This window comes from Telopea speciosissima, chromosome 9 (genome assembly GCF_018873765.1).
Source record: "Telopea speciosissima isolate NSW1024214 ecotype Mountain lineage chromosome 9, Tspe_v1, whole genome shotgun sequence".
Lineage (NCBI taxonomy): Eukaryota > Viridiplantae > Streptophyta > Magnoliopsida > Proteales > Proteaceae > Telopea > Telopea speciosissima.
Genome location: NC_057924.1, coordinates 21,963,674 through 22,107,852, shown reverse-complemented (window position 1 = coordinate 22,107,852; position 144,179 = coordinate 21,963,674). Strand labels below are relative to the sequence as shown.

General features: G+C 39.6%; 4 protein-coding genes, 1 long non-coding RNA gene and 1 pseudogene across 8 annotated transcripts; 3 read left to right on the top strand and 3 right to left on the bottom strand.

The window, feature by feature from the left end:
- The first annotated feature begins 20,997 nt into the window (after positions 1-20,997).
- LOC122640555 (heavy metal-associated isoprenylated plant protein 28-like) lies at positions 20,998-21,643 on the top strand. The gene is made up of 2 exons (XM_043833778.1): positions 20,998-21,091; positions 21,278-21,643. Exons 1-2 carry the CDS (start codon positions 21,025-21,027, stop codon positions 21,634-21,636), a joined length of 426 nt encoding a protein of 141 aa, XP_043689713.1. The 5' UTR covers positions 20,998-21,024; the 3' UTR covers positions 21,637-21,643.
- Positions 21,644-44,110: 22,467 nt separating this feature from the next.
- Positions 44,111-46,570, bottom strand: LOC122638753. The gene is made up of 4 exons (XM_043831604.1): positions 46,315-46,570; positions 45,995-46,146; positions 44,701-44,833; positions 44,111-44,251 (listed from the first exon to the last, which is right to left on the bottom strand). Exons 1-4 carry the CDS (start codon positions 46,477-46,479, stop codon positions 44,111-44,113), a joined length of 591 nt encoding a protein of 196 aa, XP_043687539.1. The 5' UTR covers positions 46,480-46,570.
- Positions 46,571-49,864: 3,294 nt separating this feature from the next.
- On the top strand, positions 49,865-90,661 carry LOC122639745 (putative lipase YDR444W). Of its 3 annotated transcripts, none has more exons than XM_043832678.1 (11): positions 49,865-49,906; positions 77,990-78,134; positions 82,118-82,185; positions 83,591-83,661; positions 83,806-84,072; positions 88,841-89,004; positions 89,100-89,155; positions 89,341-89,393; positions 90,040-90,208; positions 90,302-90,399; positions 90,476-90,661. In XM_043832678.1, the coding sequence occupies exons 1-11, from the start codon at positions 49,879-49,881 to the stop codon at positions 90,578-90,580; spliced, it is 1,224 nt and encodes a 407-aa protein (XP_043688613.1). In that variant the 5' UTR covers positions 49,865-49,878; the 3' UTR covers positions 90,581-90,661. The 3 variants fall into 3 exon arrangements, with proteins under 3 accessions (XP_043688613.1, XP_043688612.1, XP_043688611.1); XM_043832677.1 differs by lacking the exon at positions 49,865-49,906 and adding an exon at positions 63,000-63,286; XM_043832676.1 differs by lacking the exon at positions 49,865-49,906 and adding an exon at positions 63,000-63,286 and having other exon boundaries at positions 77,975-78,134.
- A 5,337-nt stretch (positions 90,662-95,998) lies between these two features.
- LOC122639746 (14-3-3-like protein D) lies at positions 95,999-101,403 on the top strand. 2 transcript variants are annotated; one of them, XM_043832679.1, is made up of 7 exons: positions 95,999-96,236; positions 96,326-96,632; positions 96,715-96,802; positions 98,031-98,140; positions 98,234-98,382; positions 100,789-100,847; positions 100,940-101,403. In XM_043832679.1, the coding sequence occupies exons 1-7, from the start codon at positions 96,164-96,166 to the stop codon at positions 100,940-100,942; spliced, it is 789 nt and encodes a 262-aa protein (XP_043688614.1). In that variant the 5' UTR covers positions 95,999-96,163; the 3' UTR covers positions 100,943-101,403. The 2 variants fall into 2 exon arrangements, with proteins under 2 accessions (XP_043688614.1, XP_043688615.1); XM_043832680.1 differs by having other exon boundaries at positions 96,000-96,236; positions 100,792-100,847.
- LOC122639747 lies at positions 98,621-99,946 on the bottom strand. Its single transcript, XR_006329565.1, has 2 exons — positions 99,898-99,946; positions 98,621-98,843 (listed from the first exon to the last, which is right to left on the bottom strand). It is a non-coding gene; the product is annotated as an uncharacterized LOC122639747 (long non-coding RNA).
- Positions 101,404-142,337: 40,934 nt separating the features above from the next.
- On the bottom strand, positions 142,338-142,449 carry LOC122641185 (annotated as a pseudogene).
- Positions 142,450-144,179: the final 1,730 nt, after the last annotated feature.

Sequence of the window (144,179 nt, the reverse complement as noted above, 5' to 3'; positions counted from 1 at the left end):
GTACATTTTCAATTGGATCCAAGGTTTGCAGTTTCCCCCTAAAGTTTGCGAGCGTCCCAGCTTTAAGGAAGATCTGATTATGCAGATTTTAAAGGGAAAAGTTCTTTATCCCCCTTTAAAAACGCCCCGTCTTATATACTAGATTCCTCCAGCTTCCTCAACGATTAAACTTAATATAGATGGTGCTAGTAAAGGAAACCTTGGAATCAGTGGTGGTGGAGGAATTATTAGAGACACAAGTGGAAATGTTTTTGCAGCTTTTTCCAAATTTTATGGCATTTGCACTAATTCTATGTCTAAGCTATATGCACTCAGGGATGGGCTCTGCATGTGCGATGAATTGGGTTTTTTCATTTTTGTGGTCAACTCGGATTCTATGTTGATTGTGAATCAAAGTTACCAATAATTTTTGCATCTTGTGGAATTGTTGGGATTGGTTCCAGGAAGTGTCGATCGGGTCTTTGTGCTTCCCTCCATGCTCAAGTTTCTTTAGCCTTCAAGGAAAGCAATAGAGCGATTGGTTGGCTGGCTAATTTGGCTTGCTCAATTAATGACAATATTTCCTTTCAGTCTTACTCATCCCTTCACAGGGATCTTCGAGTTATAGTGAGGAAGGACAAGGCTGGTTTACTTGTATTTGGATTTTAAATATCCTGTGGGGCTTGGGTTGATTATTTAGGATTGTTTCCTCGAGTGATTTTTGTATGCTCCTTTGGGTTTGGGGTAAGGCGGGTTATGTCCCCCCCACCTTGTATTGCTTATTTGAATTATTCGATTTAATAAAATTCTAGGGGCTAGCCTGGGTCCCAAGTAATATTCGGGTTTTTTTATAAAAAAAAAGGCTAATGGCTTTGCTGTCATAATGAGTTGTCTACACCCTAATTTCGCTTGACCTTAGCTGTGGGTCGAAAAAGGTGCAGCCTAAACGTAAGAGTACGAAATTGGCTGGTTCATAGTAGGCCAGACTATGCTGTAATCAATCATGACGAATGTGGTTTATCAAAACAACAAATGGTCGGTCAAAATATTGACCTATTAGGACGGTTATGATTGGTCAAGGAGTTATAACTAACCCCAATATTTTGAGAAGGTGGCCACCACCGATTGAGGAGTTATAACCAACCAATGAAACTAATTAGAGGAATACCCATGGGGTATAAATAGGAGAATAAACAAGAAGTCTAGGATGTTTTGATCAATCAACAAATTTGCACTTTTATCTTTTCTTAATTTTCTTAGAATGGTGTAGTTTCAAGATGTTGTTGTTTTATCAACACATCTTACTCTGTACTGCGAGCCGCTCCATTAGAGAGATCTAGAACAAGTTTCAATCATCATTTCCAACTAGATTTTGTCTTGTTTACCTTCTCTCTGTTCTCTTGAGTAGAAAAGTCCTTGGATTACCAAGGTAGGAGTAAACCCTGGGTTAGCAATAGTCTCTAGGCCGAATTAAATTTTGGGGAAATAGTTTTGGCATGCCCAGTCACTCCTAGCGAAAATGGTGCATACGAGATCAAGTTCATGCAACGAGGATGGAGTCGAAAACTCCAATTCAATAGGAAATGATGACCAGCAGTGGGAAACGTCACCTAGTAATGGACTAGAGAACAATGTCGCTCGCCAGTTGGTTGCAGCATTATAGGGATGTCTACGTCCTGTGACAGATGACAAGCGGCAAATAACAACCGCAAGCCCACAATGACCCAGTCGTACAACGGGCAACATGCCTGTTTTGAGTAACTTATGTTTGTGGATGTAACTCAACACCAACCTCAACAATGGGGCCAACTCCACATTGGTCAGACCCCTTTTGCCCAGGTTTCTAGTACTACAGAAGGAGGAAACAGTATGCCAGTGGATCCGACCGAACACATCAGAACGTCAAGTCAACCAAACGGTGGAAATGGATCCACTAGGGGCATCACACCCCAAGATCTAGGTGCTACGTTAATGGCTCAGGCTGTTAACCCTATAGTTTCAGGGGCGATTTCAGTCTAGGCCGAAGGATACCAAACTGCAGGAGGAAATTTTGCTGGACGCGGAAATGATAGCTTCTATCAAAGGCCAACCATTCCAAGGTTAAATATTCCTGAACAGGAATGGCCATACATCAGCCAAAACCCCCTCCAAGGAGGGCAAGCCGAAGCGCGTGAAAGGCAGCCGTTCGTAGGACAAGCGAATCCGACTAACCAGGTATTTGTAGACCAGGGAGAGTTATCTCGTCTAATCCAAGAACAGATTAAACCCTTATTCAGACTGGTGTATAGGAAGCCATACCTTGAACACCTGGACTTGGTCAATTTTGGTAGGAACCAAAAGATTTCAGAGTTTGCAAAATTCTCTAGAGAAGACAACATGTCCACTGTGGAGCATCTAACTAGGTTTACTGTTCAATGCGGGAACCTAGGAGGAAATAATAATATGAAATTGAGGCTTTTTTCGAACTCAGTAACTGGTTTAGCTTTCACCTGGTATATTAATTTACCCGCCAATTCTGTTTAGAATTGGAGGGAAATGGAAGACCAGTTTCACACCCAGTTTTACCGAATAGAAGTGTCAATAGCCAATTTGGTAAGAATGTGCTAACACCTTGAAGAATCGGTTGATAATTTTGTGAACAAATTCAAGGTGGCACGATATAAGTGTCTAACCATCTTACGAGAGACTGAATATGTTAAAATGGCCCTAGGCAGATATTCTTTTGAGTTAAGAAAGTGTTTTGCCGGTCAAGAATTTGTTGACCTTAGTCAATTGGTGGCCCAGGCTACAAGTTATGAAATCCTCCTTAAGGAGGAGGAACAACGAAAGGCTTCCTCTTTGGGAACCTATTATAAGTAGCCAAGACTAGCACTTATGGGTGCTGGAGGGGCAAAGTCGGTCAATTATACTGACTTTGAAATCGGCGATGAGGACTACGAAGTCAGATTTACTGAGATCACCTCTGTCAAACCACAAGTGTGCAAAGCGCTAAGCCATTCTGACGAATGATCAAGCATTAATGCACCATCTAGACCGATGCAAGCTAGAAGCTTCAATGCTAGGAATAGATATTCCTACGATACATCGAAGGCCAAATTAATCTTTGATCATTTGCTGAAGGATAAGCAGATTAAGTTGTCCGAGGGATAGCATATACCCTCTGCTGATGAGATCAAGGATAAGAGGTATTGCAAATGGCATAATTCCTACACTCACCATACTAATGGTTGTCTTGTTCTGCGTATGGCGATGCATGAAGCGATCAATAATGGACGATTTAAGTTTCCTGATTAGGAAAAAGGGATCATGCTTGTGGACAAAGATCCTTTTCCACCAGTCAATATGGTTGATACAGATTTATCCAAACTATGGCTGCCAAAAATGAGGGAGCCAATTGTGACACTGAAGCCTGCAAACACATGCCAAAGGGAAAGGGGCAGTTGTTGAGGCCGGTGACACTGACTTCATTAAAGAATATCACTTTTGATGGGGAGTATTACCCATTGTAAGGGGATTTATGAGAATAAAAAATCTCAAGATGAAATGATTTCATCCCTAGGACCCAGCCAGCAAAAAGAAAGGAGTCCAAAAATTTCCTGGGCTACCCAAGGAATAAGGATGCAACAAAGGTCGCCCCATTAGTCACAAGACCAATATAGGAAGCAATCAAACAGGCATACTATTATAACCGTGTGTATCTACACCGGGAGCCGAAAAGGGATGACGCTTCTCGTCGTTCATCCAGAGAACTAATGGGGAGACTGACGACTCCACCATCGGTCAAAGACCATGTGGCAAGACCATTAGCCTTGGCGCCAAAGCGTTTGAAGTCTATGGTTACAATTCTAGAAAGGGGCTCGACCAGTGAGTGCTCTGTGAAGGCAAAACATTATGGCCGACGACACATGGTGAGGCCCTAGGTTAATGAACAAAGGGGAAAGCATTGGAATGTTGCTAGGCATCCCTAATTCCCTTTGGATGAAGAGACAACCATGAATAAGACTCAAAAGAGGAGGTGGCAAAGGCAATAAGTCGCTACCCAACATCAAAAGGAAGAGCAAGCACAACAAAAGGGGAAGGACCCAATAAGAGAAGAGAGACAAGGGATACGAGTGAAGACTCAGAGAGTAATGGAGAAAATCGAAGCCCTAAAGGGTGGTAATGACAAGGTGAGTACTAATCATAAGGAAGATAAACCTTAATGAGTTTTGAGGTTGAACAAAAAATGACATCCAGCTCATCCCCTTTAAAAGGGAAACTAGAAAAGGCTTCTGAGTCTTCATTGTCCTTGAAGGGGACATCGGATTACTCACAACAACAGTATACCGATGATACCGAGTTTAACTAGTATGTACAAATGCTTATTGGGTCCGTTTCAGTGGATGACCCAATTAATATGGTTTATATTCTTCCTCAAAATTTTCAGTCAGAGTGTGAGAAAATTTATGTCATGGATGAAGAGTTTGAGGAAGATGCAGATGGACCAAATATTATGGGCGTTGAAGCTAATCAAACTAACGTAAACGACAAGAGATCATTTGGTCAGGCAATTTCCAAGATGGTGAGCAAGTAATGATGGTCAGTATAGTCTAGGCGACTTCAGCATCTCAAGTAAAACAAAGTGACTCGTCCAATCATTCAAGAGTCATATTTGAGAGACCTACAAAAGAAATGACCCAGCATTTGAAGCCCTTGTATGCCAATTCCCGAATGGATGGCAAGCTCATGTCCTAGTGTTGGTAGATAATGGGGCAACTGTCAACATCTTACCAGCTCGAATGTTGAAGCATCTAGACCGAGATGAGAATGATCTGATAACAGCGGATGTGTCAGTCACTAACTTCCTAAGAGGGTGTAACTAGACCGAGAGGCATTTTTCCCGTTGAGCTAAAATTTGGAGGGCACTACTATGACTACTTTTTTCGTCATGGATGCCAAGGCTAGTTACAATGTGTTACTAGGCCGAGATTGGATCCATGCCAATAGTTGCATTCATCCCTCCACCAAATTCTGGTCTTTTGGACAGACAGGGGGTGTAGACACCTCATTTTGTCTTTCCCCCAGAGGTTTCCCGTAACGATGATGAGTACCCTTCAAGGCCTAGAGTTGGTGTATCTATGGAAGTAGCGTCAGTGTGTACTGCCTGAATCTGTCACCGATTGTCCATTCCCTTACCGAAGCCTAAACAAGAGCCTTCAAGCCCTCCAAGAACCCATGGAAAGGCTAGCCTTGACCCAGACCCCTTGGAACCAGCCTGGCTCAGCCCAAAATCTGGTCCAAACCATGCTTGTCGACACTGGAACCTGGATCGACACTCAAAGGCACCGAGTCAACACTGAACCTACCTTCCATCGACATTGAGCCATACCCCCTCACTGTCGGACAGAACATTTCTTCTGTTTAACCCACTTCGACATTCAGAAAATGACAATCGATACTCAAAACCAACACTCGATGCCGAGTCCTGTTCATCGACAGCCACTCGGTGTTGACCATACCCCACTTCGGTGTCAACTCGGGCAATTTCAATGTCGAATCTCTACAAATCTGAGAAGCCCAAACTTACCATATTTTGATCTGATTGCGATTCCTTTCGCAACCAAGCCTATTTTTAGCACCCTGGATCTTAATCTTGGCTCCTTTAGGCTCCAAAAAAAATCCTCCTAAGTCAACGAAACACATGCCACCCATCCATTGGTCCCTACCTTGACTTTACACCCACCGTCAATGCAAAGACAACCATCTTCGACGATCCAGATTAAGCCTAACATCCCTACACGAATTTAGGAGTGCATATACCCCTCTTCATCTATAAATACACCCCCTCTCATGTTGAAGAGGGTTACATGCACCTTCTATGAGCTTTGCCTAGTCCTTAGTTCAGAGTCAGTGCTCCCTCACACCCATACTTAGCCTACATTCAAGAGCTTTGAAACCTACCACTAGCCTACCACTCCCTTAACCTCTTAAGTACTACAATCCTACTTGAGACTTCAAGATCAAAGCTTGGAGACACCAATCCGATAATCTCGTCTTGAAAACGAAGTGTTCGCTTACAAAGAGATAAAAGAAGCCAAAACAAGCGGCGATACTTGCTCTACATACAAATCTCCTAAGTTACGAAAGGAAAACCTCTGCACCATTATTTTCGTTTAACTAAGTAAGGCCCCCTTGGCCTCTCAATTCTATTTAATACATGTTATTTTTTGCTTAAATTTTGTCTTGCATCTCTTGAGGAAGTGTGATCTCATCTTTCTAGATGGTGATCACACCTCTTTTCTTTCTTTATCTTTATGTTTTTTTTTCTTATGTTGTACCTCATCTTTTAGCATGCACACATCCTTTCACATGATCCCCATTTCTCATAGTATAAGACTCCCCCCATGCATTTATTCTCACTAGTTCCTTCACATGCTATGCACGTATGTTTTTATATTTTATTTTCAGTTTTCATGCTTCGCCATGCATATGTATTAAGTCGCCACTTTCGTATACGCGTATCCATTGCACCATCATGCTTAGCCTAGTGTCAATCATGCTTAGGTTTATTTAGGATTTGAGTCTCTCGTTATTTCCTTTTTACATTCTTGTATACTAACCCTTGTTTTCCAGCCGAACCTCCACGTATGTCATTCTTGCTCACTGTTGTACTTTATTTCTTTATGATTCTCGTACTCTGCATTCTCCCCAAAAGCATGTTAAACCATTACCTATACTTGGCAATAGAAAGGCCAGTTAGTCCAGGCGGACTGGGATGCCTAATGCCTTTCCCGGACCGTAACTTGACCCGTACCCAGACCAACGGACCAATTGTCCCCAATAGACATCGCAGGAGAGTCATTACATTGACATCCTGGGTCCTAGATCCTCCTCTAGGTGGCAAGTCCCTACATACAATTCACCCCTCTCTCTTCCCTCCAAAGAGGGATGAGGTGGAGGACACGTGGCGATACCCCGCCATGGCCCCCATGCCTATCCTCACAGTGGCTACTCCACTGGGGATACTTTTAGTTGTGTAAAATAGGTCAGACTTTTGATGTGCTTGGCATATATGTTGTACTATTTTAACATGCTTTGTCTTTTATTGTATACTTTTGGATTCTAACTTCTATGCACTAACTTGCATCATATTTGCATACACTGTCATGCCGCTAGTCATCCAACAACGCATGGTTTAAGTAAGGGGCGCAAATGATTAGCCAAAATCTGTGTCCGTATCCGTTTAGCATTATCTGAATCCGTCTGAAAGCTAAACAGATGCGGATACGGATAGGCTATTGCTATTCGGAAAGCTATATTTACATGTAAACGGATAAAATATTCGCTCCGTATTTGTGTCCATATCCGTTTAGGACTATCCAAATCCGTCCGAAAGCTAATCGGATGCAGATACAGATATAGCACTATCCGAGCCGAATTTGATCTGTTTATATCCCTTAGTTTAACCTCATTATTTACACCTCGTAGCGTAACCTTGGGCCCAGTGTCTAGACATGCGGCTTACCCTCGGTAAAACTATAACCCTTAGCACCATACCATTTGGTATATCAAACAGGCTTGCACAGCCGTACCGCTTAATCATCTTACTCGTAGGAGTGGTGAGAGGTATATAGGAGCACCTTGTTAAGGGAATCCTTTTTTGGTCCTATTATCCTCTAACCAGTATGCATCATGTTGGGATCTAGAGCCCAATGCTTAGGTCACGACACACTAACTGTAATATTGTTTGAGAACCGACCCGACACTTTGTTGACCTTGTTCTTAACCGGCCTGATCAACCCTGATCTCGTCTTGGGTCCACTTCGCCAATTTACAGCCCTTGATGTATGAGCCAACCTAGAACTTGATCAACTTAGCGTCCACACTTACTAGACCTTGTTTGGGATTGGTGTGCTCGTTGTGAACTTGTTTATGCATCGTATTGCATATCACACTTTTCGTAGGGTGACACATTAGGGGTATGAGGTTCACCATAAGCCTAGTTTCTTCCTAATCTTCCCTTTTGGTGTAACCGTGAGGCTATTTCACTAGAAACCATTACTTCGGGATGGCAGGATACTAGTTCTACAACTAGTTGGACTCGGATCGGAAGAAGACTAGTTCATGTTTCAAGCCCCTTGATCCAGAAATGGGTGACGAAGATGTCCGTACGGATATTGAGGAATTGAAGACCCAATTACAACTTTTAGTGGACCTAGCGACCAAATTGGCAACAAATGTCCCGACTCTAACTCTTCCACACACCAGCTCTGACCAAAATCATACACGACTTCGTGGAGAGTCTTTGCAAAACCCTATTCGGGCCTTAGAAGATGAGGTCATCACCTCTGGGCTCCAACCTACTGTTGACTTGGTTGAAATCCAACTCCTGAAGCAAAAGGTTGAGAAACTAGAACATGCCATGAAGAATGTGAAAGGGGTGGAAGATTAGATGATTGATTCTGAGGGACTTTGTTTCTTCCCTGAAGTACGTTTACCCGAGGGTTTCAAGTGGAAATCCAAAAAATTCAACGGAACCGGTAACCCACAAGCCCACCTTAGGGTATACGTAGGCCAGATGAGAATCTAAAACTTTTCTGAACAGCAGATGGGCCAAGCATTCCAAATGTCCCTAACTGGGCCCGCTTTGAGATGGCTCATGTCTTTAGACTCTTCTCAAACCCGTACTTGGGATGACATGGTGAAAGCCTTTAAGAACCAATATTCATACGATATTGAGATGGAGTTGACCCATTAAGATCTAGAGACCACAAAAAATAAGCTAATGAAGGGTTCACCCAATACCTGATGAGGTTCAGGTTTAAGGCTGCACTGATGTGGGACCGGCCCACGGAGAAAGAACAAGTTAAAATGATCATTAAGAATCTCCAAATGTCTTATAAGACCCATTTGTTTGCTCAGCCCTTAACCACTTTTGAAGCCTTGTTTTGAAGATGCCTTGAGCCCTCCTAATCTGATCCAAGGGAACCCCAAGTAAGGCGTGACATTGAACAATTAGTGAACTGGGGCTGGTAAAAAGACCTTTCTGAACAAGAATACTGAGGTGAATGTGGCGGCACCAACCGTAGAGGCCCTACTTCTGATTGAAAACAATGCCCCAAGGGTAGGGGCAAACCGGCCAAGAAGACAATTCACGGATGTAGGCATGCCATTAAGCCTAGTCCTTAAGAAGCTGATCCAAAAGGGACACTTGACCAAGATCCAGCTGGCTAATTTGCCAAACCCATTGCCAAAATGGTATAAGCCCAACCTCTTTTGCGAGTACCATCAATAAAATGGGCATTCGACCGATGTGTGCTACCAACTAAAGCATGCAGTCCAAAATCTACTTGATGAGGGGAAGTTTGTAGTCCAAACAAATCAACCCAATGTTCAGTCCAATCCCCTTCCGCCACATGATGGGAACGCTAAGTCCATTAACAACCTAGAAGAGGAAGATCGACCCTTTAATCTACAAACCTTGATCATACCGGTCGAGAACCAATCAGATTTCCATGTTACAGAATGGACTGAAGAGTTGGTCCAAGCCCTAACTTTGGTGAAGAATCATGATAGTAATGAAGACTCCCAACACTTTAGTGAAGAGCATCCCGACCAAGAAGAAGAGATTCCCATCGAGTCAATACCTGAAAGATGCCAAGAGGAAGAGAACCAAGAAGGTTATTTTGTTGATGTAACAACCGATGAGTAGTATTATGACCCACCTCATGGCTCACCCAACAGCCCATTTGAATATAATCAACCACTAAGTCATACCCAAGAAAGGGATGAGCATGCCACAATCGTCCAACAATTAAGACATGCGATCATAGCACTTGGGCATGATCATGAATAACAAGATGAAAGTTTGTATAACATTCTAGAGGAAATTTACCACATCATAAAAGAAGCTGACTCATCTCTCTGGGCTCATGTTGTAAGAGGGCCCCACCCATTTGGACATCATAGTCTAAGAGCATATTGGCAATACGAACGGGTCGAAGACATAAGGTCCTTACCTGGGATAGCCCAAGAACTTAAAAATCTGGCCCAATTCTTCTGAGGACATACCAGGGACATGGCCAATTAACATCAAAACATGCAAATGCTTCTTAAAGAGCTTCAAGATCAAGACAGAGATCTGAACCTCATGAGCCAGAACATAATAGCGGCCCAGAAAGAGAAAATTGAGACTTTGCGAAACAAGCTTCAAAGAGGAAATGAGCGATACTGGCGAATGTGGGACAGGCACATAGACCTTTGGAAGAGTATCCGAGATCAAGTCAATTAATCCAAGGGTCTAATGCATACATTCGCAGAAATGTGCTTGGAGGACTAAACTTGAGCTCAAGGCGACAGACCAACTTGCCCTTTCCTTGCCATGAGGATGAGATCTTTGACCACCTCAAAGAATTGGATGAGGAGACCCGAACCATTGAAGCTCTAGTGTGGGCAATGTGTGACAAGCTTCAAGAACTCACTGTAACCCCCGATAAACCCAAAATGAACATGATCATCATAAATGATGGGGAATTGGTTGAGTCAAATTAAGATGTCGATCACTTATTAGCCCAGTTTGAATCCAAGCTCTATTTCCCATCCGATGAAGAGTACAACAATGCAAACATAAGGAGTGGGAAGAATTTCAAGCCAGCCTGACTCAATGTTGACAATCCAACTGAGTTGGCAACGAACCAGAACCAAAACCAGAATCAGAACCATGCTACCATTGAGCCAGAAAATGAGGTTCTGAAACAACTCAAAAAAACCCAAGCCAACATCTCAATTTAGGACTTGTTAACCGGTTCTCAAACTCATAGAAAGGCAGTCCTAAAAGCATTGGCTAATGTACATGTGCCAATTGAGATAGAACCAGTTTAGCTAGCCAACATAGTAGGAGCCTTCTATGCGGTCAAGGCAATCATGTTCTCAGACAAGGATCTTTCACCTGAAGGACCAAATCATACGAAGGCATTCGATGTCACCATTGATTACAATGAAAGTCGAGTCCCTCAAGTCATAGTGGGCAACGGTTCTGCCCTGAATGATTGCCCACTACGAACCATCCAACACATAGGGATTAACCCGTCAAAGCTATAGCCCTCCATACAACGAGTGAGAGCCTACGGTAATACCCAAAGGAATGTCATAGGGATTCTGAACACCGAAATCACTATCGGCCCTACCAAGTTCAAGGTCGAATTCCAAGTCACTGACAGCCCTTCATCTCTCAATATGCTCCTTGGGAAGCCATGGCTTCATGCAACCGGGGCAGTACCATCCTCTCTTCACCAAAAGCTCAAGTTCATAGTCAACGACAAGGTTGTCACCATCTTGGCCGATCCATTGGTAATAAGCATGCTTACCAATATAGAGGCTAGCAAGGAATCAGACTCTCAGCTAGCCCATTTTTAGTTCGACACAGTGTGCACTACTTACTCGGCACAACCCTTAAGGGAGAAGCTTCCCTTACTCACTTGAACAGACACAATGTAGCATTCCCAAACATGCTCAAGAAAATGAGGTATTTTTTGGGTATAGGTCTTGGAAGGTCGCACCAAGGAATATCAAAACTCATACTTCCCTCTCACAACAAAGAGTATTATGGTCTAGGTTATGCCTCGACTAAAGAGGATCTCTTCAAACTGGTCCAAGGAGAGAAATAGAAGAGAAATGAAGCTTAAATAAAGAAGCTATACAAAGAGGACCCCAAGAAGTACAAGAGGGTAAATAAGTCAAAGAGCCCCAAAACTGAGGTAAAGGTCACTACACCTTACCCTACAATTCTCAATGGATATTTCATTAAAGAAGAGGATACCTTCCCTTATTGTGGATTTAATGAACCACGGTACGATGAAATTTCCAACAACTAATGCCAGGTCTCAAAATCTTCTTTACAGATCAAATGGAGTAGTTGGAGATCCTTTAAGAAGATCGTGTGGACTCCAACAATAACTGGCAGGATGAAGCGGCTTCTTTCCACATTGAAGACCTGTCCAAAGGAGTGATAAACAACCTTGAAGGTTGGAATTCAAATCCACAAGCAATGATCTATCCAGCTAAAGGAGCTATACCCATTTGGATCTAGTTTTTAGAGTACCGCTTCTACGAGGGCGTCGAAAGTGCTAGTCCTAGTCCTAGTTTACATTTCAGCTTTTTTAGTTCCAGTTCTGAGTCCGAGTCCGAGTCCAGTTCTTCTTCTAGTTCTTTTGAGTCCATGTCTGAGTCCGATGTAGACCTTGAATATGATTTCAATAAATTACTTTCTTCTGGTCACACTGTGCCTCTTCTTTGTCACATAAATGAGGACGAAATGTTCAATGATCCTCCACCCAATCTCCTAAAAATAATCCAACAAAATGAAGAAAGGAGAGCTTAACCAATCCCTGATAGCTTTAAAATCATTACTTTAGGATCACCGAAATTGCCAAGAGAAATAAAAATCAGCTCAACTTTGAACAAGAGGTCCAACCTCTGGTTGAACTCTTAAAGGAATAAATGGAAGTGTTAGCATGGTCAAATGATGACATGCCCAAAATTAACACCAACGTTGTCACACACCATCTACCTTTATACCCTGGGATGAAACCAGTAAAGCAAAAACTCTGACGGATGGGACCGAAATGGATCTTGAAGATAAAAAAGGAAGTCACTAAACAACTTGAAGAAGGATTTTTGAAAGTGACGGAATACCCTGAATGGTTGGCCAACATTGTGCTGGTACCCAAAAAAGACGGATGAGTACGAATGTGTGTAGACTTTAGGGACTTGAACAAAGCAAGCCCAAAGGATGACTTTTTCCTACCTCACATTGATATATTCGTAGACAATACGGACAAGCACACCCTTCTATCTTTTATAGAAGGGTTCTTAGGGTACAACCAAATCAAACTGCCACCCGAAGACATGCAAAAGATATCTTTTATAACTCAATGGGGAACATACAACAAAGTAATGCCGTTTGGGATCAAGAACTCCATGGTAACCTATCAAAGGGTGGTAACCACCATTTTACATGACCTAATGCACAAAGAAGTCAAGGTCTATGTCGACGACATGATCGTCAAGTCAAAGGAACATGAGGGACACGTTGAAGCCTTAAAAAAAAATTTTGAAAGAATTAAGACATACAAGCTAAGGCTAAATCCCCAGAAGTGTGTCTTTGGGATTACAGTTGGAAAACTCTTAGGGTTCATAGTAAGCCACAGGGGCATTGAGGTCGACCCCACCAAGATTAAGGCAATTATGGACATGCCACCACCCAAAACCGAAAAAGAAATTAGATGTTTTCTCGGAAGAATCCAACACATCAATCGATTCATTTCTCGATTAGGTATGCGAACCAATCTTCAGGCTATTCAAAAAGAATGAGCCAAAGGAATGGAATGAGCAATGTTAGACCGCATTTGAAATAATCAAGGAATACTTGGCCAATCCGTTGGTATTGGCACCCCCAATATTTGGCAAACATTTATTACTATATCTGTCTGTAATAGACACGGCCATGGGAGCAATGTTAGCACAACATCAAGAAGATGGCAAGGTAGAATCGGCCATATACTATATGAGTAAGAAATTTGTAGACTATAAGACTAGATATACACCACTAGAGAAGGTTTACGCGGCTCTGATTTAGGCCATAAGGCGGTTGAGGCATTACATGATAACCCACCAAGTGTTTCTGATGTCGATGATGGATCCAATCAAGTACCTATTCGAGAAACCTGCCTTGACAAGAAGATTAACATGATGGTTTCTCTTATTATCAGAGTTTGACGTCAAACATGTGACACAAAAGATCAATCAAATGTTGAGTGATCGTTGATCATTTATCTGCACATCCAACCCTTGAAACTAGACCGTTGGAAGATACATTTTCCGAAGAAGACATTGCACATTTGGAACCCTAAGAAGCCGATACAGTCTGGCAATTACTATTCGATGGAGCAGCCAATCATAAGGGTTGTTGAGTCGGCATACTACTAATTACTCCCGATGGAACCCATATGCCCTGGGCTTTTAAGCTAAACTTCGACTATACCAACACAGTTGAATGCGAAGCTTACGCCATAGGACTTGAGACTGCCTTATCAATAGGACTCAAGAGACTACAAGTGTATAGGGATTCTTCCTTGGTTATATGCCAAATAAAATGTAAAACTAAGGATGAGAAGTTAATTCCCTTTCAAGAGCACGTTGAGATACTATCCAGGGAATTCGAAGAGCTCACGTTCTCCTACTTGCCAAGAGATAACAATTGGTTTGCCGATGCACTAGCAACTCTGGCATCCATGGTCAAGATGGAATCCGAAACAAAAGTACATCCATTCTCAATCAATCTAAGACATCAACTGGTATACATCAATCACATTCATGCCTTGACGGTTGATGGAAGACCATGGTATGCAAATGTAATGATTTCATCAGGGAACGAGATACCCTAAGGATGCTACGACCAAAGAAAAGCATTTTTTAAGGAGATACGCTACACAATTTGTTCTACTAGAAGACATTCTTTACAAGAGGTTGTATGATGGAGTACAACTATTGTGTGTTGATGAAGAACAATCAAAACTAGTCATGGATCAAATTCACCAAGACATATATGTGCCTCACATGAATGCAAGGATGATGGCCAAGAAGATCCTTAGACTAGGGTATTACTGGAACACCATGGAAGCTGATTGTATGCAATACGTGAAGAAGTGTCACAAGTGTCAGATATTCGGCTACCTCATACATACACCACCTTCGGAGTTACACACTTCGAGTTCTCCATGGCCATTCGCCACTTGGGGCATTGACGTCATCGACCAAGTGGTCCCTAAATCTTCTAATGGTCATGAATACATCCTGGTAGTCATCGATTACTTCACTAAGTCAGTGGAAGCACAGTCCTATGCCAAAGTAACGACAACCAAGGTAGCCAAATTCATAAGCAACAACATTATGTGCCGATATGGAGTAACTCAAGGGCTCATATCAAATCAAGGATCCCACTTCAAAGGAGAAGTAAAGAAGTTGTGCACAAGATGAACATTTAAAGGCATACATCATCACCGTACAAACCTCAAACCAATGGTGCAGTGGAAGCTGCCAACAAGAACATCAAAAGGATAATACATAAGATGACTGACAAACACAATGATTGGACCGACAAGCTACCTCATGCACTTTGGGCATAGAGAACATCCATCCGAACTTTAATTGGGGTAACACCCTACTCACTAGTCTATGAAATGGAAGCAGTCCTCCCAGTCGAATTAGAGATACCCTCTCTTCGAGTTAATATGGATAGTGAAATTCTAGAAGCAGAATGGATCAAAACAAGATTCTAGAAACTAAATCTCATTGATGAAAAAAGGATGCATGCCATCGACAACATGAAGAAATACCAACAAAGGATGATACAAACATTTAACAAGAGGTTGTACCACGCCAACTATCCGTTGGTGATTTGGTGCTCAAGGAACAACGAGCACCCATACATGATCCACGAGGTAAATTTAGGCCCAATTGGAGAGGTCCATACATGATCAAGGAAATACTAGCTGGCCAGGAAGTTCAAGTTGTGGAACTAGATGGGATCGAGCTCCCTTATTTGACAAACATGGATCAGCTCAAGAAGTACTATATCTAAAGTTTCCTAAACAATGGAACTACGTTGGACCTGATCCCTTAAAAACCTAAGAATAAATAGGCATCTTGGTGAAACAAAATCAGGATCGGTCAAAAAAAAAAAAAATCAACAATCAATTAAATTTCAACCACAAATTCAAAGCTTCATCCATACCACAGTCCCAAAACAAAAGAAAAAAAAAACTTTTGGAAATTAAACATCCTAATAGCTCAAATTTCCAATTTCTTCTACAGCTTGGCGATCCTTGCCTTCAAAACAATTGGATCGTCCGTGTCTTCACCATCATCTTCTTCCACTTCCCTGGAACGCTTCGAACTCGAAGAGCTGGAAGTCTCCTTTTGATCCCATGTCAACCTCCTCCTTACAGTTTTCTCTTTCTTTTTTCCTTGGGTTTTCACCCATTCTTCATACTCAAAAGTCATCCCACCATCATCAATAGCTCCCACAGTCTTCAATATTGTCTTGGATTGCCACAGGCTTGCAATCCTTACCACCAACTCCTTGTCCAACTGTTCCGGTGGATAAAAATTCACCAATACCCCAAGTACATCCTGAGTCAGTCTGTACTATCGATGCAGTCAATTTGGTATATAGAAGGAAGTATAACCCAATCCCATCAGACGCACATAGTTACACCATGAAGAATTCAGCACTAGGGCATCCACAGACCACCAAGAGCACCGCCAGCGAATGTCGTCAGAAGAGATACGGGATAGAGCATGCTCCCAAGTGTCCCAATGATGGTACTCCATTACTATTGTGCGAAGGCGATAGTGCTTAATCTTGAAGTCTCCTCTCATCGGCTTCACAAATTGTAGCCTCTCGCAAAACCAAATCTGTCATACAAATAGAGCAAGGGTAGTCCTAAACACATGACAGAGAAAAAGAAAGGAAAATTACATGGAGAAGGAAAATACCTGCAGCAAGTATGGGTTACCAGCAAAGTCTTCACTACAAGGAGTATGACTCCCGCTCAAGATATCCCGCCCTCTCATCGTTTCTGACAAGAGAGTAGGAACGATGTCGCCACACAACTGGATTTGTCTAACGACCTCCATCAGCATAGGGGAGGCACCACTAGCACTAGAGCGAAGAAGGAATTGAACAATCACACAAAACAGAAAGGCTCTCTTCCTAAACTCGATGAAACCATGGTCACCCCTACATTGACCCGCAAAGAGGTGAATAATCGCCAATACATCAATACGGTGACCATGAATAAAGTGGGGAAGACGTCTCTTTTCCAATCTAAAGAAGGACGTGATGTCTTTGGAATAGTCGTCCTTCAAGAGGGGACGTATCATAGCACCATGACGAGGAGAGAAAAAGCATACAAGGAATTCCTCATAAATCGAACATACCTTAGCTGTACCAAAGTGGAACACGTGTATCTCTTAGACCCAGTAGCAAGAAGCACCTCGAAGCATGTCCCATGCAAGCATCATGTTTTTCATACCAACCAAAGGCTGGAGATGCACTCTTCCAAAGGCTTCATGATCATCCCTCAGCATAGAGTCCATCCATGAACTCAAGGCCTTGTCCATTGATTGAGGAAAATAAGAAAAACACAAAGAAAGGAGAAAAAGGAAGAGAGGATACCTCAATAGTAAAGAAACCAAGGAATGAGGAGTTTCCATACTCCCTAAGCCCCTTAATATAGCCCCAAGGACAAGCAAGGGCTCAAGAAGGGAATGGAAGTCGAAGAATCTCGCAACAAGGCATTTCAAAAAAGGAAATAATTCAGAATTAGAAGCAAGAAGTCGACAGTGAAAGACGCCGATTCGAAAGTGAACCATGGCCCCATCGACATCGAGATACTGTCGATCCCAAGTGGTTCACTGTCAAGCAGCGCATCTCTACTGTCTAAGTTAGTTTGACAGTCAGTTAATGGCACTCGACACCCACAATATCCTCTTCGATGTCGAGAGAAGACCTTTCACTATCGTTCGACAAAATCTCAATGTCGATACTGTGTTTTTCATAGTTTAGGAAATTTTATACATTTTTGGGCAGTCCGCACTGCATCAGTGGGTCCCTACCGTCCCAACACAACATCCTACACCCTAGGGTCACGATGGACCATTCCAAAATATGTGAAAATTAAGGATCTTCTTAATAGAGTTCTCTGAAGGACTCAAAACCAAGTACTATGGTACGCATAGTAGAGAGCAAACTCTGTTTCCAGCTAAGAGCAGCTGCTACCTAATTTTGAATGCCAGCTTTGTGCTTGATGTGAAAATTGAATTCTTGAAGAAATTCAGCCCACTTCGCACGATGGAAATTAAGTGTTTGTTGACCGGAAATATACTTTAAAGCTTCATGGTCAATATACAAAATAAATTCCCGGTGAATTAAATATGGCCTCCAATGTTGAAGAGTATGAAAAAGAGCATAAAATTCTAAATCATAGGTGCTATAACGTAGCTTTGCACCACTAAGCTTCTCACTGAAATAGGCAATAAGATGACCCACCTTGACTCAAAATGGCGTCAATGCCCATACACGATGCATCACAGTGAACTTAAAAATCAAGGGAGGGGGATTAAAATAAAATATCATCAAAATAAAGTACAATAAATCGTCCCAAGAATGGTTTTAGAATCTGTGTCATGAATCGCATGGAAGTGGAAGGGGCATTAGATAAACCGAATGGCATAACTAGCCACTCAAATAACCCGTCATGCGATCTTCTACTCGTCGTCGGGCTTGATTCGAATCTGATGATAACCACTTTTTAGATCTAACTTTGAGAAAACCGTGGTGTTGGATAACTGGTCCAAGAGATCATCAAGGCAATGGATAGGAAACCGATATTTGTTAGTAATTTTGTTTATCGCTCTACTATCCACTCACATCCTCCATGTACCATTTTTCTTAGGCACCTGAAGGATCGATACGGCACAAAGACTAAGGCTTTCCCGAACAAAGCCTTTATTCATCAACTTTGTTACCTATCTATGAAATTCTTCATGCTCAGCAGGACTCATTCGGTAGTGGAGCACCGGGTATCAAATCAATTTGATGTTGTATGTCTCACATAGGAGGAACACTATTGGGGAGGTCAAAGGGAAATACATCATGGAACTTAGTCAAGAGGGGTTTCACTTTCTCAAGGCTAGTATGTGAAACAATATCATTTATTGTTTTACTCAACCAGACATATACCACATCCATGGTATTCATAGCACCCCTCAAGTGATTAATAAAATTTATTGATGGAAGTGTGATTATTAAAAAAGTTAACAATGGGAAGACAATTGCATGGAAATTTCAAAGCAAATCACGTGAATTTCCCACCAATTCCACCATTTCCATCGCTCCCTTCCACACTACACTCTCTTTCTTTCTTTCTTATATAAATACCACCATATATAGTACTCTAAGAAGCTATATAATTAGTTATCCATGACTGCCCATCATATTCCCTTAATTGAACATTAATGCCGTTATGGGCTCTTGACAGTAATCCTATCAGAATTCAGAACACGTACGAGATACAAGTGGCAGATTCTTATTGGTTGTTAACCATGGACCCGCCCGTTCTAATCTATATAAGTAGAAAAGTAGCTAGCCGTTGAGGGAGCCGCATCAAGGCACCTTCTGCCCGCGTTCTGGTGGGGACCTGGGAACCTGTGGGCCGGGTATCCAACAATAAACAAGGAGACCCTTCCTTAAATATTTCATAAAAAAGAAAAAACAGAGAGCCCCTTAGATTATATATAGAGTGAGTCACACTCCCCTCCTCCTCACACACCATTAAACAACTCAGATCCTCTATTGCAGTTTGCTTGCTACTCAGATACCTCTGCAAAGAAAGATTACTATCAAGCTTCTTCGACGGCCAAACATGACTGTGAGTCTCTCTCTCTCTCTCTCTGTCTCTCTCTCTCTCTCTTGTGTTGCTATGAATTGTTGATGATATGATGTTGTGTTGCTATGAATTGTACATGTTAGAGATATGGCCACGTTGGCTTCAACCAACGTTTCTAACATTATCTCATAACAGCAGGGATGATGGTATTATCCAACATCATTCCATAACAAAAGGAATAAAGAGAGAAATCAATGAGGATGGGTGGCTTTGCGTTTGCAGAAGGGAGCCGTTGCTCTCTCCAAAGACTCCCAAAACTGTCATGACTCCTATAAAGACTGGGTATTGATAGTTGGAAAGATAACAATTTGAAGAATACCAAATCTATTGCAAACGTTTGCAGAACTTCCAAATCTGAAGTACTCATCATCTTGTTACTTGACCTAATAGTACACACATGCATACACAAAGCCACCCCTGATAGTCTAACTAGAGGAACTCCAGTCTTAAGATGTGTACTTTCGAGTCCAACGATGGATGGTGACCCATTCAATATTATTACCACATATGGCGAAGCTTGAACTTAGATAAGAGTATCCATTTCAAGTGGGCTTCATCCCCTTTTCCTGAGAAAAGTTTTATCCTTGTGCCAATTAAACATGCTTTAGGCTATGTTTGGATGTCAAGAAAAAAAAATTTAAAAAAAAAAAAAAAAAAACTGAATTTAAAGAGAAAGATAGACACATAAAACAATCATTGTATCATCATGAATTTTATCTTATTAATTTATTTTTTTTTCCTGTTCTTTTTTTGGTATCCAAACACAGCCTTGAAATTATATCAAAATCGGCACCATTGGCCAATTTAAATCAGAATTGGTCGATTCCAATTATTGCCCGACTGTATGACCCTAAATCATCAGACCTGATTGGATTCAAACCACCAAACCTAACTGAGACCGCACAGGGTAAAGTCACAATCATCTATCCATTAGGGTTCAGACACCCAACTCATTAACAGTTCATCAGATTTGGATACAGCGGAAGTCATATAATATATAAAAAGATACTGTAAAACTAGAAAGGGATCAGATCTGATAGCATCTAACTAAACACTTTACAATTTATAATACATTTCAGTCAAGTTTTATTTATTTATTTTTCCCTTTTTTGTCAGTAAAATACAGAAAATCAATGAAATTGACCTCTCGTAGCAAAATCAAGTCTTTCGAATAAAAAAATTATAGATTGAAAAGAAAAAAAAAAAAAATTTAGATCCTCTATTACCGCTTGCCCGTGCACGTGCAGCCTCACATAGACAGGACGTGGAACCCAATGAACCCCATTGCCTGTGCAAGGCTGCACGCCAGCCGCACAGGTTGCCAATATCTGGAAAAAATCTTTGTTTCTTCTTTCCAAATCAAATTTCTATGGTTCATTCTGAGCTTATTTGGACCAAAATAGAATCGGAATCGATAGAGACCAATTTCATGTCCAATTCCATGGTTTAAAACCTTGCAATTGAGGGTGGTTATACTACAAGCGGGCAATAATCTTCTCACCCCATGATTCCCATCTAATGGTTGATGTTGGTTTTGCTGTTACAGATCACAGAGATGAGAGTGCACATGGATTGTGCTGGATGCGAGAGCAAAATCAGGAAGGCTCTTAAGAAACTAGAAGGTATGTTTTCCTTACTTCATATATATGTCCAATTCCATGGTAGTTTGTATTTTCAGTGGCCTCACACAGGCAGAGGCGAAATGACCGCCCCATCCACTGCCCGAGAACCCTGCCCGGGTGGGGTCGATGCCAAAAATTCGGCTGCCTGGACATAGAGGATCCAAATTGATTCTTAATAATTAACAGGAGTGGATGAGATCGACGTGGACATTGGCATGCAGAAGGTGACTGTTACAGGATGGTTAGACCAGAAGAAGGTGCTCAAGACTGTGAGGAAGACAGGAAGGAGAGCAGAGCTGTGGCCCTTTCCCTACAACCCAGAGTACCATGGTTACACCCAACAGTACTACTATCAACAGCATCATCAGAGCCATCCAGTGACCTACTACGCCCCTCAGCCTTCCTCGTCTTACAACTACTACAAGCATGGGTACGATGGCCCTGGTCATGGTTACTACCATGGTCCTGCTCACTCCACCATCTTGGATGAACGCACCGGTTCCATGTTCAGTGATGACAACCCTAATGCTTGCACTGTCATGTGATCTACCCTTGAAATTTTATCCTCTCCTGTTACTGCACGGTGCAGTACTGCATCGTGCGGAGCTACAGAGGCCATGTGGCATAGCGGGCCCTACATGGTGCACATGGCCTCTACAGCCACCACACGATGCATTATTGCACCGTGCAGTAATGGGAGAGGATAATGATTCATCTACCCTTCAGCTGGGCGTTTAATTAATTAGATTCTGCCATATATATGTTTTTTGGCAAGAGATCGCTACCTGGTCACATAGCTCCTACACCAGCATGGGGACTAAAGAGAGAGCACAAGGCATTAACATGGATGAAAATTTTTGTTTCCTAGGAACAAGGTAGTAATTTTGTGGACTTCTGTATCTGGGTGTAGGATCCACATGATCTCTTTTCCCATAGTTTCTTCCTTTCCTTACTATCGTATTGTAGCATCCTGTTAGAGAGAATATCAATCCGTAATTTCATTCATAATCCCAAAAGGGATATTTATACAAGTCATACAATTTAGTGTAAGCAAGGCAACCCAATATTGGGTGATACAAAGAATGGAAAGCCAATATTGAATAACTGAAATGGGAAGAATAGAATCAGCACCCATCCGATTGTGTTACTAAATGTAATTGGATCCATATCACATGGGATGATAATCCGAGAAAGATAGGTAATCTAGAGGTCTTTCTCTCAATACACCCCCACAAGGTGGAGAGTCAGGTAACCGAATCTTCAGCTTGTCCCTTAGTGATTCAAATTTGGAATGTGCTAGTGGTTTGTTTAATGTGTCCGCCAGCTGATCTTGTGATGAGATTAACTGAACCTGGAGTTGCTTCTTAGCCACCCGATCTCGAACGAAGTGGAAATTGACTTCCACATGTTTAGTTCGGGCATGGAAGACCGGGTTGGCAGAGAGATAGGTGGCCCCAAGATTGTCACACCACAAAATTGGCGGGCCAGAGAGTGGGTAGCCGAGCTCAAGTAACAGAGATTCTACCCAAACCAATTCAGCTGATGCATCGGCAAGGGCTTTATACTCAGCCTCTGTAGCAGAACGGGCCACAGTACGCTGTTTGCGAGAGACCCAAGAGATGAGGTTTGGACCAAGAAAAATTGCGAACCCCCCAGTGGACTTTCGATCAGACCCATCTCCAGCCCAGTCTGCATCTGTGAAGGCTTGGAGTGAGTGTGATGGGGACCACTCAAGAAGTAGGCCTGTTGATTGTGTGCTCATCAAATATCGAACAATTTGCTTGACTAGTTGCCAGTGTTCTTCCATTGGAGCATGCATGAACTGGCAGGCCCGATTAACTGCAAAGGACACATCCGGCCGTGTCAGTGTGACATACTGCAAGGCACCCACCACTGAACGATACTTTGTGGGATCGGACAGTGGTGCACCCCCTGAATCAGAGAACTTAGTCGTGGAAGCCATGGGAGTTCGAACAAGCTTGCAATCAACCATTCCTGTGCACTGTAGCAGATCTGAAATGTATCGTGATTGGGATAAAAGAATACCCTTTGGATGTCGGTTCACTTCAATGCCCAAGAAGAAATGCAGATCTCCAAGATCTTTAATGGAGAATTCATTGGAGAGCTGCTTCAGTAGGCTAGAGATCATATAGGAGTCACTTCCTGTGACAATTATGTCATCCACATAGATCAAGACATAGAAAATATGAGCCCCGGAGCGGCGGATAAACAAAGATGTGTCTGTCTTAGAACCAATAAAGCCCAAACCAATGAGAAACACAGAAAGCCGATGGAACCAAGCACGTGGTGCTTGCTTAAGACCATATAATGACTTGTGAAGCTTGCACACATGATCTGAAAATGATGGGTCGGTGAAGCCTTGTGGTTGTGACATGTACACTTCCTCATCTAAGGACCCACGGAGAAAAGCATTCTGAACGTCTAACTGTCTCATTGGCCAGCCCTGGGACACTGTGATTGATAAAACACACTAGATGGTTGTCGGTTTGACAACGGGATTGAAAGTCTCATTGTAATCCAACCCGTGTTGTTGGTGGGATCCTTTTGCTACCAGGCGCGCCTTGTAGCGCTCAAGTGAACCATCAGCTTTCCTCTTGATTCGGTACACCCATTTATTTCCAATAAGATTCATGTCACTAGTGCGCGGTACGAGAGACCATGTACCATTTCACAACAATGCATTTAATTCTTCTGCCATTGCCATGCGCTACTCAAGTACCGTATTAGCTTGCGAAAAACAAGATGGTTCAGTAATAACTGCAGTGGAAGTGAGTGCCCGGGGTTGGTTGCGGTGAGACCGAAGCCTGATGGGGTGCAACGATGGGGCAGGTGGGTCGGGTAAAGGTGTGTGTGTGGGCTGGGCTTGGGACGGTCTAGTTGTGGCTGGTGATTGATATAGGTCAAGGATTGAACAGGTTCTCAAGGGAGGAGATGGTGGAGATGTGGTTACCGAAGGGCTGGTAACAGGTGAGCCTTGCGGTGGTTGGGTGGCAGGACTGTGGCGCACAGGTGAAGGCATAGGGGACGGTGTAGGGGAGGGCTGTAGAGGAATACCCGGGGTAACCGATTGCATAGGTAATGATAATGGTGCACTTGGTGGGGAAAGAGAGGATGATGCCCAAGGTACAGATTGTGTGTGTGATGTAGAACGGGTGCAAGATTGGGTGACAGTCGAGAAAGGGAAAGACGTTTCATCAAAGCGGACATGTCTTACAATAATCACCTTGTTGGATTGCAAGTCAAGACAGCGATAGCCCATGTGTGAAGGACTGTAACCAAGAAAAATACAGGCAGAGGACCGATAATCCATTTTATGGCGATTAATGGCCTAAAGTAGGGGTAGCAAAGGCAGCCAAAGACTTTTAGAAAACTGTAGTCCGGGGTTTTGTGAAGAACTAGTTGGAAAGGAGAAATTCCAAGGGACACAGAAGATGGCATACGATTGATTAAAAAAACTGCGGTGTCAAAGGCAAAGTGCCAATATTTCTGTGGCACAGACCCATGAGCAAGAAGGGAGAGACCAGTCTCAACAATGTGTCGGTGGCGTCTCTTGTTACACCCAATTTGACTCTGTTGCAAGTTGCACAAAGCCTTATCAAGCACTGTACCAAGGAGCTATAATGCAATGGCTCACTGTGCTGGAAGTCTGGAACCAGAAATCTACATCCTTAAAGGGTCAAGAAAATTATTTCAAAACTGTAGCAAATTCTTTCAGTTCTTTTACTTCTACAGCAAAAGACAATAGCACTAAGCTATTGCATAGTTTTCCACCTGCAAATCATGTTACAACTTAAAAGAAAGATTAAAACCAGAATTTACAAACTACAAATTTTCAAAATCTGTTTCCTGAGCCGCCTCCCCTCCCTCTCAAAAAATATAAACACCAAAGAATTTTCACATCCCAGTGGAGGGCATAGTAGATTATCCAAATTGGAATTTAGCTGAATGCTGCATACTAACCCATTAAAAGACGCACGGAGTCCTATGATGGCTCATGGCAGCACCACATAGCAAAATTTTGATGCAAATTGTACATATTGATAGGCCACTGGAAGAAAGAGCATAGTAAAAAAGAAAGAATAAAGTGTGGGAACTTAATGGACTTCTAACCACCTAAGGAATATGGCTTAGAAAAAAGAGCAAAAACCAGAATCCAGGAATGGAGCCCAACCAGTTTTCAGGAGAAATTTCAGAAACAACTTTAAAACATATCTGATTGGCCTAGAAGATTGGTCGGAGCCTTATTATGGGGTGGAAAACAGTTCTGCAAAGTTGGAACAAATTCTTACAGCCAGATTCTGAACTATGTAAAAATCCTACTTGAATAAGGAAACTGAAAATCCAGGAAAAACAGAATTTCTATATTCAGATTTAAAGCATCAAGTTTGAATTTTGAAACTGAACTAATATGATAAACTAATCAGCAAACAAGAACCAGAAATTAGAATATGAAATCAGAACCAGAAACTAAGTTTTTAGAAATCAGACTAGCAATAGGACTAGAATTTGATGGCAAGTTCTGATTTTGAAAACGAGAAAACAAATCAGAACTTTAAACCAAACTCAGCCTTATCCCAACTTAATGGAGTCGGCTACATGGATCCAACTAAGCAAAGTAAGGGAAACTAAGGTCTAAACAAGAAAAGGGGGATAAAGAGATGGGAAAAGAGGGATGGGGAATGAGATGAGAAATGGAAAAACAAAAAAAAACAAAAAAAAAAGGAAAATGACAAATGAAAGGATAGAGTATACAGATTAGTATTAACTTCTTTAAACAGAAACTAAAGAGAAGCGAAAGAAAAAAGATATGCACAGGGTAAGAAAGAAGAAATCTGACTTGTTAACTGCTAAAAGAAAAAGGATAGAAGAAAGGAAGAATGTGAATCAGGAATCCCACCTGATCCTCAGGGTTGGCATCCCACCATTCCGTAGCTTAGAATCCTACCAAGCCTTCCTTGAAATCCCATCAAGGCTTCACTACATCTCACAGAAATCAGAGCTCTGAATCTCACAAAACTAAAGGGCTAAAAGCTAAGTCTAAAACTTCTAAACTGTCTAAAACTTCGTGGGGTGGAATTATAGCCCCATTACATATATAAAAATGAGCAGGAAAAGAAAATAAATAAAATTCTAAACTGTCTAAACTTCCCAGCCATAGGCTGTATTTGGAAGTATCCTAATCTAACAAGACAACTTCAATAATAAAGAAACAAATCCAAAACAAGAAAGGAAATTCCTCCCTATCATAGGCTAAAAATATGTTTTAACTAAACCAAACAACCAATATATCCAAACTATGGCCAGACTTAGTGTCTCTAATCCAGCCAACTACCATCAATAAAATAATGAAATAGAAGTCAAGAAGCAGCCCACGTTTTAGAGACTTACTGGGTGAACCAGATCTGAACCAATACAGAACCCACAGATTCAGTTTGAACCAGAAAATAGGTTCACATTAGGAACTGCAGGAGCAAAACAAATCCTTGTCTTCAGGCAGCCCCAGGAGCTGTTCAATTTCTTCTTTATTTTGCTGGAATTCTGGACAAGAAATCCAGCAAAGATAAACAAAGAGAACACACAAATAGCAGCACCACCACCACCCCCACCCCCCCCCCCCTCTTGAACAAGAACCCCACTAAAAAGAAACCCACCCCACCCCACTAATGCCACTTAAAAAAAAATCTCAGCCCCCAAAAAGGAACTATAAACATAAACAGTGCAAAGATACGCCTGCCCCCAATATATATCCTCTTCCACACCAGTAACCCTTTTCAATCTTTGAACCTCACCTTTTCCAATGTTCTATATCATCATCTCACTGTGTTCCAAGACAATCACAGATCTCTGCTCAACCAAAGTATTTAAATCCAAGCTCTTCAACAACGAGTTTGCAGCAACCATCATAAATGCCTAAACTACAATTGGAAGGCATATTACAATCCACTAGAAGCCACCATGTGACAATGGAAAGTAATAATATGATTCTATCAAGGTTATCATCCACCGTCTTCCACATATAAGCTGGTAAATTGATTCTAATATTTAAAACATTTCCTAGTTGCTAAAGAGCTTAATTGTACTATGAGCAAAAGATGTATGTAACTCACCATGCTTCTTGTCATGGCTATTGCCTCTTTAACTGTGTACCCCAAAGCACCAGGATCCCCCTCAGTTCGCCAGAAATCATGTTCAGTGACTATCAACACTTAATTGACCGCAATTGGGGTATCACCTATAGAATGAAAAAGAGGGTATGGAAGTACAAAACCCATCTGTCACACTTTTAGTGATAAATGATAAATGAATAAAATCAACACAATTTACTTGCTACACTGCAGACATGTATGAAACTGAAAACCTCATATTCGTCCAAAAAAAAAAAAAACTGAGAACCTCTAGCTTTAACCAAACGCAGCCAAACCATGAAACCTTTTCACAATACCATGAGAACTAAGATGGCATAGAAAGGAAGTTGGCAACAAATGATGAGCCAAAATATCAAAGAAAATTAGCACGAAGCACAACATGATAAGGCAAATTCATTAACCTAATCTGAATCCAAGCTCTTTCAGCAAGTTCATGTCAATAAAAAGGGCCTACCCAGTGCATGAGGCTCCTGCCACTGCGGGGTCTGGCAATGTGCTGGCTAAATTCTCCATCTGTTATAGGGAAAATTCATGTACTCCCCTACATGACACCACAAGGGTATGACCGTATGAGGATGTGTTCAACATCCACCCTAAGTCAGACACTTGGACATAGCTATGTTACCGCAGACACCAAGAAACATGAAGAAAACAAAACAGAGCAAAGATGACACAGAGATTTAACGTGGTTCACACACCAATATGATGTGCTACATCCATGGGTGAAGCTTCTGTTGAAGTGTAGACTGGTCCTCCCACCAGTTCGGTTCTCTTGTTGGTTCTCTTTTTGGAGTTTGTAATGTAACTAGATTCATTGTAGTGTCTAGGTCCATTGTGCACATGTTAAATGTCTTAGATAAGGATTGAGTCAATCATTTCATATTTGTATTAAGCTCTAGTTATAAATAAAGGTGTGGCCTCTATCTCATTGACAAGCCAATCTATTCTCACAAATCTTCTTCTCAACTTGGTATTAGAGCCCAATCCTCTCTTTTGAGTAATTTTTCTTTTTCGAAAAGAAGTTCTTCACTACCGCCACCGCTGAGGCTTCGGCCTCCCATGGTAAGCATGTTGACTGAACAAGCTCGCCTAACATGTCGCACCATGCTGACCACCACTAACGCCTCACCTAACCGCTGACCGTCGTCGCACCACTCACCGCCTAAGGGCTCCTGCCCCTTTCACTACCACCGCCAGGCCTCCCTGGTCCTTGCACCTCCACTGCCAACCTCCCTAGCCCCTGCGCTGCCACTGCCAAACCCCCCTAGCCCTTGCACGACCACTGTCAGGCCTCCCTAGCCCCTTGCGCCGACCTCCATGGCCACCTGCTAGGCCTTCCACCTCCCACCTAGGCCAACTTCCACCAGATCCCTCGTTAAGATCCTGTCGGCTCCTCTGCATCTCTTGCCGACCCTTGCAAGCCCCTTTTGCATCTCTGCCGGCCTTGTAATAGGCCCCCACGCCCTTCCATTTGCCTTGCTATGCTCACTGCCCTGTTGTTGGTTTTCTTTCTCTGTCCATACCTTGTTGGTATGCCATAACTTTTCTGTGTAAAGGTATTTCTCATACAATTCTTGTGGTTTTTCCTTCGGCAAAATAATGGAGAGTACTACTAGTTCATCATTCGGTGGATCTGGAGCAAGGAAAAAAAACTCGGGTTTCGACCTGGCCAAAACTCGAGTTTTGGTAGGTTTCAGTTGAAACCAGGGATTTTTTCCCATTGATGGCGAAACCAAGGTTTCAAGCCCAAAAACAGGTTTTTTAGGTCTGATTTTTTGCAGGTTGCCTATTGTTGACATTTTAAACACAATCCATGAATGGTACTTGTGATTATTGACCCAGGAATTTGTATTGATAGCCAACTGATGATTTACAATGAATGAGAGATGGCTATAAATGGCCAAATACCTGAACACTATTACAACCCCCATAATAACTATTACAACTACACAACCACCAACTATAGTTACTATTACAACTACCACACACAACAACCATAGTTACTTTTACAAACTAAAGCAAACCATAGTTACTTTTACAAACAAAACCAAACCATCTTAATCAGTATCTGGACCAATGTCGCTATCGTAGGACCCATCAAGATAATGGTGTGTCTGGAAATCCTCGTGGTTCTCCATGATGCGGTGGATATCAGGATCTTGGAGAATATTATTAGTCTCTCATGCATTGAAAGTGGTGGTAATGAGGCATTCCGGCAGGCAAGTGAGGTCTACTTGATTGTGAGAACACATGTTGCGCATGAATTGAAGCAATTCTTCTTTTTGTTCTGTGCGCTGGTCAAACAAGTCATATGTCGTGGTACATAGCAGCTGGAAAGTAAGGGAGAAAGCCACGTAATGATTTGAGGAGATATTAGGCTCAACAAAGGTTGGGTGAATATGATCTGGGGGTCTGTGAAAAAGGATGGTGACAAAGGTGTCATCATCAGAGAGGGTAGACAGGTATTAATCCACTAGGGAAAAGGAGCAAATAAAGTAAGAAGCTTAGCAAAATAAGGAGATACCTGGAGACTAGGGTAGTCTCTATGGCCAGGGGGAAGTAGACTACATTGTACCTTACTAGGTACTGATGAAGGATAGAAATGGGATGGCACAATGCTATGTGATGAACAACAAGGAGGTGCCAAAAAAAGACATAGAATTCTTTTTCAAAGAGATAAAACTGGTTGATGGTGAAGAGGGTGAGGTATGGATAAGAAGGGTGACATACCATCCATTTGTATTGTATGCCGTATTGGTATACTACGAGAGAGAGGAGGTCCTAGTAGGTTTGTCTACTGAGTTCAATCATGGTGCGACCAGAAATGCCGTTGTAAATTTCTGGGGGAAGTGTAGGTAGGAAGGGAGCTGGATCGGGTTCTGGATCTTCATCATCAAAGGGAAAAGATGAGGATGAGGATGCTCCAGGAGTGAGGGGCATGCAGAGGGGAATGACAGGGATAATGGATTGGATTGATTTTTTGGGTCCGGATAGGAAATCTGCTAACACATTATCTTTTCCTTTGATATGTTTGACCTTAAATGACCATTTGGAAAACCAATTTGCTCACCTGAGAAGTTGTGGTTCCGGGAGATTCTTCTTTTTGAATTGAGCATTCGGGGGAATGATGACATGTCCATTTCCACCTGGAAGGTGTAACCAATAAGGTAGAATTGGAACTTTTTGATGCCTCTCCGAACTGCAAGAATTTCTTTGAATATGGAGTGGTAGTGCTATTCAGAAGGTTTGAATTGGGCACTGCGGTATCCACAAACATGTCGCTTTCCATGTTTTTCTTCAAGTAGGACTACCGCCCAATGTGTATCACTGGCGTCTGTTTGGAGAATCCGAAGACCTGTTGATGGAATCTAAAGAGGAGGAAGCTTCTGAGCAATAGCTTTGAAATGTTTGACTGCTGTTGTATGCTGTGTGGGATGACCATGTTGGAGGGTTTTTCTTGAGGAGGGCATTCAGAGGGCCTGTATACTAAGTTTAATTGGGGATGAATTCAGTCATATAATTTATAATCCCAAGAAATTGCTGGAGTTGTTGAACGATGAATGGTCCCATTAGAGAATTGTAACAAAGACTTTCCAATATGAGGTCGGAGCTCATAATTTCCTTGGTCAATGGTGGTAGTACCGAGAAAGTCTATTTTGGGGAAACCGACTTGCATCTTTGAGGGAGAGAGCATGATTCCATATTTCAGAGTGATTTCATGGAACTAATGGAGTAATTTTTTATGCTCTTCTTCCATTTTGGAGAACAATAAGATGTCATCGATGTAAATCAAAGCCTGAGATTAAATTGGCTTATAGATCTTCATCATCACTTTCTGAAAGAGTAAGGGAGCAACCTTCAATCCAAAAGGCATCACCGTTCAATGGAAGTGGTATCCTGGGATGCAAAAACTGTCTTGGCCCTATCTTCCGGATGAATTCCCAATTGCCAAAATCCTGCTTTCAAATCAAATTTGCTGAAGATGGTAGCTTCTGAAAGCTGTAACATCAGTGAGCGTCTGGAAGGCAATGGGAATTTATCATCAACAAGGAATGCGTTAAGGGGTTGGTAATTGATAACCAGACGCATTTTTCCTCGGTTTTGTTCGGATCTTTTGTTGACATAGAAAGCTTCACATGCCCACTGAGAAGAGGTATATTCAATAAGTCCTTGACTTTAGAGTTGTGATACCTCTGCTCTTGCAAGGAGGAGGTGGTCTGGATTCCTTCCTGAATGACTTGCTTTGGTAGGGTTGGCATCTTCATTCTTTTTGAATGGCAAGCGGATGAAAAATTGAGAATTCTACCATAAAGGGTGATCACATTTTTCCAAGAATTCAGTATGAGAATTTGCACATGATCTTGAAAATATCTGTTGTTGAATGTCTGCCAGAGGTGCTGCAAGAAAAAGATTAGAAATGGTTATCCATGGCAAGAATTGTTTCTTGTGGGTCAAGCCGTCTTTACTCCATCTGAGAGAGGGAAATTGGCTGAGAAGGTCAAAACCAATAAGAAGATCTCTACCTGGGAGAGTTGATCCTAAAACTCTATAGTTGACCACCACAAGGGTGGGAAGAAGTTTTATCTGGATGGGTTCTTTAGAAATGAGGTCAACCGTAAAAACTTGACCATTTACCACTTGGAAATGCTGCTTGTGGGGTTTCCAACAATAAGATGGAAGGATTTGAGGGGCTAATATGGTCATGGAAGCTCCTGTGTCAAAATATCCAATGACTTTGATCGGGCGGTCATATGAGGTTGGGACAATGTACACAGGGGCTAATGGAAGGGTAAAGTTAGAGGTGGATAATGCTGGTAATGGAGAGGCAAAGTTCCAGTTCTACCTTATTGGTCACACCTTCCAGGTGGAAATGGACATGTCATCATTCCCCCGAATGCTTCAGTTCAAACAGAAGACTCTCCCGGAACCACAACTTCTCAGGTGGGCAGATTAGTTTTCCAAATGGTCATTTAAAGTCAAACATATCAAAGGAAAAGATAATGTGCTAGCAGATTTCCTATCCTAACCAAAAAAATCAATCTAATCCATTCCTACCTACACTTCCCCCAGCAGTTAACAGCGACATTTCTGGTCGCACCATGATTGAATACAGTAGACAAACCTACCAGGACCTCCTCCCTCTCTTAGTATACCAATACGGCATACGATATAAATGGATGGTCTGTCACCCTTCTTATCCATACATCACCCTCTTCACCATCAACTAGTTTTATCTCTTTGAAAAAGAATTCTATGTCTTCTTTTGGCACCTCCTTGTTGTTCACCACATAACATTGTGCATTCCCATTTCTATCATTCATCACTACCTAGTAAGGTACAATAGTAGTTTACTTCCCCCTGGCCGTAGAGACTACCCTGGTCTCCAGGTATCTCCTTATTTTACTAAGCTTCTTACTTTATTTGCTCCTATCTCCTAGTGGATTAATATCCTATCTACCCTCTCTGATGATGACACCTTTGTCACCATCCTTTTTCACAGACCCCCAGATCATATTCACCCAACCTTTGTTGAGCCTAATATCTCCTCAAATCATTATATGGCTTTCTCACTCACTTTCCAGCTGCTATGCACCACGATATATGACCTGTTTGACCGACGCACAGAGCGAAAAGAAGAATGGCTTCAATTCATGCGCAACATGTGTTCTCACAATCAGGTGGACCCCACTTGCCTGCCGGAATGCCTCATTACTACCACCTTCAATGCATGGGAGACTAATGATATTCTCCAAGATCCTGATATCCACCGCATCATGGAGAACCACGAGGATTTTCAGACACACTATCAACTTGATGGGTCCTACGACAGCGACACCGGTCCAGATACTAATTAAGATGGTTTGGTTTTATCTGTAAAAGTAACTATGGTTCGGTTTGGTTTGTAAAAGTAACTATGGTTGTTGTGTGTGGTAGTTGTAAATTGTAATAGTAACTATAGTTGGTGGTTGTGTGGTTGTAATAATTATTATGGTGGTTGTAATAGTGTTCAAGTATTTGGCTATTTATAGCCATCTCTCCTTCAGTATAAATCATCAGTTGGCTATTAATACAAATTCCTGACCCAAGTTTACTAACGTACGCGCTGATACAGACACTAAAGTGGTATTATAAATACTTACTTAGTTCACATAATTTTAAAGTACTTGAACCTTGAATAATACATATTATCCAAATAACACATTAAGATGCCCCTTTTCAATTCCATGCGGAGTTTCTTGGTGGGTCTAATCCACGAGTAGCATACAATTGAAGATTCTAAAGCCGTTCCTTCAAATGCACAACATACGTATCCCATGACATGTTATGGGACCAATTGGTCTCATATAGTCCATTGCTGCCCAATGATAAGCCCCATCATCAACTTGTCCAAGATATCCCAATCTAAAGAAGGGCTCACCGAGATTGTAAGAAGGTGGAGCCGGCACACATGGCTCAGATGGATACCCTAAGATACTATCGACAAGAGATGACCCAACACCTGACCCATCCCCAGGTCCATATGTATCAGTGCTCCCAAAGGATGGTCCACCAGCATATCTACCCCCATACGGTTCATCCCACCATGTGATGCTGATCCGACGCTCTCGAAGCCATTACCATGATGTTGTGCTGGACTAGGGGTCTTTGCTATGAAGGAGGGCGCGCGCTAATATCCAGATCCTCTAGTCTCCCCCAAACTCATGGCTCCCATAGTTCCAAATAAGCTTGATATATCTATCCCAGTTCTTCATCAGAAGGTCTAAATCCATGTCGAATACGTGCACCAGTATGCTCATCTTGTGTTGCATGAGTAAACTGACTTTCCCCAGTCCATGCCTGTGGATGTGGCTCTGACTACCTCTTGTTGTTGAAACATTTCATCCCTTGCATGGCATATTTCCTCTAGTCTGGGATTATCATAACACCCACCAGTCCTCATACCACCACCACCACCACCATCACATCACTATCATCATCACTACCACCACCACCGCCACCATCAGAGGAATTTGACCAGTCATCAACGAGGGTGCGGCTCGAATGGACGTTGGGTCTACGAATGAACTTTGCCCTCTGTTGCCATATAGTCATCAACATCAGCACCCATCTCTAAAGCAATATGGTTGTTAGGTAGACCCCCATCTTCATTTAATAAAGGAGAACATCGATCCTTGACTAACTCATAAAGGGGATTCTCATCATCGTCATCGACTTGGAATATTTTTGCCAACTCAATTGGGCTTGTATCATGTTCCATGCCCAATCGGATGTGCTCTTCTCGCAATCTCATATTGTAATGCACAAACCAAGTCCTCTAGCCTCTTTGCACCCAATCTATTACGCCTCTTGGAATGTATGAGGTTTAACGTACTCCAATTACGCTCGCATCCAGTGGCAGAACTTGTCTAGGATAGCACTTTACGTGCTATCTTCGCTAGGCTGGGGGAATCGGTGCCACATTGCAACCACCATTTAGCTCCAAGAAAACATTAAAGATTATTATTAGTTAATAGTAAATAAGGATATATAATTATATACTTAAATTTAAATGGAATAAGACTAATTCAGCCATACTAACCAGCAAAAGTGGTTTCTCGAGCTGATATTGCCACTGCTCGGCCGAAACTCCTAGTGGCATCCCGAAAAAAATTCATCAAACATTATGCATCCTTAAATTAACATCAATACCAAAAAACATAATTGCATATGTAAACTTACTAAACAATGGTTGGTTCTCACCTCAAAATTGATGATGGCCTGGGCATCTGCATCTATCTCAAGCCTTTCCGCCACTCGGTGAACTGCATTTATCAAATCTATCTACATCCCTATTCGATCCTTGTAGTGGTACTTGGGGTTTAGATAATATGCTAAACACAACAAAGTTCTACAATTAGAGTCTAAATGAAGATGACATATGAAACTAATTGAATTGAAGTTAATAAACTAAAAACTCACCAACCTTATATAGTGGATGCATGAGCTGCTTCTCCCATCGATCTTGGATAATCTAAAGAAACTTTTGATTACCCTTTCTGTAAGTTGCCTCCACTTGCTCCTTCACCATATCAATTGCAGCCCATAAGTGTGGTAAGGTGAGCTTCCTCTGTTGATCCACCATTTTCAACACTGTAACTAGTGGGTCTAGGATTTTTACAACGTTCTTCAAATCACCCCAGAACCTATCACTAAAGATGGTTACCTGGGCTGTCCTACCTCCACTAGTTGAAGACTCACAAACCTTATGTAGTGGATGCATGAGCTGCCTCTCCCATCGATCCTGGATAATTTGAAGAAACTTTTGATTACCCTTTCTGTAAGTTGCCTCCACTTGTTCTTCATCATATCAATTGCAGCCCATAAGTGTGGTAAGGTGGGCTTCCTCTGTTGATCCACCTTTTTCAACACTGTAACTAGTGGGTCTATAATTTTTACAACCTTCTTCAAATCACCCCAGAACCTATCACTAGAGATGGTGACCTGGGCTGTCCTACCTCCACTAGTTGAAGACTCCTCCCAGTTAAACCATTCTTGAGAAGCAAACATCGACCAAAGACCAGCCTTCTTAGCCTTGAAGCTTTGAAGTGCAATCCAATTGATTGCAAACCGTGTAATCCTTGACTCACTAGGTTACCACAACACCTGGTCCTCAACATATACAATGTAAATCCATGATTATAGATGTAGGTACTTACTTGTCTTGCCATCTCCACCACCTGTTTCACAAGCTTCAATTTCCCCATGTCCTTCAACATGAGATCGATGCTGTGAGCAGCACATGGTGTCCAAAAGAGTTTGTATCTGGGATTCGCCATCAGTTTTTCCCCAGTCTTCTTAAAGTTGCCACCATTGTCTGTAATCACCTGCACCACATTGTCCACTCCCACATCCTTGACTACATCTTTCAACAAATTGTAGATGTATTTTGCATCCTTCTTTTCTTTAGATGCATCCACAAACTTGAGGAACATAGTCCTCCCCCATCACAGTTCAATATAAAGTTGATGATTAACTGTCTAGTGGGTCTAGTCCAACCATCACACATCACAGTCACTCCATAGTGCTTCAAACCATTAATGTACTCTATCAGGGATCATCCTTGTGATAAGGCAAGTAGACATTGTACATCTCATATGGTGTTGGTCCCTTCACTCCAGATCCAGCCTTACCTATCTCATCCAACATACCCTGATAGTATGGCCCTCGGGCGACAAGGCAAGTAGACATTGTACATCTCATATGATGTTGGTCCCTTCACTCCAGATCCGGCCTTACCTATCTCATCCAACATACCTTGATAATATGACCCTTGGGCGACATTGGTAGGAATGTTATGGTAGAAAGCCCACTTAGATAAAGCAATCCCCACTTTCTCCTTCACATTAGTCTACATTTGTTTTAACTTCTTTTGTTTAAACTGTGGCTGACGAAAAAGTGTAGGATCTGTCCGGAGTACCTCAACATCTGGGTCCCTCACTAGGGGTAGGGGTGCAGGCTTTGCGGCTCGGGCTCTTCGGGCTAGGGTCCGTGGGGCTAGTACTGGCTCTCTCTATCTCAACCTCCTCCTACGGGGTTACTCTGGTTCTGGCTCCTCTCTAGCCTGTCTAGATGAACTAGCTCCTCTGGCCATCTATAATCTTCTCTCTTCATCAATCCGTTGTTGTTCTCTATTCATCATCTTTGCCCTCCTCAACTGTGCAGCCTCTGCCGCTGTTTCACAATCATCAAACTCATCTGGCTCCTCCTCATCATAATCCTGGTCACGGATCCTGTCAAAACCGAGTTGTCTCGATCGTTTCGACAAGTTTCAACCTAGTTTTGATGAGGAGGAGACAGATGAGTTTGATGATTGTGAAACACTGGCAAAGGCTACACAATTGAGGAGGGCAAAGATGATGAACAACAGAGAGCAACAAAGGGTTGATGAAGAGAGAAGATTACAGATGACCAGGGGAGCTGGTTCATCTAGACAGGCTAGAGAGGAGCCAGAACCAGAGCAACCGTTGAGACAGAGAGAGCCAGAGGTTCCATTGAGGAGGACCAAGAGTGTGATGGCCTCAGACCCAGAGCTAGTACCAGCCCCACGGTCCCTAGCCTGACAAGCTTGAGCAGCAAAGCCTACACCCCCACCCCCCCCAGTGAGGGACCCAGATGCTGAGGTCAAGGTTTTAAGTCTCTTAACGTATATACTAACCGATACGTATCTTATTTTTAGGGTACCGATACGATATGGCACGCTACGATACCAAAAAAAAGTATCAACTGTATGGGGTCTATACGTGACCCAATATGGTTGATACTGATCGATACACTTGATACATCTCTTATAAACTATATTTTACATATTAATTATTTATAGTGTTTTATGCTTCAAAATTGTATTTCACATGTATTCTAAACATTTCCATGTGTATCTTGTGTCTCTTTGATACGATACGATACATCTCTTAAAATCACCCTTCCGATACGATACCCGATACCGATACTTTAAACCTTGGTTGAGGTACTCCAGACAAATCATACACTTTTTCGACAACCACAGTTTAAACAAAAGAAGTTAAAACAAATGTGGACTAATGTGAAGGAGAAAGGGGGATTGCTTTCTCCAAGTGAGCTTTCTACCACAGCATTCCTGCCAATGTCGCCCAAGGGCCATACTATCAAGGTATGTTGGATGACATAGGTAAGGCTGGTTCTGGAGTGAAGGGACCAACGACACCATATGAGATGTACAATGTCTACTTGCCTTATCACAAGGATGATCCCTGATAGAGTACATTGATGGTTTGAAGCCTGTGTGGGCATACTATAGAGTGACTGTGATGTGTAATGGTTGGACTGGACCCACTAGACAGTTCATCATCAACTTTATGTTGAACTGTGATGGGAGGACTGTGTTCCTCAAGTCTATGGATGCATCTAAAGAAAAGAAGGATGCAAAATACACCTACAATTTGTTGAAAGATGTAGTCAAGGATGTGGGAGTGGACAATGTGGTGCAGGTGATTACAGACAATGTTGCTCACTGCATCGATCTCATGTTAAAGGACATGGGGAAATTGAAGCTTGTGAAACGAGTGGTGGAGATGGCAAGACAAGTAAGAACCTACATCTATAATCATGGATTTACATTGTATATGTTGAGGACCAGGTGTGGTTGTGACCTAGTGAGGCCAGGGATTACACAGTTTGAAACCAATTGGATTGCACTTCAAAGCTTCGAGGCTAAGAAGACTGATCTTAGGTCGATGTTTGCTTCTCAAGAATGGTTTAACTGGGAGGGGTCTTCAACTAGTGGAGGTAGGACAACCTAGGCCACCATCTCTAGTGATAGGTTCTGGGATGATTTGAAGATCCTAAACCCACTAGTTACAGTGTTGAAAATGGTGGATCAACAGAGGAAGCCCACCTTACCACACTTATGGGCTGCAATTGATATGATGAAGGAGCAAGTGGAGGCAACTTACAGAAAGGGTAATCAAAAGTTTCTTCAGATTATCCAGGATCGATGGGAGAAGCAACTCATGCATCCACTACATAAGGCTGGTGAGTTATTAGTTTATTAACTTCAATTCAATTGCTTACATATGTCATCTTCATTTAGACTTTAATTGTAGAACTTTGTTGTGTTTAGCATATTATTTAAACCCAAGTACCACCACAAGCATCAGACGGGGATGCAGATAGATTTGATAAATGCAGTTCACCGAGTGGTGGAAAGGCTTGAGCCAGATGCAGATGCTCAGGCCATCATCAATTTCGAGGTGAGAACCAACCATTGTTTAGTAAGTAAACACATGCAATTATTTTTTTAGGTATTGATGTTTCTTTAAGGCTACATAATGTCAGATGAAATTTTTTCGGGATGCCACTGGGAGTTTCGGCTAAGCAGTGGCAATATCAGCTCGAAAAACCACTTCTGCTGGTTAGTATGGCTGAATTAGTCTTGTTCCATTTAAATTTAAGTATATAACTATATACCTTTATTTACTATGAACTAATAATAATCTTTAATGTTTTCTTGTAGCTAAATAGTGGTTGCAATATGGCACCGATTCCCCCAGCCTAGCAAAGATAGCACGCAAAGTGCTATCCCAGACAAGTTCTGCCTCTGGATGCTAGTGTAATTGGAGTACGTTCAACCTCATACACTCTAAGAGGCAGAATAGATTGGGTGCAAAGAGGCTAGAGGACTTGGTTTATGTGCATTACAATATGAGATTGCGAGAAGAGCACATCCGATTGGGCATGGAACATGATACAAGCCCAATTGAGTTGGCAGAAATATTCCAAGTCGATGATGATGACGAAAATCCCCTTTATGAGTGGGTCAAGGATCGAGGTTCTCCTTTATTAGATGAGGATAGGGGTCGACCCAACAACCATATTGCTTCAGAGATGGGTGCTGATGTTGATGACTACATGGTAAAAGAGGACAGAGTTCATTCGCAGACCCAACTTCCATTTAGGCCACACCCTGGTAGTATTGGAGCTGATGATGCTTAGTCTAATTCCTCTGATGGCGGTGGTGGTGATGGTGATGGTGGTGGTAATGGTGGTGGTATGAGGATTGGTGGGTATTATAATGATAATCCCAGACTAGAGGAATTACACCATGCAAGGGATGAAATGTTTTGACAACAAGAGGTAGATCCAGAGCCACATCCACAGGCATGGACTAGGGAAAGTCAATTTACTCATGCAACACAAGATGATCATCATGGTGCACGTACTCGACATGGATTTTGACCTTCTGATGAAGAATCTGGGATGGATATATATCTAGCTTGTCAAGAACTATGGAAGCCATGAGTTTAGGGGAGACTAGAGGATCTGGATATTGGCGCGCGCCATCCTTCATAACAGAGACCCCTAGTCCAGCACAACATCATGGTAGTACCTTCGAGAGCGTCGGATCAGCATCACATGGTGGGTATGGACCGTATGGGGGTGGATATGTTGGTGGACCATCCTTTGAGAGCACTGCTACATATGGATATGAGGATGGGTCAGGTGCTAGGTCATCTCTTGTCGACAGTATCTTCGGGTATCCATCCGAGCCATGTGTGTTGGCTCCACCTTCTTACAATCTCAGTGAGCCCTTCCCTAGATTGAGATATCTTAGACAAGTTGATGATGGGGCTTATCATTGGGCAGTAATGGACTATGAGACCAGTTGGTCCCATAACATGTCATGGGATACGTATGTTGTGCATTTGGAGGAATGCCTTCGCAATCTTCAGTGGTACGCTGCTCATGGTTAGACCCACCAAGAAACTCCACATGGAATTGAAGAGGCAAACTCCACATGCAATCTTAATGTTTTATTTGGATAATATATATTATTCAGGGTTCAAGTACTTTAAAATTATGTGAACTAAGTATTTATAATACCACTTTAGTGTCTGTATTAGCGCATATGTTAGTAAACTTGGGTCAATAACCACAAGTACCATTTTCAGTGATTTTTTGGTGACGTAATTCATGGATTGTGTTTAAAATGTCAAATATAGGCAACCTGCAAAAAATCAGACCTAAAAAACTTCTTTTGGGGTCGAAACCTTGGTTTCCCCATGAATGGGAAAAAAATCCTTGGTTTCGCCCTGGCCAAAACCGAGTTTTGGTAGGTTTCGGTCGAAACCTGGTTGAAACTTGAGTTTTTTTTCCTTGGACTGGCCTCATCCCGGAATACAATCAGATTCATTTTCAGATCCTTGGCAGAGACACTTTTCCCACACTTCTCTAGGCTTGCAACATTGTTCAACATGAAGACAGGCGTCGCATTATTATGATGCCACTTGCTGCCCTTACCCGCTCTGCTCTATGACCACACCCCAGACTACTTCCACTGTTGATACTGCTGGTTCTGTCACTAAACCTGTTTCATCTACAAAAGACCCGGTTAAGTGTGATTATTGTGGGAGTCCTTGCCACACCAGAGAGACCTGTTGGAAGCTTCATGGTCGCCCCAAGGGTGGGGGGGCATAGTGGGAAACAGAACTCTACTCGATCTCAGGCACACCTTTCTGAGACAACTAAAGGTACCACACCTGTGTCTTTTACATCTGAACAGTTGGCTGCTCTCCAGCGTTTGATGACTCAGCTCGGTGCTGCCATATCATGGCTTCTTCCAATACTTCTGCTTCCCATCTTGCCCAGTCAGGTATATTCCTTGCTTCCTCCCACTATGACTCCTCCTGGCTTATTAATTCCAGAGCCTCTGACCATATGACCAGCTCCTCGGACTTGTTTCATACCTATAACCCATGTTCGGGAATGGACAAGGTCCGGGTGGCTGATGGGTCCTTCTCTGCCATTTCTGGTAAAGGTTCTATCCTTGCACTCTCACTATATCTTTGTTTTCTGTTTTACATGTCCCTAAATTTTGCGCAAATCTACTTTCTATCTACCACCTTACCGTTGAATTGAATTGTAGAGTTCATTTCTTTTCTACACACTGTGTTTTTAGGATCTAGTGACGGGGGCAACAATTGGATATGGTAGGGTACGGTCACCCCTTCTTTTATATTTTGCGTCATTTATTCCTTCTCTAGTTAAACATTGTAATCCAGACCAGTTTAATTGTGATATTTGTGAACTTGTAAAGCACATTAGGTCCTCTTATTATCCCAGTGACAATAATTGTCCCTTTTTTAATTATACACTCCAACTTGTGGGGACCCTCTCGAGTTGTTGCCCGGGTGGTTTTAAATGGTTTATTACTTTTATTAACAATTATACCCGTCTCACTTGGGTCTATCTTCTTCAAACACAATCTGAAGCTTTTGCTTGTTTTCAGTCCTTCCATACCACGATTCGTACTGAGTTTAATGCCCAACTCTTCAGAATGATATAATCAGTTCATTGCACGGATTTTGGTATGGAATATTCCTATTTAGATAAAAGAATGGGTCTCTTTTTATCAGGTTTAATGATCAGACTGAAACTGTTAATGCGAATAGTTTGTTTTCTTATTTTCTTGCCTTTCTTTCCTTTCTTCAATTAATCAAATCTGCTATTTCAATTTATAGGGCTGTGTCTATCAAAACAATCAGGTCAGATTGTTAACTTGCTTTTTTCCAGTTCTGCATGTTTTCTTCTAATCAACTATATATTATCAGCTAAAAATCTCAATCCATTTTCTGTTTTGTAACTTGAAATTAAGTTCTGATCTGCCGAGGATCCAGAACTACTCTTTAAATTCTGAATCCAGTTCAGGATTTATAAATCAACTAAAACCCTAGGACAGATAACGAAATTGATGATCCTAGGATAAGTTCTGAACTTCTGAGTAGAATTCTGGGTTGGTCCAAGGTTCTCTTTACATATTATATTTAAATTCTAATCCATTTCTAAGATTTTTTCTATAAATCTCAAATCTATTTGAATTCAGAGTTCAGGTATAAATCTCTGAACCCTAGCATATGATCCATCCATTCTCTGTTTTGTAACTTGAAATTAAGTTCTGATCTGCCGTGGATCCAGAACTACTCTTTAAATTCTGAATCCAGTTCAGAGTTTATAAATCAACTAAAACCCTAGGACAGATAACGAAATTGATGATCCTAGGATAAGTTCTGAACTTCTGCGAAGAATTCTGGGTTGGTCCAAGGTTCTTTTTACATATTATATTTAAATTCTAATCCATTTCTGAGATTTTTCTATAAATCTCAAATCTATTTGAATTCAGAGTTCAGGTATAAATCTCTGAACCCTAGCATATGATCCATCTGAGTTTGTTTTGGGCCCATTTCTAATCAGCCCGTTAATCAAGAGGCCAACTAATACACCCATTAGTCAATGAGTCATCAATATTTCCTTCTCTCTAAAAATATTTGAAATCAATCACATAAGCTTTAACCATTTGAGTCAGACAGTTTAACGGACAAACCTGATAATAGGAACGGCTTATTCCACTTGCTTAAAACAGCTTTTTGTAATTGGCGCATCCTGACCCAAAGCCTATCCAGTCTAATCCAGGTTTCATTGTGCATACACATTTAAGGTCGAACCTTTCACCATTCTCTGGCCAATCAAGCTTTAGCATTCAACAATCAATAGCCAAATCACTATTTAAGTTACTCAAGGCACAACTGTAACCCAGGATATGATATTTCAACACCATTCTGATAATTTCAAGTTCAGAAATTAAGTTCTACTTCAAGCATCTTGCACATGGAGATTCTAATACTTTATAGACCTCCCTTTTTTTCCATGTGGGATTCAACTATTTGTTTATTTAAGCTTCTAGGCATTTTCTTCAAATGTCTTAACAATGCTGCAGGGTAACGATCACTACTTGATCAGCTAAGATGACAATCAACAATTCCACTACTCATAAAAAAATATAAATTCCCATACAGTTGAACTGTGGATGTCTAGATTTTTTTTCATTAATAATATTGGAAAATGTTACTTGGATCAGGAAGATGAATAAATGGGAGCAACAAAAAAACTCACATACTAAAAACACAGGAAGGAGCTCAACACAAGAGGAAACACAGAGAAAATAAAAGAACATAAATGTAAACCAAGACAGGATTCAAACTAACAAAGAAATAAGAAACATCTGATGGAGAGATTGAAGAAACTTGCATTCCTGAAGTAATTAAAGTTCAACCTAGTAATTCGTGCTCAGTAAAAAGTACCAAAAGAGAAGAAAGAAAAGATTTATACACAATTAGATTTTAAGCGTTTAGTTCTTAACGGTCTTAGATACTTGGATAAAATCATTTTCCAAAATCGTCCCATCCAAGGAAAAAACCCCAACATCCTGATTGATTCAATTCTCTCACTCCACGCAGTCCACATGCTGTTTTGGGTGCCTAACATCTGCAAACCTCCACCATTATCATGTCCCTCCATCCTTGGCAGCTGTTTCTTTTGCAATATGGATCTTTTCACCAACCTCAGAGTGTGAATCGTCTTTTGCAGCTTGTGTCCAGATCCTCTCCAACGACATTGAAGAGGAATCAGCTCCAATGACACTCTCCTAAAGCCACGTTTCATGTCAATTCATGGAGACTTGACTCCGTTTTCCTTGTTTTTTTTTTTTTCTTTATTCTATTTTTCTTTTTCCTCTCTCCCTCTTTTTTAGGAATCCATAAAACGTGACCGAGTTAAAATAGGTAATTAAATCCAGGAATTTAATCTCAAATCTCTCTCTCTTGCACACACCTTATGCGAAAGAATCCTGCAACTCAGATTGGTTTCTCTTCTTTAATCTCTTTACCTCTCTGCACCTGTGTGTGTGTTTTGCAAAATACCCCGAAGAGGAGGATGTTTCATATATTTAGCTGATACTTGATATTTAGGGCCAAAAGGCTGGTGGGTATTAGTTAGAAAATGGCTATAGGGGTTCAACTGTGAATTCTCTGCCTTTGGAGAACAGTAGTGGTACAAAGTGTCCTGTTGGAGGTTAGGTCCAAGAAGGGTGGTTACTTGCACATGGTGGGAGTTTGGATGGACAACTGTAAAGAGTTCATAGCTAGTGAGTAGTTCAAAGTCCAAAAGAGTGCAGAATTGGGTTGGGGGATGGGGAAGACTGAAAAACTTCTGCCTGAGTTTAGATAAACTGGCAATTTTTAATGAATGCATGTATTTCATTGAATGCTGTATTCTGGAGGAATCCTCTTGAAGAGATTAATGTAATGTGATGTTCCAAAATCTATATAGCCAATCTGTGGTCCTTATTCCCTAAGTTCTCAGCAGTTGTATGGAATCTCTTCATTGAGCCATTCACTCACTGGCTAGGTGGCTCCATCATTTGAAATGATGGAGTCCCAATTTGAATGAAACTTCAAGTACTCTACGTCATTTAATATCTCAACTAAATGCCCTATGGCATAAGGGATCAATAGCAACTCCTTTTTGAAATAGGAGCATCCCTTAACTTGTTATGAAAGATTCTTCTCTTTTCCATCTTTAAATCAAAGAAAAAACAACCTTCTTCCACAAGATGTTACCACCTTGCTATGCCAAGTGGTAGAGGGCTAAAATAGAAAATTGTTGTAGGGCTCTTAGATATTTTATTCTCATTGTTGATTGTTTTATAGAGGATATGATCGTATATAAGGTGGAATTGTCGGATAATATTAAGCAGCCTCTTCAAAATAGCTGGATTAAAACTTGGATGATTGATTGTTTAAAGATATGTAAAATTATTCAAAAGATGGAGAAAAAGGTATCAAGAAGTTGGATGTCATGGTAAGATACATAAGACGCTGTTCCATATGCATGTCTATATGTTTCTGTGTGTGGGTATCGTTCTCGGTTGTAAATTGTAAAGTGTACATCCCATAGGCAAGGTTTTATATTTTCAGGGGTTTACATCCCAAAGGCAAGGCTTTATAGAAATTAAGAAATCAATCTAGTTTTTGAATTATAAGATCCATATGACTGCAGAGATATTTTATAGAGAGAGAGAGATTCAAATGGCTCGGATTCATTGTTAAGTATAAAATCTGAAGACTATTTATAAGCTATCTAATGTTCTTCATCATGCATGGAGTCTGATTCATACATAATATACACAGGCGCATGGGAGGTAAAGAGATAAAGAAGAGAAACCAATGTGAGTTGCAGAATTCTTTCACATAAGGTGTGTGAGAGAGAGAGAGATTTGAGATTGGATTCCTATTACCTATTTTAACTCAATCACGTTTTATGGATTCCTAAAGAAGGAGGGAGAGAGGAAAAAGAGAAATAGAAAGAAAAAAAAAAAAACAAGGAAAACGATATAGGATCAAAATTCAAACCTTTCTTCTGTTTCCTATGTATTGGATTGGCAAAAGCCGATATAGGATCAAAATCAGTCTCATCTTTATCTTCATTGTCATCATCTACATCATCATTATGTTGCATTTGACTACCCAACGGAGCCCAATGCTGTGAAAACAGTAATTGAATCATCTGTTAAAGATTATTCCAAATGTTTTGACTGTGAAATTAAGTTCCAATTGAACTACAATTTTCAATGATATTAATTGGGAATTTTTAGACAAAAGAGAAAAGCAAAAAGAGCAAGAGAGACAAAGTGGGAGAGAGAATACTTACAGGAACATGTGAGCGGTGGCGAGCAAGAGGGAAAGGAACAACAGTGAGGCGAGGGAGAGAGTAAGGGCCAGGAGGGTTCTTGTCACTAGGTCTGGTGGTGGTAGCGGAGAAACCCTTTTCCACTATTCTTCCGACGAGGCGTGAGATACCAGCTTCTTCCTCCATTTTGCTGCTCGACAGGCCTGGGAGATTTCGGATTGATAAACCCTTTTTGCTACAGCTGCTGGCTGTTGTTGCTCGACTTCTGCATTGGTTAACGTGACAAAGAAAACTGAACCGACCTCTAAATATAAGTAAGCAATTGCGAGGGGAGCTTTGAAAGTGCCGCAAGAATTACAGGGCTGCTTCCGACATTAACAAAAAAAAACAGATTAGACTGATTGACGACGAGGTGTCAACATAGTCAGTTCATTTATATTTTTTTTGGGACATAGTCAGTTCATTTAACGTCTATAAAACGGGTATAACGGTTATAAAACGCGTATGAAATCTATGGATGAGTACGGTAATAATATTTTGGGGAACCGCTCTCTCCATGGGAGGGATAAGGATCGTTTGCAGGGAGCCCAACGCCCAGGGTGCTGTCAGGGGGCATCCAGCGGTTGAGCTGTACCATACACATCTCGGCACATGCCTAGGGATGTATGTAGCACAGCCCAACGGCTGACAGCACCCTGGGCGTGTTGGGCTCCCTGGAGACGAGCTAAATTCCCAAGGGAGCGCAGGGGCCACGTGGGCTGGCCAATGGAAGCACCTAACTAAGTATTTCTTTGGGCAAAATTTCTACTTTTCCATGGGGGCAACGTGGTACTTTCACACTTATGTGTCTAGGTGCAGGAGTCACGCGGGCCACACAACAAGGTGACATTCTTTTCCCTTAAATGGTGAAGAGATTGTTGCTTGGGCCTCTAGAACTTGCATGTGCGCTAGCCAATGAGAGCGTGTGCGTAAGCATCGCCTTGGGCAGAATTTCTACCTTTCCATGGGGGCAACGTGGTACTTTTTCTGCACTTCTGAGTCTAGGTGCAGGAGCTATGAGGGCCACGCGACTAGCATTCATTTCCCTTAAAAAATCTGACTTAATAAAGTGCATAAGGTAATGATATGCATATTTAATACAATTGCTTCATAAGCAAAAATACATACATATATTCAGTATGTATCGAACATGTTTACCACCTTTTTTTTATTTTTTTTTCGGTAATAAGAAAATTTATTCATCAGAATTTCGTGGGAAACACAAAATCGCTTGAGCAACAAGCTCGTGAAGCCAAGGAGTGGAATGTGGCCAATCTGTCTTACACGAAATTGACAGGGTCTTCCTTGCCGGGCTATATTTAATACAATTGCTTCATAAGCAAAAATACATATATATATTCAGTATGCATCGAACATGTTTATCACCTAGTAAACAAAATAATAGTATGTATAGCATATATTCAATGCCCTTGCTGAACAAGCTTTTCCTAAAATCATCATTGAAGTTTTATCTTGTCACAATATTACCTACAAGTCAAGTTCATCAGCAATTTGTGTGCCGCATAGTTAACTTATACAGAATTCAGATAAATAATTAAAGAAAAAAGCAGAGGCCAATGCTACATCCAATCCAAGATTGTCATTACAGATTTTAAATTAACCATGCATAGTCGATTCATTTTGCCCCTAGGTCAGTATGAACACAAACTAGCAATAGTACTTTTCAAAAATCCGGTGCAATAAAGCGCATGCGGAAATTATATGGTGTGTATTTAATATAGTAGCTCTGTAAAATTCGGGAGCAAAAATATGGGTTTAATCTGGTATTAAGAATAAACTAAAATTGATTGTTTGGAACTAAATTCTAATCTCCCATGCTTTCATGAACACTTAAATCCAATCTGCCTTTCCAATTTGGAATAATTTCACATTCTATCATAGCAAATGCCGATAGGTGAATCATTAGCCACTGTCTATCATAGCAAATAATAGCATATATTTGTCAAAAGAATAAATAATAATAATAATAATAATGATAATAATAAGGGTTGTTATGTTTGGATAAATAATAGTCCCTTGTTACGATAATAATTCCCCTAATAATAATAATATTATTATTAATAATAATGATAATAATAATAATAATAATGATAATGATGATGATAACGATATTAGGGTGAGTGTTCTCTGTGGAAGAGCGTGGCCCCAAATGTGAGGGCACGCAGAAGCATCATTGGGGTGGGATTTCTACCTTTCTTAGTGGGGCAGTCATTTCACCCTCAATTGTGTCTGGACATGTGCGGTACACTCCCTCATAAGAATAATAATAATAGATTAACAATCATTTAACAACTCAAAATATCAATGACATTAACAATTCACTAGAGTTCTAAGACCACGTCAGATTAATGAACAAAGGAATCATTGTATGTATATCAATTCAACCATAAAAGAAGTACAACAGAGGAGGATGCTGACAATTTCCTAGGAATCAAGTTAATTATTGAAAAATGTTACAGAATTTATACATTTACATTGTTGGGGGATCATTGAGAATCTAAACTAGCATAGAATTAATTTTTTTTTAGAGGGGGTAAAGAATGAGATTAAGAAGTCATATTTAGTTAAGGATGTTGAATCATGATATTTGAAGTACAAGGTTGATTACTCGTAGATACATATGATATACTGTGCCATGCAACAAATACAATTTCTAGCAACATCTAGTATCAACACCATTTTACTATTAAGAAGGATTATGGACAAATTCAAAATAGTAGCAAATGAACCCTTATGGGACCTCAGATGTTTTCCTTTCCTAATTTCTAAATGAAGTTTTCCTAGGGTAAGATGCTTTTTTTATTTCCACACCAAAGGTATAATGGAACATATTAGCAAGCAAAATTCCCGCCCTGCCCTCTCTGAAATAACAAAAAAAAAAACCATCCATGTTGATGCCCTTGCGTGCACTCTCATTGGCTCTTGTGCTGGTGCAGGGGCTACACGACTAGACAATTCTCTTGCCTTTAGTAGGAAAAAGAATGCTACATGGCCATATGGTTCTTGGGTCTATACATAGTAGCAAGCAAAAATTCCCACCATGCTCCCTCTGAAATAAAAAAACCCATCCATGTTGATGTCCTTATGTGAGCTTTCATTGCCCTTGCGCTAGTGTAGGGACTACACAACCAAACAACGATCTCTTGCATTTAATGGAAAAAGAACACTACCTGGTCTCATGGTTCCTATGCCTAGACATAGTAGCAGACTAAATTCCCACCCTACCCCACCTAAAATCAAAAACTCATCCATGTTGAAGCCTTTGCGTGCGCTCTCATTGGTCCTTGTACTGGTGCAAGGACTACACGACTAGACAATGATCTCTTGCCTTTCTTTAATTTTTTTCTATTTCCAACAATGAATGTGATTTTACTTAACTACCCCATAAATTTATTTTCAAACGCATCCTTATAGTAGTTTTAAGAGGATAGTTGATGTCTTATTATATTTGGATAAATAACATAGCCCACTAATAATTCCTAAAAGAAAAGATGATTAATTATTAATGAAGAGTTCTAACTTCTTATGCCTTCATCAAACAATGTCAAAAGGGGTATATGCGTCATCATGTTGTGTGTTGTTTTTTTGTCTTTTTTGGGTAACTATACATTAAGCTTCGCGTTACCATTAACATCTTTGAATTTGTTTGATATTGCAAATTTTTTCTCGTCTACTTTTTAACCTTATCAGCTATCGTCGCTAAGCTTTCCTATACCACTATGAAGTACGATAACTAGGTATACCTATTTTCCCATCTTTTTGGAAATGTAAAGTCTCACCAAAGATGGCCTACCTGAGTTTCAATAGTCACTCTTCACAAAGAAAGACAAAAAAGGAGAGAATATTGTTGCAATTGAGATCCTCCTGAGGTGAACCTGCACATGGAAAGCCAAGAAACGCAATGGACAAGGCTAACTGGAGTGAGCTCCGAGGGAGACTCTCTGATGCTTAAGTCAGATCTCAGAGAAATAGTAGTAGTGTCAAGATAGAAAGAGTCGTACGCTTAAGATTGTATGATTTCACCTGTCTAGCTTGCTTCGATCATTACAGTTCCATTTTATAGGACGATGAAGGAATGTCTTGAGTTTACATACATCTCAGGTCCATGTGTTCCTAAGCTCATGCGGAATAGGTACTTTAGAGTTTGGGCGGGAGATTTGAGTGAGAACTATTGAACTGATTTGCAGCCGGTGTCGTGGAGAGCCACAAGTTGGTTGGCCACATAGAAAGTTCCAGTCAAAAGTTTAGTGTGAGGAATCTTGGTCATAACGGTTTTCTCATGGTCTCAAACTGATTATGTGCGGACTTGCTTATGTGGAATCAGACCTGAGTCCTTACCACGTGGCGTTTATCTATTAGAGAGTTGACCTTATATGTATCAAATGCTAAATCAAAGATAACCAATGCTCTGTCTGAGACGATAAACGGGAAAATTTTCTGAAATAGGGGATATTACGTGGTAGTTAATAAGCGGGCAGTGAGGTGGCGCTATTATTTGTCGCAGAAAATCGTCGTTCTCATTATAAAAATGGATTATGAATTGTAATGAGGATGGTTAGATGATTATGATGATGAACATATCGTAATATGAGAAAAAAGATCTCTTTCTCTCTCTCTCTCTCTCTCTTCGCCCTCTCAGTTTGTGTTGCAGCTTTGTCTTATTTATGGCTTCAGCTTCCACGTCTTTCATCCACGCTCCTTATGACTTAACTTAGGAATGTGGACATGGTGGTTCCTCTTCTCATTCTTCATCCTCATCTTCTTCACCTTGTTCTTCGTCCTTTGATCATCATCAAGGTTTCTCTTCCAATTTCTGCAACCCTCCTGGTAATTCTAATTTCTCTTATTTATTCTCTTTCTTTTGGTAAGCCTTCAAAAAAAAAAAAAAAAAAATCTAAGTGGAGGAAATTTTGGATTAAAATTTGAAACTTTACTTTGTTGTTTGATTTTTTAGGCTTCGTCTATCTTTATATGTTGGCCAGTAGAAAACGCATCAAGATACTCTATATTTATTAGTGCATAAACAGGGATTCACTTAATATTCAGACATCATTGAATGGTTCTATCCAATTTTGAGATCATAATATTTCCTCCTTGAGTGAAACTAACAGATATTTAAGCACACGCACACACACACACACACACACACACACACACACGCATGCATCCATATACCATCATCTCCATCCCACGCATGTCATTCATATTTTTATGCAGAATACGAATGACCTGATACTCGAAACCATTCAGGATACATAGCTAGTTTTGGATTTTAGTCGCATTCATATGCACATATTTGCATTTATTTTTTTTGCATATTACATACATTTACTATACATATTGCATATATACATACTTTGTAGCTTTCAGTTAATTACATTTAAGCAGTATTATTATCTTGCAAGTTAGCATTTAGGACTAGTTAATAGGACTAATTAGCCTGTCGAGGGGCAGGGTTGGGTGCATAAAACCTTCCCAACACATAAATTTGATCTTACCCAGAGCTCTAGTGTAATCTTTGTTTTATCCATTAGAGTCAATTCTCTCCCCAATGGGGGAGACATTTATGGGTCATAAACCCTAATCTAGGTGATAGTTTTAAAAAAAATAACAAAAAGAAGAACCATAAAAGAAAATTGGTACCCTGGTATTCGCCCCCTTTTGTGCTCTCTTCCTTGCCTCAACTAGAGAGCAAGTACACCCCCAGGATAGCATGTGTTCGAACTTTATCCGCGTATAGATCCTACAGTATTATCGATGGATGGGATCCCTTCTCCCCCTCTCACTGAGAAGGATGAGATCCGTCGAACTTCATGGGGCCTTTTCCCAAGGGAAGAATAGAACTCCCCGGTGAATCAAGATGCACGATCATCCGATCGATCCTCAACCTGATCCTGGCACAGACACCCCTCTAGGGGCATTTTACATGGATGATTTTTTAATGTATTCGGAAGCATGGGAAACTCCCCAAATCAATAGATACAAGGCCCCTACTCCTCAAGGGATACTCATCATCATTAAGGCATTCTCCGAGGTGACAAAATAAGTTGTCTACACTAACACTCATTGAGTATCACCCAATAAAGAGACGCCGTCAGCAAGAGTGAAATCGATATCGACTCCAGTCTTTGTTCGGTAGGCTTGCTAAACCTCCAACGTCTGGTTTACGAAACCTCCAACTATACACACTACCATACATATTTGTGAGCAAGGCATTGCCAACAATTACAACACACTAAATCAAAACTATGTGCTACTGACTTCTAACATGCCATGAACCCAACAAAGACATTTACAGTATACCCTGAAAAATCTTAGATCGAAACTCAAATTTATTGATATTAAAATAGTAAAAGAATATGATTTGGTTAGGTCAAAATCTCAGAAAGTTCCTTGGCATAGGATTGTATGGCTCAATTACGATATTCCTAGACATAGTTTTATTGCTTGGCATGCTCTAACATTTTTACTTCCTACACAAGAGTTCCTTCACAAGAGAAACATTTCTACACTAAATTGTTGTTTATGTTGGAACTCTCAGGAAAATATGGATCACTTATTCTTTTCATGTTCATTTTCTAGATCTGTTTGGAGACAGGGTGCTTAGTAAGTGTTGGCCTCAACATCATAATATCCTTTCTTCAAAGAAAGTGGAAGTGAATTTTCAAACATTTTAGTGGTAAATCAATCTTTGACACTATTGGTATGCTTGCCTTTTATGCTATAATTTATGATACTTGGTGGGAAAGGAATAAAAGAATATGGACTTCCTCCTCGTATACTATTGAACATATATGGGAATCCATCTCTTTTGAAATAAGATATAAACTCCTTTCCATTCATTCAAAGAGCTTAAACACATTATTTGCCTCTTGTTGGGACCTCCCACTCATTTATCCCTCATTCCCACTTTTTGATGTATCATCCTTTTATTAATGTTTCTGTCCCACCTTGGATTCTAGTTTATCATTCTTTAATTGATGTTTTCTCCCCATCCCTGTTTTTGATGTATCAGCCTTTGTGGTTGTTTTTGGTGATTAGATAGGGGTCCCATATTTGTCCTGCCTTTTGGCTTTGTCTTTATACTTTGCTTTTTTCCTTCCTAATTTAAATTTTCATTCACAGAAAAATAAGAAGGTGAAAATGTACATAATTAAAGAAAAAACTGGGATTTGGGTTGTAGAGCACGTTGGGATAGGGTTGATGAGCAAGAGCAAGTAGCAAAGAACATTATTTTAAATCTCCATACAAAGGTACTCTCTTATACTCTCTAATAATGCTCATGGAAATAAGGCAAAAGCCTTTTTAAAGCTTTGGGAGGCTTCCTTAGCCTCTTAGCTTAGTGAGAAATCAATTTTCATCCAAAATTATTGGATTTTGAATGAGATATTGGTGATTTACTCGTTAATGATAAAAAGTGGGCATAAGGTGTTTAATTCAATCAAATTCGAGTCCAAATCGTATTCCATAATCATTTCTCAAGTCCTAATAATGATTAGGATACCTCTTAGGAAGTTTAAATCAATCATGAGTTGAATAGAACTCAACTTACATGTTTGAGGTGGTGGAAATCTCTAAATAGGGAATCATACTTGTTTGAGGATTTCCAAATTTTACGTCGAGGGTGTTGGTGGAATCGTGGGTTAGAGAGAGGAAATGAAATAATAGAATGGCCTGTATTAATGATAGAAAGGCCCCTAGGGAAAGTTACAAATAATAGAAGCTAGGCGATGTGGGGCTAAAAGCCACATAGCCGACATAAGCTAATAACACTTAATAACATAAAAATAACCCCAAAAGGACCAGAATATCCCCACGGTATTCTGGTGTATATTATTCTAACATTCCCCCTCAAGCTGGATTATACAAATAATAAAGAAAGAAGATCCAGCTTGGACTAAAGAAAAAAACTCTCTCCATAACAATGCTAACACTCCCCCTCAAGTTGGTGCATACAAGGTACTAATGCCTAACTTGAATAAAATGGGAAAGAAAAGTTGTAGTAGAATCCAGTTCCAAAATGAATACAGTTCCCAAATAGACCTTCAAGAACTTGAAAAAATAGACCTTCAAACTTGGATAGACTTGATCAGCAAAAAGGCATCTCTCACCAATCTTTGTCCAATAATGAATCTCTGAATTATAATCTTGAAGATAAATAACTAGGGTAGCCTGCAAATGAGTCAAGCAGCAATAAAGATCAAGCAGCGAAAAAACAACCAAACTGTAGGATCTCATATGGGAAGGCAATAACCAAACATCTTCAAAATTTTAAGGTTAACCTCCCCCTTATGACAAACTTTAACCCAATAACAAAGTAGATAACCATTGGCAATGGTGAAACCTCTGACCTTCTATGTTTTGCACCAAGTGTCCCTGCATGTTCTACTCTCTGCAATGGCTGCAGGTATACTGTATATAATCCCCCCCTCACATATAGTGCACGTGGACATAAGAGAGATGATTTTAAAGATAGGGCAAAACATAACATTCCAGAATGTTTCAATGGCTGCCAAGTGTAATGGTAAAAAGAAGAAATGGTAAAGAAGAGAATACCATTAACTTCCAAGGTGGTTATGGGGAATGCCAAAGGTATGTTTTGGGAGGTGGTGAAGGAAAAACAACAGTGGGATAATGAAGTAGGAGTAAATAATGCAACATATAAAGTTTCAACCATCTTCCATCGATCAAACAAACACTTTTGATGAAAACTCCTGCAGGGGAGAAACTCCTAACTCCAATATTCAGATCAGATAAGGATACAGATCTGATGTGATGAAAGGAAAGGCTCCATTTTTTCAAGGCTTGATCAATCTTCAAACAAGGAGGAACAATTGTGCAAAAAACTCTAAGGTAGAAACTCCCACATGCTTAACAGTACTAACGAAGATATCCGGACAGCAGTTGAATGAAGAAGCTTCAACAAACATTGGATCAAATCTGAATCAGTAACAATGCTAGGATTCAAGCTCCAAAGTATGCTGGATTTGAACTAGAAAAACTCCACATAACTGAATAGGTTCGTAGGTGCAGTCAATAACCGTAGAACACACTGTTGTAGTCCCAAAGAAGCTGATCTCCAGGGTAGCAGATTCGAGTCTTCCTTAACCCAAAGAAATTCGATCTCCAATAAGAGGAAACTCAGTCATAATCATAGGGCAGCAGTATGCCACATGAAGGCAGCAGTAACACATCAACCAGTCATGCTTACAGAAGCCAATCAATAACACCAGCCAGATAGGTAGTGAAGCTCAAAATAACCAACAAAGACAAGATAAATAACCAGACAAATCCATAGGCAGTTGAAGTAGCCCACCATAGAGGAATAAGTAAGTGAAATAGGGTATAAATTGAAGAAACCAAGCCAACAGAATGAACTTTAATTTTTACTAAAAAAAACCTGATGAATGATGGTAAATAATGGGCTAAATACTCCTCTGATGTTTATAAAACTCTCCTAAAAAATCAGCAATAGTGGACTGCCCTAACCCTTAAATCGATTATAGCCAGGGTTTTGTAAAAAACCCTGTAAGTGAATATCGATTGTAGGGAAGGGGGCTTCAACAAAAATAAGGATGACTTGTCAAAGGTACAGGCTTATTATAATATAGGCTGACCTCAACTGCTGGAATGGATCTCCAGTTCGAATGACCAATCTTCTTGATAATTGAGACTTGATCTTCATGTGGGAGAAATACCCAAAATCGCTGAAAAAGAGGGCAGCAGCTATCTTGTGTAGTAGACCTTCTTCAAGCCATAAATAGTTGAAGTAAAATGTCCTTCTTGATGGTAGAAACACCAACAAAAAACCCCAATAGCAGCAAACAACCCTAATCCTAAAATCGATATGGATCAGGGTTTTGAAAAAAACCCTAAAAAGGAGGATCGATTGGGGTTAGGGGTCTTCAAACACTTGGAAAGAGGCATATACTGAGGTCGAGTGGTCTCTGTAGGTGGAGTAATCATTCCTCAAAAAGGCAGCAAGAACTCAAACATATAACCCTAATGTCGATTTGAGTTAGGATTTTAACAGGGAACCATAAAAGGCAGGATGAGAAGATTTTGCTTTAAGAACAGATCCAGCCATCAGATTGTGTTCAAACTGAGGTCGATTAGGGCTTGAAATAGTTGGGAAATATCCCTAAAATATTGACTGCATTTGACAAAGGAAACCCCAACATCGATTGGAGTCAGGGTTTTGAAAAACCCTGACAAGGTGAAATCGATTTGGGGATCTAGACTGGAAAAAAATAACAATTGATGGAGATAAAGAGAAAGGGAAGTTAGGTTTAGAAATATGGTAGAATAGGATGGAAAAAGGTTGCATAGGGTGTTCCTAAATTAGAGGATTAGATTTATAGAGATCTGATCTCAAAGAAGGGGAACTCCAAATCGCAGATGAGGCTTCCAGCAGGGTTTTTTAATAAAAAATGATAGAAGAGAAAGGGGGGCAGCACTAAATCATCGATATTATGTTTACCTCATTAGTGTTGCCCCTATTTTTAGGCTGAAAAGGGAGAAGAACAGAAACAGGAAAAAACGAGAAAAGGGAGAAGAGGAGGAGAGATCGATTGGAGGAAAAGAAGGGAGAAAATAGGGTTTTTCTCTCTAACCTAGATCAGACCAGCTCTGCTACCATGTTGGTGGAATCGTGGGTTAGAGAGAGGAAGTGAAATAATAGAATGACTTGTATTAATGATAGAAAGGCCCCTCTATTTATAATAGAGGGGAAGTTATAAATAATAAAAGCTAGGCGATATGGGACTAAAACCCACATATCCGACATAAGCTAATAAAACTTAATAACATAAAAGTAACCCCAAAGGACCAGAATACCCCCATGGTATTCTGGTGTACATTATTCTAACAGAGGGCTTCTGTTTAAGGTCTAAATCGGATCGTCGACGTCAAGAGCATGTTGAAGAACAAGCTCTCGACGTCGACGCAGGGTCGTAAACATTGATAACCATCATTTCGGTGTTGAAAACCCTTTGCTATGCACCCTTATATTGCTTGACTTGGGTTTAGATCGAGTCTGATTGGACTCAACTTTATTACTCCATTAAGTTCACAAAAAATAATCAAAAATCATATTTTCCAATTTATAATTCTAAATCAAATAATTCAGAAGGAATTTAACCAATTTTACGAACTAACTCTCTAAGGATATTTTGACTAGGGGTGTAAACAGATCGGATTCGGCTAAGATGTACTACTATCTGAATTCGAATCCATTTACTGAATGGCATATATGAATTCGATCCGATATCCGATGAAATTTTAAACACTATTACCATATTTGAATCCGGGAGTTTATCAGATATTCGGATATTATCTGATCCGATAAACCAAAATTCCATCTCTTCTATGAGAAAAGTAAGCTGAAGAAAATCGTTGGAAACCACTCCCACCTATTCGTCCGCTACCCCAATCCCAACCCCCACCACTGCCCTTTCGATCCCATCCTCGACCTCAGCCCTTGCATATGCAAACCACCCATTCCGCCCCAACCATCCCCCCCCCCCCCACATTTCCAACCCCTTTCTACCTCCTCTCCTCTAGCCCTGTTGATCTATTGGAGCTTCAACCGTTGATACATACCAGAAGCTCTTACCCTGTTGGTTTGTTGGAGCTTCAACCGTTGATGCATACCAGAAGCTCTGCTTTGAATCTTTGTCTAAAACTCTCATTCCCTCAGAAGTGAGAGAGATAAACCTTCCCTTTCTCAGACTAGGAGTAGATCGGTGTCGGAGCTTTGATCGCTGCAACATACAGGAAGCTCTCCCTTGAAAGAAACCTCAAAACTCTTGAAGTTGAAGCTTCAAGAAAAATAAATAGCCCTCCAGCGTTGAAATAAGCAAAGGATATTAATGGAAGGGACAACAGACAAGGATACTAATTTCCTAGAAACTTCTTTATGCCTTTATTCATTGTCTTTTTAATTTATTTTAATACCTTTACGTCAATGTTTCTTGCAAGCCCACGGGATGGCATTGTTGCCTTTATTAAAAGTGAAAAAAAGGTAAAGTTGTAAATGGAAAGTTAAACAGATCGGATATCCTATAAGAAATGGGGAACTATCTAAATCTGTATCTAATTAGTTATCAGACGGATATGGATAGTTTCCAAACGGATACGGATAGTAATTTTTCGAATACGGATAGCCCTAAACGGATATGAATGTGAATCGAATTTGGACTTTTGGTTATCCATTTACACCCCTAATTTTGACCATTTCTTAAAGTGTAATTCCAAATGATTCCAAGCTTCATGGAAGTCTCTTAGACCATGAATTGGACCTCTCCTACTACTGCAAAGCAACTATTCATTATTGCCCAACGTGTCTCCAAGGAGATCAAAAGAGATGTCTACAGGGTCTAGGCTGATTAACACCTTTGTAAATTTCTTATTTTTTCATAACCCTAATTTTATTGGACTACAGTGCCCCTTATCTTGTTTCTCCAATGTAGATAAAAGCTTTGATAAAATTGGAAAGTGGTTTGATGTGTGCACTTTTGGCTCAATTTTGACTTTGACCCAAATTGGATGGCATTAGCATACTTTTTTAGGTAAAGCCAATGGCAAAATTGGAATGTGGTTTGATGTCCGATTAACCTTTATTGAGTTACCACACTGGTTTATTAAGTAAAGGGAAAGGGTTCTTTGAACAAGCACATACTCTACACCCTCTTACATTGATTATTTTTATCATTCTTTTATTTCTTAAAAAAATAATTTAATAATCCCTTATGAGAAGGCACAATGTACGCCTTAGGCTCAGAGAGCCTTTTCCCTTAAGTAAATTAGTACTAATTATCAAGATATTGCATTATCACTGAACACAATCTTTCCCACCATTAGTACCCATCCTCATTTGTAACCTTTGCCACTTCACCACCGCCACCTCTGCGGCCTCCACCACCTCCTCTCCCTCCACAACCCCCACCATCCTTCCCCTCCCACCACCTCCCAAACCCCAACCTCCACCTCCTCCACCACCACTCTACCCTCATCCCCATTCCATCTGTAACCTTTACCTACACCCCTCCACTTCCTCCCCCACTACCCCCTTTTCCATCCTCACCCCTACCATCACCATCACCATCCCCCTCCACCTTGTGTCAAGTTTTGCAATGATGGGACAATGATTATTTTTTTCCCTCACCTAAATATGGGTCTTCATTGGGCATCGAATGAGTTATAAAAGTACTCTTTTACTCATCTCTTCTCTTGTTCAATTCAGTGCAATATTCTTACTTAGAATGAGAAATTAAAAAGGTTTACACAATCTTTTAACAAACTGTGAGGTTCCAAAAAAAATTTCCCTTTTAATACAATAAATGTGAGAGAATGTCTATTAAGCTATTGACACTTTTTTTGGGTAAACAAGCTATTGGCACTTTTTTGTTTTTTGGGTAAACTATTGGCACTTTAGTCAATGCAAAAAAAATGCATGTCTTGTCCCCCTCCCCCCCCCCCCCCCAAAAAAAAAAAAAAACCCCTATCAATATCGATGATTAGAAGGTTTATACTATTTAAATTGTTTCCATCACTGTAGTCATCCATTTTTGGCTTACTTTGAAAAAATAGGGACATTGTAAAGTGACTTCTTCCAAACTGACCAACCACCTCCATCCTTTAGACTATCACGTTTGATTAAGACCTCTCATTCTAGTTTAGCCGTACAAACCATATTAATACTCTTCGAAGGATTAATGATACCTGACTCTTTTATTCAGTAAATTTTTTTCTTACCAAAAAAAAAAAAGGAATTGATACCGAAGTTCCCCTTCTTAATAAGCTTGCAAAACTTGTTATGGTTAACAAAAGAAAAATGTTTTGCTTATGATCAAAGGAATTTCCTCTTAAAGCTATTCGAAGTGGATTATATCATGTTAGAATCGGACAACATGGAGGTCATCCAGTATCTTTAGGACCTTAATAGATCAGTTCCCCTTGCAATTCTCCCAATTATCTCAGATGTCGATTCCTTGCTTCTCACTTACTTGTACTTTCGCTTTTCTCCCTAGAGAGACCAATGTTTTGGCTGACTTTCTAGCTAGGAAGGCCTTGCCTATGCAGTATACGACTGAATGACCAAATTCCACTTTGTGGCTTTCGAAATCTTGTATTCCTCGAGCCATGTGTTCAACTGCTTCAGATGAATAGAATCCTTTTCATAAAAAAATAAAATAAAAAGTGAATTACAATTGTTTACCAAGATACCATACTATATACTAAGTAAATTCAAAACGGTTTAAAACAAAGAGAATAATGAACATAACACTACCTCTACCACCACCAACACTATTCATCCCATTTATAACCTCCATCGCTTCCCCCTCCACCTCCTCCCCCTTCCTCTGCCTTCATCACCCCTCTTCCTCTCCCTCTTCCTCCACCACTAGTGCTAACGTTGCCACCTCTCCAACCCCAACCACTTCCACTTCCGTGTCCTCCACCTCTTGTCAAGTTTTAGAATGATGGGACAAGGATTACGTTTTTGACTTGACTTAAACACGAGCCTTCATTTGGTGTTAATTTTTAGTGCATTTTTTTGACGTGAAATGAAACTAAAAATGGGTTATACAGCCTTTTGGCACCACCTACGTAATGGACGATACACACTCTCTCTCTTTTTCATCACATGTGATATGGATTTTTGTCCAAGATTGCTAAAGATTTCTAGAATCCTTCCTTTATGAAAGCTATGTATTATAATATTTCTTTCTCTTTAAATCCTGGTGAACTCTCTCATTTATTGTAATTGTTATGTATACTCCCATTGGAGAATCAATGAAATCAAGGGAAACAAATTACACTTTGATACTGCGGTACCACAAAAGTTTTCCATTTTTATTGTGACAGATGTAAGAAAATGTCTATTTCACTATTGATACTTTACAATGTCCATCACGCTATTGATTCTTTAGTTCGTGCAAAATGCCAGTCTTATGACTCTTGACCGCTAAATAAAAAACCAAGAAAGTACCGTGAGATGATTGACACCTCTACCCACTGGGTAGAAACCATGCGATCTAGTAGTGATTTTTTGCTAAAAAAAAAATGGAGGAGAAGGTTTTTTATATTTTGTACAAGGAAAAAAATTTACATGCTACTATCAATTAGTGGTTTAAAAAAAGTATCAATTCATGTAGATATACTATATTTTTCAATTAAATTAAAAAAATGGAACATATGTAGGACCTCAATTGAAGGGCATTAAAAAAACATAAAAAGAACATTGGAAAGAGACTTCTTCCAAACGGACCAAACTACTTCCACCTATCGACTGTAAGGGCTGATTTTTTTATTTTTTATTTATAGAGTATTAGGGTTGATTTCTTCCATTATACTTTGGCCGTACAAACCATATTATAAAATGGGTCATGAGCATGGTTTGTAATCTCGGATCGAATCAGCTAATATAGTCCGGATTAGATGGATTGGTACCGATCAGAGATTAGACCGATCTAACAAGGTATTCTTAGATCAACTGATCCTATATTTGTCATTTTTGGGGTATTTTGATCCTTTTTGTTTTTTTTAATATTTTTACCAATTCGTACCGATTTTTAATATTTTATTATATTTTTGATCGACCCAAACCCGATCTAGTAAACATTGAATTTTGATCATTGTTAACAGATTCAAGTCGATTTTGACTGATCTTAATTGGTATCAGATTGGTATCGGCCTTGACCGATCTGGAGTCCGATATCTGGATTACGAACTTTGATCATGAGAGGATTGATACCAAAGTTCCCTTTCTTGATAAGCTTGGAAAACTTATTCTATTAGTTAACAAATGTAAAAGCGTGTTTTTGCTTATTAAGGTCCAAAGGAATTTCATAAAGGGTAACAAGATATGACAGCTTCTTTTGGATTCTATCTTACAGTTTCTTAAAAAATTTGACTCAGTTCAATAGGCCTCTTGTAGAAATTCTGCATGGGGAATCTTATTAGAGTTTTTTTCCGATCACGAATTTGAATTTCCTTAATTTGTTGACAATTTTCTTTGAAACCATGGCCCATCTGTGAGTGATTTATGGAAAAATTGATCAATTGGCGGGAAAATTTCTTGAAGATCTTCTTCTTTTTCACCGAGATTCATGCAGTGGATTACAACCTTACAGAGTTACAGGTGAGAAACGATGGGCCCTTTTACTTCAAAATTACAGCTGCATCTGTCATTGTAGCTCAATGTTTTTCCTGTATCAACAAAAAAATCACTGATTAATGGTGGACAGATCTAATTTCTGTGGCATCAGTCAAGCAATGTCAGAGCTGGGTTTTTTTTTTTTTTTTTTTTGTTTTTAAGGTAACTATGCGTTAAGCTTCAACAACTTCGAATTTGTCTGATATTGCAGATTTTTTCTTGTTCTGGACCACTCTGAAGTACTATAACTCGGTCCACCTCTTTCCCTATCATTTTGGAATTGTGAAATCTCGCCGAAGCTGAACTTACCTGAGTTTCAATCTTCATTCTATGGAAACTTTCCTGAAATAGGAGAGATTGCGTGGCAGTTCGTGACGGGCGGTGACGCTATTGTTTGTCACAGAGTAGCAGTTCTCATGATATGGGGCGACGAGCGAAGCATGAATTGTAAATCGAGCAAGGCATGAATTGTAATGAGGATGGTCAGAAGATGATGACGAGGACGCTAACATAACGGAATACAAGAAAAAATTTCTCTCTCTCTCTCTCTTCCACCTCTCGGTTTGTGCTGCGGATTGGTCTTATTTATGGCTTCAGCTTCTGCGCCTTTCTTCCACGTTCCTTACGATTGTTCCCCGAGGAGGCTGAGGTTCAAGCTTAGGAATGGCGAACATGGCGGTTCCTCTTCTCATTCTTCCTCATCATCTTCTTCGCTGTGTTGTTCCTCCTTTGATCATCGTCGAGGTTTCTCTTCCAATTTCTGCAACTCTTCTGGTAATTCTGATTGCCCCTTTTATTCTATTTCTTAGGATAAACAGTTTTTTTTTTTTTGTAAAAATTCTAAATGGAGGAAATTTTGGATTAGAATTTAGAATTTGAAATTCTACTGTGTTGTTTGATTTTTGAGGCTTCGATTGTCTATGTATGTTGGCCAGTGGAAAACGAATCTAGATACACCGTAAATTGGGTCAAGCATTACTTCATAAACAGGGATTCACTTTCTATTCATGACTGATTAATGGTTCTATCTATTAATTGAGAGATCCTTGAGATCAAAATTTAATTCTAGTACATCGTTTGAGTCCTATGAGAATCTTAATTTTAAACATTATTGACCGACATTGTCCTCACTAAGGTAACTTGAACCGCTGCTTACTAGTATTCTTTGCAAAAACAACTTTGGTGGAAGGAGTTGCATTGTGCTTTCTGAAGGGATCTTTTAGTAGGAGTGTTGCATTCTATTTATAGAGTCCATTGTATTGCATGAAGTTATATCTTCAAGATGTGTCTATCTTTTCTATTCAATGCTCTGGCACTTGGGTCCAAACTGATATGGTCCTTTAAAGCTACCAGGCAAAGGACCATTAGCATTGAAGATTTGCATAAAATGAAGCCATATGTCATACAACAGGGTGTGATGGATTAGGTGTACAGCTTCTCCAAAATGATTGTTGCAAAGAGGACATCTATGGCTATTCAATTATTTGAATGCACCCTTCTGCTGCAGTCCAATCCAAGAGAAGAAAGTGACCCTAGAATGTACTTTTGCCTTTCCAAAAGTTTTTTAAGGGAAAATCAGTCACCTCGGAGAAGGAACATAGCTGAAAAGGATTTAGCCAAAAACTGATCACTACCGGTGACAGTCCAAAGCCACTAGTCATGAGTGTTAGAATTTATCTGTACACCAGAGAGCTTGTTTAGCAGACTAGAACCATATAAATTTCTGAACCATTTAAGGCTCCTCTAGAACAGGGAGTCCAGGTCCAGAGTATATGAGCAGTATCTTGATCATAATAGTCCATGATTCAGGCCAATTTTTTTTGAGCTTTCCGAAGTGCAGCTGGGTATTCTTGTTTGAAGGACTTACTACCACTCCAGGAGTCAATCTAAAACAGAGCTTTTTCATCCCACCCTACCAATTCTCAACTGACTGTCTTGATTAAAAGAGAGAAATTCCGTAACCGATTGGCATCATAACTATTGAGAATCTCTCTTAACTTTGGCTGTAATACACAATTTAATTTGATTTTCCGAGATGATGCTTGATAGAATAATCCCAAGCCACTACTAGCTTGTAGCACCTAATAACATGAATAGCTTTTATTACTGTATAAAACTACAAAATCCTGTTTAAGTTTTTTTTCCCCCCATCTTACTTTGCAGAAGGCAGTTAGACTTTGGCATACCCACTGATTTGCCCTCAATAGTTTGTTGTTGGACATTATCTGAAGTCCCTTTATGAAGAAATCTGAAACCTTCATGCAATATGGAGAACATTTTTGTTTTTGGGGAGGGGGCTGGTTGGGTAGGTAGAATATAGAACTTGTTGGACATTATTTTTCTGTAGTTAAAAAAGACCCACTTGGCGTAGAAAACCAGAAAACAATAATATATATATTTTTTTTGGGGGGGGGGGGGTAGTATTGAAAAAGTTCAATTATATTATTAGTTCTGAATAACTTTAGTCTTTGATATCTCTATAACTTGTACAATTAAGTTCAAATATTATTTATCGGTCTTTGTTTTCAACTTATATTCATAGTTAACTTGAACTATTAAAAAAAAGAAAACTGATGCACTTTTAGTAATAAGCTCCCATGTGTGAACCTACTTTGTTGTTCCACATATTTAATCTACTCTAGTGAAAGTAAAGTTGCATGAAAAAAGCATATGCTAATTAAGACCTTTGTATGTAATTTTAACGTGGATATGTGGTTGATAGTATGATATGTAGAGAAACTATGTATTGGCGTTAGATTCAAATCCACAATTTACGGTATCTTTGATGTTGCTTCAACAAATTCATTCACTTCCTTTTGATTTTATCTCCAACCTAGGGTCAAGAAGTGTTTCCCAATAAATTCTTAATGTAGTACTGTATTTGAAAGACTCAAAATAGTAGCCAATAGACAATAGCTTTAAATCAAAGGAAGGTTCAGGTTTGGGTGATTTCTGATAATGGAAAGATGGATGGGAATATAATGAATATCGAGTGTAGGAAATATAAGGGGAAAACTATGTTGAAAATTGCAGTCCAATCGGGTGGTTGGATAGGTATGAATGGGGTAGTCTTAGTAGTGGTAGGAATGAGGGTAAAGTAGCAAATGCAAGTACTGGTTTGGGTTTAGAAGGTCGAAATTAACTCACTGATTTCAAAGGTGTTGTATTCTGATTTCAGTAGGTTAATTAGGCTAAAAATCAGAATCGGATATGGGGTGGAACGTCTAGTTGCAGGCTTAATGGGGGAATAGGGGCACGATGGGAGTAAAGGAAATATCTTGAAATCTGACCACAGGAATTAGGTCAAATTTGAATCAAGTTCCATTCTAGGATTGACAAAGGTATGGTAGAAATCTTAGGAATCGAGTGGCTGGTTTGCTTAATCTAGAAAAACACTTAGTCATGGGTTCAAGAACTCGCCGAGATCTCGGTAATATCTCTCTTTTTGGAAAAAGCGAGACGAAATCATGGTCAAAACCATGGAAGAAAAACTCGATCGAAACCTGTCGAAACCACCAAGTTAACTTGGTTTCGCAGGTTTCTGAGATGAGTTGGAGGGGTATTTTATAAAATCCCTGGATTCGACCGGGTTTCAATGGTTTCAACCGGTTTCGACCATATTTTGGTGGTTTCGACACATATGCCCATCGAAACTAGGGGAAACTTGGCTCGAAACTAGGACAGACAGGTATTTATGCCAGTAACTGCTAGAAACCAGGACAGACACTTAGTTATGTCTAATATCATTTAAGTAAATGATTTTGTATTTGTATTTCATTTACTTAAGATATTATTCATAAATAAGCAAATACCCCCTATTTGAATCCAATAAAAATAGTTAAAAAATCAAATTCCAAAAGGAAATAAAGTCAACCCCCCAGTTCAAGAACAAAAACAGGATTTTCGACGGTAGGTGCAATTTTCAACTTTTCTCAAATCTAAAAATTCCATAAATCTTAATATGATAAAACATTTCAAAAAATCAAAAGTGCGGTAAAATATTCATTTGCTTTGATGTCTAAAAAAAATTTGCATTCAGAGCGATTTTGACAGCACTCGTGCACACCAAATTAAGTTTGATCGGTATATAACTCCTTCAATATAAATCAGATTTAAGCAATCTTGGACTTGTTGGAAAGCTATCAAAACAAAGCTTTCTAACAAATCCAAGATTGCTTAAATCTCATTTATATTGAAGGAGTTATGTTCCGGTCAAACCTTATTCGATACCATGTCCAAGAACAATATACAATATCAAACTTGGATCAAAACCACAAGTAATAATTTTATTGTTCTCGATGTCAAACTAACGCATGGATTGGGTTTAAAATGTAAAAAATAGGCAACACAACAAGAATTAGGGCAAAAAAACAATTTCTGGGCCTTGAAACCAAGGTTCGAGTTAGCCTGGAGAAAGTCCCAGGTTTCGACCAAGATATGGTTGAAACCGAGACGAACTCGGTTTCTGGCTGGTCGAAACCTAGTCGAAACCTGAGTTTTAGAACCTTGGTCGAAACACAAAATTACCCCAACTCGGTCGAAATTTCGGTTCGACCAAGATTTGGACCATACCATGTTATAAAGTGTGCCCAGATCTTGACTAAGACAGCCGAGATCTCGCCAAAACTCGACTGTCTCGACTGAGAGTGTGTGAAGTGTGCTTGTGAGCTCATTTTTTGAGGATTTTTTATGGAGAACTTGCCGGAGACAGTAATTAGTTTCAAAATCTTACAAACTTGCAAGATTTGTGAGAAATCATCTCGAGTTTGAAGAAATTTTGAAGGTAAACCATTTTTTCCCTAAATCTTTTTTTTTTCCAAAAAAAAAATTCAAATCTTGGTGAAATCATGTCAATTTAATATTTGTTACATAACTTTGGCCGATCTATGACTTGATGGAGTCTGATTTTTTTTTTTTTTTAAAAATTTCTACAAAAAAAAAAAATGAATTCTTTGAAAAAAATAGGATTAATAGTAATTGTTTCTATTACTAAATTATGTGTAGAGTAGGGTATTTTAGTACATCATCAGCTACCAACCTAGGGTCTGAACTGAAACTCCTATTTGGACTTTGTTTTTGCAAAATCTGATAGTGCCAATGTGTTTAAATGGCCTAAAATAGGCTGAGTACCAAGTTTCAGCCCTAAACTAGGTCTAAAACCCCACCAAAACCAGCCTCCTTCGAGTTCAAAAAAAAATAAAATTTACACCAACTTGCTGAGATCTCGCCAAGATCTCAGCCCAACTCTTTTTTTTTTGGATTGGCGAAACCTGTACCGAAACCAAGTTCTTGAACCTTGCACCTAGTATGCGATCTTCTAGAAGGGGATAGGTTCTAGTTGCAGAAAATTAAGTTCTTACTTACTTGTTAATGACTTTTACTGAAAATAGAAACAAGAATAATAGAAGCAGCAGTAGTAGATGAGCAAGAGTACAAGAACGATCCACTCGGGCTTCATACTGCAAGGTGTTAGTTGGATCAAACACCAACTCCTTCAACCTTGATAAAACGCAAGGCCAATCTTCAATGGAGAAGACAAGTTGCAGAGCAGCAGCTTCAATTTCTAAATTCTGGTGTGAGTTATAAGCCCCCACACGCATGGTTTTTATTTATAGGAAGTAAATCAATTTAGAGTTTGCCTAGGACAGTCCCTAGCCGGCTCCATAACATAACTCATCCACCACATGTGTGTGAATAGTGTGGACCTAGTTCTATTGCTTAAAACTTGAAATAAAAGTCGCTTAAATTGAACCACAACTTGGGCCAGAATTGGACCTGGTTCAATTAGTCTAAAACAAATAGAAAACATGAAATAAAACTAATTATAGAAAGCAATAAAAACAAAAGCAAAACAGCAACTAGTAGGCCACGGATTGGCCTACTCACTTGGACTTCTTCTTCCATGAGTAAGTCTTCAGATTGGCATCAATTCTCTCCCAAAGTTAAGTTCCTCTTTTTGTCCCCTACACATCTACTATTTTCTCTAGCATTTTGTGTTATATGTTACTGAAATGTTCCATTTGAAGTGAATATGTTGAAAGCAGTTTGAGTTGAAATTGAGTGGTTTTATGCAAGGACTGTAGTATGTTATGTGAAATCAAAGCCTAAAATAAATTACTAATGTCTAAACTCTTTGCAACTAAAATCAAAGCATCTCCTGGGGTTATAACTGTCAGGGTTATAATCTACTATTTTATTTCGTTCTATATGGAGTTCTCCATTATATCATGTTGTCAAACCTTTTCTCACACTACCTTGATCAATTTCCACTAAAAATTTTGAACTTTCATTGTTCTTTGCTAGTCATTAGTCGTCTTTGCATATGACGTAATCCTCGCAATTGACTTACCTGCTTCTTTCCTTCCCAAAATTCCCACAAACCCATTCTTTTCTATTTCAATCCTTTGTAATCTTCCTCTGCTTCGATGTCAGCCATAGTTCAAGATCTCGGAGAGATCTCGCTTTAACTTCCTTTTTAATTTTTGTAATTGTTTTTGTTGAGAATGGGCCCTTGTGCCATGGGGGTACAAGGGTAGTTTCGGTAATTTACCATGAATAGGGGGATTATCCCTATCTTGGTTTTCTTAGTTTGTTTCCACCGTTTTATGTTTTTTTTTTGTGGGGAATACACCGTTTTATGTTAGTTTCCTAGTTAGGGTTAGTTTCTTGGTTGTCAAGGAATGAGTTTCCTATTTTGATGTAATTGGTTATTATTATAAATACAAACAGTGGGAGAAGAACTCAGTGCATCGAGTTCTCTTCTTTTCTTCCCCATCTCTTCTTCTTTTATCGTTTCTTCTATGGTTTTTCCTTTTCTTCTCAGGATTTGTAACATGGTATCAGAGCTGATGGCTTGAATCGATCTGGGTCCAAAACGTTGCCGGTTTGAGAGTCGTTTAAAGGTCTCCGTTATGGTGAGTAGCCACAGATGTGGAATGATTCTCTTGGAGAAGATGTTTTTCGTTGTTGTTGTTTGAATCGAACCAGACTGCGGGTTTTAGTTTCTTGGTTGTCAAGGAATGAGTTTCCTATTTTGATGTAATTGGTTATTATTATAAATACAAACTGTGGGAGAAGAACTCAGTGCATCGAGTTCTCTTCTTTTCTTCCCCATCTCTTCTTCTTTTATCGTTTCTTCTCTGGTTTTTCCTTTTCTTCTCAGGATTTGTAACATGGTATCAGAGCTGATGGTTTGAATCGATCTGGGTTCAAAACGTTGCCGGTTTGAGAGTCGTTTAAAGGTCTCCGTTAGGGTGAGTAGCCACAGATGTGGAATGATTCTCTTGGAGAAGATGTTTTTCGTTGTTGTTGTTTGAATCGAACCAGACTGCTGGTTTATTGTCTTGTCCGTTACAGCAAAAATAAAAAAATAAAAATCCATAAACTGCTGCTATTGCTGTAGGTTGAGGACGAAGGTCTGTTTCTACCGCTGATGTTCCGCTGGGCTTTGTTTTTGTGCTTCGATTGCTTGCTACTGGGGTCGATTGTTGAAGCAAAATAGTCATTTGTGCTTCTAACAAATTTCTGAATGAGGTCCAATTCATCGATTGCGATTTGCTGCTGTCTCTTCTATACTGGCTCCTGCAGAACCGTTACTTGAGCCCTAGGTATCGTTGATTTGTTGGCCGCCACAGCTTTGTTGCTACTTCCATGCTTTCCGCCTCTACTATCTGCGTTCTCGCAAAGGAACGCTACAGATTTGCTGCATTTATGGTCTCTCGGTTGTGAACTATGTTGATCACCGTCTCTGTTGTTCCAACAAAGGGATTGAGTTTGGATTGCCTTGGGTATTATATCTCGTGGAGAAGAAATGTATTGTTCAATATAATGACAAGCATGTCCCCTATATCAATATATTGGCGTTATATTGTTTTGGCTGGTTGCGTGAGGAAGACATCCAATATCTCAAAGTGGGTTTCCTTTTTGGTTACTTTACTTTATTCCTAGAGTTTTATTCTTTAAGTTTCCTTTTATGCCCTTATCATCTTTTCTTCTCTACCTTTGTCCTTATTTTACTGCTCATTCCAACATTACCCTTTTGCCTTGGGTGTTATTTGCAATTAGATTTCATCTAAATTATCTACCCAAGAGCCACTTGAAAATTCTGATTAATTACCATATTGCCACTACTTCCTTGTACTTATGTTTTACCTCTGTTGGGTGGATCAATAATTGGGTTTAAGTCTGGGATTGCATTGGGATTGATGGATTAATTACAAATTTTCCATTGGACTTACAAATTAAATGGTGGACCTGGTCATATCAATTTGGAGTTCCAATATTTTTTAAAGATTGGCATCGTTGGCACACTCTAGCTGTCTCCCATTGGCTTTACCTTATTTTGTCCACGGGAAATGCTACACGTGAGGGGAGATTGGAGATTATCTTGGCGATTATTAGTGCTTGTGGTTTTTGTTAGAGTTGTTAGAATATCTTGTATAAGGGTAATTCTATCATTGTCCTGTTATAAGACATGACCAAGTTGTATTTTTCTTTTTCTTGTTTTATTTCCCTTTACCTCCCTAGGGAGGTCTGTGTAATTTGGAAGAGTTTATTAATGAAGTAATATGTGTTGAGAATCACTCAACACACACAACCGATTCTCTCCCAACTCTTCTTCTCTTCTCTTCTTCTCTTCTTCCCCTTTCCTTCCTCCTTGCTGTTAACTCTTTAATCTCTCATTAGAATCGATCCATTGAAGCTTTAACTTGGTATCAGAGCTAGCATCTCTGGTTTGAGAGCCGGCTCAGCTCAGTAGTTGTCTTCTCCTCTCTTTGGAACCCTATAAATGTAAAGGGGTTCCATTAGAGGCTGTATATGTGAGATACTATACTTCTTACAGTCTTGGGAGTGGTATTCCTCAAACCAAGTCCATATGGAGAGAGTTTAGGAGCTGTTGAAGTGGTTTGAAGCTTTGGAAGATACCTGCCTAGCTACTGCCAGCCTGTGAAGTATTTGCCTTGGTTCTCCTTCACCTCTCCATCTCTTGGAATGAGACCTAGTGCATTTGAATCGCCTAGGGGTGTTATCTCAGACCCCTAACCTCTTGGTTGGTGAGAGGAATGTTATTTAGCTTCCAACTGTTGTGATGCCTTGGAAGAAAACCCAGTTTTTCCGCTAGCCTTGGGCTGTTTCAGACTCGACTCTGCCTTTAGCAGATTGGTTTGCCTTGGAACTTGACTCATTTAAGTCGTATGGGAGTGCTGTAAGCCCTAAGAGCCTGTTCTTGAAGGTGGAAGATTGGAAGACTACTGCTACTTTTTTTGTCTTTGCAGCATGTATCGGCAGCTCCTGTTTCTCGCTTCTTGTTTGACCTTTTTTGAAGATTGCTGCATTGGATGATTGTTTGTTGTTGAGAATGGAATGTTTGCATCTTGTTACACTTGTTGGATGTAATGAACTGAAGTTCCTTGGCTGTTAGAAGGATTTGGTTTGAGTTATGCAAGTTTTTTGCTCTCTGTATGCTTGCTGTTTTTTAGGCTTGGTCTCAGCCTAGTGATTTGGTTGATTGAGCACCATTTGTGTATTGGTTTGCCTCCTTTGTTTGGGTTGAGTGTACTCCCCACTTGAGCAAAACACTATATTGATTGTTGAAGTGTCTGCCCATTATGTCTACTGTGTCTGGACAAGATTCTTAAGTCAATGGACCAACTACAGTTGGCAGCCTGAGTAGTGGTTTCCCAACCATGGCGTCCTTTGATAACCCCAATAGCCAAATTTCTGTTGTGAAATTGGACAATACCAACTACTTGGATTGGTCCCATTCTGTGAAGTTGTCCCTACGTACGTAGTAGGGGAAAGTTGGGATACATTACTGGGTCTATCACGGCTCCTGCTACAACTAATCCAGGTTATCTTAAGTGGGAGACTGAGAACTCCACTGTTATGACTTGGCTGATATTCTCCATGAAACGTAAGATAGGTAGGAGGATAATGATTAAGGAGACTGCGAAAGATATCTGGGACAGTGTCTCCAAAGTTTTTGATAGAGTTGGAGATGCAACAAAAGTATATCAAATCCTCCAAAAGATCATCCATATTAAACAGGGTGATAGGAGTATATCTGAGTACTATAACTCTGTTATTAGCTTGTGGGAGGAATATGATCACTATAACAACCTCCAGTTTTCCAATTCTGATGGTCAGGTAAAGGTCTACAGGAGCCAAGAAAAAGAAAGGATCCTTATTTTGCTTGGTGGTCTTAACCCAGAATATGAGCCTCTTCGCTTGCAAATCTGAGGAAGATCTCCCTTTCCATCTCTGGATGAAGTGTGCACCTACTTGCAAAGTGAGGAAACCAGGAGAACCACCATGGATATTGCACCATCAGCAGAGAGATCTACTCTTTTTTCTAGTTCCCACAGAGACTGGAAAAGTAGGGGGAAAGACCCAGGGCCACCTTGTGGAGATCACCGTGAGAGGTTTAAATGTGATCATTGTGGCATGCTTGAACACACCAAGGACAAGTATTGGGATCTTCATGGACAGCCCCTTGGTATGCGTGGTGGTTCATCTAGTGCCCGTGGAGGCAATCGAGGGGGAGCTAGGGCTCACTCTGTGACATCTGAGTCTGAGCCACCTAGACCCCAGCCTGCTCCTGATTCCCTCTCACAGGATGATATTGCAGCCCTCCGTCGGCTGATGTCTCACCTTGGAGGGTCAGCTACTGGTTCTACCTCTGAAGGGTCTACTACTTCTGCTTCAGCTCTGCAGGTCTCGTCTGCTCCTCCTACTGCACCCACCTGGATTATTGACTCTGGAGCCTCTGATTACATGACTGGTATGTCACAGTACTATGATTCCTACTCCATTTGCTCTGGCCAGGACAAGGTAAGGGTTGTTGATGGTTCCCTTTCTTCTGCCTCTAGTAAGGGTAATGTGCGAGTTACTCCTTCTATTTCCCTTGAGTCTGTCCTTCATGTTCCTGATTTTGCTACTAACCTATTATCAGTGAGTCACCTAACCAAATCCTTACATTGTTGTGTCACTTTCTTTCTTTCCTATTGTGTTTTTCAGGATTTGGAGACAAAGAAGGTTATTGGCAGTCGGACTGAAAAAGGAGGACTCTATCTTCTTGAACCACAGTTACCTGCTCAATCTATTGCTGCAACTTATGTTTGTGGTTGGAGTGACCGTAGTACTTAGGAGTCTGTAATGCTTTGGCATCAACGTTTGGGTCATCCCTCTTTTGTTGTTATGAGGAGACAGTTACCCCACTTGTTTACTTCTTTCCCTTCACCTTATATTTTTCAGTGTGAATCTTGTATTTTTGCTAAACATTATCACACATCTTATCCTTATCGTGGTAATAGATCTACTGCACCTTTTTCCCTTGTTCATACTGATGTTTGGGGGCCTTCTCCTACTACTTCTTTATCTGGATTTCGTTACTTTGTTTCATTTGTGGATGACTATTCTTGGTCTACTTGGACTGTTTTGTTGAAACAAAAGAGTGATGTCTCCACTCCTTGGCTCCAATTCCCCCTGCCTCTTCTTTCTCCTCAATCCTCAGTTTTCTCCTTGCCTCCAAGAGTAGTTTGCTATGTTCATGTCAACAAATCAGCCCGTACCAAGCTTGATCCCAAAGCTCTCAAGTGCATCTTCTTGGGCTACTCTGATTCAACCAAAGGGTATAAGTGCTACCATCCTCCTTCCAGAAGGCGACTTCTCTCCAAAGATGTCACCTTCTTTGAGTCTATCCCTTATTTTTCGTCCCCTCAACATCCTGTTCAGGGGGAGAGTACTAGCAGTGAATAGAATGCTGATGTCATTCCTTTTCTATCTCCCTTGCCTACCTCCACTTCCCCATTCCTATTTGATATTGGAAAGTACAAAGAAGTGGATGTTGTTGATGATGCTGATGCTGATGGTGTTGTTGATATTGATACTAGTAGTGGTGGTGATGCTAGCAGAAAAAAAGAATACAAAGGAATAAGATTCAAAGAAGATGGTGTATTCACAAGAGGTGAATGCTTGTTGAAGGGAAAAGGGAAGCAACCATGGTATAAGCAACCCTGCCAAAACCCCTCTTTGGATCCACATCCTCAATCTCATCCTCCTCATTCAGGTAATTCTTCTCCTTCTGAATTAGATCTTCCCATTGCTATGAAAAAGGGGAAGAGAGCTTGTACTAACCCCATAGCCAGTTTGTTTCCTATGACTCTATTTCTCCTACAGGTATTGCCTTTTCCACTGCCCTTGAATCTTCTTCCATTCCCAAAAATGTCACAGAGGCCTTATCTAATCCAAAATGGATGCAAGCAATGTCTGAGGAAATGGTGGCTCTGGAGAAGAACAATACTTGGACACTAGTTGATCTTCCCAAGGGGAGAACTCTAGTTGGATGCAGATGGGTTTATACAATAAAGTATAGATCCGATGGTACAGTGGAAATATACAAAACTAGGTTGGTTGTAAAAGGGTATAGTCAGGTGTATGGCATTGACTACCAGGAGACTTTTGCCCTTGTAGCCAAGCATAACTCAATCAGGGTTCTTCTTTCAGTGGCAGCCAATAAAGATTGACTAATGTACCAATTAGATGTGAAGAATGCATTTCTTTATGGAGATTTAGCAGAAGAAATGTACATGCAGCCTGCACCTGGTTTTAAGTGTCTCTTAGCTGAAGGGAAAGTGTCTCTTGAAGAAAGCTCTCTATGGCCTCAAGCATTCTCCTAAGGCTTGGTTTGAGAGATTTAAACAAGCCATCCTGAAGAATGGGTATTATCAGAGTCAAGCTAACCACACCTTATTTATCAGGAGAGGTAATGGTACAGTAACAACTCTCATTGTCTATGTTGATGACATTGTGGTAACTGGGAATGATGTTGCTGAGATAAACAGATTGAAGTCTTATCTGTCTAAACACTTTGAGATCAAAGACCTTGGACTCTTGAAATACTTTTTGGGTATTGAAGTATCTAGATCAAGGAAAGGAATTAACATTTGCCAAAGAAAATTTGTCTTAGATCTTCTGAAAGAGACAGGCATGATGGGGTGCAAACCAGCAACTTCCCCCATTGATCCAAATCATAAGCTTGGTGATGAATGTGGTTCTTCTCTTATAGATGCAAGCAAGTACCAAAGATTAGTTGGGAAACTAATATATCTCTCCTTGACTCGACTAGACATCTCTTATGCAGTCGGAGTGGTGAGTCAGTTCATGCATGCTCCTAGGAGTGGACATCTGGATGCAGTGTATCGCATCATCAAATACTTGAAATCCTGTCTAGGAAAAGGTCTTCTATTTGCCAGGCATGACCATTTTCAGATTGAAGGCTATACAGATGCTGATTGGGCTAGTTCAGTCTCTGACAGGAGATCTACTTCTGGGTGCTGTACCTTTGTGGATGGTAATCTAGTTACCTGGAGGAGCAAGAAACAACCAGTTGTAGTTAGATCCAGTGCAGAGGCCGAGTTTAGGGCCATGGCTCATGGAGTATGTGAGCTTATATGGCTAAAGAGACTTCTTCAAGACTTGAGCTTTGAAACTGAAGGCTAATGAGACTTTATTGTGACAACAAAGCTGCTATAAGCATTGCCCATAATCCGGTTCAGCATGATCGAACCAAACATATTGAGGTTGATCGTCACTTCATCAAAGAGAAGCTGGATTCTGGGTGCATTTGTACTCCTTTTGTGAAGACAGGTGATCAAGTAACAGATTTCTTCACCAAGGGTCTCACTCCTAGTCTATTTTGTACCTTATTGTGCAAGCTGGGAATGTATGACATTTATTCTCCAGCTTGAGGGGAAGTGTTAGAGTTGTTAGAATATCTTGTATAAGGGTAGTTCTGTCATTGTCCTGTTATAAGACATGACCAAGTTATATTTTTCTTTTTCTTGTTTTATTTCCCTTTACCTCCCTAGGGAGGTCTATGTAATTTGAAAGAGTTTATTTATGAAGTAATATGTGTGTTGAGAATCACTCAACACACAACCGATTCTCTCCCAACTCTTCTTCTCTTCTTCCCCTTTCCTTCCTCCTTGCTGTTAACTCTTTAATCTCTCATTAGAATCGATCCATCGAAGCTTTAACTGTTATTGCGTTACTTAAGAATTATTTTTGGAAATTTGTCTGACTTATCTGGCCATTAGCTTGATGTTTCTACATGATTGAAGACTTATTTGCTTTAGTCACTCATTCTTGAAGATTATTTTTATCTATACATGTCATCTGCTCGTATCCACAGCAACATTAAGAGTTTATGTGTTTGGTTCAGCAACAATACAACTTTTATCTACTTGGTCGACGGTTGCCTTATGACGAGTGGTTCGTCAGTAACCATATGCTGTCTTTATGTGGTCGGTCAGCAACCAGATGCTGTCTTTGTATGGTCGGTCAGCAACTAGATGCTATCTTTGTGAATGGGGTCTGCATTCTACAAGCAAAGAGCTAATGTACAAGTACCACAGTAGCACCTCTGAGACAGTAGCCTTTTGTGAAATGGTGCCTCTGAGAGAGTTGTGAGATTCTTCTTGTGATGTAGCTGTTGCAGCTGCTCTTTTACTGTCTTCTTTAGGAAGATGTCTATCTACTACCTGTCTTCCTTGGGAAGATTTTGTAATGTTGATGTTGTTATATGATCTTTAGATCGCGATTGGGGTTCTCTACCGCTTATTATTGCTCGTTGTTGTTTGGTTCTATTCGACATGGTTTCTTTTATTTACTGATTGGTGGCCATTGTGCTTGAGCTGGTGATGTGCTGTTGGGTGGTGTTACAATTGTTACCTTGTGCTTTTGTTTCAAGCTGGAGATTTCTTTTTGCTATATGTGTACTCCAGCTTGAGGGGGAGTGTTGAGAATGGGCCCTTGTGCCGTGTGGGTACAAGGGTAGTTTCAGTAATTTACCATGAATAGGGGGATTATCCCTATCTTGGTTGTCTTAGTTTGTTTCCACCTTTTTATGCTAGTTTCCTAGTTAGGGTTAGTTTCTTATTATTTTTAGTTTCTTGGTTGTCAAGGAATGAGTTTCCTATTTTGATGTAATTGGTTATTATTATAAATACAAACTGTGAGAGAAGAACTCAGTGCATCGAGTTCTCTTCTTTTCTTCTCCATCTCTTCTTCTTCTATCTTTTCTTCTCAAGATTTGTAACAGTTTTCATATGTTTTGTTTTATTTTTTCCATCTGATTTCTCTGCCCGTTATCTTTCTAGTAGTTACATTGAAACTCTGACCTTGTTATCATAATCTTTTGAAATATTCTTTGCTTTCATCTTGTTTCGCTGTAATATTTCTGCATGTAATTCTCTCATCTCCTCATATATTCTAGTTTTCTAATATTTGAAACAATGTGTAACCGTTGAGAACCTGTAGTGTTGTTCATTGAAGACTGGATTCAATGTGTGCTCTTGATATATACATTTGCTTTACATATGTTATAATATGACTTTTTTGGCCAACAATAAAAATCTGCACCAAGTTTCTTTTCTTTTTTATTTCTTGGCTTAAATATGTTAGCTAAACTGTGTTCAGGCTTGAGGATTTCCTCAAAACATCCAAGCTTTAGATTTCAAGCTATGAGTACCACTCAGGGAAATGTTACGTCATCCAAGGGAGTTGCAAAGTTAAAAAATGAACCAGATCATCTTCTTGTTCTTGTTCATGGCATCTTAGCTAGGTACGTGCTATCCAAAGATTGCCTTCTCACATCATATTACTAAATAGAATCTATAAAAACAATGAAAGTAAAACTAATGCTTTTCTTTTTTTTTTTTTTTATCAATTTTTATTGTGGTTATTGTCATTGAAATGGTACTTCTAATCTTCATCAATGAATGCTGAAAAACATTCTTTCCTTGTTGGTTTCTGATCCGCAGCCAAGGGAAAAATTTAGAAAACCCTAGGTGTAGGCTACCTTCTAGAAGTCTTTTCTGTTCATTGATTTAGAAGCTTAGTTTCAGCAGCAGCAGCAGCCATGTTTGTAATTTTTCACTTTCTAATTTTTTTTCTCATATTGTCTTACTTTTAGTTTTCAGAAGATTTCTTACTAAAAGTCCTAGCTGAGTTTCTGAGGTTCTAATTTTCTGTTTTTTTAGGATGCAAGTAGTTTCCAAATCTAGATTAGAAAATTTTCTTGCTTTGTGATTGAGCTTAAAGATGGAAGCTCTGCACTATAAATATAGGTCAATACCAACTGTAGTACACAATCGACATCAATACAAGGTGCTGCTGCCTGCTAGTTGCAAAAACCTTCTGGATTCAAGGGTGTGTGTTTTGGGATGGATTCCTCAATGGGCTGAATGGATTCCCCCTGATTCCTCTTCTAATCTCTGCATTTACTTCTAGCTGTTACTGAGCCATTCCAATCCTAAGTTTCAACCAAATAAGGTTTAGGGTTTTCAGATAGCTCAGCAATATCCAACACTGTCATAAACTTTGAAACATGAAAAAAAAATGAAGGATTAGTAGCATTTTTAAGACTTCTGTTGTTTGGAACAATCCCTTGTCTCCTTAATCTCAGAACATTCGAAGGCCCTAACAATGTTCATTTTTTTTAAAGGGTAAATGACACTTGGGATACCTAATGTTTGCAGAAAATACATATTGGGTACCTAACATTTGCAAGTTCATGTTCTGGAAACCTTACATTTCACTAATGTTACATATGAGGTACCTCACGTTTCAATAATATTACATTTAAGATGCCTTATTTTTTCATAATTTTAATATTACCCCTCCTTACAGACTCCCTCTACTGCTCCTTTTCCTGTTCCCTTCCCTCTTCTCCATGCTGCATCGCCATTGTCGACCATTTCTCTGTCTCTCTCTCTCCCCCTTACTCACTCTGCAAATCTCCCCCTGTCCTGTCCCGGCCTTGGTTTTCTCCGCCTAACCCTTGTTCCCCACCTGCTACCCCCACCACCTTCTCCCCTCCCTAACTCTCTCTCTCTCTCTCTCCCACTGCCACGCAATTCCCACAGCCCCCTCCCCTGCCCCCGCAATTCCTGTAACCCTCTCCACTGAATCCATCCGCTTCCTCAGACCATGGAAGACTTGGAAATAAAAATCAAGGCTGTCACATTTTTTACATTTTCATTTTTTGTGTGGTTCCAACTTCCAAGACTTTAAGGGGGAACAATAATGGGGTTACCAGAAAAAAGAAGGGTGGGGCGAGAGTGGGGATTGCCAAACCAGTCCTGACATGTGGATTGAGACTGGGAACAAAAGAAGCTCTCTCAATCTCTCTCAATCACAATCTCAGATTCTCACTGGGTTTTGGCGGAATTTTCAAGGAAATTAGAGAAACTGTGGAGAGATGATCGCAAAATTATGCAAAACGAGGCCATCACTCATCGCTCATTGCAATTGAGAGGGAATCGCTAGACAATGGGACAGAGAGAAACTCTCATGTCTCTTGCCTATCACTTTGTGATTGTTTAATATTTCTCATATCCCAATAATCTCTTTCGTCCTCTTCCGCAAGACCCAATTGACGAAAACCCAAGTCAGAGGGAAATGGAATGATAGGTTGAAAGGTATTTCTATTGAGGGGTTGCAAGGGAGGGGTGTTGCAAGAGGTGGTAGTAGTGTCGGAGGCAGTGGCGGCGATGGTGGTGGTGGTGGTGCGTTGGTGTAAAATTATGTTTTGGGGGGTATAATTGGAAATATAAAAATAGGCACCCCAAACTATGTTTATGTGTATTTTATCTAAATGTTGGGTATCCCAACTGTCATTTACCCTTTTTTAAATGAATCAAAATTATATGAAAGATATATAAGAAGAGTGGGAGGAGGCGGTACATAAGCTTTAAGTCAAAAGAAAATCTCCCATAGAAAATTTAGATGGCCATCATATACAAATCAGTGTATCCTCAAGTTATTAATTGGTAAGTTTTCCAAGAAAACAAATTTTTTGATACCTCTAAGCAGATCTATTTGACACCTTTTTTCCTGCAAGTCTCAAGACAAGTTTGCTGATGAGTCAAATACATTGTTGTTCTCCCTCTATGTTTGCAAGAGATTTAATCCAGGGGTCTCCATATTGGGTCTCAGTTCCTTCCTCCAATGTCTAATAAGCCTTCCAGAAATAGCATTCACAATCAACTTTGAATCATTTTCATGTGTGACCTAATGCATGTCAAATTCCTTTCGGTAACAGTTTCCGTTGATGAGCATTTCAAATCTCAGCAAGACAGCTACCACATCCAATGCCATATGGCCATTGCATTAAATTGTGAGAATGCTAATACTTATTACCCATGCAATCTGTAATATCCACAATACCTCCGCTTAAATATGGATATTCTGTTGAGGCACCTTTAAGATGCCATGTTTCATTTTCACTATTTTGCACTTGCCTTATGTTTGGAACAATATCCATATTGATTCCTTATAGTGATAATTGTTGCAACTAACTTCAATCTGTGGGAAAAGATGTATTCCTTAGGTTTTTACACAACAGTTTTTGACTTTCCAGATAATTCTTTTGAGTGCTTCAAGAAACAGTTGACAAATATTCATTTCCATCCTTAGCCTCCCAATTTCTCAAGCAATAAATCAGTGAAAGAACTCCAAGTTCATCAAAGAATTCATCACTTTTTTCTCTTTTACATGCCACGTAACTCCAAGGTTCCAAATTTCAGGTTTGACTAGGAATTCGACTCTGGTCGACTGAAATATAGTGTCAAAATCTGCGAAATGGGCTCGAAATTTGATCCATTTCGCAATTCTAATTGAAATGGCTATTTCAGTGGCCAAATGATGAAAATTTTCTCTAAAACTTCATGTAGTGTATATTTGAGCATGTTTACACGTTTGATTCATTATTGGGGGAAAAAAAACAAAGTGATAGTTTGGCTTCAGAACTTAGGTTGGTAGTGTATGCCATAACATACTGTATCCTTTCTCTTATTTAGCCTATTCTACATATAATTTAGTCCTATAACATACAATGTTCGATAAAAATAATTGAAATATGCAATAGGAATGAATAACCATACATTTGGAAAGCAATACATAATTTCAACCATTTCAAGCGAACTTTTGACCTTTCGGTCATTTTGCCGAATTTCGACCGAAACCTTGTAAGCATTTCAGGTCAAGTTGCTGGTGATTTCGTTTCAACCAAGGTCAGAACCAAGATAAACCATCGATATTTCAGTATTCGACCAAAAGTTTGAACTATGCATAAATCATCCCTTCACTAGAAAAAAGTTGCATGGTATCAAAGGAGTAACATTGGTTAACATACAAAGTTCCCAAGCTTTGGTTGCCCATATATCAATATTAAATAGATTTTTAAACCTCTTGTTTACAGTTGCCACAGCAAACACATCTAGACACCATTGAAATTCCCAAACGAGAAAATTCCATTTCTACAGGCATGCCACCTTTGAGAGCCTTCCACATGGAAAAACCAGCATTAGGAATATTTCATTTTGCCACTTGAATTCTTGGTCACGTAAATTACTGAATTCCCTTTTGATCTAACATGTAATTCCTGGAACAAACCATTTATTAGTTTTACTGCTTGTGAGATGTGTTTAACACCTAGAAACATCTTTTTTTCCTAGAACTATGTTATCATGCCTACATTTATAGTAATACTGTTTCCACATTTGTGGCATTTTAATTCAATCGCTGATCCTGTAACCAATGCAGCCCTAGTGACTGGACATATGTAGAAGCAGAGTTGAAAAGGAGCCTGGGAAACAAATTTTTAATCTATGGTACGACCTTGTGCAGTTTATATTGTAACTTTTCTATTTTCTCCCCCTTTTTTTCTCGAGCAACCTGTTTGTCTTGAATTTTTAATCTATTTTGCTCTATGTTTTCCCCCTTTCAACAGTCTAACGTGAGGCATTTATTTATTGGGAAAGGTTGGCTGGACTGCTTGTCCACCTATGTTTGTGGATGCACACTTGTGCCACATGGCAGGTTGGGTGGGGCTGAAATGTGGTTGACAGGTAGAGCCCAAAGTCTCCTGCTCACATGTCAAGATAGCCAAAACAGAGTTGGCAAAGTGGCAGAATGAAACATTGAAATAATCTAGGACTACCAAGAAATTCACACCTGTACTTGGACTATCAGGTTGGTGCATGTCAATACAGATTTCCAATCTAGACCATTCATTAGACTTCCAAACTGTTGGAACCACCATGTCATTGATGTGGATCGGAAAGATGGATAGAGAAGACCAGCAACAGAATAACCCTATATCAGTGCCTATGGCAGCAGCAAAGAAAGGGGGAAAAAAAAGCTATCGATTGGAGGAAAAGTGTAGGATAATAGGGAGAAAGAAGAAGAGAAAAAGAGGAAGTATGAGAGAGAAAAGAGAGATCGTAGGAGAGAGAAGAGAAAACAATCTTAACTCATTAACAAATTAATCTAATTCTATTCCATTCAATCAAATCGTGGGTGGCTGGAATAACCTTTCATACATTTATAAGAATCTTATCTAAAAAGGAAATACATTAAAAAAAATATCAAACAAAGAATCTCCCATGTGTAGGCTGTTTTGGGGTTTCCTTAGCTTAGCAAACGCACACGCTTAAGGAAATAATTAAAGAAACCCCAACCAGTGAAAGGAAAAAACTTCCTTCCTTGTACAGACTCTGTTTGGTGTGTCCTAAACAAACCTAAGAACTGAAGAAGTACCCAATTAAGGTGGGACTCATAAAGTTAATCCATCCAACTATTATGTATTAAAATAAAGAAATAAAATTCTAAATTTAGACCCATAACTTGACTTGGTGATAAAATACCTGAAAATCAGAAATTCTGGAAAGTAGGTGCTGCAAGCTGTAAATAAGAATCCTAACTGCTTCTCACGACTCCTGTATTCTAGAAGAACAAGATCTGAACCATCTCTTGGACCAAGGCCATGGTTGAACTGCAATTTGAAGCAAACTATACCCAACCCAAACGAAATTAAACCGGTCCTGCAGTAGTCATTCCACATAGCACAACTTGGTGTGCTGTCCAGCCATCCTAGGTGGATAGGCCGTCCTGCCAACCTTTTGTCTTATTTTCATTGTGAAAGTTCATAAAAAATAGGTCCAAATATTTTTAGACTTTCATTACACTCTCAACAAATATTAAAAATTGTACCATTTTGATCGTGTTACTATGCAGCAAGTTCATCTAATACCTACACTAAAACCTTTAGAGGAGTTGATGGAGCTGGAAAACGGTTAGCAGATGAAGTGAGCCTTCCTTGTGTTTGTTCAATTTATATTTTTGTTTGATGTTGATTCTCCTTGGAGGACTTGTCATCAGTAATAAGGGAATATATATATATATATAATTGGATCTTAATGTTGAAGTTGTGGTTGCATTGTTTGGAACAGGTTATGCAAGTTGTCCAAAAGACAGAAAGCCTGAAAAGAATCTCCTTTTTAGCCCATTCTCTTGGTGGCTTGTTTGCAAGATATGCAATTTCTGTTCTTTATTCCTCAAACCTCTCAGTTAGTGATCAGCCTGATCTTGCTGATTCTAGAAATGAAAATCCAGAAAATTCAGCATGCTCTTCAAAACGAGGAACAGTTGCTGGATTGGAACCAATAAATTTCATTACCTTGGCAACTCCACATCTAGGGGTGAAAGGGAGAAAGCAGGTCCGTTTCTGATGGGTATAACATTCTCATTCGACGTCTGTTCTATTGATGGGACTGACTCTTTGGTTTTCATTGATGCATCCTTTTGTCTCTTCAAACTCTGATACACTTGAATGTGGTCACTTTTTTTCCCTTCAGTAATTTTATTTCTTGTGTTTATGCTGTATATTTTCTTTCCTGAGTTGCCTAAAAGGTCATTACCATTCAAGTGTACAGATATGTCTAGGATTTGTAGTATCGAATTTTAACTTGTTGGAAGATGGAAGTGGAAACTTGTACTAGGAAAAACTTGAATAGTTCAAGCCCAAATGAGATAAATAGGTTTGTCTCACATATTATATCTTTTCTATATCTATATCTTTGGTGCATCAGGTAGGCAGCCAACATTGTATTTTATCCAGCCAATCGTCTTTTACATGGATGCTTTCTTGAGTGGTTTCTTATTATTTAGACTATGTCAGTTACTGTGCGACCTGACGCTAGGGCGTCCCCTGTAAGCGACGCGCCGCATTGGAGTCCATATGCAGTGACAATTGGTCAAGGGCTCTTGTACTGTGGCCATGTGCGGGTTAAGAAGCTACCCCAAAAGCATAGAATTAGATTAGCATCTTGGAACATTGGTTCCATAACGGGAAAGAGTCTAGAATTAATTGATGTGATGAGGAGAAGAAGGATTGATATTGCATATTCAATACACTAGATGGAAGGGTAAGAAAGCTAAGGAGTTGGACGATTTTAAACTGTGGTATACAGGGGAGCAAAGTAATAGAGGTGGAGTGGGCATAGTAGTGGATAAATCTCTAAAGAATGATGTAGTGGATGTTAAAAGACTTGAAGACAGGATTATATCCATCAAACTTGTGTTAGAGAAAGAGGTAGTCAATATTATCAGTGTTTATACTCCCCAAGTAGGATTGGACAAAAGTAGTAAGTTACAATTCTGGGAACACTTGGATGTATTATTGCAAGATATTAGTCAAGGAGAAAAGAATATTATAGGGGGTCATCTGAATGGTCATGTAGGGAGAGATCGTAGAGGCTCTAAAAGTGTACATGGAGGTTATGGATTTGGTGAGAGGAATGAGGAGGGTATTTCAGTTTTGGATTTGTGGTTGCTTATGATCTGTCCATTGTGAACACCTGCTTTGAAATGAGAGAGGAGCATTTAGTCACCTATAGAAGTGGACATCATAATAGCCAAATAGATTTCTTCCTAACTAGAAGGTCTGATAGATTGTTTTGTAAGGACTGTAAAGTTATCCCTGGGGAGAGCTTAACCATTCAACATAGATTAGTGGTCATGGATATGTGTCTCATCACGCAAGATCGTAAGATAGGGGATCCTATCTTAGAACCTAAGGTAAGCTGGTGGAACTTGAAAGTAGACTCCTTGAAGTCATTTACTGACAAAGTGGTCGACTAAGGAAAGTGGGACTTGGAGGGAGACACTGATTTGATGTGGAATGAGATAACTACTTGTATTAAGAAGGTGGCTAAAGAGGTCCTAGGGGAATTGAAAAGAAAACATCATTCTCCTAGGGAGATTTGGTGGTTGGAATTGAGACGATGAGGCCCAAGCAGCCATCAAGACTAACAAAGCTAGTTTCAAGGTATGACAAAGGAATAAGGATGTAAAAGATCTAAAAAGGTATAATTTGATAGAAATGAAGCTAAGAAGATTGTGGGGAATAAAAGGGTGAAGAAATATAAAGATCTCTATAACAGCTTGAACACCAAGGAAGGGGAAAAAGCTATCTATAGGATAGCTAGAACGATGAAAAGGATGAGTAGAGATTTCAACCATGTTAGATGCATTAAAAGTGATGATGGTAGAGTCCTAGTAAGGGATGAGGACATCGAGGAGAGATGGAATCGTTATTTCTACAACCTACTTAATGAAACCAATCCAAGTTATAGTAGACCGGAAGAAGGCACTACACATCAAGTCACTTGTCGGAGGTATATACATAAATTAGGGTTTTTGAAGTAAAAAGAAGCACTAAAAAGATGAAAATAGCCAAGGCTCTAGGCCCTGATGGAGTCCCAATAGAAGTGTGGAAGTGCTTAGGAATCCGTGGCTTATCTTGGTTAACTAAGTTGTTTAATAAAATTATGTGCACTGAGAGAATGCCAAATGAATGGAGGAGAAGTATTGTGGTCCCGATTTACAAAAATAAAGGCGACACACAGTTGCAACCGCTATAGAGGCATAAAACTAATGAGTCATACTATGAAATTATGGGAGATGTTCATTAAAACACACCTGAGGAAAGAGACCACTATTTCGAAGAACTAATTAGTTTTATGCCATGAAGATCCACAACAGAAGCTATCTACCTACTTAGGAGACTCATGGAAAGATTTAGAGAGAGCAAGAAGGATTTCGTATGGTCTTTGTTGACCTAGAGAAAGCTTATGATAGAGTTCCTAGAGATTTTATCCAGCATGTGCTACGAAGGAGAAATGTTTCATGTAAATATGTGGACATAATTAAAGATATGTATGATCTCTGTATGGTCTATATTGACCTAGAGAAAGCTTATGACAAAGTTCCTATCTGGCATGTGCTACGGAGGAGAAATGTTTCAAGTAAATATGTGGACATAATTAAAGATATGTATGATGGTGTGGTAACTAGTGTAAGAACTGTGGGAGGTCAAGGTAGTGAATTCCCAATTACAGTTGGGTTACATCAAGGACAATTTTAAGCCCTTATCTGTTTGCGCTTATCATGGATGAGTTAACCAAAGACATCCAAGGAGAGGTTCCTTGGTGCATTTTTGTTGTTGACGTTGTTTTGGTCGATGAGACAAAAGTTGGAATTAATGCCAAAAGGTTTTAAGATAAGTAGAACAAAGATGGAGTATATGGTATGTACCTTTAGCAACTCCAGGACGGATAATGAGGGGGTGAAAGTTGATGAGGTGGAGATTCCGCAAAGTGACCATTTTAGGTATCTAGGATCAATCATCAGTAAGGATGGTGATATAGAAGATGATGTCTCACAGAGGATTAAAGTAAGGTGGATGAAGTGGAGAGGTGCATCCGGAGTCTAATGTGATCGACGGATTCCTTTAAAGCTTAAAGGAAAATTTTACAGGACAGTCATAAGACTGGCTATGATGTATGGCGAGGAGTGTTGGACAGTTAAGAAACATCATATAGATAAGCCAAATGTAGTGGAGATGAGGATGTTGAGATGGAGAGTGGCAAAACCTGGAAGGATAAAATAAAGAATGGTCATATGGTTTGGGCGTAGCCCGATTCAAGATAAGTTATGGGAAAGTCGTTTGAGGTGGCATGACCATGTTCAACGGAGGCCTTTGGATGCGCCAGTTCGGAGGAGTGACTTGATTTAGATTGAAGGTACTAAAAGCGCTAGGGGCAAGCCTAAAATGACCCTAGGAGAAGTGGTGAGGAAAGACATGCATATTTTAGGTCTTGTTTCAAGTATGGCGTCGAATAGAGCTGATTGGAGAGCAAGGATCTGTGTAGCCGACCCCAGGTAGTTTGTATAAAACTGATTTGGACTTCTTCTTGTTGTGTTCATTTTCTTTTACTTTAATTAATATTTTTTTTTTCGCAGGGACCCATGTACCCAACCCCATTTAGTTGGGATAAGGCTGGGTTGTTGTTGTTGTAGGTTTGTTTCACATTTCAAGAAATATACATAGTTTAGTTTTGCAGCCCCATGTCTTTGTAAGAAATATTACTCCTTAAACTACTAGCCCAAGAAGAGTTGAGTGGTCATGAGTTTGTTGCCAATTGCCATGTGACCTGGCATTTATAGCACAATACCATCAAATAGTGATTCTCCAATATAGTTTAAAAATATGATGAATAGATTCAGAACTTGCCTCTGTTTGCTTGATTTGATTGGTGTTGGTAGATTCAGCTCAAAGATCAAATCTGTCATAGCTTATTGAGAAAAAGAGCCAACTCAGTAAAACATTGTATAACTCAGCTCAGAGAGAGAGAGGGGAGAACTTTGGGTTTGGGATGGGCATCAAAGATTTGGGACTTGAAGGAATGAGAAATGGCTAAATATATAGCTCGAGGATGTATTAATCTCTGAAATAGGATACATGCATTTTGGATTTTCCCTTCAAATGGAGCGTTTTTCTCCAAGATCTTTTATGTTGGCTCAATCTCATATGGTAGCTCCTTAACCCCTGCATCATTTCAAACTCTTTTTGAAGACCCTTCTCTTTCTGTGTGTTGAGGTTTTTTTTTTTTTTTTTTTTTTTGGGGGGGGGGGGGGGGGGGTGCGGGAAGGAGCAACAGTTTGATGTTACAAAATCCATTAGAACACAATAACATTGTTTTCTGTATCAAAGAATTAATGTATCTACAGGACTAAGTGTACTTGAGACCAAAACCTCCAAAGATCGTCTATGAATTCTTTGCATGTTTTTATATTGTATGGAATCATTTATCCCTTGTTAAATTTGGTTACATCTGTTACATATTTGCATTGTTAATTTGATTTTGTGTTATTTTTTTTTTGTGCTTTAAAACAGACAATTTTTGTACTTAGGAATGTCTATTACATCCTTGCCGAAGTCCTGCAAACTATTACCACTGATATCCTTGCATATGTTCTTGCTTCTTGCATTTCAGAGAGATTATTCAGGTAGTACTGAAGGCACAAAAGTCGATAGTTAATGAATTGCCATGGTGGAACCTAACCTCCATATGCATTTCATGACTGTAGTCTTCATGAAATGCCAAAACATCTGGACTCTAATATTTATACTTTATCTTCCAGCTTCCATTGCTCTTGGGAGTTCCCATCTTCGAGAAACTAGCTCCATCCTTAGCCAACTTTTTTATTGGCCGAACTGGTTGTCAGCTGTTCCTTACAGATGGTAGACCCAGCAGACCGCCTCTTCTTCTAAGAATGGCATCTGATTGCGAGGATGGAAAATTTATGTAAGTTCAGGCAATGCAATCAATTTTATCAAAGAGCTAATTTTTAGTTGATTAACAATTGAAGAGCTCATTATTTGCTTTTGTTTGTTTTTCAGATCTGCTCTTGCTGCATTCAGTTGTCGTATTGTTTATGCCAATGTCTCTTACGACCGTATCCCTCTGCAAAGTGTGTTCCATTATTGTTGTTAGTAGTTGATTTGAAACTTATGTTTGGGAGTTTAACTGAATATTTACTTCTAAAGACCAAAAAAGAGGAGGGAAGAAAGCTTCTGTTTCAATTTGGCATTGATTTTTTCCTTTTGTCCTTTTCAAACTTGTTCCCTTAAATATATTCAGATATGGTTGGTTGGCGCACATCCTCCATCAGAAGGGAGGCAGAACTTGTTAAGGTGATTTGATAAATTATGTTTTTAAACTACAGGGTTCAGATATGATGAAACCATATGCAGCGACCATATAAAGTAGATGAATAAACACTCCACTATTTATTTGGTGGGGGAAAAATTTTGTGGATGATTGATTATCTTTTAGTTTGAGCTTTGTATGCCTGAAGTCTGCTTAGTCTTATTCTACCCTCAGATATGTCTCACTTGGGAACTATCGTAAGATTTGGGTTGCATTATGTTAAGCATGACTTTTGTTGATGGGGACATTCTAGCAAAATTATAGCATATTACTGGAAGTAGAGAATTGATTGCTTTGTTATTAGTTTTTTCTCTTGAATTGGATGCATTAGGCGAGCATTGCTCTGTTGAGAAGAACAAGGACTAGTTCTATGGTTCTTGTGTTGAAAATGAAAAGTGTCTTTGACTTTTAGAACTTTCTATTATAAGCATAAGAATATAAGAATTTCAGAAATGGTTGCTTTCTACTCTCATAGTCTTGGAGTGATAACATTTATTGATGTTTTTTCAAATTAGGAAGAATGACGTTCAAATAGTAAACCAAAATAATGAAAAATATAAGAATGTAAAAAATGTATAAAATTCTCATTTTTTCCCCTCTCTACTATATTTTCCCCCCACAAATTGGCAGCCCCCTCAACGTTCATTGGATGGTTACAAGCATGTTGTAGATGTGGAATATTGTCCACCTGTATCATCTGATGGTCCCCAATTTCCAAGGGAAGCAGCAAAAACAAAGGAGGCAGCACAAAATGAACCCAACACTCAAAGCACAGAAGAGTACTACGATATTATTGAAGGTAAACACCTGTCTTAATAGAAACTGTGTATTGAGAATTTCCGTATCTTTGGATCCTATTTCAATAGTATTGATGATTATATATTTTTGACAGAGGAAATGATACATGGACTACAAAGAGTAGGGTGGAAGAAAGTTGACGTCAGCTTTCATTCGGCATTTTTGCCCTTCTTTGCCCATAACAACATTCATGTATTGCTCCACTCTGTTTGGTATCTATGTTCTTGTCTGAAATATTTTCTTGATTAAATCGTTATTGTTGATTCAGGTGAAAAATGAATGGCTTCATAATGCTGGTGCTGGAGTAGTAGCTCATGTTGCTGACAGCTTAAAGCAACAAGAATCTTCTACACTTATCACTGCTAGCTTATAGCAATGAAGTTGATTTTGATGCATTTCAGGTTTTCACTTGAAATATTGACCCAAGTATGTAACATAATAACTTTTTATGATTTTTTTGGTCTCTTAATTTCTTCTTCCCCCAATATTGTTTTTTGCTTGCCAAATAATAACTTTGTCCCTTGGAAAGCTATCCAACTTCACTCCTCTCAATTGATGCTAAGAATGTATATTGAGATTAAAAATTGACATAGTGGCAGTATTTGGCACTTCTGAGTCCAAAAATTCTTATATAGGATTGTAGGTGATTGTAAAATGATGTTATTTTTTTTTGGGTAAAAAAAATGTTAGTTAATTTTATCCCATTCAATAGAAGAGCTAATGTTGATAAATTATCTTTGCCATTCATTGAAAGAGCTAATATGGATAGGGAAAATTTCTTAGATCCACGAGATGAGTAGGTTTCAAATTTGTTTTACATCCACTATTTTCTATTTTAAAAAGATTTACTTAATCCCCAAAGTTGGTTAGTACTCATGCTATGTAAAAATAAAATAAAAGCAAACTTTCAAAATTGCTCCAACCTCATTTAATTGTTTTAAAAATCGTGAAATCCGAAGAAAGTGCACCTTAATTGTAGGAGTAGAAACCAAAACTCCTATTATTTCCTCCCCCCCCCCCCCCAAAAAAAAAAAAAAAAATGAAAACAAAGCTAAGCATCTAGTCAAAAGGGAATTACAGCTTAATTGTTGGAATAGAAAACAATAGACACATAACAAAGAAAAAAAACATAAAAAAATGATGGTTCACCCACCATTCTAGGGTTAACAAACCCCTCGTAGGGTTTTAGTATGTTTCAAAATACCCTTCTGATACCTATTCCCGCCCTCTCCCACCCCACTGTGAATGGTAAACTCAGTCAAAAAAATGAGAGAAACAATTAAAAAAAAAAAAAAAAAAAACAAAAGTGAAAGAAAGTTGCGTGCCCTTTCCCTCCTATTTTTCCCATCGTGGTTTAAAACAAATTTTTGGGGCAATTTTGGAAATTTGCTTTTATTTTATTCTTGGGTGGCATGAATACTAACCAACTTGGGAATTTAGTAATTCTTTTCAAAATGGAAAATAGTGGATGTAAACAAATTTGAAACCTACTTGTGATTTCTGCACTTATCTAGTATATCTAAGAAATTGTCCTAAATTATATTTCTCACTTGATTTGTTTTTATCTTTTAATTTTTATATTCCCCTTTAAATCAACCCCCCCCCTCCCCCCCTCCCCCCTCCCCCCTCCCCCTTTTGTTGATAGGGAAAAATGGGTTAGTGGTTGAGTAGTAATTGAGCCTGTGTTTTTTTTAATGGCAAAGCAAACCAACTTAGAAAATAAAAAATCTGTTACATTGTCCATAACATTATCACTCACTGACAATATATACGCTACAGATCTAACAAGTAACTATCCCAGGCAGAGAGAGGGCAACACTATTAAAAGCAATTTTATTTCGGAAAAATCCAAATGAAATACTTTGTAATAAAACTTAACAGATTTCAACATTGATGGTGACCTAACTAATCGGTATCACCTCCAATTCCTACCTGCTCCAATTCCCTCCAATTCTTCACATAGGAGCAGAAATGACCATCCTATCCCTTGCCCGAACACACTGCCCAAGGTGCGGTAGGATCGCCATTTCAGCTCCTATGTGAAGAATTGGAGAGAAGAATTGGAGCGGACAGCAAATTGAAGGTGATAAAAATTCGACCTAACAAAAGATTTGAAGACATCAAAAGAAGAAGGGGATGGAAGGTACTCTGTGAGTAATCCAAATGGCCCAGCAAACCACACATGTTTAGAAATCAGAACAAGAGAGAAAGAGATGCCATAAAATTTCATCTTCACATTTGCAAAAATGGCAACAAGGATCAATAGATGATATGCTAGATAGTTTATCCTTAATATATAGCAACGTCCCCAGTTAAGACCTTTCATAAAAATAATTTAAAGCCAGAATGAAATCTCAACTTCCACAACACTTTCCATATTCTCAACTTGTCTGTAGGTCGACACTGACCCAAATCACACAGTTCCAGGAAAGTAACCACAATTCTAATAGTAAGGTTGCGATTCGGCTAGGTTGCGATTCGGCTCGTCTACGGCCTGGAGTTGAGCTGCCATCACACTGTGCTCAACCCTGAGCCTGCCACGTCGGTTCCTTCAAATCTAATGGTTGTAAGGTAGCAAATTCAAAATGGCTTTGAAAACCAGTAGATGAAAAGCAAACCAACCATTGGTAGCAAATTCAAATGGCTTTGAAAACCAGTGGGTGAAAGTTTCACCCACTGGTTTTCAAAGCCATTTGAATTTGTTACTTTACAACTATTGGATTTGAAGGAGCTGACGTGGCAGGCTCAGGATTGAGTGCAGCACGATGACCGCTAAAACCCAAACCGCAGACGAGCCGAATCCAGTAAGGTTGCCACTCTTAGAAAATGGACAAAACCAAGCTGGCTCATTTACTTGAGTAAAAATTGGAGTTTTAGATATGGCTTTGGCCATACCAACCTCTTCAACAAATGCAAAACATGGGCAATTCTATTCCATATCAAGGAGCCCTTTTTGTGAGATGTATAAAGGTCAAGAAGACTCGAATTGGGAATGTATCTAGCTTTAAGGACTCGGGCTCACAAATCCTCCGGTTGGGTCAATACTCTCTGTTATATATGTCCTGAATTCTTGTACCCGTTTCGAAGAATGACCTGCTTCGACATTTTTTATGGCAACCTGAATGAAACTTTTTCTGAGATCTGTTATCTATGTCTCGAATTCTTTACCTGCTTTGTTATTAAGTGAGTGAGATTTGGGGTTTTTAATTTAGGGTTTCTGGGAGAGAGCAACAGTGCTATTTATGAGTGTTCTTGAGAGATCTCCATTGTGACTTTTTCTGATTTACATAGTGAAACATTTTCGTCTTCGCCTGTGGACGTAGCACATCATATTGGTGTGTGAACCATGTTAAATCTCTATGTCATCTTGCTCTGTTTTCGTTTTTGTTCGTGTTTTGTTTGGTGTTTGTTCTAACACTCTCCAAGCCAATCTTGTTGACAAAGCCTTATTATGAGTTTGTGCACCCTCTAAACCCAAACCACCAAGCATCTTAGGAGTACATAAACAAGTACAAGTATTGACAAATATTATTAGGGAAGTTCCCATAAGTCAGAGCAGTAACTTCCTCGTTGTCTCTGTTAATTTGTAGCAACCCGTCACTATAAACACTTGTAAAGATTCAGCTCCTTCGAAGCGGTGCATTTTCTCGAGATTTACACAATTGTGAATATATATACTCCTCAATCTTTAAAGGTTTGACAAATCTGGTAACTCTGTTAATTTGTGGCAATCTTTCACTTACAACCATTCCAAGGATTCTGTTCCTTCAATGCGGTGAATTTTCTCTAGATTTACACAATCATGAATATTTATATTCCTCAATTTTTTTAGGTTTGACAAATCCGGTAACTTTGTTAATTTCTGACAACTCCATACTCTCAACTCTTCCAAGGATTCTGTTCATTCGAGGAGGCCGTATATTTCTTCTAGATTTTCACAACCGCTCATGATTAATCCCTTCAAACGCAACTTTTATTTTATCTATTTTGAAAATATAAGATCTACATGAATTATTAATATCTTTTTTAAACTACTCAGGTAGTGATAGCGTATAGATTTCTTCCCACATTGGCAATTTGGGAAACTTTTTCCCAATTTTATATGGCTTTCTTGATAATTACAAATAATAAATGAAGAAGACCAATTATTCCTTTTAGGTCCATAAGTAATGAACTAGATTGACTAAATGGTCTCTCGGAGATTCGGAGCCAATGCCAAATCTAGTTAACACAATCTTTCAAGTATTTCCTTTTATAGTGCGCTGCCTCTTATCCGAACCTTTTCTACATTATCACGCATTTGGGTTGTGGGCAAGCGACACCAGCTGAACCAATTACTGATATGATGTGGCCATGCTTGACCTCAGTTGATGAATCAGAGCTGATGTGATGTAGCCATGCTTTGGACATATGGTCCATGGACCAGAGAGATCCATTGCTCTTTTTTCATCAACCGGGCCCATTTGGTGCATGGGGCCATGAGTTTCTTACATCACATTACAATTTTGCTATATTAGCATTAATAAGGCCTTCACCTTCCACTTACCACCATTGGGGGATTTGAACCTGATCGAACCCATGGTAAAAAAAACGCAAAAGAAGTCCTGTGTATAGCCCTTGAACCTATCCCATACTAACTAGTACTTATACACTAAATCGAGCTCCATTAGACATATAATAAATCATCACACTTTTGCATTCGTCGTTCATGTTCATTCTATGCAACTCTCACTAGTACTTATACACTAAATCGAGCTCCATTAGACATATAATAAATCATCACACTTTTGCATTCATCGTTCATGTTCATTCTATGCAACTCTCATTTTGGCGGTAAGTAGTCGCCTTTTCCAAATAGTTTCATTTTATTCTAGGGTTTCTGTTTGACAGTAGGTAATCTTTTCTTGACGGTTTTCACTCTATTCCATGGTTTTAATCAACAGTCTCGGAACGAGTATCTATCAACATGAAAACCGATACGGTATCGGATTGATGTCAATACATATTAGCTATATTAGACAATTTTACCCCTGATTCTCATTTAAAAATGAGTTTTTCTTATCATATTACCCCTTGTCCGTACCGTAACACTGCTACGGTATCAACATGATATCAGAATCGATCACTTGTAAAATTAATATGTATACAAGCAATACGATAACAATACCTCAAACCATGTTCTATTCAGGTAATCCTCTCCTAGGTATACACTAAAAACTCCAAAGCAGATGGAACCCATTAAATCAAGCCACAACACCCATGCATTAGATCGAACCCCTAGGCAACACAATTTGTCTACACATTGGAAAGATCCCACGGTCACCATTGGGTATTTGATGAATTTTACCATTAATCAAACGGCTGGAGATAATGTCAAAGTCGGACTTTGATTTTGTTGTTATGTTTTTTTTAGGTAAAGCCTTTAGGCTTAGAGTGAGGTTGAAAGATTAGACCTTTGAAACATCTTTCCTTTTCGAAGGTATTTAATGTTGTAAAAAGTTTACAAAAGAAAAAGAAAAAGACAAGGAATTTGATGGATACACTTTAAGATGGGAAGGGCCGATTTTATGGAATATAAGTGTTGATTCCAATCCGACGGTTTAAGAATATCTCATCTCATAAAACAACACATGAAAACCAGAAGATAACACTGACCTCCCATAGCATTAATATTTTTATCTTACGTGGCAATATGTTATTGGATAGTCATATAACTGTCCAACGTGGCACATGGCAACGTGGGACCCAACCATGACTGTAAAAAGAGCGAAGGACGTGCAGATGGTCTAGGTCGCGTGTCATTTTCATCCTTTTATCTCTCTCTACCGGTCTACCCTCCTCTCGTCTTCTCCCTCTCATCGGTCTCGAGACTCTCGACGGAGGAGGAATCTTTCAAGCACACAGAGAAACGAAGCCGTAAAGCTGAGTGCCTAAACCCTAATCTTGTAGATCAGCCATGGCTTCTTCTAAAGAGCGTGAGAACTACGTTTACATCGCTAAGCTAGCCGAACAGGCCGAGCGTTATGATGGTTAGGGTTCCATCTCTTACCCTCTTGGAAGCATTTAATGATTGTTTGGTTTTACTGATTGATGTTTGTTTTTCGTTTGTTGATGGCAGAAATGGTGGATTCAATGAAGAAAGTGGCGAAGCTCGATGTCGAATTGACTGTTGAGGAAAGGAATCTGCTCTCTGTTGGCTACAAGAACGTCATTGGTGCTCGTAGGGCTTCCTGGAGGATCCTTTCATCTATTGAGCAGAAGGAGGAAGCCAAAGGGAACGAGGTGAACGCGAAACGGATCAAGGAGTACCGACAGAAGGTTGAATCTGAGCTCTCCAACATTTGTAACGATATCATGACTGTAATCGATGAGCATCTGATTCCTTCTTCTACTGCTGGAGAATCTACCGTTTTCTACTATAAGATGTGAGAGATCTTGTTGGATGATCTTCGGTGTTTCTGCTGCTATTTAGTGGGGGTTCTTAGTCCGGAATTTTGGTGGTTGCAGGAAAGGGGATTATTATCGATATCTTGCGGAGTTCAAAAGTGGCAACGACAGGAAAGAGGCCGCCGATCAGTCTCTCAAAGCATATCAGGTATGTGAATTTTTCTTCTTCTTCTTCTTTTCCCTTCTATTTCCCCCCTAAATATAGTCAAAAGTTTAGATTTTTACCTATGGCATCTTTCTTGTGGCAATGCGGCATTTCTGACGGTTGATCTGTATTTGTTTTGGATTTATAGTTAACTTTAGATATTTTAAGTCTGAGTATGTGGGATCTGGATTCTCTTTGGAATAGTCTATTAGTGAGTACGTACTTGAACAAAGCAGCATATTAGATTATCAGACTGCATTTTAAGAACCATTTAACTTGGCTATAAGTCAATTGAGAAAATTCCTCAAATTAGTGACATTGTCTGAACTGTATAGTTGACTTGCTGCTGTTGTAGAGCTGCCTCTGTGTTCGATTTAGGTTAAATAGATTATATACGATCAATCTTCTCTCATGTTTGACTTGTTTGTGCAATAGGGTATATTTCTTTTGTTCTCTTTTCTGCGTATGACCATAAGTCGATCAGATTCGTTCTTTGAAACTGGGGATCTGTATATAGTTTGCTGGCTATGTGTTATATGGATCTCTCCACTGTAACATCACCTTTACTGTTTTCGCTTTCCTGAGTTTGTTCTGAAATTCATGCTATCAAAGCTAGTTTAAGCCAATTGGCTGGCTGGTAATGTTCATAAGAATCCTTGCTGGAGGAGATAGTGTACCATGGATTCTCGAGTGAATTTGTTTTGAGTAAATGATAATACGCAAGCTGAATTTCATCGCTTTCTGCTTTGTTATGTAATTGTTACTTATATAATTATATTTCCTTTTAATTTTCTGCTTGACATACAAGAGAATTTAACTTAAGAGAAGAACTAGGGGCAAGACTCCCTCAAAATGCAATGGAAATTGTTTTGTATACTTTTCTTTAGGTGCTGAGGTAAATGTCTGCACTGTAAACTCAGAAGTGGGTAACAGGAATCTGGTTTTGCATTAGGTGCTAATTAAGTAAATGTCTGCACTGTAAACTTGGAAGTGGGTCACAGGAATCTGAAATTGAGACATTGTACTTCTGGATGGTTTTCAGTTTGTTGATTTGTATATGTATATTTGTTTTATGAATGTTTGGGGTTATGATATGTCTTTGGGGTACATAATCGCAATGTAACGCTCCAAAGATTTGATGGAAGCACCTCTGCGAATTTATTTGTTAAGAATTTATACTGTTATAGAATTGCTTCCATTTCACTTTTCTTTTTGTGCAATCTGTCCACAGACAGCATCCAGTACAGCAGAATCTGATTTGTCTCCTACCCATCCAATCCGTTTGGGTTTGGCATTGAATTTCTCTGTCTTCTATTATGAGATAATGAATTCACCTGAAAGGTATGGGTTCCTGTTTGTTGAGGAATCTTTTGATGCATTTTCATCGAATCCCATGTGGTTTTGAATAGTGTCTCATTGTCACTCGTGTCTCAGGGCCTGCCACCTTGCCAAGCAAGCTTTTGATGAAGCAATTTCAGAGCTGGATACCCTTAGTGAAGAATCTTACAAAGATAGCACTCTAATTATGCAGCTTCTGAGGGACAATCTTACCTTGTGGACTTCTGATATTCCAGAGGATGGAGGTATTCTTTTTTAACTTATGCAGGGCTCAATTATGCCAGACTTCATCTCTGATATTTTCAGATATTCATGCATATGGTCATTTTTGTGATTAGATATGTATCTAAATGTATTTTTCTCACACTTTCTTGAACTACTCCTATCATAAATCAAATTATCGAACAACTTTTCTGTTCCCTACAATTTTCTTGCTGTTCCAGTTAGGTTTAGGCGGCTGCCTATGGTGATAGTTCATTTCTAGTATGAATTGGTTGCTCAGTATCAGAATCACTACTGGCAAAGAAGTCCAAATTTTGAAGTGTAAATAGGGAAAGATGAATTGATTTAATTGAGTGAAAATCTATATCTGTGGTACTAATTAATGCATATTATTGCAGCACCAAACCAATTGGGCTAGGTGATTATGGCATCATGCAAATGGTTGTTAGACTTGTTATCAATCCAGTGGATTGGAATCCCCAACCTTTTGTTGTTAGTAATCATGCATGTTCTCGACATTTATTTTGCTGTCAGTCAGGTTTAGGCTGCTGCCTATGGTGATAGTCCATTTCTATCATGAATTGGTTGCTCAGTATCAGAATCACTACTGCCAAAGAAGTCCAAATTTTGAAGTATAGATAGGGAAAAATGAAGTTGATTTTATTGAGGGAAACTCTATATCTATAATACTAATTAATTTATGGGCAAGAGATTGCTGCCTGGTCATGTGGCCCCTGCACCAACGCGGGAGCCAATGAGAGCGTGCGCAGAGGCAACAACATGGATGGGATATTTGATTTCATGGGGACGGGGTGGTAATTTTGCTCGCTCATGTGTCTGGACGCAGGCTCCACGCGACCAGCAACATTCTTTTCCCTTAAGTTATATTATTGCAGCCAAACCAGTTGGGGTAGGTGATTATAGCATAATGCAAAGGTGTTAAACTGTTGATCAATACAGTGGATTGGAATCTCCAACCATTTGTACTCAGTAATCCTGCATACACTTCTTAGTTAACACCCCCAAAAAATAGCAGTATTGTAAGCCCGAATGAAAACTAACTATTAGAAGCGGATTACCTATCTTTTTTTAAGTCACCTGGCATACGCCCCAGCCCTGATCCGAACAAGACGACCAAAATTCCAGGAGACAGGCGTCCTGTCTGTTCTGGCTGCTGAGTGGAGAATCTGTTTTTTGACCTGAACGGAGGGAGGTAGCTTGCCTGCCAATAGCTGCCTTGATTTTGAACACGTTCTTTCATACAGTTTTGATACAGAACTTAAGTCTCTTTTTTTTCTTGATTTTTAACATGTTCTTTCGTACAGTTTTAATACAGAACTTAAGTCCCTATCAGAATAGTATCCTCGAGTGCTTCTAAGGGGCTTGATGTCCTTCCTTCGTGACTCGTTTCACAACAACGAAGTCAATTCCTTTGATTCTTTGGCTCCAGGCCTCACCGGTGAACTTGACGGAACTGCTAGCTTCAGTTCTTTGCTCAACCTCAATGGGTGTGGTTCAAGCCAAGCCCCATCTCCAACCTTTTGTACTTTGTAATCCTGCATACACTATGAGTTAAACCGCCGGAGTTTTTCACTTAGCATTGTGCATAGTTATCAAGGCATCGCCATGGCAACGCCATGGCGTCCAGGCTCCTTGGTCGCATTGGACGCCTTGGTCGCCATGGCGGCGCCTTGCCGCCATGCGGTGTCGCCTTAAATTTGACCCACTAAAACGCCATGGTCGCTGTCCCGCCTTGATAACTATGGCATTATGCAATAAAAAGCATTGGTCACATGTGTTCCTGTTGTCTCTTTAGCTCATGACACACTTTTCAGTCATTGTTTTGTTTTGATGTCTCGTTGTCTAGTCTATTAACTTATTCAAGTGTTTCCCTAAGCCTGATGATATGGTAGGATCAGCCTGCATGGAGAAACCACTGAATTTATTTTAGTCTAATGTTTACACTTTTCTCATTCCTAGAGACCTATTACTTATGCAGCGAAATAATTGTCAGGCATTTTAAACAGGCAAGAAATAGCTAGAAACGGCAGAGGGGGGGGGGGAGACAAACTCAATTAATCACTTTAGGATTATAAATCAGAGCCACATGGCCATGGATAATCAGGGTTTTTTTTTTCACCATTTTATATCTGTCCAGCCGACCCCAAGTAGAGTTCTTACTGATTTATTTTTTAAAACGCAATTATATGCTGATAAGAGTTTTGGCTGTTGGTTCACCCTTTATAGGGGAAGTGATTGTAACCTTATTGTAGTATTCCCAGTCATGGCTGCTGATGTTCCTTGTAGTTTAATGCTTGTGTTGTGCTTGCGTATCATCTTTGGCCATTTTGTTCCAACACACTGCTTGTTTTGCTAAGAAAACTATTATGTGGTACTTAATTATTTCCTTTTATTTTTATTTGCTGCGGCAGATGATCCCCAGAAGATGGACATTGCTGCCAAAGCCGGCGGAGGTGAGGATGCAGAGGTAAGTTACATTAAACTCTGCCATATTTAATTTTGTTGGTCTTTCTTGAAATTTTCTTACCATGGGATTCTTTCATTTTCTTGTTGCTGCAGTGAAGCGGACAGCCATAGTGCCCTGAAGATGTAAAACTGGGAGAAGTGTTGCCTGCTTGCATGTCTGGGATCTTGTTTCTTTAGTCAAGGAGAGAGTCTTGAATATCTATCCCTTCATTCCTTATTATCGTGTGGTTCTTATTATTGTCCTTATTATGATTATTATCATGATAGTTTGATGTTATGACGTTGTCAGTCCGTTTGGCGTTTGCATCCCCCACGCTCTTCTCCACTCTGCCGTGGTGGATGGAATTTAAAGGATTGACTTGGTTGCTTTAGAAGGTTTCCTTTTCTTGAAAATTGCGACAAGATCGGATGGACTGCTATTACTGCTTCCACTACTGCTACTGGAAATTTTCTTTCATTCACCCCCTTCCTCTTTTTAGACCTTATTCTGTGTACTGCTTGTTGAACTTGGAATGTTCCAATGTGGATTCAGATTATTAATAGGTATCTGTTCTACTTTGTTGCCTGCTTCTGGAATGTCATGGTATGGATGTGGCTAACTTAAAGTTTTGAAATGCAACCGTGGAGCTAATCTGTTACCTGGCCTAGCCATGAATGGGATTTGAATGTGTATTATCCCCAATTTTAACTTGGGGGTATGGTGCATAGTAAATATTTCACAGCTCTTTCTGATCTTCCACCAGCAACTCACCCAGGGAATCTTTGGATGGTTGCAACCTTAGTTTCCCATGTGAGGAATATGTGGCAAATCTGACTAATGGAAATCTAGAGAATTGTCTTGTTTGATTACATGTCAAATTTTAATATCAAATTTAATTATATTCCCTCATCTAATGCTATATTCTCCCAAGTTTATGCAACCTCACGATGGTTTCATACACCCTCATTGAAGCCCCAGACTTTTAAGTTCCTTGTTTGCCAGTTAATTAGATTGGTCTGAAATTTAATATGTAAGCCCCCGCGCACGGGTCCCGGGGGGGGGGGGTTAAGAGGGGGAAAACATTGTGATCTTTAGTCTGACCTTTTGGTGGGTTATGGCCCGTCGATACCCCTACTAAAAGGGATTCTTCTTTTGTTCGATAAATAAGGAGGGTGTCTTAGATGTTTTTAGGGGGAGGTTTTCATTTACGGCTGCATAAGGTGGGTATACGGAATGCAGTTAGTAAGGGTTATGATGCCTCAAATAGAGAGGGGAGAGGGGGGCATATGGTCATTTTGACCTCCTAGTATGAGAGGGGGCATGGCCGGGCAAGTTTACACAAATTTTGCCCATTTTGTTTAGGATAAAGTTTTCCTCCATATAGAGGACGGTTCACCCACCATCCTAGGTTTTATTATGTTCCAAAATACCCTCCCAATACCTATACCCAGCCCTTCCCACTCTCGGTGCCATTCACGAACTCGGTCCTTAAGTTATTTTACTATATTGAAATGGAATCATTGCTATTATTAGAACATTCTCCCATGTGGCACATGTCATTTTTGGTTTTTTGGTGCTGGGGAAGGTCGGTTGAGAGTGAGACTCCATGATCTTGATGCGTCACATTAAGAAGGAAACTTATTCCCTAAGAAAGGTAGAGTAGGGTATATGGTTATTAAACTAGATATATCTACGGTATATGATAAATTAGAGTTGGGTTTTATTAAGCTATCTTTGAATCTTTTAGGTTTTACTTTAAATGATGTGATTTAGGAGGTCATTTAATTTGTTGAGCAAATTACATGTATCATCTTTGTAGTTTGGTCCAATTGTAAGTAATTCTCGGTTGTTTGAACAATTACATTTACCTCCCCTAGACTATGATGGGGCTTACAAATAAACACAGTCCGTTGAGTTGAAATCGTTAGTTGAAGTAAAAAATTCATAAATGACCATATTACCTTTCATTAGAATAGTTTTACCCTTTTATCCTTACCTTACATAACCCAAACCTTTCTTCCCTTGCTTCCATCGTTTCAACCTCATCTTCCTCCATCTCAACTCATTCTTCTTCGACGACTATATCTCTGAACAGTAAGTTCTTTCTTGTTCCTATTATCACCCATAACCTGTTTTCTCTGAAAACTAAGCTGAACATAGACCAACGATAAGAACAATCAATTAGTATGCGGTTTCCTACCTTACAATTAGTATGAGGTATCCTCTTCATGATTTCTTCTCAATTTACAAAAGGTCCTTCTTTGGATCTAGAAGTCAAGAGATCTCAGTAAAAGAGGCAAGATGGTTCTTAGAATGGTTTCTCATGCACTAGCTTAGGCTGTCTAGCTAGAGTGAAATTCTTGTGTTTTAGAGGGGCCAACACTGATCCAATATTGAGCTTCTTCAATTGGTTTGGTTTCTCATGGTTCATTGTATAAGAAATTTCCAAGGTTATTTTTAATTAATCACTGGGCCTAGTCTTTAGATGGGGATCCTAATATATGGGCTGGTTCAAGCCTGTCACCTGGTTTACTGAGATGGGCCAATCCAAACCCATTGTGGAAGTGGGTTTGGATTTGGGACAGTACTATATGTACTATTAAGGAGGGTCCCTGCAGTCATGTCATTCACTTTATCTTTTTTCTCCCAAGAAAGAGTATTCTCTAGGTGAAGAGCAAAGACTGCAGAAGATCCCTTCAAAGCCTGATTCGTCAAGGGCTGTGCGAGGAGATTGCTTGAGGATTTTATTTTATTGTTATTCACCAGCATATGAAGTGCAAGGTACTTCTAATCCCTTCATTTATGTTTATGTATTCGTATTCTAGGTCAATGTTTGAACCCACATGTTTTCATCTAACAATTGGTATCAGAAATGACCATACATATCTAGAATCAATGTGAAATTATATATATATATATATATATATATATATATATATATATATATATATATATATATATATATATATATATATATGTTTGTGTTAAAAAAATTTATTTTGGAGCCATAAGTTGCGGCCATGGCCGGACCAAGGAATAGATGTGTTTATGGTTATTTCAATGAAACTCTCTGATGATCGTCGGAATCTAGTGATCACTCGCCAGAAATTTTAGGACTGGCGGATTCCTGCCATGGCCACGGTCACTATATATTAAAAAAAAAGGATTCCCTGTATTGAGGGCAACGTGAACGTCGCTAACTTCTCCGGCATGAGATTGCACTGAGTGGATCGCTTGACTCCCCTAAGTGTTCGTTAACAATTTGCTGGCCTGGGGTACTCTGTCTCCTGTCGCGGTTTACTGAAGTTTTTTTTTTTAAACAAAAAAAAAGGAAAAAACAGGGGCAGATTTTGTTTTATCAGCCGACCAGGAGAGGTGTTTTCTAACCATTGGATGGTTGGTGGTAGTCGACGGGATCCGACAAACCTTCGTTGGGCAATGACATGGCCAGAGGTAGGCTATATGGTCGTTTGATATTTTTCTCACAACCGCAATCTGTAGTTCTCGTTAGGGTTCTGCAGATCATAGAAGAGGAGGAAGAAAAGATATGAGAATATTCCCTTCAGATTTCCATTTTTGTTTGTTAAAAAAAAAGGTTACACTCATTGACTAAGTCTGCATCGACTTAACCAGACCTGTCAGACCGAAAATAATCCTGGTAAACTGCACGGAACATACCGGTATGAATCTGGTCATCATCGATTCAGGTTAGTCTGTGACCTATCGACAGTGCCTTCCTCTTGCGATGACCGATGTTGACCATTTACAAAAAAAAGAAAAGAAAGGGGAACAGAGGGCATTCCCGGCCCGCAGGGCCAGCAGCTTTTTCGTAATTGTTGTGCAAATGAGAATAGCCCCTCAAGATGGGGTGCTCCCATGGTTATGGCTTGCCGGTGGTGTTCGATCCTCGCAAGGCCCTTGAGGCTTGGATCTTCTCTTACGTGAATCTGTTAGATCTACTTTAGTTTTTGGCTTCTTCTAGATCTGGTGCTTTTACTTATAATGAGATTTTGGGACTAAAATGAGAGCCTGCAAATCCAAGGTCGGGTTGGATTGTCTCAATTCAATTCGTTAAAAAGAGAAGGTAAGAGGAGAAATAAGAAGCATAAGAGATAAGAATTAAAGAGAGCATAGTTGAGAGAGTGCTTTTGAAGCCATGATTGCAAGTGTAAACAATTGGCACATACTCATTCGCCATTTATTTTGGATCCTATGATGGCTTGATTTGGCTGCATAACGCGGCGGTACTTAGTGGTCAAAGATGCAGGGTTTAGGCCATTGGTTTTCCAGCGTGTTGACGTTGTGGCTGTGATCATCGAAGCCTAAAACCCCTGTGCCAAAAATTTTGAGGTCCGCTGGCCCTATTGGCTGCTACTAACGACAGTATGAAAACCTGCAACGATTTCATGTTTTGCCGTGTTTCGTGTCTTGGGGAAGAAATAAGAATATTACCCTCCTGATTCCTCCCCAAATAAACAATAAAAAAGGGGAGGTCATGGCTAAGTCAATTATAATAATGCCTTTATGACTTGGTTTAGCTTGCTTCGGTACAGTTTTTTTTCCCATAAATGATATTAACTGTCATTCTATTATAATAATTAAAATAAATATATATTAAAGGTTTATGTAAACACCATTATATAACCATAGTACCGTTCAAGTCTTTTGTTTTATTTTCAATAATTTTTAAATGGTAAAATCTAAAGACAAAAGGCATTAACTGCTTTATTGAAAAGTGTTTCAATCCTATAGTGTTTGGCTTTATTGTAAAGTCATAATGTTGTTTTAAAAGCAAAAGATTCTTGGTTAGCCTAGAATTCTTCAAAATCAAGTCGGTTCAGATTGACTTAGACCGGTGTGAGTAATCAAGCCAACTTACTAATCAGACCAGAGCCCCAGTTAACTTGACTCTCCAGAATCTTGTAGTCGACGGTGACTTGTCTCCCACAGTTGACCGACGTTGATCAAAACAAAATAAAAGGGATGATTGGAAACAAAATCAATGTTTCTATTTATGACCAATTTATGTCAGATGCATTTTTAAATGTGTGTTCCTATGTATACATATATACATATCTCTTTTTGAATTGGTATATGGCTACCATGAGCTTGAGGAGCTATTCTTAACTGAAATAGATAGAAAATTTATGGTATTCGATGCTTGCATATCATGTTTGAAACACCATATGATGAATACAAAAGGTGGTTTAATGTGAAACTTGAAAAACCTTTATAGATTGTTTTAGTTGCCTCCATGTGACAGCTCTTATAGTTGACAAGATATTATAAAGTAAAACGGTTTTACTTTTGATAGTCTAAATTAATCGATTTAGCCCAAATTAGTCTGACTGAATCGGTTCACCTTATTGGATCACATTCCGATATAGATTGCCATTTTCAATGGCAGCACGTGGAGGCGTGAGGGAGCTCTATTTTCGATGCTATTCCTTCATGTTTATAGATATATGTTTTACAAGCTTCAAATATTATTGTGAATTTATTTAAATTTATATTTATTAAATGTTGTACATATTTGATCATGATTTTGATTATCTTATCATATATATTATGATTGTTTGTCTTATATAATAAACGCTTTCACAGATGATTAGTTGTATGGTATATTTTTATGAAAAATCGTGAAAGGATTGGGTGGAATCCACCAAAATGGCACATCTAATTTTTTTATGGTTTTACCTTCGCAGCAAAATTGGTGACATTTGCCCAAAGATGAAGTCATCAAAATTAAAGATATATATCTGCACACATATTGAAAAGGACAGTAACCTAAGAGTGCCTTCTGCCCAAAGGTGATGGGATTTTTGAAAGTTATTGTTCTTTTCACGACAAAACATCCTATTCTTTTATGGTTTTGTTTCAACAACAACGTTGATGACATTTGCCCAAAGGTGATGTCATATAAGTTAAGGAAAATATATATTGGAAAGGACAGTAACCTAGGGATTCCTTCTGCCCAAAGGTGATGAGATTTTCGAAAGTTATTGTTCTTTTCGCAGTAAATGTGAATTTATAAGAGGACCATTCTTAGCTTAAAGGATAAGGATGCAACAACGGTTGTAATTCTTATTTGGTTTATTTAATCAGTTGTATAATCTACATGAAAAGTGTTTGATCTTTGGACCATTAGTTGCCATTTCCTGGGCTATCCAAAGAGGTCCAAAGGTTACAGGTTTTACTGAACTAATTCTGATATAGGACTGTTGAAAGTAGTCATGTTAAGATCATTGAACATGATGGTGAGGCTTTAGAGTCTAGTAACTTAGTGTTCGAGAAAGTGAGTGTTGAAATTCCTATAAAGACACTTCACTCAAATGAGTTGTCAATTTTGATTGGAATTGCATTGCCAGATCCTACTGGTTATGTAATGGATCCTGTTTTACCTGTTGATCTTGTTTTGGCAATTGAGCCATGAAGAATGAGTTTTATTTCTGAGTTAAGAGTTGTAGACTCTATCTCAAGGCCTGTAATGTTGTACTATGATAACAGTTCAATTGCGATCTTTTCAAAAAACAAAAGAAAAATAAAAAATTCAGAGGATCCAAATACATTGAGATCAAGTATCTTATAGTAAGAGAAAGTGTTAATGAGCAACATATCATAATGGAACATATTATGATTGATAAAATGTTAGTATATCCTCTTATAAAGGCTTTGCCAATGGGAGTGTTCAAAGGTCATGTTTCTAACATGAGTGTAATTAAATCTTTCGATATGCTGGGTTAGTGGGAGCTTTGTATCCTCATGAGTATTTTATTTATGTTAATTTGGACCCTTAGCTTATATATTTGGGCATTGTTTTAATTAACCTTGGTTATGGTGTTTATCTTTATTTTATGAAGAATTATTTCATTGTTTATTTTATTTGGTAATTCTCATGATTTTATTTAATCAATATTGTTAAGGAGGTAATACCAAAGTTCAAGGTGATAATAGCCAAAGTTTCAAGGCGGTAATAGTCACAGTCGGTTTGTCAAAGTTTAAAGGTAGTTTGTCAAAGTTAGGTATTAACCAAAGTATATGACGGTTTGGCCAAGTAAAGAGGTTAATATCGTGTATGCCCATAAGGTTATTTAAGGTATTTTGATTTTATAATCAAGTATATGACCTATATGAAGCTTTAACTTCATGGTTATACATCTTAAAGTGGTTTATTTGACAAGTGTGCTTTGTTCATGATGACAGCAAGTTGTACGTTGTATATTGAGGTGTATCTTCTGCTGTTGTTCAACATGATATAATTGTTGAGTAAATCAAAGTTTAATGACATATATGTAGAAGGATTCTATGACCACATCAAGAGATAAGGACTTTGTAATTAATCTAGCCCAAATGGGAGATTGTAAGAAATTTCCAAGGTTATTTTTATGAGCTTAATTAATTATTGGGCTCAGTCGTCTTTAGATGAAGATCCTAATACATGGGCTGGTTCAAGCATATCATCTGATTTACTGAGATGGGCTAGCTTCAGCCCATTGTGGAAGTGGGTTTGGGTTTTGAGACAGTAGTCTAAGTATTGTTAAGGAAGGTCCCTACAGTCACGTCATCCACTTTCTCTTTTCTCCCATAAGAAAGAGTATTCTTTGGGTGAAGAACGGGAGACTGCAGAAGATCCCTTCAAAGCTTGATTCGCCAAGGACTGCGTAAGGATATTACTTGATGATTTTATTTTATTATTTTTCATCAGCATATGAGATGCAAGGTACTTCTAATCCCTTTATTTACGTTTATGTATTCGTGTACTAGGTCATTGTGTGGAGTTAAGTTTTCAGGTTTGAAACCCACATGTTTTCATCTAACAATTGGTATCGAAGACGACCATACATAACTAGAATTGATGCAAAATTATCTTATTCATATATATAATTAGTAGAATAACCAGGAACAATGATAGATAGTATAATAAAACTGAAAATAATAGAAAGATAAACTAATGTGGTATATTGTGTCCAAACAGGCTCTAGCGATCCTTAAATGAATCATATAGTTGAGCTCAAGAGTCCAAGGCTCTATCGGTTATGTTTTCCAAAGGGAGGTCTAACCTTTTGTTGTGTAAAGTCTTATGGTTTAGAAAGATAAACTTGGATAAAATTTTTAATAAAACGTATAGTTGATCATACAAGGAGAACTTGAATCATAGATTTGGAGAACAAACTTGATTGCAGAATTTAGAAATAGGACATAAAAGACTTGATGACTTACAAGAACTTGATAATGGAATACAAACTTGATAATATAATAATAATTTGAAGAACACTTGGATGCTTAGAGTGTAGATAAGAGACCTCCTTCATTTATGGACTTCCAAACTCAAAATGAAAAAACTTAAAATTGGGAGAGGTGAACTCTGAGAGTTTAGAATTGAGTATTATTTTCTCAGAATTTGGTCTCTTTTGGAAAAAAAACTCCTCTAATTTATAGATGGATGGAGATCCCATTCCTTCTGTGAAATTTGTTGATGACTTGTGTAGATTTTGGATTTTTGCTGAAGGAATCTTATAAGTTTTGATTTTTGCTAAAGAAATCTTGCAAGGGATGTCTTTTCTTTATTGAAGGAATCTTGCAGGGGTTGTCAATTCTTCTTCCTTTTCTTTCAATTTTTGGATTTGCTTTCTTTGTTCATGATGTGAGAATTTTTTGGTCCAATGAGTGGCCTTGATCAAGAATCTTCTAGGATTGCTATGTCGGTCCAATAGATGATCTTGGATTGGTATTTTCTAGGATCTCATCGAGGCATTCCACGTGTAATAGACACTGTTTTCCTCATTGGTTTGATCCAGGATTTTTACCGTATTAGAGTAGGCTCGGTAGTGGCTTGACTAACTAAATCCTGAGTTAGTAACAAGAATACTTCTTTTTGCCAAGTGTTACTTGCGACTCCTTTTTTTTTTTAAAAGTAATTTACTTACTTTGTGCTACCTTTCATTTGAATGGACTTTCCTTTGGTTCTGGTCACAGACCTGGCTGTTGAAGAAGTAATTTGTTGTGTGAGGAGATCATCACAGTCTTTATATGGGCCTTGAGCGAACTGGCCTTAGTGGAGAGAATGGGAAATAGGGCCCATACTGAAACAGTCTGCCTCTTCTTTGTCTTCTTCTTCTAGTCCCAATTCTGCCAATTGGGTTGTAATTTGGGCTTGTTGGGCTTTCAACTGGAGCCTCTTACTATTAGTTGATTTTTTTGAGGGTGGTAACTTTGGCATGGGTTTTAGACTTGTTATGGTTCTTATGATAGCTTCTGAACTGCATTTGCTTAAGTCGTAGCCATCCCACCATTTAACATTAAATGCTCTGGTGAGAATTTGAAGGCTCCAATCGAAGGTATCTTGTTGTTCAGCTACATATTTCGAATACATTATCCAAGCAAGACAACAATGTAAGAAGAAACGTAGAAGATTGGGCTGTTCGAGGACTTGAGTTGTATGTTGGAAAAATACCACGAAGGCTTCCATAAGCACTTTTGGTAAAATTTCTTCAATGAGCCCAAAGGCCGTTCATCATTTTGAAAACCAGAATGGAATCACCCTGGCAAACTTGTAGTCAAAATAAAAGAACCACGAGTGCCTATTTTTTTTGGTCTGATAAAGGAATGCATGATGCCATGCATCAATATAATCAAAATAGTGAAACTCTTGGGGTTGATAATTTTGAGAAAATCTCTTGGGTGACAAGGAGTAAGTGGCCAGTCTTTGGGAGTCAAAATCTTGAGAATAGTAACAGTAGTATGAGTCACCAAACTTGAATCAACTTTATCAAAGTTTTGTTTGATTCTAATAGTATTGGTATCTACTAGAATGAACTCATAGAATTCTTGGGTCTTGGCAAAATTTGGAGAATAGTACTGCCATCCTTGGTAAAAAAACTCTCTTTACAAAATTTTCAGCAGAATTGCATCCTTTGGTGAACTGTTCATCAAGGGTAAAGTAATTTTTGCAAAAATATTTGCTTTTCATCTAAGTCTGAGTTGTTGGGGTTGGATTTGGTCTAGTAACAGATTGGGACAAGGTCCCTGCAATAATTTGAGAAAAAGGAATAGTTTTGCTTACTTGTTTTGATTGGATATTTGCAAGTTGGTCGAGGGGTAGATGTTAGATATTTTTCAACGGTGATGTGTGAGCTTGATTAATTATCGGGTCGATCATTGATGGGAATCAAGAAATACAAGGGCTAACGTGGCTTGCTACTTATTTTATTGAGATAGACTAGACCGACCGGTTCTATTATGAAAGTGGGTTAGGGTTTGGGGAGTATTATAAATATCAATGATGAGGGGTCCCTACAGTCACTATTCTCTTTTCTCTTTTCTCCACAAGAAAGAGAGGTGGATGGGAGTCTAGGAGACTGTAGAAGATCCCCATCGCGGTTGTCCAAGTTTCTACGCGGACTCGCATTGTTCTTCATGTTCTTCGTCGACAAACTTTTTTATTTGTTGTTCATCAGTATACGTGGTGAAAGGCACACATCTCCCTCATTTATTTGTTTGCATCACTGTATTCTAGTTATTCATACAGAGATCTGGGATTGGGGTTTTGATGAAATCCATGGTTTTTCTAACAAGTGGCATTAGAGCCAGACTGTATGGATCTGGAATCAGTGTTAATGAAACATAAGACATGAGTAAAATTGATTTGAATCGTCATTTTGGGTTGTGGTTGTAAAACGGTGAAAGACGGGTAGGGTTTCGGTCATTCTTGAGTTTCAGCCAAAGTTTTTGGCCGTGGTAAAATTCAAAGATTTTTATATGGGTGCGTAGGGCTCGTCGGAACGATTGCTAGGATATGTGGATCGCCACCGCCAGCCGCCAGATGCGCTGATACTCGTCGACGGCAGTGACGAGTGGATCTCAGTTGCTGATTTATTTTTCAAAAAAAAAAAAAAAAAATCCCAGAAAGAAGAGATGGTCACTTTTATTTTTTTGTTTTTGTAAAACGTGTCTTACTGTTTACTTTTTTGAAAGTGTAAGGTATCTTTAAACATTAAAAAAAAACGTACTTTTTAGAAAAGAAAATGACGTGTCAGTTTGTTTTAATTTTTTGGTATAACGTGCACCGTGTGGTTTGTTTTAAAAGTAAATAAAATAAAAATTATATAATTCTTCTTCTTTGCCAAATAAATATTAAAGAGTCAAACTAATGCAACATATTCATCCAAAAAAATAAATTAACAAACTAAGTTCATCATATTATCATAGCAATATAGGATATAAATATGCAAGTATGAAACAACATTATAAATTATTAAAAAATAAAACATAAAGGGTTGGTAAATTATTATACTTTCCTCTATAATGCCAAAATGAGTGCTTAGGCAGTAGGCTCTAAGAGCATCCACTATATTTCTACTCATGTGACCCTGTCAATCAATACTCAATAAAAGAAAACATAAAATAACCTAAAATAGTAAAATGCCAAAATTAATTAATCATTAAAGCTTAAACATTCAAATATTTAGAGTGAAGAAAAGTCTAAAAAAAACCATCCAAATTCCAATACAAATTGTTTAATAAGTACTTCACTACTTCAAATTTCAATCCCAATTAAGTATATTTAAATCATCTTCTTCCTCCTGTTGATTGCCCACAACATTACTTTACATACCAAAATCATCCTCAACATTTTCATCATCACGCACATCCACTTCCTCCAACTCCAACCCGAACTCCAGTTTGTCATCTGAAGACTCCTCATCCCTCCCCCTACTGCGCCGTGAATAAGAGACAAATGTTGGAACCGCTCCACTGGTTGATGGTCCAGATCTCCTTGCTCTATTGGTTCCATGAAACGATGAAGATGCCCAAGAAACTATTGATATAGTTCTCCAAGTGAGATCATCCCCAGGATGAACTAATTCATCATCTGATACGCCAGTCATCCACTCACTACTCCAATCTAGATCATCAAGCACTAGTGGATTAGAATTTCTGCATTGTTCCTTTTTTTCTTGGAACCTTGCTTGAAGACGGCGGTTATACTGGATGTACACAAGATCATTTAAACGTTGATGCTCTAACCTATTCCTCTTCTTGGTGTGAATCTGAAAAACAATTAACAATAAACAAAAAATTAAAATTAAAACTAACTTAGTACTAAAGTACTCAGTTACTCACAAACTCCAATATGCTTTAATTACGCTTACAACCAGAAGATGAGCAACAAAGGCCAAGTAAGCGCCTTACAAGCTTTGTAAGCTCAGGTGTAGAGCTTCCATGTTTTTCCTACCAAACAACTATAAATATATATATATATATAAGAAAAAATATAGATTAAATTAAAATCAACATACAAAATATAAAGTACAAACAAGTGAAACAACTAAACAATATAAATTAAAAAGAAAATTACTTACTAGGATTCAACTTGTCCCTTTGTCTAATAGCCATCTCCTTTGCAAAACTTCCATTACTTCCAGTATAAGCAGCAGATTGTCCACTGATATTGTCTTGCAAGGTTGTATCAGGCACCATCCTTGCAAGAATATCATTAAATGCATTATTTGCTTTATGCATCAAGAAGTTGGCTAAAGATTCATCTGATTCATTCTCAATTGCATTAAAGTACTTGCTTGGATTGAGGAGAAATGCAACCAAATATATTGGTCGCTCCATCTGACTTGTTTAACGCCTATCAATAATTTTTATAATCTTCTTTCATTTTCTTTCTATGTCCTTAAAATTTGATTTTATGTTATTCTTTGCCTCTTTTATTACAATATATACTTCACGCAATGCAGACCTCTCATCTTCATCTACTATCCTCAATACTTGAAGAAGAAGCAATGATGCTCTCAAGCAATCTTGCACATCATTCCAGAAAGGTGTGAAAATAACTATTTCAACAATTTGTTTCCCTGTCTCTGTATGTGACAACTTAGAACTCTCCCAGTGATCAGAAAAAAATAATTTCCTCAAACTATCCTTATGCTTCAATAAGCTCTGAAGTATAAAAAATGAAGATGCAAATCTGGTTGCTCCAGCCCTCACTAAGCCTGCTCCTCTTATATGTACCCTCATAGCTTCAAGAAGGTGAGTATGCCAATAGATGAAGCTAGTAATTTTTCTCCCCTTCAATATCACAGACCTGTATGTTTTTATATTGCCTATCTCCTCCATCATAAGGTCTAGGCAATGAGCTGCACATGGAGTCCAATACAACTTCTTTCTTGTCTCTATTAATAACCTTCTAACAACAACATAATTGGAAGCATTATCAGTGACCACTTGAACCACATTCTCCTCTCCAATCTCCTCAATCTTACTATCAAGGAGCTCAAATAACTTTCGTATCTTGTATTTGACTTGATGCATCCACAGACCCAAAAAAAAAATGTCCCTTCTATACTATTGATAATAATATTAATTAAGTGCCTTCCTTTCTTGTTTGTCCACCCATCAGACATGAGAGTGCACCCTTTTTTCTAAGAGATTTTGTGTTTCTATTTTATTTCATCAATTTTTTCCTTCTCAGACTTCAATAGAGAAACCCTATAATCATGAAATGAAGGGGGCTTGAAACTTGGCCCATACTGTCCAATTGCCTCAACCAACTCCTCAAAGCTCCTTTGCTTCAATGCATTGAATGGAATGCAGCTTTCATAAGCCCACCTTACAAAGTAAGAACGAAGTTTATCTCTTTCCTCCTCTGATCTCATACGGTTCTCCATTGTAGTCTGTTAGGGACCTTTATTGTGCCTTTCTGCAACAACCTCTTCAGGAGTCCGCCTCTTAACATGAGCATCTATGGGACCCCTTATTTGTTGTTTGACTATAGTCTGAATGACAACTTTCTTTTTTTTGTTTGAAGTTGTTCAAGAGCTTGGGATAAGGCTTGAGCCCCCCCCAAATCCGACTCTACATGCCCTTCTTCGGCCCCTTCCACAGGTAAATCTTCACCATCAACATCCAAATCATCCAAATTTTCCATCCTCCTCTTCTTATTTTTCAAGATTGCTTCTCTCATCTCTTTAGCAATTGATGCAGTTGTCTTTGTGCACTTGACTACATCTTCATAGCCACCAATCAAGTGTTGTTTCAATCTTTTTATTCCTGCCTTGGTATCCACCCCACAAAGGATACACTTGACACAATTCTTGTCTTCTAAATTAGGCAAGTATCCATACTTCCACCCAGGATCATTAGAATTTGCCTTCCTTTCTGGATCCTTGCTTGGATCAATCCCTGACCCCACTGTACTTATATTTTCAGCCCCACTACTACCATCAACATTGGTCATTGTACTCTCTTTATCTGATGTCTAGTTATCTACAATGATAAAATATAGAAGACTAGAAGTACTACAATAGCACAAATAATATGCATCTTTTTTATTCAAAAGGTTTAATTAAGAAATATGACATCCTAGAGCATGGTTGGAGAAATGCTGATACTGCTTCAAGTTACAATACAGTGCCAATGTGTCTAAATATGTGCAATCATAAAGCCATTATGGTCCAAAAAACAATACCCAAAAAGGTATAACGTAAAAATGGGGAAATCAAAATCAAGAAGAATTTGTATTTAAATAAACAAGTGAGAGGCAGAAGGGGAGGGGGTGAAACTAATGAATAATTAAAAAAAATTAACAGAAAGGATAATATAGCTATAATGGAAGAATAAAAAGCAGAATGTTTCACATCATTTAAAAGCATAGACAGGGACTAGAAATTCTATCCCAAAAAAAAAAAAAAAAAAAGATATTTTATGAACAATACAATCATAAACAACTATGTTCCAACTTCCAACCCCGTTGCAGCAGATCTATAAACAATACAATCATAAACAAAAGTACTCTAAAGGACTAAAACAGGAATAAAGGGCGTACGAATTGAAGAAAGGTTTCACTCCATTCCCAAAGAAAGGCCAGACTGTTGAACTTGCAAAAGAAAAAGAAGAAAACACAGAGATAACTGGAAGAAAGGGAGTACGAGAAGAATTGAAACAAAAAAAAAATCAAAACACTTACTGCTGGCCAGAATATGTCGCCAGAGTAAAGGAAGATAGCCGGTTTTCGCTGCAAAAGGAAGAAATAGAAAGATGTGGTTAGAAGAAAAGGGTTTGGACTTTGGATTTTAGAAGAAAAAAAAAAAAGAATGCATAAGTGCACAACAGTACAATACTTACCGATGGAGGCAGGAGATGTCGCCGAAAATCGGTGGGGGTGGAGGCTAGACTCTGGAAATTGAGATGTCGGTGGAGAGTGGAGAGTGAGACTGGAGAGATAAGACCGTTAGAAAGGGGTTTAGAAAATTAAAACTTGTTTAGAAGGTTAACAAAACACTATACCATTACTTACTAAGTTATTGTCAAGGCTAGAGATGTCGCCGGACGCAGGTGGAGGATCGGAGGTTGCTTCTCTTGCCGGTGGAGGTGGATGCTGGAGATGGGGGTGTCTGTGGAGAGGAGAGGTTAGAACTTAGAAAAGGGAAAGGGGTTTAGATTTTAGAAGGAAAAGAAAAAAAAACATGATACTTACAGACTACAGTAGTACAGTTAGCCTCGCCGGACGCCAGTGGAGGATGGGGACTACGAGGGAGGATTGAGAACTTGAGAAGGAGTCGAAGGAGTGAAGGATCGAGGTTTGACTGAGTGACTGTCTAAGCTCTGAGTCTCTGACGGAGTAGCTACAAGTCGTTGCCTCACCGAACGCCGATGGCGGATGAGGACTGAGAAGGAAGATTGAGAAGGAGTCGAAGCCTCGAAGGACTGAGGTCTGACAAAGTCGTTGCAAGTCGCCGCTGATTCTTTTCTCTTTCATTTTTTTTTTCTTCTTTTTGATTTTGGTATGTCGCGAAGCCGGCGAAGGTGAATCGATTAATTCGATTTGGTAATTTGGGTATTTAGGTTTTGTTTTTTTATTTTAAGTTTAACATATGATTCCATGCTTCTCAGAGTATGGGACTAAAAATGTACAACCAATGAAATATTTTCAACTAGAATAACTTAAAAATACATAAAAAAAAGTTTAAAAACAAAAGTAAACAAAAAAAAGGGCCTAAGGCGACCGCCCAAAAGAAATGGCATCCCAAGTCGCTTAAGGCGACGCCTTGGTGTCTAAGGCGCTCGCCTTTGTGTTGTACAATAAAGCGTCTAATCGCCTAGCCCCTGTATAACCGCTTGGATGCCATGGCGATGCCTTGATAACTATGCCCGAATTGAACATGAATTGGGCTGAACCCAAACAGGTGCTAATGTGTTAGGCCTGACCTGGTCTCTGTTGCTGTGGCGCATCCGATCGACCAGGATCTCCCGACCCAAAAACCCGAGAATTTGACCTGGATTTTGGTCTGGCGGGTTGGTCAAAAAACCCGCTGGAATTTGGTTTTGGCTACGAGATTTTGTTGGTGTTGATCGAGACTTCTTTTTAAAAAAAAAAGGGAAAAGGGAATCTTGGGAATAGAATCACTTGTTTCTGTTCCAGAACTGTTCTGGGACTGTGTTCTTGTTCCCAAAACTGTTCTGGAACACTTTTCTTGTTCCAGAAGTTGTTCTAGCTTGTTTTCCTTGTTTTGGAATGCTGGTTGTTGTTCGGATTCTGTCTTGGGATGGGCCGCTTTGTTCATATTTTCAAAATGCGTTTTGGGGTACCCTATTTGAATAATTTTGATGATTATGAGACCCGTTTTGAACCATTGTGCAACTTTGAGCATATTTGGACTATTTTGGGTTGACCACTGCCACTTTTGACGATGATTGTGCAAGTCACAACACATTATGGATCTTTTTAATGTGTTTATTTCCACTTATATTGCTGCAGATCAAGTTAAAGAATTATGAGGGGGTAAAATGGTGATCCACCAAAGTGCCCCATTGAATCCTTTTATGGTTTTGTCAAAGGAGTGGAATAGGTAACATTAGCCCAAAGACAGTGTTGCCAAAGATTGACAATGTGATATGCACATAGATTAGAAAGGATGGTAGTCTAAGGGTTCCAGATGCCCAAAGATGCTGGGATTTTTGAAAACTACTGATCTTTTCATGGAAAGGCAGTATGTCCATCCAAAGATAGTATAATCAAAGTATTTGGGATGCGTGGCCTAGGGGTTTTCTTATCACCCAAAGATGGAGGAAAATTTTTGAAAATCATCGATATCTCGCGGTATTTGCAGTGCGATAAAATTATTATTTGAGGTGCATAACCTAGGGGTTTTCTTATCACCCAAAGATGGAGGAAAATTTTTTAAAGTTGTTGTCATCTCGCGGTATTTGCAGTGCGATAAAGATGTGTGCATTTGACCTGAACGAGTAACAATGTAATGTGATGATGATCATTGTTCATGTTTGTTAGTAGTTTGTATGAGTTATTTGCATTTGCTAGCTAATTTGATATGATCATGTTATGCTTGGAATGTATATATATTCTTTATTTGTTTGCATGAATGATTTGTCTCCCACATGATGTCTCTCCCAAGTAATCTTTTAGCATCTATTCCTATTCTTTCTGGGAACAATTATAAAAGGTGGGTAGAGGACCTAGAAATAAATCTGGGACTGCTTGAGCTTGATGTGGCTCTTCGAGAACTAAAACCTATTGATTTGACGGATGCAAGTACCACTGCTGAGAAAACTAAGAGGGAAAAGTGGGTGACAACTAATTGGAAGTGTCTTATAGTAATGAAGAAATCCATCCCAGAGTCGTTGCGTGACAGTGTTGAAATGAAAGACACTACCACAGAGTTTCTGAAAGAGATAAAGGTTGTATTTGAATTGTCTCAGAAGGCTGAGAAAGGAGATCTGATGAATCAGATTACATTGACGGAATTTGATGATACTGAGAGTGTTAGAGAACATTTACTGAAGATGGCTTCTACTGTAAATAAGTTGAAGGATCTTAGGATGCCCATAGAAGAAGAGCTTTTGGTGTATCTTGCACTTAAATCTCTCCCAGAAGTATATATGAATGTGAAATATGCAAACGATGCTCAGAAAGATAAGTGGACCATCAAAGAACTGATATCTATTTGTGCACAAGAAGAAGGGAACAAGAAGAAGAAGAATACTGAGAGTGCGAACCTGATTAAGAACAAAGGAGCATCTGACAGCAGAACAAAGAAAGGGAATCCGAGATTTTTCAAGAAAGGTAGGTATCATCCATACAACAAGGAAAGAAAAAATATCAATGAAATTCAATGCTACTGGTGTGATCAGAAGGGACACATGAAAAGAGACTGCAATGCACGGAAGGCTTGGCTAAAAAGAAGAATGATGCAGAAGATGACAAAAAGGGGACATAAAATTTTAGTTGGAGTAGATTATTTTATGCAAAACTTTTTAGTTTGAATCTTTGTTTTTAGACTTCTATTGATTTGTTTGTTTTGCTTGATTAGTGGGAGTTTCACATTATTTTTATTTGATATACTTGTTGAGTGGAAGAACTTAGAGGATATATGCTTTGTCTTAATCATAACGCTTCTGCTTGATATGATGAATAGCATTTGTATGCATGCAAATGTTGTTTGATGTGTTGAAGGCTATTTTAGCCAAGGATGTTCGATTGATAATGAGCCAAGTCGTTCAGCTATTTTTAGCCATAGATGGTCTATTGGTGATAAGCCAAGTCGTTCGATTACCTACGAATATGACGATATTCAAAGGTAATCTATGAGTATAATGATGCTCATGGTACATTCGAGGACTGACAAGGAACCATTACGATATTTATGTGATCACAGACGTGTACGACATTCCTTGTACAAAATTTATCTCAAGGCGATTCATGTTAGTAAATAAATCTTGTTTGTAGCTGACAAAAAGTGATATGTCATATACTGAGGTGTATTTTCTACTGTTGCTCGACATTGATATATTTGCTAACTGGATCAAGGTTAGTAGCATTGTAGTAGTATTGAGATTCCATTGCCACATCTGATAATGATGGCTTTATAATTAATCTAGCCTAAGTGGGAGATTGTTAGATATTTTCCAACAACAATGTGTGGGCTTAATTAATTATCGGGTCGATCATTTATTGGAATCAAGAAATACAAGGGCTGGCATGGCTTGCTACTTATTTTATTGAGATGGACTGGACCGATCGGACCCATTGTGGAAGTGGTTTAGGGTTTGGAGAGTATCATAAATACTAATGATGAGGGGTCCTTCCAGTCATTATACTCTTTTCTCTTTTCTCCACAAGAAAGAGAGGTGGACGGGAGTATAAGAGATTGTAGAAGATCCCCATTGCGGTTGTCCAAGTTTTTACGCGGGCTCGCATTGTTCTTCGTGTTCTTCATCGATGGATTTTCTTATTTGTTCTTCATTAGTATACGTGATGAAACGTACACATCTCTCTCATGTTTATTTATTTGCATCACTGTATTCTAGTTATTCATACAGAGATCTGGGATTGGGGTTTTGATGAAACCCATGGCTTTTCTAACAGTAGAGTCTTTGAATAAGAGGACTTGGACTTGATTTGGAAGGATGAGGATGAAGACTCCTTGGGAGGAGCCATTTTGATCAGGAAGATAGACTTATGACCCTATAAGAATTCGCGGGTAAGAAAATCAAGAATAGAGTTTGTATCTCCTTTTATATATTCAATATCAAAATCAAAACTTGATAAAAGGGTTTGCCATCTGGCAAAAATTTGTTTTGATGCAATATTTTGAACATTATTTTTCAAAACTTGTTTGGCAGCACTACAATCAACACAAACCAAAATTTTTTGTGTAGCAAATCTCCCTTAAACTTTTGGATACATAATAATATTGATAAAACTTCCTTTTTGATCGTATTGTAATTTTTCTGAGCAGAATTCCAAACTCTAGATGTGAATTGGACTAATTGTTCTTTTGTCTGGACTACTTGTTTTAAGATTATTCCATATCCTATATCTGAGGCATCTGTTTCAACTATTTTAAATAGATTTGGATTTGCCAGATTTAGGCATGGAATTTCTTTGACTAGTTGTTTGATTTTCTGAACAGCTTTGATTTGCTCATCTGCCCAAGTGGGAAGTTTCTTTTTGAGTCTAGATGCAAAAACTCACAAATTTTGCTTATGTGTGGGATGAAGTCCCTGATGTAATTTAGGCTTCCTAAAAAAGATTGTAATTGTTTCTTTTCAAGAATTTGATCTGGGATTTACTAGCAAAAGCAATTATTCTTTTTATGGGGGATGATGGTTCCTTGGTGAACATAGTGTCCTAAAAATCTAATTTTGGTTTGGAATAATTCTATTTTCTTTTGAGAAAGAACTAATCCATTGTTTTTTATCACTTGCACTACAACAAAAAGGGCTAATAACTGCGCTTTTTTCTCCAATAAAAAGTAAAAAAATCCGCAACAATAGCCTATAGCTGGGGATTACCTGCGGTTTTCAATCTGCAGGTACAAGTGTCGTCGCTATTTCTGTAACTACGGATATCCTACCGTAGGAAAAGGGTACTCTATAGCTGCGAATTTTTTCGTAGCAAATCTATAGCTGCGGATGTTTAGATGCAGACTTTTCCATAGCAAGTCTATAGTTGCGGATATTTAGATGCGGACTTTTCCGCAGCAAGTCTATAGCTGCGGAGTTTTAGATGCAGACTTTTCCTTAGCAAGTCTATAGTTGCAGATTTTTTAGATACGGAATTTTCCACAACAAATCTATAACTGCGGAGTTTTAGGTGCGGACTTTTCCGCAGCAAGTCTATAGCTGCGGATATCTTAGATGCAGATTTTTCCACAACAAATCTATAGCTATGGATTTTTTTTATGCAGATTATTTCACAACAAATCTATAGCTACGGATTTGTAGTTGCGAATGTTTTTGCAGCAAATATAACTGCAATTTTTTAACTACGAATATTTCCACTACAAATCTATAACTGTGGATATTTTGATGCGAATTTTTCCACAGTAAAGTTATAGATGCAGATATTTAGCTGTGGATTTTCTTGTAGTAAATTTATAACTGCAGATTTTAGCTGCGGAATTTTGTAGCTAAAAATGTGACTATGATTTTCTAGTTGCAGATTGTTGTGCTACGGATATTAGCTGCATATATATATATATATACACACACACACACCTATTTCTTGCATCCACATAATCCATTCAATACAATATAGATATCAACTATTTATCATCCCAAATACATATAAATGCATAAATCTTGTTTATCATCCCAATCACTTAAATTCAAAATACATCTAAAATTAAAATCCTGTTCATCATTTGAATCACTTAAATTCAAGATACTTGATAAATTAACAATCTTATCCTATAAAAGTCAGCTCCAATAATTCATATTGTTTGCCCAAAAAAAAAATATACTAGACACGACTAGTAGTTGAATGCTCTTTGTTCGAATCTTGACTGGGTCCGTGCCTCCCAAGCTTTATACTATTAGGGAACTCTGCAATTGTCTTACCACCTCCTTGATTGACTAAAGTTTGAGTTTGTTGGGTATTTCCTGTAATCAATATTAATAAAATTAACAGTTAACAATCATTTAATAAATATGGATGACTAAACCATAAATTGTATATCAGTTTACCTTGTTGAGATGAAGAAGCATTACGACTCGCTATAGAAGAGTGATTCCCTTATAGTGTTGACTCATCGTGACCACTATAGGGATTAAGTACCTATCACACAAATATAGATAACAAATGATTATTCTCAAAGTAAATAACAGTTAAAAATAAAAAGGAAAATTATCAGCGCCACCCCTTGACGTTTACCTATATTTTAAAGCACACCCACTGACTACAATATATCAACTGTTACCCATTTTTGAACGGTTTTAACCTCTAAAACTCCTTTGACCAAAATATCCTTTACACTAAAAGTCTATAACATATACATAATTAAACTATTGGCTTATCTTTTACCAACTTATAGAGAAGTAGTTGTCAAGGCGTCGCCTAAACGAGTACCTTGGACACCTTGGTTTCCTTGCATCTAGGTTCAACTAATCAAAATCTATCCAAGCCAACCTCATCCTTCAAACATAAACTCGTATTCCAAATTACACAAATGATTAGAAAAAACTTGAAGGGTTTGGATTGGCAGTGCTTGAAGTTGGATCCAACAATAATGACCAATAAATTATAATAGACAACAAAAAAAATCTCTGAAATAAAAGAAACTCTTAAGACTGAGATAATATAAGTTGTTTAATGTGCAACTTAAAATATTTATATACCTGTCCCTCCGGTCGTAATGGATTGCTTACAAGATCTGCCATGTGAAATCCCGGATGTAGTTCTTAAATGGTTGATAATAGCTTACTGATTTGGGTTTCCATCACACTAATTTTATTTTGCAATAAAAGTACTTGTTCATTATCACCTCTCCTATCCTGCTCAGAGCTTGTCCTGATTTCTCCAGAGTGACGAGAAGACGAAGAAGTTGTGATACCCAATCCTAACCCACGAACACTTCCTTGTCTATCTTCTCCCACCACTTGAGAAAAGAGATTACCATCCCAAGTATTACTCTTACCAGTGTTTTGGGAGGTATTGGGTTGTGATTTTTTTTGGTTGATCTTATCCTACAATTCACATACAAATATGTATTGTGTTTCAAATAAATGTGAATATATTTGAAAGGCATTATAAAAAATATAAAAAACATACAATAATATCTCGTGCAATGTCATCTACAGGATGTCCGTCACTATGTTCATGAGTAATTATATATAAACCAGCACGATCTAGCTCCACCCCAGTTTCCATCAACTGTTGTAACATTACAAATATCATAATTTAGAATTAATACTAAAATGGAAATGAATATATAAAATCATAATTTTTTAGTCATAATCCTTTCAAGAATTACCCTCGCATGGTGATTCTTTTATCCTATTCTGATTGTCTTCCTCTCAAATGAACCAGGGGCTCATCTATCCCATTCTGATTGTCTTTCACTCAAATGAACCAGGGGCTCATCTACATTGTTTGCTTAAATGTGTGTTTTTTTATACATAGTGGAGCCTTTTAGGTTTCTTCCTTTGTGTCAACCTCCTTCAATGTGCTTTTGCTGATAATTATGGTTGGGTAAATTTGTTTGCTTGATTTTGCTTCTAGTTTTTTGATCATGTCAAGTCATTTTGTTCAATTGATAGGAAATTTTATGAGGACTAGATAAATTGGGGGAAAGCCTCGGACAATAGGTTGTGCACCTGGTATTCATTTGGGTGCCAACCATTATGATTTTTAATCATTTAACTAGGCTTCCCAGTCAGATTTGAAGAGTAAAACTAATCCAGGCATCTGTGAACAGGCTCCTATCCTGCTCAGAGCTTGTCCTGATTTCTCCAGAGTGACGAGAAGACGAAGAAGTTGTGATACCCAATCCTAACCCACGAACACTTCCTTGTCTATCTTCTCCCACCACTTGAGAAAAGAGAATACCATCCCAAGTATTACTCTTACCAGTGTTTTGGGAGGTATTGGGTTGTGATTTTTTTTGGTTGATCTTATCCTACAATTCACATACAAATATGTATTGTGTTTCAAATAAATGTGAATATATTTGAAAGGCATTATAAAAAATATAAAAAACATACAATAATATCTCATGCAATGTCATCTACAGGATGTCCGTCATTATGTTCATGAGTAATTATATATAAACCAGCACGATCTAGCTCCACCCCAATTTCCATCAACTGTTGTAACATTACAAATATCATAATTTAGAATTAATACTAAAATGGAAATGAATATATAAAATCATAATTTTTTAGTCATAATCCTTTCAAGAATTACCTTCGCATGGCGATTCTTTTATCCTATTCTGATTGTCTTCCTCTCAAATGAACCAGGGGCTCATCTATCCCATTCTGATTGTCTTTCACTCAAATGAACCAGGGGCTCATCTACATTGTTTGCTTAAATGTGTGTTTTTTTATACATAGTGGAGCCTTTTAGGTTTCTTCCTTTGTGTCAACCTCCTTCAATGTGCTTTTGCTGATAATTATGGTTGGGTAAATTTGTTTGCTTGATTTTGCTTCTAGTTTTTTGATCATGTCAAGTCATTTTGTTCAATTGATAGGAAATTTTATGAGGACTAGATAAATTGGGGGAAAGCCTCGGACAATAGGTTGTGCACCTGGTATTCATTTGGGTGCCAACCATTATGATTTTTAATCATTTAACTAGGCTTCCCAGTCAGATTTGAAGAGTAAAACTAATCCAGGCATCTGTGAACAGGTACTGTAAAAACCTGGTCATTTACTACATCTTGGTACTAGGCAAATTTCCTTAGATGCCCACATATTCATCTGCGATCTTGTCTGCAACCAAGCTAGTACATTTGAGAAGACTAGTACTTGCATTTGGGCGGGATTAATTTGACAACTTCAGTATGGATGCATCCTAAAACTCTAATTATACTCTGTGTTCTTCTATTGGCTGCTGGTTATTTTGTTTGTAATATCTGGTATCCTTCATCTACCAACCATAATTCTTCTTCTTCCTTGAACTATATATATATACCAATTAGCAATTTGGTTTCTTCATCTCCTTTTCTATTTGTCCCTCTTCAAGGGAAGCCATGGCTTTCAATGTTGTTTGGTTTATTGGGTTATGTTTTCTTCTTATTGGCTATGGAGTACATGTTGAAGCCTCTCACAGGTTCTTCTTCTTTCTCTTATGTAGCTTCTATATAATTTTTCTAAAATTTCCAACAATATTCTTTTAACTAACTTTTGATTTATATTGTGGGCATGTTTGTGATTCTGGAATGGACAACTGGATCTCATTGGCTAAATAGATCCTTGAATTTCAAACTAGCCATTTAAGGCTAGATGGAACCAAATTTTGCAGTACTAATATTCAACAAAGCTCAAGAGATTACTAATCTCAACAGAATGCTACTGTTGCTGCTTCATATTCTTCTCCCTGGTTTGAGGCAGTAGAACTGGGAGATAGGTTTGAGTGCCTAATAACTTGAATCCTCTTTCTAGTTTTCCCAATAGATCCACTAATCTATAATTATCGGAAAAAAAAAAAAATAGATCCACTAATCTATAGCCATTTCCTGCAAAGGAAACCAGTAGATTTTCTTTTGTCTTTCAAACCTAAGCCTTCTTGGTGCTGGCATAAATCAATATATGCATTGGGTTCTATATGATTGTATACATATATGAATGTTTCCTTCATGCTGGTGATGTTTATGAACAGTTACAGTATGATAACTGCTTATTAGTTTGGTATGACCCTTGCTGGCTGGCTTGAAATTGTAAAATTTCTCTTGGCCTTCTTTACAGAATTTTAGGCCACTAATTTCTATTACAGGCATTTAATTTCCTTTTAAAACTGTGGAATCCATTTGACTCAGTCATCTACCTTCTTGATACACTCTTCTGCTAACATTCCTTTGTAACCATACTAATGACTATTAATTACTCAAAGGCTGGGGTTAGAATAACCAGCAGTTATCTAGAACGGCAGGTCAACTATAACCCTTAATAGAGAAAACCAACATCCTGGTTTAGAGTGTAATTAGTAGAAAAGCTAAATTTTCATGTAATTAAGATTTTCCACTGTTTGTTTTAATATAAAATGAAAAGGGGGGGGGGGGGGGGAGTTAAATTTTACATGGGGGTAAATTTTCAAGTAGAATATCATTTGAGTGGGAAATTAAGACAATCAAACAGGGCCTAAAGGAAAACAAAATAGCAAGTAAGATGGAAATTGGAACTAGTAACAAATTTTAGAACCAAAGGCATATACGTAGTTGTTTCTAGATTCAGAAGAAAACAAAGAACTGCCAACCACAAGGAAGATTGATGGATAAGTTTGGTGGTAGTTCCAACCCTAAGATAGGATCTGAAACTGGGAAGAAGACAACAGATGTTAATGGACAGAATAGTAAATAAGGGAGTAAACAGATATAATGAGTTGATATGATCTGTCAGTGTTTGCTTTGGTTGCTAAAATCACCACCATAAGAGATTAACCAGTAATTGACAAATGTAGTTCAGTGTAGAATAAATACAAACAAGTACTCGAAAGATCAAACAGATGTTTAAAAAAATAAGAAAAATAGGAAACTAGAAATAAAAATTAGAATGTAAACCAGAGTTGTGGTTGTCAAGTAAGTGGTTTTAATTACTCCATCGAAAGGATAGTAACATCTATCGGAAAAAAAAAAAAAAAAACCTGAAACTAATCCTTAAGAGAATGTGCAGGAGACTATGAAGATTAGAACACAAATATTGTGGAAGACTAGAAGGCCAATAATGGAGATTCTATACTCCTTCATTGAACACTATAATCGTTCAAAATCAGAGAGAGTGATAGAGAGAGAGAGATTACCCCAGACAATCATGAGTCTCCAATCGAGTTCCAAAAAAGCCACCGAGCAAGAAATCCTGCTGGTTTGTGCTGAAACTATCTTCTCTTGGAGGAAATTTGCATAAAATTAATTTAGGGGGAGTGAAAGAAAACTCCCGAACGATTGAGAAGATTGAGAAAACCTTCTTTTAAGTAAACTAGAGGAGATTTAGTAGGAATGAAAGTGAAACTAAGAGGCGGAGATAATGAACGGATTTCGTGGGAAGATGGATGCATCGTGTACGTTGGGCTGTAGAAAAGATCGAAATTGACCGGGGAAATGCAAAAGGAAGCGGGCTGAGGAGGGAAACCAATGGGTTTGATTGTTGCACAAAAGGAAATCGTGCTAGCTAGCTATTAAAGCTCTCCAATTCCAAAAAAACAAAAAGAAAAAACACGTACAAGCCGTTCAGATGGAATCCACCTTGTGGGACCCATATGTAGTGGATTCCATCTAAACAACTGTGAATCCTTCTCGTACGTGAACATGAGCCCAACTCTCATGCTGAGATGGATAAATGGATTCACTTACCCCCCTTCCTCCAAAAAAAAATACATGGATTTAGTAATGTATCGGTATTTGTATCGGTCTGTAACAGTTTCGATCGAATAGATTTAGCCATGTGCGTATTCTTCCAAAAATCAGATTTTTATATTTTTACCCTTGTTTTTACCGATTTGCTGATATGGATTGGTCAGTAATCAATATCAGTCTCTACCGATATCGATATGAATCAATCGATCCGATATCGATTCCGCAAATGATGGCTGGGCATGTGAATTCAAAAAGGTAAAAGCATTTTTTTATGGGTAAAACGGTATCGATTTGGATTTTTAAATTCAAACTTAAACCGAATTGCTTAATACGGTTCGATATTGATTTTTATTCGGTTCTGAAAATCGGTTCTTATACGATTCGGCTTGGTTCCTATACTCGATCCATATACTATAATATATAATATATAAAATAATATATTATATTATAATATAGTATAATATTATTATTATAAAATCTAATAATAATATTAATAATATATACTATATATATTATAATGTATTGATATTTTTTGAGTAGAGTATAATGTATTAATATACTATAATATATTAATGGGAAAGAGAACGCTACTTGGTCCCGTGCATCACGTGCTCCCTGCTCCCAGACAAAGGGTGTGTCACGTCCTTAGGGATTTTTGCCTTGCCGATGACATGGTCATTTCGTGCAGCACTATGTCTAGATGTAGGGGCCATGCGCCGCACACGACTACGTAGCGTTCTTTCTCCCTATATTAATATATTATAATATGCTAGTATTCAATATCTATTTGGATTTGGTTCTGAAATTCTGTTTGGCTTATTCGGTCTGGTTCCAGTTTCAGTTCTGGTACGAATTTGACACCCTTTCACAACTAGACCAAAGATCTACCCATGTACACACACCCTTACAAAAAGTGAGTGCTCTACAAGTATTTTTACTTTTAATTTGGGAGAGGATTTCCACACAGATGGTGTGGGGAGGAATCTGCACACTACACCAATATGTGTTTTGAAAAAGGTATTATTTGTGTGGGTGGGACTTCCCACATTTTTAGAAATAAATAAAAAATTTATGCAAGAGGGAATCCCTCCACCGTGTAAAAATATTAAACGGCAATTTCAAATATCGCAACCACATTCCTCCATAGTGTATATACTACAGTGTTTCTAAAATCTGTTGTCGTAGACCTACCTTTAATGGCGGTCTTCAGCAACCACTACCATAGACGTCCGCTAAAGTACATTATTTGACATGTATAGAAATTAGGGGTGACAGGTTGGGGGATAAATGTAATTACCGTAGTTTTAAATACCGCATCATTAAGTATCTAATATAACTATGATTTTTATGATTATGTTTTAGCAGTTGTAGGGTCCTCTATTATTGCGGTGTTAAATATAAACCGCATCAATTAATTTCCCATGTAACTACGATTTTTAACTATGATTTTGTTTCCGTCGTTATAAGGTCCTCTATTATTGCGGTTTTTAATACCATAGCCATAAGTATCCCCTATTACTGCACTTGTTAACTACAGTTTTGTGTCCGTAGTTATAGGGTCCGCTGTTTTACTACGGTTTTGAATTCCGCAATAATAAGTATTTCATATTACCGCAATTTTTAACTGCGGTTTTGTTTCCACAGTTATAGGGTCCTCTGTTACTGCGGTTTTAAATACCACAACAATAAGTATCATATATTATTGAGACTTTAACTGCGGATTGGTTTTCGCAGTTACAGGGTCCTCTGTGGCTTACGGTATTTAAAACTGCAACAATAAGTACCCCATATTATTGCAATTTTTAACTGCAGGTCTGTTTCTGCAGTTACAGGGTCCTCTGTTGCTACAGTCTTAAATACTGTAGTAATAAGTATCTCATATTACTGCGATTTTTAACTACGATTTTGTTTCCACAGTTACAGTATCTTCTATTGTTGCGATTTTAAATACCGCAATAATAAAAATATCATATTACTGCAATTTATAACTACGGTTTTATTTTTGTAATTAGAGGGTCCTTTGTTACTGTGATTTTAAAAACCGCAGTAATATGTATTCCATATTATTGTGATTGTTGACTGCACTTTTGTTTTCATAGTTATAAAGGTATTTGTTACTGCGATTTGTAAATACCGTAGCAATAAGTATCCCATGTTACTGCACATGAAGAAACCGCAGTTATAGGACATTTATAACTGCGGTTTTAAAATTTAAAACCGCAGTTAACTATGTGTAGCTACAAGTGTACTTTGTTGTAGTGTTGATAAAAATTTTTTAAATGTTTAAACTGTTGTTCTATGGATTCTGAAAATATTAGAACACCATCTATATAAACGATGACATAGTTTTCTTAAGGGTTTAAAATGCCATTCATGATATTTTGAAATTCACCTGGAGCATTTTTTAAACCAAAGGGCATCACATTCCATTCATAATGCCCAAAAGGGGTAGTAAATGTAATTTTGTACCTGCCCTATTCATGAATTTGGATTTGCCAAAACCCAGACTTCATATCAAATTTAGAAAATTTTTTTTCTTGATAAATTTTTTAACGTATTAGGAATAGGGTACCTTAACGTACCATTGTTAGGCATCATTTAGGGGTTTATAGCTAATAACTAGCCGCGGTGTTCCCCTTTCAATTTTAGCATTTTTGTTGACATAAAAGGCCGCACAATTCCATGGAGATTTACTTTTTATAATTAATTTCTTATCTAAGAGCTTTTGGATTTTCTTTTTGCAAGTATCTTGTAATTCTTGGTTCATTTGGATTGGCCTTGCTTTAGTAGATATATTTTTCTCAGAAAAATCTCTTTCATATGGGAGTCTTATGACGTATTTCTTCTTACGCCAAAAAGCATCAAGGAAGTCAAAGCAAAGGGTTTGTTCAAATTGCTTTCGGATCCCAACTATTTGTTGTAGTACTAGTTTATCTTTTAATCTTTCCTCAATTCTTTTATGTGCAACTTCTTGTTTTAAGTATTCTAAATGCTTTTTTTTTATTGATTAAATTTATGCTATGGGTTCTGGTGATTGTTACAGCTTTAAGCATGTCTATTTGTTTGGTTTGAGTTATTTCTAAAAATTTAAAGATTATTTTCTTTCCTAAAACTTTTTGTTGGTATACCTTGATCAGTAACTGTGAAAGGTTTGATTAGTTCTATGAATGGTTACCCAAGTATGATTTCTGTGTCTAGATCTCTGTTGCGTCAAGAAATCGCTCAGCGGTCCTTCGAGTGCCATAACCTGCAAAAGACCCTGGGGTGACAAAAGAGAACTAGTGTGGTTCCGGCCTAGGACTCTCCGATGCCTAAGTTAGATCTCTCTGAGCAAATAGATGAATAGTAGTATTCAATATGAGTTAAGATGTCCCCCTTTGATGGGGTTGAGTACCTTGCCTTTTATAGTAGTGTATGGCGGTGTGGAGAGTCCCAGTTGATGTAGAGTGTTTGCCATAGATGATAGAGTTCCTGAGTAGCAGGGCTTATCCTTGATAGGTTGTCTTCCCGTGAGACGTGGTGTCACGGTAGACCTGGTAGTCGTCTTCCTGAGAGACGTGGTGTCCTTGATAGACTTGGTAGTTATCTTCTTGTAAGAAGTAGTGTCCTGATAGACTTGGTGTCCTTGGTGGATAGACCTCATCTATGTAGTAGATGGGATTTCTGGTGCATGAGTCCATTCAGACTACGTGACTCGATAGGCGGCGGCCTAGAGTCCTTGGTGATGTGATCTGTGCCTTGTTGATGGTGGTGGTGGCTGCCGTGTTCGAGGGAGACTTATCTGAAGATGACGTGTTCGGGGAAGCCGTGCCTAGGGATGACGTGTTTGGAGAAGGGATCCGTGCCCCTTGGGGGTTGGCACTCAGGTCTGTGCCCCAAGGGAGTTGGCGCCCAGGGAGGTCCACGCCCCCAAGGGGGTTGGTGCCCAAGGGTGGCCGCTCCCATGGGTGTTGGTGGATGGTGCTTCACTGACTCTGTCTGGGCCCATTCTTCTAGGTCGTGCCACGTGGTGATCTCTGATTGGTTGGTGTGAATTTGGGTTCATCATTTGCCCCCCACTCTCTTGGAATGGAGTGCCCAAGAGAGTAGACTTCCATTGCCTTGTATCAACTAGGGGGCTCTCTACGAATAATTTCTTCTTTGAGGATGTGCTTGTGAATAACTTGGTGAGGGAGAGGTCATAGGTTCAAACCCCTCCTTCCCCTTCTTTTTGTCCCTTTCTTCTTTTTTCCTTTCTTTTGTAGATATATGTACTCTTGTCCTCTTTTTACTTTTCACTTTTTGCTTTCCACCTTCTCTTCACCTTTTGCTTTCCACCTTCTCTCTCTCTTTCTAACTTTTTCTCCTTCTCCTTTGTACTTGAGTTTTGGATCTTGTGTCTCTTTTGTGTGCCCCCCATGTGTTTGATATTATGCCATCATAGGTTGCATTTGGCTTTGGATTGACTTCCTTTAGGCATCATGCTTGCCTATGGTGGCTTGCTTGAAGGGGTACCCCTGGCCTTCCTTGTGCTTCGCATTGCTCTATTGCGCCAGAGTCATTCATGTACCTAGAGGGTGAGCTTACCTATTATTCTCAAGGCTATCCGCGTCCGTAGCGGCCCGCGCTTTTAGTTGATTGACGCCTTGCTCGGTTTCACGCCCCTCTCTTGGCTGACGTCCTTGGCTCGTGCCCCTTGGTCGACGCCTGTGATCCGCGCCCGCTCTTGGTCAACGCCAGTGGTCCGCGCCCACTTTTGGTCGACGTCCTTGGCTCGCACCCCTTGGTGGCCGCTTGCAGTCCGTGCCCGCTCTTGGTCGACACCAGTGGTCCGCGCCCACTTCTGGTCGACCTCTGTGGTCCGTGCCCCTTGGTCGACGTCCAAGGTCCGGGCCCCTTGGTCGACTCCCGTGGTCCGTGCCCCTTGGTCGACGTCCGCCTTCCGTGCCCCTTGGTTGACGTCCTCGGTTTGCACCTCTCTCTTGGTCGGCGTCTGCTGTTTGCACCCGCTCTTGGTCGATGCCTGTGGTCCGCGCCACTTGGTCGACATCCGCGGTGCCCCTTGGTCAACTTCCGTGGTGCGCGCCCTTTGGTCGATGTCTGTGGCCCTCGTCCCTTGGTCGACATCTGTGATCAGCGCCCCTTAGTCGATGTCTATTGGTCCACGCCCCTTGGTCGACGCTTGTGGTCCGTGCCCCTTGGTTGACATCCACGGTCCGCACCCTTCTTTTCTTACCCTTTCCATATAGCATCTATATTTATCATTTCTTCCTTCCCTTTTTTTTTTTTTTTTTTTTTTTGGACTTGCTTCGCATTGATGGTTGTAAGTTATCTCCGTCTTCTTTCCTTGGTTGCTTGGCTTTGGGAGGTCTTCATTTTGAGTAAGTGATCGGTTCACTTCCTTGTCCTTTCATGTCTTCGTCTGACGACTCTGATCCATCCTCCGTCGAGGTTGGATCTATTGAGGAGTCCTCTGCGGGGTCATCCTCCCCTGGTACTTCTTCTCCTCCACCTTCCCCTGGTGATAGGGATGGGGAAGAGGTCTCTAGGGGTTCTGTCCCTAGCAGATGTCGCCGGGCCTCTCGAGCTTCCGGTTCTACGGGTGTCCCTAGGAGTAAGCTGGTTGATATTGGTAGTGTCCTATCTTCTTCGGACTTGGCGTCACTTCATTGGGAGTTCCCTATCCCCTGTGAGATCGTACTTCGAGTCCTTGGATCGGGTGACCGTGCTTACTCCCCTCAAGGGGGTGAAATTTGTTTGTACCGCATCTTCTTTGTTCATGGTCTTTACTTTCCTATCCCCCGCTTTGTGGAGTTGGTACTGGAGCACTGGTGTCTTACCCCCGGGCAGGTATTGCTCAACTCTTGGCGGGTTATCTTGGGCTTCTACGTGTTCTTCGTCTGGTTGGGGCGTGCTGCAACCATTCCATTATTCTCTTACTTCTATGTGCTGAAGAAGGGGGAAGGGGGTGTTATCACTTCGCCCGTCGTCTTCCTAGAGGGTCTCTCGCCACATTAGACCCTCTAGTGGGGATCACGGACTCAGTGAAGTGTTGGAGGGATCGCTTCTTTTTTGTCATGGTCCCTCGATGTGCCTTGCAGACCACCTGAGAGGTTGTTGATATCAGGAGGGTGAACCACCCTCTTGAGTTGGGTGATTTTGAGTGCAACTCCCTTTATCGGTGTCAGGGATGCGATCCATTCGACGTCCACCAGTTGGATTCTGAGGCCTTCTTGTGCCTTTGGAAGTTGAGACTTGGTAAGATATTTGATTTTTGGGTGTTCGTTCATATGTTATCTTTTCATGCCCTCATGGCTTGACCTGCTCTTTGTTGTTGGCTGTTGTGTAGTGGATGTCAGGCCGGATCTTAGTCTCTTTCGCTCCACCTTGCAGAAGAGGAGCGCTCCAGCTGCTTCTCCTGGGGGTAGTTCTTCTGGTGCCACACCCCTGACTTCTTCCTGTCCTCTTGCTGTTGCTGGCTCCAAGAGGAAGGGTGGTCCTGATCTCCCCAGCTCGATGAGGACGCACCCTCATGTTATCCTTCCCCGGACGTCTCCTCCTGTCTTCCCTCCTGGATTTGCTGCTCTACCCTCTGCTAAGGGGAAGGGGGTGGCTTCTGCTCCTGCCGGCTTAGCCATCGATCTGCCGACCTCTTCCTCCCTGCTGCTGCCCTGGGACCTTCTTGAGGGAGCTACTTTGGACTCCCCTGGTGTGAGCCGAGAGTGGTTGGACCAGGGTAGGCTCCCTGCAGAGTGTTCAGTCCTTCGCCAGCTTAGTGGCGCCATGTTTGCTCAGGATCTCTATCATGACCTGGCTTCTGTGAGTTATTTTTTCCTTTCCTTTCATGTTGTTGTTTCCTTCATACCTGGGTACTTATGGCCCCTTTTGTGGATTGTAGGTCCAGCACCGTACTACTGAGGCGGTACTCCGACTGGAGAGCCATGCCCATCGTGAGCATCAGATACGACGTGCCTTACAGAACGTGGAGAAGGAAGTCCAGGGACTCAAGACTGCCCGCGAGGATGCTGTGGCCCGTGAGCGGAAGGCGTTGGAGGGGTTCGAGGCGGTCACTGCCGCTGCTGCTCAGAGCTCTTCTAGGGTTCTGGAGTTAGAGGAGGAGCTTCATATATTGAGGGAGAGGCATGAGGGGGAGCTTCACATGTTGAGGGAGAGTCATGAGGCAGAGTTGTCTGCAGTTGAGGAGCGAGCTATATCGACCTATCAGCGTTCTCCGACGGTCATTGCGTACTTCCACCAGTTCAACCATGAGATATACAAGGGTGGTATGAGGGACTTGGCAGTTCGCGTCTTAGAGAGGACCCTAGACTATGATTTCTTAGGGTTCTCTGAGGTCACCACTTTGCTATCAGAGACTGCTGCTGCTGCCCGTGTCTCCTAGGAGGAGGATCCAGTGACGACAGAGGAGGGTGGCATCGCCCCAGAGGAGAGGGTTGCTCCTTCTGTCGATGCTGATTTGATCTCTCCTTCGGGATCGGAGACCGTTCCTCCCCTAGATGCTCCTTGATTTTGTGCTCTTGAACGATGGTGTTTATTTAGCTTTTTGGGCGTTTCTTTTTGGATTATGGTGCTTGCTCTTTGTCTTTTGTATGTAGTTGATGTTTTCTTCTGGTGATGTTGATATGACATGCATTTGATCCCTGTTATTTTGATGGTTCTCGTATCTGTGCCACCCTATATAGTTGGTGGTCCCTAGGGATGTCTTATCTTGGAGGTATATAGTCTCGGGTGTGGCATGGTGCCTTAGGCATGTGGCCTCGATGATGACGGACTGCTTTAGGCATAAAGCCTCGATGGTAGTGAATTGCCTTAGGCTTAAAGCCTCGATGGTAGCGGACTGCCTTAGGCGTAAAGCCTCGATGGTGGCGAACTGCCTTAGGCTTAGAGCCTCAATGATGGCGGACTGCCTTAGGCGTAAAGCCTCGATGGTGGCGTTCTACGTTAGGCGTAAAGCCTCGATGGTGGTGAACTACCTTAGGCTTAGAGCCTCAATGGTGGCGGACTGTCTTAGGCGTAAAGCCTCGATGGTGGCGTTCTGCCTTAGGCTTAAAGCCTCGATGGTGGCGGACTGCCTTAGGCTTAGAGCCTCAATGGTGGCAGACTGTCTTAGGAATAGAGCCTCAATGGTGACCGATTGCCTTAGGCGTAAAGCCTCGATGGTGGAGAACTGCCTTAGGCTTAGAGCCTCAATGGTGGCGTTTTGCCTTAGGCGTAAAGCCTCGATGGTGGCGTTCTACCTTAGGAGTAAAGCCTCGGTAGGTAGTGGCTCACTTGCACAGTAGAGGAAGACAGGTATTCTTGAAGCAACTCTTTATTTTGAATGAAAATTTTCAAATTGTCTTTACTGCTACTGTTGATGGTGTTGTTACTTCTGCTGCTATTATTGCTTCTACTGGTAATACTTCTTCAAGTGCTCTGAGTTCCAAGTACGGTCCACCTTCTTACCCTCCGGAGTTTTCAAACGGTATGTCCCTGGACGTATCTGCTTGGAACCTATGTAAGGTCCCTCCCAATTTGCTGAGAGCTTTCCTTGACATATTGGATCGCCTCCTCTTGCATTCTTGGCCAGTACAGTCCCTGACGAAGGATTTTATAGGCTAGGGCCCTTCCTCCCATATGGCTTCCATAGATCCCTTCGTGTACCTCTGCCAGGGCATATTGGGCTCCTTTAGGTCCTAGGCACCGAAGTAGTGGTGTTGTGGCTTCCCTCTTGTACAATACTCCATCTAGGACAGTGTACTTTGCTGCTCTCATCCTTATCTTTCTTGCTTCGACCTTGTCTTCTGGTAAGGCGTCATTCTGTAGGTAATGGAGTATGGGATCCATCCAGTTAGGCCCTTCCTCAATGGCATTAACCTGCTTCTCTTGGTATGTTGGTTCATGTAGTATTTTAATGTACACCGGCCCTACCAGGTTTCGGAATTCATCATTGGCTAGCCTAGATAGAGCATCGGTGGTGGTGTTCTCGATCCTGGGAACGTGAACCATCTCGAACTTCATGAACCCCTCGATCAATGACCGAGCACGTGCTAGGTATGCCACCATTCGCTCGTCCTTTGCCTCATATTCTCCATTCACCTGGTTCACCACAAGCTGGGAGTCACTCCGGATGGATAGGTGTGTGATTTGGACGGCCTTGGCCACCCGGAGTCCGACTAGCAGTGCCTCATACTCGGCTTCATTGTTGGATGCTTGGAAGGTGAACCGAAGGGCATATTGGATCCAGAATCCCTTGGGGCTGGTGACTATAAAGCCAGCCCCACTTCCTGTTGCATTACTCGAACCATCCATGAACATCATCCACGATCCGCGGTCATGTTCCTTTGGTTCTTCTTCCTCTAGCTCGATCTCAGATAAGGTGCATTCGGTGACAAAGTCCGCCAGAGCTTGACCTTTGATGGTAGTTCGGGGTTGGAACCTGATGTCATGCTCACTTAGTTCCACCGCCCAGGCTATGAGTCATTCGGATACGTCTGACTTGTGGAGTACCTTCTTCAGGGGTAGGTCAGTGAGGACTATGATGGTGTGGGCTTGGAAGTATGGTCGTAGCTTCCTAGCTGTGATTATTAGTGCATAGGCGACCTTCTCGATCCTTGTGTACCTGGTCTCTGCATCGATTAGAATGTGGCTGACATAGTAGATGAGCCTCTGGACCCTGCCTTCTTCTTTCAGGAGTACTACGCTTATAGCGATCGAGGTGGCCGCCAGGTAGACCTATAGGTCTTCATTGGGTTATGGTCGCCCCAGTACTGGTGGGCTTTCCGGGTACTCCTTCAGTTCCTTGAACGCCTTCTGGCAATCCTCTGTCTACGTGAAGTCCTTTGGGCTTCTGAGGCTTTTCAATGTTTTAAAGAACGGCAGGCACTTATCGCCCGACTGTGACACAAACCTCGAAAGGGGTGCGACCCTTCCATTCAATCTCTGCACCTCTCTGACTATTCGAGGGGGTGCCATCTCCTGGATGGCCTTGATCTTGGACAGGTTGGCTTCTATTCCTCGTACTGAGACCATGAACCCCAGGAATTTTCCTGACGTTACCCCGGAGGCGCACTTTGCGGGGTTCAGCTTCATCTGGTTCCTTCTCAGTACTATGAAGGCTTCCTCTAAGTTGGTGAGGTGCTGGTGGGCTTGGACGCTTTTCACAAGCATGCCATCCACGTACACCTCCATGTTGCACCCAATTTGTTTCTTGAATATCTTGTTGACCATCCTTTGGTAAGTGGCCCCTGCATTCTTTAGCCCGAACGGCATGACACAGTAGCAATAGTTCTCCTAGTCCGTCCGGAATGCCGTGTAGGGCTCATCGTCCTCATGCATAAGGATCTAGTTGTACCCTGAGTAGGCGTCCATGAAGCTCAACATCTCATGGCCTACTGTGGCATCAATCAACAGGTCTATCCTTGGCAGAGGGTACTCATCTTTTGGGCAGGCCCTGTTCAGGTCGGTGTAATCAACACACATCCTCCACTTCCCGTTAGGCTTCGGCACCATGACTACATTCGCCAGCTAGGTGGGGAATTTCTCCTTCCTGATGAACCCTGACTGGCTCAGTTTCTCGACCTCTTCCTTGATTGTTGCCTGACAGTCGAGGGCGAAGTTACGCCTCTTCTGTTGGATGGGCTTCCTGGCTGGATCGATGTGCAATCGATGCTCTGCTATTGAGCGTGGTATGCTTGGCATGTTAGAGGTCGACCATGCGAAGACATCCATGTTGGCTTGGATGAGGTGCCCAAGCTCATTCCTCTGGTCACTGACTAGGGTCTCTAGGCAGAGTGCCATTCATCGAGTGTTGCCATTGTTCTTCTTTATGAAGGTCACATAGCACTCCCTTGCTTTCTTCTGATCTCCTTGGACCTCACCTACCCCATTATCGGTGGGGAACTTCATCTTTAGGTGGAGTGGTGATACGACTCCTCTGAGGGCTATCAGGGATGGTCGCCCTAGGAGGCCGTTGAATGACACCACGGACTTGACAACCATGAAGTTCACCATGATCATCACTTATTGAGGGTGTACTCTGAAGGTAACTGGTAACTCTATGGTGCCTCTGATGCAGGCAGTCGTGCCCGAGAATCCATAGAGGTAGGTAGGTTCTGGCTTGAGCTGACCGTCCCCGAACCCGAACTGTCGGTAGGTGTCCAAGGAGAGCACATCTACAGATGCCCACTTGTGTCTCGGTACCACTGTGTGCAATTCGGTTGGCTACCTCCACTTGTACCACCAGGGCATCCTCATGTGGGAAGCTTAGTCCTTCCAAGTCTTCATCCGAGAAGGAGATCACCATCTCGGTCTTTGCTATTTTGCTTGGCTTCTCCGTTACTCCCACGAACCTAGCGTGGGCTTTGGCTTTTCTGGTTGAATCTTGCCCCGATCCTCCAAGTATGGTGAGGATAGGGGCTCCTTTGGTGCCACTTGGCTCTGCTGCATCTCTTCTCTCGTCAGTGCGGTCTCTTTCTCTATATTGGTCCGCTCTCCTTTCTTCCCTCCTTGGTTCTCTTTCTCGGTCACGACCTCGATCTCCTTAGCCCGAACGACCATCACGTCTCCCCTTCATGTATTTGTTCAGGCTCCCTGCTCTTACGAGATTGTCTATCTCTCTGTTTAATTGATAGCATTCCTCTGTGTCATGCCCATTATCCTTGTGGAAGAGGCAGTACTTGTCAGGATTGTACTTCTCAGGTCCTGCCAGCATGGGTCGTGGCCATTTGATTAGGTCACAGTCTTGGATCTGCATGAGGATCTGTGACCTAGTGGTGTTGAGGGGTGTGAACTCTGGGCTACTTGCCCTCTCGGTTCTCTCTGATCGACGATCACTTCTTCCAGATGGTCGATCGCCTTTCTCCGATCGACGCTCGGTCCTTGACCCTTTATTATCTTTACGGTCATCTGGTGCTGACCTCTTGTTGTCTTGGGCCTTGCCTTCAATTGCCTTCTTCCGTGCTTGCACTATCTCGGCCATGTTGGTGAACTCATTACATCACTCCAGGAGCTCTTTCATAGTCTTGGTCTCATGACGTGCCAAGTCCTTGGTTAGTTCTATGTCTCTGATGCCCCCTGCTAGGGCTGCATGCTGGGTTTGGTCATCCAAGTCTCTGACTTCCAAGGATTCCTTGGTGAACCTGTTGACATACTCCCTGAGGGACTCCCCAGGGTTTTGGATCACGTTCAGTAGGTTGACTGTGGTCTTCTTCTGTTTGACGTTGCTCTAGAAGAGGGTCACGAACTGTTTGCATAGCTCTGCAAACGATCCAATCAACCGTGGTCATAGTCGGGAGAACCAAGAAGTTGTTGCACTCTTGGGGGATGCAGGGAATGCTCGACAGGATACCACGTCCGATCCACCATATAGAGTCATCATGCCATTAAAGTAGTTGATATGGTCAATAGGGTCGGTGGTTCCACTGTAGAGTTCGAAGGTGGGTAACCTGAACCTGGATGGCAGTGCGGCGGTCATGATCTCTTCTGAGAAGGGGTGTTGTCCAGGTACTGAATGTGTCTCTCCCTTGGTCTGCTTCTTCAACCCTTCCAATTTCTCATCCAGCTCACGGAGTCTCTGGTCTAGCTCTTCATCTCGCATTTCCCGCCTGGAGGGTTGTTCGTCCCTACCCCGTTTGCGCCTTCTCCTGGAAGTCCCTTCCCGTCTCGACTGTTGGTGAGATGGGAAGGAATCATGCCGTGATGAATCTTGTCGTGAAGGCCAGAGACTCTCTTCACGGTAAGTTCGGCTTCATCCTAGTGCATGTCTTCCTTCTAGTCGACCATCAAACATCGCCCACCGAATGGACCCTTCAGGGTTAGGTACCACGGATCGGTGTGATGGTATTCTCCCTTGGTCCGACCGTGCTGGGAGGTCTGCCATTCTCCTTGGATGTTGGGAGAGTTCTCCCTGTTGCCTAGTGTGCTTCTCGGACCTATTACCCCTAGGAGGTGATCTCCCGGGGCTTTGCTCTCGTCTGCGACGGTGGGTCACCGCCTTCTGCCTGAGGTATTCTCATACTGCTTTTGATAAGAGACATTATGTATTAACTGGATAAAATTATGAGGGTCTCCGTCTTGTTCTGTTTCTTGATTGTTATCAGTCTCTTCTACAACTGGTTCAAGATATTTTTGTTTATCTTGTTTTTTCTTAAGGAGTACAAGTTTTGCCTTCATGATTTTGATTTCTTCTTTTAATTCTTGGGATGTAATTTTAAATTCTAGATTCTTATTTTTTCTGATATGTTGGATGATTGGCTGTGAGCATTATATTTTTTGAATATCTTATTAAGGTCATAAGATTGCGTAGTAGGACTTGGTTGCAATAAAGATTCCTTACTTGTTCTAAGTATGTGTTTTTTAAGGTCTAGATCCCTTATTTGATCTATTTCTTCTAAGAAAGATTTTTTGTTGGATCTAATCATGCGGATAGGCTTAGTTTCACTGCAATCTTCTCCGATAATACATTTATCACAGTTGCAAGGAGACCCTTCTGGATCATCGTCTTCATCAGAAGAAATGCTAAGGTTTCTGATGTGATTAATTCTTGCATTATCACTTGAACTTGTTTCTGTATCTGTTTCGCTTTCTAAGAATTCTAGCATTTTTTCTTTAGAGATCTCTTAAGTCTTTAGATAGTTTATCTTTTTTGCTAGCTTGCAATATTTGGCAATGTAGCCTGGTTTACCACAATTAAAACATCCTTGTTTATTGTTCTGCTTGAATTTATTGTATTTTTGGAAGGGTTTTTCTTATAGTAAGATTTCTTATATGATTCTGGTAGATTTATTTTTTCTTTGTAATTATGTCTTCTAAATTTCTTATATTTCTTATTAGTCTTATGGGCTTTAGAAGATGGAGATTTTAAAGTTTTAAATCCAAATTGTTCGTAGAATCCCCCTAATTCTTTCTTGTAAAACTTGTTCTCTTTTTTTATTTGTTTTCTTAGTCTAATATCTGTACAAAGAGCTAATCCTTCTTTATGAACTAAACTGATCAAGACTCCATATGTGAGGTCATCATAAGGTATTGTTGCATCATTTTCTTTTCTTAGTCTTTGTTTTATTTTCTCAGAAAACAAGTTTGAAGTCCTGTGATAAAATTTTCTTTCCACCGAGGAAGATTAGCATCTTCTCTTGTTAAAACTTTAGTCATGAAAGTATCTTTATACCATCTGAAATCTTGTAATTTTTTGCATCTTAAATTGATTAATTGTTCTGATGTTCTATCTTTGAGACTTGACGGGTTTCCTAAGAAATATTTTGCTATACTGAATATCAGGGTGTTTACTGAGTCGGGTATCCCTTCCTTTGTTGTTTGGACTGCATTTATAATATCATCTTTTTGATAAGTTATGAGTACATAATCCCACCATCCTTTTAATTGTCAAGTGAATCCTAAGATTATTAGGGAAGCAACAGCCTAGTAAGAAGTCTCTTTGATTCGTTAGGCATTACTTACCATTGTCATTTCTTGTAGCTTGTTTACTATATTATAATCAGAAGCATCATATACATTCTATTCATAGATGATCCCATTTTAATATGTTGCTTGATGGGAAGAACCTCTTTCTTCTAGTTGAAGGTCTGGAAAAGTAGGCCTAGTAATTTGTTGTTGTCCTGAAGTTACTAGTAATTGAATTTATTGTTCTATGCTCTTCTTCTTTAGATTCAGATGTTGATTCTGAATAATCTCTAGAGAGGACATTAGAGCTGTTAATCACGCTCTGGTCACACAGCTACGCCTCATCAACCAGACTTAGGTTCTGGTCTCCTTTGAACTCAAGGACACAGAGGTACGAGCTTATAGAACAGATCCTGTTCAAGTAAGGTCGTATCCTTTAATGACAAACGTGTACTTAATAATAGGCTTTTTTTCTTATGTCATTCCGATGTGGGACTAAAGTATTAGACAAATCAATACCCTAATGTAGAATAAGAAATATTAAAAAGTTAGGCCTTGCCTCCATTATCAGGGCCAGGTATCTATTAAACCGAATCCCATTCCATTTATTTGACCGATAGATACATACATTGCTTGGACACACCCATTGTTTGTGTTATAATATTACAAATGATTTTTGTGTTCTTATACGTTTGAGTCAAATGATGAGCTTGAATTATACATTTTGATCTAATACTAGCCGAGAACTAAAACCAAATAGTTAAGCTGAAGTTCTCTTTGGTCTTTTCAGTTTCATTACGGTTCGGTCTGAGTTTATCGGTTTTCTTTTATTGAGTTATTATTGGTCTGTTCCCGGTTTCGATTTTGGCATTACATACAAGTATTAATATAACAGTAATAAAAACATATTATTTTTGGTTTTTTTTTTTTTTTTTAATTAGTGGTTTTCTAAGGTTTTTTATTGGTTTGGTTTTAGGTTCGGTTCAGTTTCTGGTTTCAGTCGGGCCATTTTATAGGTCCAATTTTTTTTTATTTTATTATTGACCAGTCAAAAACACATTTCGAAACCGCCGATAAAGGTTTGGTTTCAATTTGGTCTGGTTTTTTTTTTATCAGTCCAATCGGTTCAGGTTAGATTTTCACACGCCTAATTGGGCCCAAGGGAGGATTCCTTAGTTTCACAGTTTTATTCCTATTGAGGCCTCGTCTTTTTTTATTTTTATTTTTTATGGGAGAAGGACCTCTAAGCAAGCGTTATAGAAGAGCACACCAACGAGGTACATTAAAATGGTATCATACAAGTGTACCCTGTGCCAGTAGCTCAAAGAACCTTTTCCCAAGTCTGGTTTGGTTTCAAAAGTCACCGAAGGTGAGCACAAGGCATGTCTTCAGATGACCCAGTACTTGGTATGTCACCGGCGATGTCTTTCCGATCACTAAGAAGGCACTGAAGTTCACAGAGACAGAAATCAAGCATGAAAGGATGATGAATGCCTGCATAAATAGATATATAATTCCTGATCAGAGAAGATTAATATGATTTAACATGATAAAGGAGGAAAGTTGTAAAGTGATGGAGAATATATATATATATACCAAAACCAGAGGGGAGTAATAGAAGGCAAATACATTTTGGTTGGTGAGGCATTGATCTACAAAGGGACACCAACCTGTAGAGACCCGGACTGAATCTGCTTGGCTACTTAAAGCTTATCCTTAAATCTGCCATGAGACTGCTTTAAAGTTCTGTATGATATTGGCTTGTGTATTTCTAAGTTTCAAAACTTTGTTCTTAAGAAGTGTGATAGTATTGCTGTAGGGTTAACTCACTATCTATCCAGGTGAGCTAGGTTAGAAAGGTGGAGGTTCTAGGTGTCTAAGAATGCTCATGAATTTGTATGTTCTGTTTGTTCATAATTTATTTTTTTTAAAAAGTGAGTTCAGGTTTCTAAAAATTTTTAAGAGGTAAAAGGTCTTTTACACAACAGCTCACCTAGGATGCCCTTCTTCTCTTGTCCATCTATGTTTGCCATCTAGTATGATGACGAAGCAGTGCCAGCTATCATCGTCAAGATGGTGGCATTTTCCCTTCTATTTTTGAAAGTTTCATATTTTCAACTATTTTCAATTATTTTCAAAACTTTATTTTGTCACATGATCA

Bases quoted from the DNA above. Each gene is read 5' to 3' on its own strand.
- LOC122638753 (XM_043831604.1), bottom strand. From the start codon at position 46,479: ATGGAGGAAGAAGCTGGTATCTCACGCCTCGTCGGAAGAATAGTGGAA. The intron at 46,147-46,314 runs GTAAGTATTCTC...CTGTTTTCACAG, and splicing joins GCCACCGCTCACATGTTCCT to CATTGGGCTCCGTTGGGTAG. The intron at 44,252-44,700 runs GTAACCACCCTT...ACGTGGCTTTAG, and splicing joins CAAACTCCCACCATGTGCAA to GAGAGTGTCATTGGAGCTGA.
- LOC122640555 (XM_043833778.1), top strand. From the start codon at position 21,025: ATGAGAGTGCACATGGATTGTGCTGGATGCGAGAGCAAAATCAGGAAG. The intron at 21,092-21,277 runs GTATGTTTTCCT...AATAATTAACAG, and splicing joins GGCTCTTAAGAAACTAGAAG to GAGTGGATGAGATCGACGTG.
- LOC122639745 (XM_043832676.1), top strand. From the start codon at position 63,100: ATGGCTTCAGCTTCTGCGCCTTTCTTCCACGTTCCTTACGATTGTTCC. The intron at 78,135-82,117 runs GTACGTGCTATC...TAACCAATGCAG, and splicing joins GTTCATGGCATCTTAGCTAG to CCCTAGTGACTGGACATATG. The intron at 89,156-89,340 runs GTATCCCTCTGC...AAATATATTCAG, and splicing joins TGCCAATGTCTCTTACGACC to ATATGGTTGGTTGGCGCACA.
- LOC122639746 (XM_043832679.1), top strand. From the start codon at position 96,164: ATGGCTTCTTCTAAAGAGCGTGAGAACTACGTTTACATCGCTAAGCTA. The intron at 96,237-96,325 runs GTTAGGGTTCCA...TGTTGATGGCAG, and splicing joins ACAGGCCGAGCGTTATGATG to AAATGGTGGATTCAATGAAG. The intron at 98,383-100,788 runs GTATTCTTTTTT...TATTTGCTGCGG, and splicing joins TGATATTCCAGAGGATGGAG to CAGATGATCCCCAGAAGATG.